Source organism: Tauraco erythrolophus, chromosome 19, assembly GCF_009769465.1.
Source record: "Tauraco erythrolophus isolate bTauEry1 chromosome 19, bTauEry1.pri, whole genome shotgun sequence".
NCBI classification, from domain to species: Eukaryota; Metazoa; Chordata; class Aves; order Musophagiformes; family Musophagidae; genus Tauraco; species Tauraco erythrolophus.
The window spans coordinates 3,504,114-3,644,249 of NC_141483.1; the positions used below are offsets into that span (position 1 = coordinate 3,504,114).

At 53.8% G+C, this 140,136-nt stretch overlaps 1 protein-coding gene across 1 annotated transcript; it reads left to right on the forward strand.

Moving 5' to 3' along the window:
• Window positions 1–21,262: 21,262 nt before the first annotated feature.
• Window positions 21,263–93,756, forward strand: RBM19 (RNA binding motif protein 19). The gene is made up of 25 exons (XM_086623360.1): window positions 21,263–21,298; window positions 22,591–22,773; window positions 23,349–23,492; window positions 23,724–23,762; window positions 24,316–24,532; window positions 26,229–26,497; window positions 27,023–27,097; window positions 27,365–27,443; window positions 28,185–28,256; window positions 28,927–29,127; window positions 29,981–30,111; window positions 30,518–30,639; window positions 31,401–31,497; window positions 32,003–32,113; window positions 32,612–32,812; window positions 33,328–33,445; window positions 35,974–36,131; window positions 37,445–37,505; window positions 39,213–39,292; window positions 40,475–40,530; window positions 41,950–42,066; window positions 70,018–70,123; window positions 77,092–77,212; window positions 84,229–84,342; window positions 93,480–93,756. Exons 1-24 carry the CDS (start codon window positions 21,263–21,265, stop codon window positions 84,318–84,320), a joined length of 2,886 nt encoding a protein of 961 aa, XP_086479486.1. The 3' UTR covers window positions 84,321–84,342; window positions 93,480–93,756.
• Window positions 93,757–140,136: the final 46,380 nt, after the last annotated feature.

The window sequence follows — 140,136 nt, forward strand, 5'->3', positions numbered from 1 at the left end:
GAGGAGGACGGACTGATGGCCAAAAGTAGAGAGAAGAAATAACTCCGACAAAGTCACGGAGCACATCGGAGGCAGAGCTGGGAGGAGAAATCAGGGCGCTCAGTGTCTCTGAGTTTCTTTTTGTAACCCGTTATAACGACACCTGCTCAGCCCGTGCCACCAGTGGCTCTTGATGTTCTCATCAAGAACCTGCCTGTGAGAATTTCGCTTTTGTGTATTGAATAAATAATTGGGAGCTGAGACACCTCCCGGTGGTGGTTTTTCGGGGGCTATAAGGTGAACGGTAGCAATCGCAGTGCCAGGGAAGGTCACATCCAGCCCCTGGGCTGGGTTTTGGGACAGGGCTCCCAGGGAGCATCCAGCCGCGGTTTGAAGACATCCAGAGATGGCGAATCCATCACTTCCCGTGGTGGGCTGTGCCAGTGGTTAATCACCCTCACTTAAATATGTGTGCCTCGTTTCTCGCTGGAACTTGCAGGGCTTCAGCTTTTCAGTCATCTTTTGCTTTTCCTTGAGGGACCACAGACCCTTCCACGGCCGCTGCACCGCGGGTTCGCAGTGCCGGCTGCACGGCTCGGCGCCGGGGTGAAGGACTCAGATGGTTTTTCTGGGCTTGTTTTATTAATTCTTTTTTTTTTTCTGTAGCTCAGTACCAAGCTCTGTCTTCCCATCGTGATGGCTTTATTTTAATAAGGAGTAAACAATTGGTTTTCTATTATAAAGAAATAGATGTTTCCTTACCCATGGATAGGAATTTTTTACATTTAAAAAAATGTTCTGACTTAGAATGGATTTTTTTCCCCACTAAATTTCCCTGAAATTATCATTGGCAGAAAATAATCACGATAAGTGAGGTGCCCTCTGTGTGTCCGTCGCATCACTTCAGTTCTTCAGTTTTCATTAATTTATGCTATGTGAGTGTAACGTGGTCTGCTATAGACTAAAATACTCCATCATTTAAAAATATGCGCTTAAAGTATCATTTTGTTTCCAACCATACATTGCAGAGCAGCTGTAGGACTCCACACAGCAGATGTAAGTAAGATCTCTGCTCTGATTTTAGCAAGGAATGGGATGTCCTTGTCAGCACAGCTGGTGTAGATCCAGGAGTGAAGGAAAGAGTGCTAATTAGCTGAACAACCTGCTGGTAATTAGAGAAAGGGCAGGACTTTCCCTCCCTGGGGTGGCAAAGCCTATATAAGCCCCAGCACCAGAGTGGTGGTGGTGATGCTGGTGGTGTTTGGGTGACAGTGAGATGTGCTTTCCATGAGGTATGTGGAGATTTTTTTGCTATGGGAAGGAGGGTGTGTAGGAGGGGAAGCTGTTCTTTACTGATTTGTGTTATTTTGAGGGTGCAAATGTTCTGCTCTGGATGCTGCTGGTGTTCAGAGTGTGATGTTTGGAGGGGATGTCTTGCTGAGCAGGTACCATGGTCCAGGATGCTACTGGGGGCAAGTGCTCAGCTGTGGAGCTCTGGGGGACTGAGGGGCAGGATTAAGCCATTTGTGTTCTCTAGAGATGATGATGATTTCACTGAGTCCCTCCATCAGAGGCTATTTCATGCTTTCCTAGGGGAAAAGCTGCTCCTTTTCCAGCTGGGGCAGTTTTGGAGCTAACACAGTAAACCAGGTGGATAATCTCTAAAAATCCTTAGAGCTTCTAGGTTGGGGCTTGGCTGTCTGCAGAAATTAAAGTAAAAAGGAGAAATGGATGTGTTTTAGTTCTGGTTTGTTGTTTGGGGTTTTTTCTCTTCTAAAATGAGATGGATCAACAGCTTTCAGGTGGTCCAACTCTAGAAATGAGGGGTGGAGGCAAGTTCTCTGCAGGAAGGATGTTAAATAAGGAGAGGTGGGGGCTCAAATGAGCCTAGTGTGGGTTGTGCTCTGGTCACCAGGTGCCTTGTGCCTTGGCTGGGGACAGGGGGTGATGAACACTGGGATAAAGCCTTCTCCTCTGGCCTCCAGAGGAATATTGGTTTGGGGGAAAGATCTCAAATGCTCTAGATAAAGCAGCCCTTGATGAGCAGAGCACGTGGGGTAAGGAGCAGGACTGGAAGCTCTATAGAAATAAGTCCTCTGTTGCAGGTTTCTTGGGGAGTGACTCGAAACATGTGGAGTTTCAGCTCTGTGGAGTTTTCGCTGTGTGCTTTGTCTCTCTGCTTTTAACTGAGGACTGGTTGTCTCTAGTCTGGGCTCTGTGACCTGCGCACAGCCCTGCACGTGGGATGTGGCTGGAGGACAAAGGCTTTGGTGGATATTGGGGACCAGCTGAGCTGGCTGGAGCTCACCCGCAGCCCGGGGACCTGCTCGCAGCAGCAGCACGAGGAGGTGGCTGCAGATCAAACATTTCTGGGAGACCAGGTTTGCCGAGTGACTAGGCAGAAACAGCTCAGGCTGCCGTCCCTGCCGGGGAGCGGCTGCGTGGGGCTTATCTTTCCCCAAAACATCAGAGAACCCATCTTGCTCCTGCGGGACCTGACAGCCTGGTACATTAGCACTTTTTAAAGTGATGTCCACTTTTGAAATAGTACCTGGCCTGAGAGTGGTCACTTCATTTGACAAATGCCGGCGATGACAGCTGGACGCCGCTTTACAAACTCCAGCCTTCTGCTCGCCCTCGCTCCAGCCCCGAGAGAAGTGGGGGAGGAGAGCTGTGCTCCCCTCTACCTCCCTGAGATACCCGAACGTAGCGCCCTCTCTGAGCCCACAGCCATGGGCTGAGGTCTGTTTGGACCTTGGATGTGGCTGTTCCCCCCCAGGACATGTGCTCGGACCCCACCAGCATCACGGTGGGTGGACCATCACCAAACAGGGTGGCTGAAGGCAGTGAGTGGGTAGATGGGGATTTTCCCGAAAGGACGGTGGGGTTTTGTCGTCCTCTAATGCCTGGCTGGTGCAAGGAGCGAAGCCAGGCAGAGAAACCAGGTGTCTTCTTGCTATGTGGGAAGGTTTTGGTTGAAAACTTCTGGCTGAGGCTCCTGCACTCTTGGACTGTGCCAGTGGTTGGCTCAAAAGCTGTCCCTAGATGTGTGTTTTTGCCCTGGAGAGACCTCGCTCTGGTGCCCAAGGGGCTTGTCTGGCTTGATCATAGAATGGTTTGGGTTGGAAGGGACCTTCAAGATGATCTAGTTCCAACCCCCTTGCCGTGGGAAGGAACACCTTCCACTGCACCAGGTTGCTCAAAGCCTCATCCATCCTGGCCTTGAACACTTCCAGGGATGGACCATCCACAGCTTCTCTGGGTGTTGTTTGATCCCACCTCTGTGTGTTTCTACACTCCTCCTGCACACCATCTCCTCTGCAGCCCTCTCTCCCTACTCGTAACATAAATCCTGCTGGACAGGGAAGGTCTGGGTGGACCAGCGTCATGGAGAGCTGGTACTTGCGAAGGATGGTTATCTCTGCTCTGAAAAGGCAAGGGGAAGTGCTCCAGGCTCAGTCGTGCTCCAAGGAAACAGGGAGTCTCAACAACTTGTTCCCAACTCATCAGCTTTTTGGCAATTGCGAGGAGGGGGGGGAGGGGAGTGAATCAGATGAATTCTCCTTTTTCTCCCTTGACTGGCTCTTGGGTGTTAACCCCAACCACCAACCTGCCTCCTCCTGGCCATCCCTCTGAGCCATCTCTTGGTACTCCCCTCTCAATGGGGGTGACCCCCCCCGTGCAGCTGCCATCTGTCCCCACGTATGTCTCCCTCCCCCCCCCACGACTCCACTGAGACCCAAGTTATGATGTGAAACTTGGACACATACGGACAACTGGCATGGCCTGAGCTGAGCCTGCAATTTCCTGGCTCATAAAAACATGAGCTTCCTTCAGGCCCAGGTCTCCGCCAGGTCACACTGATCAGAGTCCCACACCTCCTCCCCAAGGCCCCCTCCCCACCCCCAAAATATTTTGTGACACCAGCTATGAGCTAGATTTTTTTTTTATTGCTCCATATGTTGGAGACACGTGGAAAAATGCATAGGAGAAATCCCCTCAGCGAGGGAGTGAAAAGCCACCGAGTTTACAGGGTGTTGCAAATAATCCGAGGCAAAACAAATGTTTGAGGCTGACTTGAGTGCCAATTTTGAGTACGCTTGTTCTAAATTCAGGAGAAAAAAAAGCACCAAGGGGCTGTTGTTAATGGGCCAGTAATTTTCTTCCTTTCTGGACACCCCAGAGCAACAAATATCAAATGTTTCTTGGGAAAGAAATCAAGTGTGGGGGCCTTTTTATTGAAGATATCAAAAGACATCATTGACTCGCCCTTGGAGCACGCTGCTCCTTCCAGCAGAGACTTTTACAAGCAGTAACTGGTTGGCGAAGCTGCGCGGCCGAGCTCGCGGCTTATCGTCGGCGCTGGATTTCTGAACCACCGCGGGGGCTTACAGCAGACGTGCTTTTGGTAAACCAGTCCATTAAACAGTGGTGGGGGCTGGAGCCCCTGGGGACCTTGCTGAGCCAACCCCTCTGCTTCTGTAATGAACTCAGCAGCATCCCACTTACGGCTCGAGCAGCAAAAAGCCTGTGCAGAGAGGCTAATGTCTTGCTGCAGAGAAGGTCAAGTATGAAAAGACCCAGGATGAGATTATTCCAGAACGTTTGGTTGTTGCTACAGGGTCAGTTGGCCAAAACGTTGCTGGTCTACGTGGTTGTATTGCTGGTGGTGCTTTCCCTCTCCAAGAGTCGATGAGATCTTGTGGGTGTTGGTCTGCAGCCCAGGAGAAGTGGTTTGTGCGCTGGACAGTGGTCCCCCACCTACCAGGGGACCGTGGACCATTCCTTGTAGCTCTGTGTTCCTATCTCTTGCTGGGCACCAGGAGACTGCAGTGGCTCCAGACACTCCAGGTAGCTCCGCATTACAATTTGTCTAGCTGCCATACAGGGACAGAGGCATTTCCTGGAAACTGCCTCAAACGGAATCAGCATGAGTTTTGAGGATAAATTATTTCTCTCTTGGGCTGCAGGAGAAGGACGGACCTGCTGCCGTTCAGTACTAAGTGCAGGACTTGACTCTGCTGCCGTTTGCTTGTGGTGAGAGTGTGGTAGCACCAGAGCTGAGGCAGCACTGGGCAGGGTCTCTGCTGGCACAGGGAAGGCTTCTGGAAGCTCATTCAAAGAGCATGGGTGAGAGCAGGGGCTACACAGCGATGCCATATGGTTTGGGGTGAAAAATTCAGTTCTGAGAATGCAGTCTAAAATGTCCAAGCTGAAAGTCTCCATGGTCTTGTTTGGACCAAGGAGATGGTGAAGGCCCAAAGCTTGCTGCAGTCAGTGTGTCCTGTAGCAGTCAGCAGCTCCTGAGCAGAGGGGGAAAGAGTCAGGGAGGATGTTTGATGTGTCATTTGTAACTGTCACCACTGAGTGTGTTGCTGAGCTCAGCCTCCTCTCCCCATCACTGCCCGTGAGCCTCTGATGAGGTGGGCAGTGGGGTCTTGAGTGCAAGCCCCACTGGGGATTGTCTGGGTCCTGTTCCCTCGCTTGAGCTCTTCTGAAATCCCATCATTTGTGGGCATTCCTGTTGGTCCTGGTAATTCCTCCATCCAGCTCCTGGTACTGCCTGGGTGTCCTTTGGAAGAGCAGCAGCTGCTATGGGAAAGCTGCAGCTCTGTGGGGTGTTGGGGTTAGGTGTGTTCTGGAGGGGTTTGGGGAGGAGGAGGAGGGGGACTCACCTTCCTGGGGTGGAGGGGTCACAGAAAAGGAGCTGTGCTCACTGTCTGGCAGGACCCATGGCCAGCAGCATGGGACTGCTCTGCAGCCAGTCTCTGCAGTCCTTGATGGCATGTGCTTGGGGACATCAGCTGATAGATGTCCCAAGCCAGAGAGGGCAGCCAGCCCTTCTCTGAAAAGCTCAAACCTTTCTGAGCTCTTGGTATCTGTGGCTTGTGGCAGAGTATTCTCCAGCTGGATTACAGATTTAAAAGAAACAACAACAAAAAATATTTTCTGTTTAAAATCTGCTGCCTCATCAGCACCTTGAGGTCCTTTCCTTGCACTGTGAGAAGGGCTGAGCGGGTGCCCTGCCTGCTCCGGCTGCCTGGAGTCTGGCTGTGGGCCTGCTGGGGGTGGGTGAACAGCAAGAGCAGCTCTGGGTGAAAATGTGACACTCTGAAAGCTGGGGACCCGAGAAGGGGGTTGTGCCATGATGTTAAACTGGGCTTAGTGGTTGTGAAGTGGGAAATAACCATCCAGCATCCCTACCCCATCTGCCTTCCTCTGCCCATCTGATTTTGCTATGGATGAAGGGGAGAGGGAGGGACAATGCACCCACTTTTTACAGCAGCCAGGAGAAGTTGTTGATGGGTGCTGCCCCCAGCTGCCCTGGCTATGGGTGAAGGGCACAGGCGCTTGCTGCCGCCTTCTCTTGCTGAACCTGCTGGTGTTTTCTCAAGAAAAAGCCACCCAGAGCTCTTAAACAAGCTCCCTCCCCTTAAACAAGCAATCCTGAGGTGCCCACTCTGCTGCATGCAGGACTCAAGGATCACCCGGCTGTGCCAATGCTTGCGGTGGACTTAAACTGGGGAGAGGGGAAAAAAGAAAAAACAAACCAATAATTTTAACATTAAATTTGGCCTTGGTGAACCCTATTGATGTCCTTTTTCTGCAGTGGCTGCCCTTGGTCCTCGGCTGCTGTGGACTGGGCAGAGCTGAGCAGCTCCATGCTGGCCAAGGCAGTGAGAGAAGACCTGTGTCTGCTTGTCCTTCCCCCAGTGCTTTTTTTAGTGCTACACTTGGAGCTTGAGGCTTTTTAACCTCTTGGTGGGTCTTGTAGACCCTGCTTGAGCTGGGGGAGGATATAGGGGTCACCAAAAAAACGCAGGGCTTGCTTCAGGTCTGTGCACTGACACTGGGGTTGTCACCAGTTGCACTTTTCAACAGTGTTTTTAGTTGGAAAAAATACAAACTTGACAATCTGGGAATGTTGTGGGAGTAGCAGGCTCTCTGGCATGTTGCTTTAGAAGACTGAATTTCCCCTCACATCAAAACTGCCCACGTGTTTGTATTTGCAGGACAGCCCTGACGCTTGTCTGGCTTGGAGCAACCTTTCCTCGTAAATTTTCTATCTCTCATTTTGAGGTTCTTGTTCAAATTCAAGGAATCACTTTGGAGCAAAATATCTTGATGAGTCTGTGCTTTAAAGAAATTTCCTATTTATTTACTTGCAAAAACCAAGATGTTCTGTTCTGAATTGGGATAATGCTACTCAAAACCCCTCCATGTTAGTTCAGCGGAACATTTTCTTGCACTATTGCACACTATGAGTTTGAAAGCAATTTATCCTGCTCATTTTTGAGGTAAAAAATCTGCATTATAGGTCTCTGGGTGGATGAAAAATTTAAGGGCAAACGATTACACCCCATGAAAGGGTTCAGGATCGGGACCACGAGAGCTGGCCCTGTTGTAACTGTGCTGAGCATCCCGCCGTCCAGCGCCGGTCACCGCGGGGGATGCTGCAGCCGGGGGTTTCCATGGAAACGGGAAGCTGCTGAGGGACCAAACTGCATCTCAGACGACGTTGCAGGGGACGAGGCCGGAGCAGCCCGGGGGGACCTGGCGGGGGGCTCCGGGCGAAGGGCGTGGGTGACATCTGGTGGCGAGGGCTCCTCCGCGGTGCGGTGGCCACAGCACCGGCTCCAAGGCCGGAGCTCGGCTGGGGGGGGGGGCGGCGGGGAGGCTCCCTCGGGCTCCCCCGGACTGCAGCCGGTTCCTTTCTGAAGTGCCCACACGCACCGCTCGGGCTCGGCCGGGACGGAGGATGAAGCTGATGGCGGGGCAGCTGTGGTGCCTTGCTGAAGGCTTAAATAATTATTTTTGCCCTTTTCCCAACCAGCATCTGGGCCAGGAAGTGAAAATTTCAGCCATCCTAATAAGCAGAGATGGGGCCGGGCTCTCCTGGGTTTGTGCCTTGATGAGAACGCAGGTTGCTGGGTTTGGTCCATCCTGATGCTCCACAGCGAGACCTTGTCCTACCTGGTGACGTAAAACTCACTGGAGGGTCTGTAGTCCAATGTGGGCTCGCTGCTGGGAGGGGCCATGGAAGTCAGAAATACCAGTGGGCTAGGGGCTGGAAGCCCCCAGGAAGAAGAGGGCTATGTCTCTAGGGGGGGTTACACACCATGGATTGGAGATAACTTGGGATGTCCCCAGACCATTGACCCCTGGCAGCTGAGGCAGGAGTAACTCCACACATATGTTGCTTCCTTGCCTGGGTGTTTGATGGTGTCTGGTGTGAGGAGGAGGATGCTGAGCCAGCTAGGTGTCTGGACTGGTCCCTTGTTGCTGGTTTTTATGGACTTTGTGTCTTTCGGGAACTTGTTTCAGTCCCAGATGCTGAGATTGGGGCAAAGCACTGAAAATTCATCACACTCCAGACGGCTGCCAGTGCCTGTCCTTGTGCTCTGGAGAAGGGACTAGCACCCTGCTTTCTTGGGAGATGGAGAGCGTTTAAAAGTGTCTGGCTCTTCAGGACTTTGCTCTCACTGCTTGCTCTCTGCAGGAAAAGGTGAATCCTGGGCAGAGTGAAGGTTGGGACAGTGCTACTGCTGGGGATTTTCTCATTCCCCTTGAGTGTGGTTTGTCCCTTGGCTCCCAGCACCCTCCTGCTGCCATCCTGCTCCCCACAAGTGATGGGGACCTGCCTTTCCTGAGCTACCACGAGAGCAACCTTGACCTTTGCAGCCGATGATGCTCAGCGTGCCCCAGCATGACCGTGTCCCCAGCACCCAGCGCTGCACAGTAGCTCCAGCAAAAGCAGGGAATAAAGCAACTCTGGAGGATTTGGTACCTGTAGGTCACTGGGGACCTGCTCTTCAGCTCAGACACCCCTTCTCTGGCTGTTAGCAGCACGACATAGGGTCCATCTCCAGCTCTGCATGCCAATTTTTGGTGGTACAAGGTTCCTGTTTGAGTCCTCGTGGCTTTTTGGGGTAGGACCTTCCTGGCTTATAGAGCTCCAAGTGGATACAGTATTTGGGGTGCACCTAGGATTTTGTACATGATGAGGGGGCTGTAGGTACTTCAATGCTGTAATTAATCAAGTGGATTTTGTAGCATTGTAGGGAAGGAGGCATGGGGTGAGCCCCTGTTTTGGGGGTTGTGGCACTCCTCTCCCCCTGTGGACCCACGTGGGGGGCAGGTACTTCCCATAGCGACTTTTGAGAGCATCTCTTTGGGCAGTGGATTTGATGGAGGGTTAATGAGTCGAGAAGGCCTCCCGCTTCCTCAGAGGATGGAAAGGTTTAACTCTACTCTGCCTCAACCGTTTTTCTGGTCGGGTGGGCAGGAGGCTTAAAATGCCACTTTGGCAGAAAGACAGGGGGCCAGGGGAAGGGCGAAGAAAATGCTTTTACTTCCGAAAATAACTCTGGAACAAAATGAAGAGGTCGGAGGGTGAGCAGGGAAATGGAGAAGTACCTTCCCCAGGGACCAACAATGAAGTTTTCATCCTCTGAGCAGCTGAGGAAGGAAAGCTGGGCTGGGCTAAAGACCGTCCCCCACTGCCAGGGCTGAAACAAGCTGTGGCACTGTGAGTCCAGGCACGTGTGCGAGCAGCAGGGTGACTGTGGCACAGAACATCTTACTGCCTGTCCTCCCCACCACCTGTCTGCAGTTGAGTCTCCCCCAGCTCAACTAACTAAGTTAGAGATAACTAATATCTCTAACTGGATATTTCTCCCCTGTGCAGTCAGAGCTGGGACATAGCGGGGCATGGCACAGCTGTGGTGGTGTTGGCCATGTCTCTGCTGGTGGGAGCCCTCATTGCCTGGGACTCCAGCTTTTGCAGGGTGATGCTGCAGCTGCTTCCCAACCCCAGGATTCCCGTGATGGTGGCATGGGGCAGGATGGGGGGGCCGAGGGGTTCTGCTGGTTCTAAGCTGTATGTGTGCTGGTCTGTGCCCAGGCACAGGGCTGTCTGCCTTGGTGATGACAACCCCAAGCTGTGTGGTGTTGTGGGCACGCTGGAAGGAAGGGATGCCATCCAGAGAGACCTTGACAAACTGGAGAGGTGGGCCTGTGAGAACCTCATGAAGTTCAACAAGGCCAAGTGCAAGGTCCTGCACGTGGGTTGGGACAATTCCAAGCACAAGGACAGGCTGGGCGGAGAATGGATGAACAGCAGCCCTGAGGAGAAGGATTTGGGGGTGTTGGTTGACGAGAAGCTCACCATGAGCCGGCAGCCCAGAAAGCCAACCGTGTCCTGGGCTGCATCCAAAGCAGCGTGGCCAGCAAGTTGAGGGAGGGGATTCTGCCCCTTTGCTCTGCTCTTGGGAGACTCCCCCGCAGTGCTGCGTTCAGCTCTGGGATCCCCAGCATCAGAAGGACATGGAGCTGCTGGAGCGGGTCCAGAGGAGGCCACGGAGATGATGCGAGGGCTGGAGCACCTCTGCTATGGAGACAGGCTGAGAGGGTTGGGGTTGTTCAGCCTGGAGAAGAGAAGGCTCCGGGGAGACCTTCCAGCAGCCTTCCAGTACATAAAGTGGCTACAAGAAAGCTGGAGAGGGGCTTTGGACACGGGTGTGTAGTGATATAGGACAAGGAGCAATGGATCTAAACTGAAAGAGGGGAGTTTTGATGAGATCTAAGGAAGAAAGTCTTGACCCTGAAGGTGCTGAGGCACTGGAGCAGGTTGCCCAGAGAAGCTGTGGCTGCCCCATCCCTGGCAGTGTTCAAGGCCAGGTTGGATGAGGCTTTGAGCAACCTGGTGTAGTGGAAGGTGTCCCTGCCCATGGCAGGGGGGTTGGAACTAGATGATCTTTGAGATCCCTTCCAACCCAAACCATTCTATGATTCCATTAGTGCAACACAACCTGGCCCAAAAACATGCAGAGATGCTAAACCTGTCTTTTTTTTTTTTTCTCAGGGTGGTGCTGCAACTGCAACTTTATCTCCTGCAAAGGCCCCTCGTGCATTTGCTTTTCTGCTGGCAAGGCTGGATGTTGGAAGTCGCCAGGCAAGGGGCTCTCCGTGTGAGCAACTACAAAGAGAGCTGACACCTCTAACGAATTACGGTAATACCAGCTCGGGGTGAGCTCTAAAGTGCCTGTTTACACAATCACTGACCTCCCTTCACCCGCTCTCTGGTGCGAGATCCCCCCCCCCAGCCTTGATGGATCACAGCTGAATGCAGGCAGACCCCAGTGTTTATTATCTCCCAGCTTGGGGAAGGGAAGAAATAACAGTATTTCTTGGCACACTGGCCACCACTGGTGATAAAATGCCCACCCAACACTTGATCCGGGAAATACCCTCTGCATCATCTTTATAAACCACTTTTTGAGGGGGGAGAGCCTAATGATTTTGAGGTGTCTTGTGCAGCATCAGACACTGGGACCCACAGGCAAGTCCCTGGTGTGGGGCAGGGATGAGTGCCAGGTCCAGGGATGGGTGCCAGGGTGGGGAGCAAGGACAGCCCCTGCACTCGCCTCACCCTGAGGCCACAGTACCGTGCAGGGATGCCACAGGGTGGCCTGTGCTTGGCCAGGAGACATCCTTGAGGGGCTTATTCTGATTTTTCTCCCCACTTTGTACAAGATTTTCCTGTATCCTCGTGCTTGAGGACTGTGCCAGCTCCTGGTTCTCCTGATTTGGGGATTGCTGGCTCAGCACCTCCCTCTGACCAGCTCAGTGCCAAGCTGGAGGGAAGGGCTTCTTCAGGAAGCTCAGAGCTCTGTGTAAGGGTGGGAAATCAGTGTTTAGATCAGGTGGGTGGGAAAAAAAATTAAAAAAAAAAAAGCCAAAGAGCAAGTTCCTCCTTCCACCACCTGTAACGCTTCCAACCAGAGCCCCACCACAGCCAGCAGAGACGTGGCCCCAGTACCTTACTCTGTCCAGGTCAAATCCTGCTTAGGATCCTTCCTTAGATCTAATGGACATCTCCCCTCTTTCTTTTAAAGCCATTGCCCCTTGTCCTATCACTACAAAAGGTTCCTCTTCCATGGGGGCACCCGGTGTTGAAGTCTCATTTGCTCCTGCCAAACTGATGCCAAGCGAGACACGACATGGTGCCCCACCACACTGCTCAGGCAGAGCACACCTGCTGCTGAAATTACAGAATTTGCTAAGGGAAAAAAAGCATGAGGGCATGAATGCACCGTGCTCTCCCACAGCCAGGATGCAGATTGGCTTTGGGGGATCCTTAACCCCCCAGTAAGCAGGAGGCTGAGGGGCATGGGAGCCACCTCTCCCTGCATGCTGGGACCTATGCACTGATACTCCTGCATGGAGCACCCTTTCCAGCTTGGAACAACCTGCTTGTGGCAAACCCTTACCAAACAGGTACCACTGTTCTGGGGTGGAGTTTGAGGAGCCTGTGCTTCCCTGCTGCAGCCCACATGGCTGCCATGCTCGCTGTGGAGCTTGGTACCTCTTGGCAGCGTCTGGGGATGGAGAGAGGCTTCATGGAGAGCTGGCCAAGCCTGTGTGCTGGAGGAGGAGGAGGAGGGCTGCAATGGTCTCCTGTATTGGAACAGCTTGTTCCCATCCCCTTACCTGCTTGTTCTGCTGCAACACTTCACCTGACTTAAAAGGGCACCAGAATTCCCCCTCCCAGTAGTGAGGAAGCCCAGCACTTGCTCTGCTCTACAGCTCGGTGGGGCTGCTCGGGGTGACCCTGGACTGTGGCATCCCTCTCAAGTTCAATGTCCCCAGTGATGTGACAGCAATAGGCAAATAAATGCAGAGAATTCAAATCTGCTGCTGGATCTGGCTGAGAGAGTTGGGGTTGTTCAGCCTGGAGAAGAGAAAGGGGTCTCTTTGCAGATGCTAAATCTTCTGTTTTCATCAGGGATTTCACTCCCATGTATGCCTCTCGTACAGCCACAACCGCTCACATTGTGTGCATCTCAACCATTCCTTACAAACAGAAAAGTTACTTCCAAACTTTTGATGCTGGGAAAGCCAGAAAACTGGCTTTTGTGTCATCTACAGGCTGGTGATGAATGAGCCCAGTTCCCTAGAGGGGTTCACCAGGTCCCTAGATCATAGAGTCATAGAATGGTTTGGGTCAGAAGGGATCTGAAAGATCATCTAGTTCCAACCCCCCTGCCATGGGCAGGGACACCCTCCACTACACCAGGTTGCCCAAAGCCTCATCCAACCTGGCCTTGAACGCTTCCAGGGATGGGGCAGCCACAACTTGTCTAGGCAACTTGTTCTAGTGCTTCAGCACCCTCAGAGTGAAAAATTTCTTCCTTAGATCTCATTGAAATCTGCCCTCTTTCAGTTTAAAGCCATTGCCCCTTGTCCTATCACTACACACCCTTGTAAAAAATCCCTTTCCAGCTTTCCTGTAGCACCTTTAGGTACTGGAAGGCTGCTCAAAGGTCACCCTGGAGCCTTCTCTTCTCCAGGCTGAACAGCCCCAACTCTCAGCCTGTCTCCATAGCAGAGGTGCTCCAGCACCTTGGATCATCTTCGTAGTCTCCTCTGGACCCACTCCAACAGCAGCAGGATCCCAGCACCAGGGCCTTTGGTTGCCAGCCAAGGGCAGCAGGTGCTTTGGATACTCACCTTGCTAAGCCTCTCTGGTAGGGAGAAGTGTCTGTGAGATGCACATGGTGGAGGAGGGGGTTCAGCTGGGGTAGGGAGCAAGCCCATGGTCCCTCCTTGGCTCTTGCCCTTCCTGTCCTGCCTGTCTGTGTGTTTGCTGGTGGTGGCTCTTCTGAGGTGTCAGCGGTGGCCCATCACCCAGCGCTGCCTTGGAGCAGCTGAAGTGGTGCCTGATGCTTTTCCCTTCCTTCCCATGGCCACCTGCTCCTCATCTCTGCTCTCCTAAATCCTCCCTTCCTCTCTGCCCAGAGGCAGGCTCTAGTTTATCCATTTGGGATGGAATGAGGCAGCTGCATTCCTCCGGAAAGGGCTGTTTCTGCAGCTCAGGAAGCCTCCAGCCACCTCCATAACAAAAGTGAGTGTCTTGGTGTGGTCCTTAGGTTGCTCCTAGTGCTGGAGCAAAAATAGGCCAGGTATGGCAAGGGGAGGCCGCGGTGGCATCCCTGGCTGTGTCACCAGGCTTTCTCCTCCCCGTGCCTCAGTTTCCCTTTCTGCTCTTCGGTTTTCATGCTCAGCTTCTGAGTGCTGAGACGCAGGGCTCTGCGCAGGCACGGTTGTAGATGGAGGCTGTGGGTCTTCCGTTGGTTACCAGGTGGGGAAAAAAAGCTCTTTGTGGCCTGTGGGATGTTTCGGCAGGTAAATCCTTTGGGCTGGGATTTGTATGACATGACGATGTCTGTGGCAGTGCTGACCACACCGTCTCTCCTGGCTTACTTCCCCTTACTGGAATCTCATTTTTCTTGCAGCCCTTTCCCAGGGGTTTTCATCTTCACTCGCTCCCTGCGGACACCTAGCACCCCCCAGCCAGCGTTGTGCCAGTGTGGAGAGCAGAGCAGGTCTGGCACAGGGTATTGCCTAGGGCACAGCACCCCCTTGTCCCATCAGCACAGAACTGGGGCTGGGGTCCCCTCTCCCTGCCTGCTGCCCATCCTGGTCCAGAATGGGACATCTCGGATGTCCCTGCTTGCCACCCCAGCCCCTCCGCTTGCTGCGGAGCTGGTGGGCAGTGTCATGGCACAGAGAGTCACCGCTCTGGGGGCACAACCCTTGAGCTGCTGGTCTGGTCCCGCTGCTCTTTGCCTCTCGAATCCAAAACCAGTTCATCCCTGCCGCATCCCCAGCCCCGCGTGTGAGCAGATGTTTTCATGTCTTTATTTTCCCAGCGTTTGCTGATAAATCCTGGCTCCGTATCCCCGGCCTTGATTGACTCATTATCAGGCGAAGCGGGGCGAGGAAGCGACCCGTGACCCTGCCTGGGGAGATGGGGTGACCCCGCTGCAGTAACCCTTATCTGTCCTTTTAAAAGCTTCCCTTTTCACCGTGATGGAGGAGCCTGCGCCCAGCCGAGCAATGCCTGAATAGTGATGGGGTGCTGGGAGGTGGGGGGAGGTGGTGAGGATGAGGGGGTGCAGGAAGCATTGGGCATTGTGGGGTGGGATTATTTCTGCTGGCAGAGTGTGAGGGTGTTTGCTGAGGTTGGGAAGAGCCTCTGTCTGGGTGAAAACATCCACCGGGTTCCCATCGGAAGAGTTGAGCACCCTGGTGGAGCTGGGGAGGCTGAGCTCGCCCAGCACCTTGCCTGAGCCCACCTGCTCCGTGTGGATGGGCTGTCTGGCTTCCCACCAGGCTTATCAGGAGATAAGAGCGTCCATGGGCGAAGGTGACATCAGGCAGGCTTGGAGGTGGGGCCAAACCCACAAATCAGCCTGTCCCCCATGCCTGGGATGGAGAGGAGGCTGCGAGCCACATCCTCGCTGTCCCCGAACCCTGGGTGTCCATCAGGAGGGGGGTAATTTGTCTTCCCTTTCCTCCCAGCTGTTTTTATAGCAAGTGATCTCTCAACCTTTGCCTCCACTTCACGGAGGTGATAAAAGTGTTGGGGCATCCCTGACTCGTGGCCCCTTGGTGTCCACTCCGAGGGCAGGTGTGGGGGCTGCGGGGTTTGGAGTGTGCCAGGCTGATGCTGGCAGGGGCAGGCGGGGTGGATCAGCATGTGGGAGCGGAGATGAAGCCACAGAGGGTGGAAGAAGAGGTGGAAATCAGCCTTGTTGCAGAGGGGATGATGCCTTGCTCGGGACAGAGCCCGGTGAAGCAAGGAGGGAGCCACCCTCCTGCCCATCACCCCGCATCAGGGCATGGATTGCTCCTATCTGAGGGCTGGCGTGTCCATGTGGGTTGCTGATCCGACCTCCCAGCTCCCCGGCAGGGATTAGCGGGGATGGGTTTTTGCCAAGTCCTGCCTGTCACTGTGTTCCCACCTTTGATCAGGAGTCGGCATTCCTGGAGTGCTCCGTCTCCCACATGTTGCGCTGATCAAAGGCAGCTGTTGCCTGGACCCTCCCCTGAGGCCGTTTACACCCACCCACCCCCCAAAAAAGTGCAGAAATACAAGGGAACTGAAGGAGGTGGAAGGGTGATGGATGGAGGAGAGACCCAGGCAAGGGGCAGCAGCAGGCAAAACCCCTCTGCCTGGTCTCCTCGTGGAGGGTCTCATCCACAGCCATTGGGAACGTGGGTGGGGAATGTCAGCGGTCTATGGAGAGAGGCTGAAGGCTGGCTCAGGGCACTCTGGGAAGGGCTTGGACCTTATCTGTCACCTGGAGGAAAAGGGACATTGATGGGTGACAGCAACTGCCTGGACCAGAGGCAGCTGCAGCAGAGCACAGCCGTCATCTCCTGTGGCTTTGGTGGTATCAAGGTGGAGACTGGATGAACCTTTCTTTACACCCCCTCTGATCCCAGCAGTTTGTGTGTGCTCAATGCCAGGGTCCCCGTGGTCCCTTCTGGAGGACCATGGATGGCTCTGCTAGGGAGTGATGTTGCTGGAGATGTGTGGGCTGGTGGCGATGTTCCTCACCAGTGGCATGGGCAGAGCGATGCCATGAAGGGTTTGACTCATGGACCACCTCCTCCAGCTCTGCCAGCCTCCAGCATCAGCTGCTTCAAAGGGAGAAGGAGGAGGTGTGAGACCTGCTTCTGTGGTTGTTCCTTTCCAGGGCAAGTGTGGTCCCATTAATCATGTCTTGGCAGATGATTTATTGTTTGTGCACATGATTTACCTCTGCTCCTCAGCTCCTGTAGTGCAAACGACTTGGACTATCTGGGTCTCTGAGTCCTTCTGAATCCTTCTCCACGGCAAGCTTAGCTGTGTCAGCAGCTTGTTTCTGCTTCGAGACCTGATAGGGGAAAGCTCTCCTACTCTTCCTCATCCTCACACCCATCTGCTTCTTACTCAGCATCACAGTTTGGCTTTTAAGGCATCGAAAAGACACAATCTCCACCCCAGAGCTGCAGACACAAAGAGGGCAGAGCAAGACCACGGGACAGCCTTGCAGACTGGTCCCTCAGCTGAGGCAGGTGGGTTCAGGTGAGGGTTTATCTGGTTGAAAGCCAAGTTCTGCTGCCCACAGCAACACTGCAGCGATTGCATCCCCTGGGCAAGGATGAAAGTGTCCCCTCCCTCCAACAGAGGGTCCAGCAGGCTGGGTTGGGCAGAGTCCCAGCTACCCAGGGATGAATCCCTTCAGAGGGCAGTTTGTCCTCCTGCTCCTCCCTTGGCCCCATCTTGCTGGGTGCACACGGGGGGTGGGTATATCGGGTGTTCCGAGCACCAACTGTATGACTAAGGGCAACCTCCTGTTTCCTTTCTGCAGGACCCAGCAGGACAATGTGCGTGTACGAGGAGCTTCCAGCCATCTCTGTTCCCAAAAGCTGACATCTCCAGCAGCAAACCCAGGGAGGTTTGGGCAGCGTTTCCAGCGGTGCGGGTAATCTAATGCTCCCTGCATGAGCGGGTGCCTTGGTGGGTGCCAGTGCACCAAAACCAGGTGGTGAGTGTTGCTGGCTCATGTTCCTCCCTGTCCTTGCTGTTATCTATGGGTTAATTTAATCATCTGAAGAAGGTCCTCAGCCAGATTACAGCCCTCTGTGGTAATCCCCCAAGGGTGAATTTTGCTCATTTAAAAGAAAAGGGAGGGGATTCAAGGTCTGAGCGCCAAAGGGAACCAAGCACGTCCAGTGCTCGCTGCCATTGAGTGGTGAGGGTACGCTCAGAACCCCCCTGCAACCCCCAAACCTGCTCGGCAGCACCCCACCAGCACCAGAACGGCTGCCTGGCAGGGCTGCACAGCAGGATGCTGTCCCAGCAAGGGTGACCCGAGTCAGACAAATCTTACCTTCCCTGTACCTTCACCAGCGTCCAGTGGTGGCCGAGGCGCTCCCGATCAGACAGGCATGAAGGGCTCCTCGAGGCTGTGCTTGTCCTTCTCGGGCAGGGCTGGCAGCCCGAGCTCCAGCCCAGGGTGGTGGAGTACAGGCTGCTGTCACCCCAGCAGGCCATCCTGGCTCGGGGTCACAGTTCTGGGATGGCAGGAGTGACAGGCTGTGCTGTGGCACCTGGGGAATTTGGGGAGAAACCTCTGGTGCCCCTTTGGACACCGCAGGGGCTGTAGACCAAGAGAAGCATCTCTGCAAAGACCACAGTAGATTTTGTGTCTGACCTCTCTCTCATCATACCCAGGACAGCAGGCGTCTGCAGCAGCTTCTCCTCTCCTTCTCAACAGCACTTCACCCCTGGTCCGTTCACCTCCCGGAGCACACTGTCGGGGACCCTTTGGCCCCTCCGCCCCCACCTGCCTCTCCCCACCGAGAGATGCCCCCGACACCGTGGTTCCTTGCCCTAACCCTGCTTTCCAAAGTTCAGCTGCTTGACTGCGGGCAGCCCATAATACGTTTTACAGCAAGGTGACCCCTGCTCTTTGGTGCTGTGCAGCCCCTGTCCGGCCGGCCGCCGAGCTGCCCGCCTAACGCGTTGTGACAGCTCGACTGGATGGAGCTCACGAAGGGACCGCGTCTTCCCCCTCCTCTTGGCGCTGGGGTTGGCAGAGTGTTGGGTGCCCCTCTGCCCAGCACGGCGGGGGATTCGGAGGAGTGGGGGTGAAGGGACCTTGCCAGCAGCCCATCAGGACACCCTGGCATGGAGATAACTGGGGGAACAGGAGGGCAAACCTGGTGCTCTCTCCAGATAGCACCCGGGCTGTGGGTTGATGTCGTGTCACCTTTACTGGACATGTCACCTCCCAGTTACCTTCTGCTTCTCGTTGCTGGAAGCTAGTTTAAGAAATAAAACCTGAGCACGGTCGTTTTTCCTTTCACTTGCCACCCAGCTCCCAGAGTGGCCGCCTGCGTCCATCCCACCCGCTGCTGGGGACACCCCACCAGGAGCAGGTCCTGCACTGCTGCAGGGACAGTTTGGACAGGAGTATCTCACACTGACATCATCAAAGACAGTAACTTCCATGGAGAAAAACAAAACTAAACAAAAATCAATTTATTCTGTCTCTTCCCCAGTCTCTGCTTTGGAGCACAGGCTGTGCAACCCGCACCTAGTGAACCATCCGCGCTGGACAATGCCCAGTCTATGCCCTACACGCGCTGGTTACCAGAAGTAGAAGGGTTCAGGATGACCTTCAGGGACAGGTATTCAAGCACTGGGAGCTGCTTTCCCAAACCTTCTCTGAGCCTTCTCAAGACAGAGCCTCAGTTTCCCTCTTCCTCTGCCTAGGGCTGAGATCAGAAGTGAGCCTACCTTGGGGAAGGACCTTCCATGGTGCAGCAGAACCATCCCACTGAAGGACCAACTCTCTTACCTCTCTAATGACCTAAAAATCTCCAGTTTTCCAGAAAAAGGATGTTGTTCCAACTCTCACATGTATGAACTCAAAATCTTGACCCGCCTTGAGGAGCAGAACCCACAAAGGAAATGAAATCTAAAGACAGCACTTGTAAAACTTGTGCTTCTGTATGAATCTTTGCATCTGGGGAGAACGAAAATATGTTGTTTCAAAAAAGTGAGATCAGCAAAGCTGAGCATCTCCGTGGACTTTGCAAAAGCCACGTCTCCACATGGACACTGAGCCTTCTTTGCTGGGACCAAGAGTCAGCCTGGGTACTTGGCCCAGAGCCTGGCTCAGTTAAGCCTCCTCTCATCCCAAGCTTCAGTGGACAACTGGTTCTTTCTGGTCCCAGCACCCTCAGAGGACACAGCCTCAGCAGCTGAGGGCTGGGGCCAAGCTCTCACCTGGGGAAAATCATCCCTAATTGCAGCAGAGGCTAGAAGGAGAGAAACTGCTGCCGCACAGCCAGGGTGCATCTCTGTCCCAGCAGTGCCCGGTCAGGAGGCAGAAGCAGGCAAGGGACAGTGGTGTCTGGCCAGCATGGGCAGGAGCCAGGCACTGCCGTCGGCCGCGAGCAGCAGGTGAGGAGGAGATGGGGAGGGAAGAGGGGGGCAAGTGTCTTGGAGAGGACAGGAGTGACAAGGGCAAGGTCTGGATGTGTTGGTGACGGTGTGAGTGTGGCCCTGTCAGTGCCAGCCTTCACCCTAAGTGACAGGCCTGACAGCCCAGCCAAGGACGAGGCAGGAGCAGAGGGCAAGGGGGGAGGGAGCTGGGTGCCTGTGCCTGGTGACATCTCGTGGAGACCCCTTTGAAGGGCTGGGTGAACGGGAGCAGGAGCATCTCCTCCTGCGTGCCTCCCAGATGGGGCTGTGGGGTAAGGGGGTTTGTGTTGTGCAATTTCCCTTTGAGCAGAGTCCCACCAGCATCCCACCCTCTCCTGTGTCCCACACGCTGAGTCTGGCCATCAGCTTGGCTCTCCTTAGGACGTGGTGGCATCAGGAGATGGTGCCCCTGCCCACGCTGTTTGTGGGGTGTCTCTCTGTAGCAGGGTGGCTTCAGTTGGGCAGAGGCAGTCCCCATCCTTGGGGTAAATCAGATGTGGAGCCAAAATGAGATAAAAAATAGTGAGGCCTGAGCATCTTCCTCTGGGAATAAAGGTGTGAAGTCAGATTCCAGGCCCACACCACTGTCCCTCGTGTGGGATAGGCAGGGCTGGGAGGAGAGAGGATGCTTGAATCAGAACAGTCCCACTTACTTCCCCAAAATATTCTCGCCCTGCAGCGATGGATGTTCAGGTAGGAGAGGACCCTCAGTGCTTAATAACCCTCAAAGGACATTTCTTCCATGATTTTTGGCCTCTTTCTGCCCACGGGAACTTCTGTAACACAACATCCGCTGGCCTGCGGAGTTAGTTAGCGGTTTCTCGGTCCTGTCTGCCTTCCCTCCGCGGGTTTTAGGTGGCAGAGCGGGGTGGCGGGGCACGCTGCGGCTCCCTCCCGCCTTAAACGCGGGAGTTCTGCTCCCGCGGGCGCTGCCGTGCCCGGCCCGGGGCCGCGCAGCGCGGAACCGCCGCCGGGAGCGGAGCGGGCAGCGGCGGGCGCGGAGCTCCCTCCTCCGGCCCCGCCGAGCAGCGCAGGGGGGCTGCAGCCGCCCGGCCCGGAGAAACCCGGGGGTGGGCAGAGAGGTCGCTTCTCACGGGGAGGGGACAGCGTCAGCCGGGGGGTTGTGACCCCCCCCCACACCCCGGGGAGGCGCTGCTGGATGTCCCCGCCTGCGGCCGGGCCCCTCGTCCCCGCTGCGTGCCCCTCCTGCCGCCCCCTGCCCCAGTGATGCTCCCCGTTATCCCCCCGCGGTCCTCCGCTGCAGCCGCCCCCCGTTGCTAAGGCCGTTGCTAGGGGGCCGTTGCCAGGATCCGGGCCCCGCCTCTTGCGCCTGCGCGTTGCGAGCCCCCTTCGCCCACGTGACTCGGCGCGAAGATGGCGGCGCCCGCGGGACGGCGTGTGCGGCGCTGAGCGCGGCGGGGCCTTGCGGCGTGGCGGTCGGTTTCTGTCGCCGCCATGTCGCGGCTTATCGTGAAGAACCTCCCCAACGGGGTGAGCCCGCCGCGCGGTTGAGGCCTCTGCGGGGCGGAGGGGCCTTCCGGGCCTAGAGATGGGCCTGAGGGGACAGCCCGGGGCGGGGGGACGCGGGCTCCTGGGCACGGACGGGCCCGGGGAGGGGAGGGGGGGTCTTGGATGTGGTGGGGACAGGGAGGTTCTCTGGGAGAGAGGGTCCGCGGTTCGGGGTAGGAGGAGGAAGGTGTGTTGGTGGGGGGAGCAGGAAGAGAGCCCGGGGGAAAAGGCAGCCCCCCAGGGTGGGGGAGTGGTAGTTGTTGCGGCCGCTGTCCTCCCCTCCTTCTCCGGGAGCTGGGAACAGGCGCGCACTGTGCTGCTCTGCCGCCATCCAGGTCCCCCGCGGGGTCCCGCTGTGCCAGGGGTTCAACCGGGGCTTGATTAGAGCCCAGAAAGCCACCCGTGTCCCGGGCTGCGTCCAAAGCAGCGTGGGCAGCAGGTCGAGGGAGGGATTCTGCCCCTCTCCTCTCCTGAGACCCCCCCTGCAGTGCTGCGTTCAGCTCTGGGGTCCCCAACATCAGAAGGACATGGAGCTGCTGGAGCAGGTCCAGAGGAGGCAACAAAGATGATCGGAGGGCTGGAGCACCTCTGCTCTGGAGACAGGCTGAGAGAGTTGGGGCTGTTCAGCCTGGAGAAGAGAAGGCTCTGGGGAGACTTTCTAGCAGTCTTCCAGCACCTAAAGGGGCTACAGGAAAGCTGGAGAGGGGCTTTGGACACGGGTGTGTAGTGACAGGACAAGGGGCAATGGCTTTAAACTGAAAGAGGGCAGATTTCAATGAGATCTAAGGAAGAAAGTCTTGACCCTGAAGGTGGTGAGGCACTGGAGCAGGTTGCCCAGAGAAGCTGTGGCTGCCCCATCCCTGGAAGTGTTCAAGGCCAGGTTGGATGAGGCTTTGAGCAACCTGGTGTAGTGGAAGGTGTCCCTGCCCATGGCAGGGATGTTGGAACTAGATGATCTTTGAGGTCCCTTCCAACCCAAACCATTCTGTGATTGGGGCAGGTGAGCGCTGTGGGGCCCTGGGGTCCCCGAGAGCTGGGTGCACCCTTTGGCTGTGGGTGCGTGGCAGACAGATCTGTACGTACAGTGAGCTCATGGAGGAGATAAAGCAGATTGGTGGGTGATGTGTGTGGGGTTTTTATCAGTGTTGCCAGAATACGGTGTGGTTCCTACAGCGCTTCGGAAGCCCTCTGGCAGCAAATGTTTTGCTTTTGGCACAAAGCATCTCTCCTTGTGTTTCTGATTTACCTCCTAATTGTCCTTCCCCGTTTCCCAGATGAAGGAAGATCGCTTTCGGAAGCTGTTCGCTGCTTTTGGCACGCTGACCGATTGCTGTTTGAAGTTCACCAAGGATGGCAAGTTCCGGAAATTTGGCTTCATTGGCTACAAGTCTGAAGACGAAGCCCAAACAGCACTGAACCATTTCAACAGAAGTTTCATAGACACCTCCAGAGTCACAGTGAGTTGATCTTCAAAATTATCTTCTTTTGATTCTTAGGAAAGTTTGTAACTGGAGGTTTTGGTAGTCTTAGGAGTGAACAGCCAGGGACTGAGACAGCGTAGAGGTTAAGCTCTCTGCAGCAGAGCAGCAAAGCCTGATGCCAGGCCCATTGCTGGAGTCTCAGGCAGGTTGAGATCGGTTCAGATGGGCTGTGTTCCTGCACCAGCAGCGATTCGAGGCCTGGTTGGAACAACAGTGTCAAGTTTTGAGCTGTTATAACCTGAACTCTCGAACCTGAGGTCGTTTTTCATTTGAAGTCGTTCACCTTGCTGTTCTGGGCAGAGGATGATTCGTGATAAACAAGACAACTTCCTTGGCTGTGCTTAAATGAGCACGACAGAGTGTTCCCAGTGCTGTGTGAACATGGAGCCCTGTGCTTTTCAAACGAATATCTGTAGGAGGTTGCCTGTTCTCCTGTGCACACCCCTCCGTCCTGTTGGTGTTAGAAGAAGGGTTCCTGGGTGAGGCTTTTCCCGGAGTTACAGAACCAGAGTGCTGAACGTATGTTTAATTAAAGATCTGATTGTTTTCAGGTTGAGTTATGCAAGTCTTTTGGTGACCCATCAAAACCCAAGGCATGGAGTAAGCACTCTCGGAACGCCTCTGCCTCAGAGAAACAGTTGGAGAAACAGACCGAGAGACCAGTGTCAAGTGCAGCTCCTGCAGGCACGAAGAAAGTGAGTCTTGTTTTTTCCCTCGAGGCTCTTATGGATGCTGGTGACTTGGCAGAGAGGGAGGTAGCTTGGCTTGTGGAGAAGGGGACAGAGCCGCTGGGACAGTGGATGTTGAAGTCCTGGTTCTGGTATTTTCTGCCTTAGGATCTGTGTTCCCTGTACTGTTAGATTACCTGAGAAATGATCTTGGCTGTGCTTCTAATAAGCCTTTCTAAAAATGGTTTCTTTTCCTAGGATAAAAAGAAGAAAGATCCAACGGAAAGCTTAAAGGAGGTGAGTTGAGGTTGAGTTGCAATCCCTGCGTTCTTGCTTGTATGAAGAGCAAGAGATTAATAACTTTTCTGTACTGCTTCCAGTGCTGTTAATTCAGGCAAGGTATATGATTTAACCAGCTCCGTGACAGTCCAGTTTTACTGCAACAAACCACAATTGTAACATTTGGGACCAATTTTTCAATTGTTAGGTGCTGCTGTGTGAGCACTGCATCCAGAGCATCCAACGCTGTTTCAGCAATTCTGTTTTTTTAACTATGAGTGAGTTTTGTCACGTTTAACTTGTACTTTTTTTCTCTTTTTGATGTTTTGTTTTCTTATTTAAAATGGTTTCTAAACAGCAATTACAAAAAAGAGAGAGTAGGACTTGAGAGATCTTGAGAAGATTAGTCACTGTTAAGTGCTCACCTTGTGAGTGTAAAGTGGGCTCTCCTCTTGGGGATTTTTTTTTTGCATTGCTGGACATGAGATGGTGTCTTTGAGTTAAAACTTTATACTAGCTCTCCTAGTGTGTCTGTCTTCACAGCTTGTCTGCTTGGTTTCTTTTTCAACAGCTGGAAGAAGATAAGACATTCCAGGAGTTCTTAATGGTTCACCAGAAACGGTCTCAAGTGGCCACTTGGGCTAATGACACTTTGGCAGAGGAGCCCAAGGCGGGAAAATCCAAGCCAGCAGCTGATTATCTCAACTTTGATTCAGACGAGTCTGAGGACTTGAGTGAGGAGGAGAAGGATGGGAATGAACCCTCTGAAGATGAGGAGGAAACTAAAGGTACGGAAAGGAAATGTCACCCCACCCGTTGCTTTTCTTTGTCTCAGTGAACGTGAGAGCAGGTGTGCTGACAGGACCTGAGTCAGAATCCTGCCTCCCAATGGAGACACTGTAATCAGGAAGGTGGTTTTTCACACGTGAGACTCATTCTGTGCACTTTGGATGTATGGACTTTTTCCCAAATTTGGGGAAATGTGGGAAATGCAGCTTCTGGTATTAAGTGGGTGGCGTTTGTGCTTTCCATGGGCCCTTAAGTCAATGCCTGCGAAAGAGTGACAGGGCAAACATTTGCATCGCTCCCTTAACTGCTCTTCTAGCCAGCATCCCCTTTAATCTCCAGGATTTTCAGAGCTGGATGTGGTTTCTGTTTATTCAGTAACCTGTAGCTGATGTCCGTGAAATTGTCCGGTCTGCCTTTGCGTATTTCTGGGAACGTTGGTGTGTCCTTGGCCCGTGTCAGAGTTGATGGGAACAAACAAAGTTCAGTATCTTGGATCCTGAAAGGAAAACCGTGTCTGGTGAAGTAGTGGGATAACTTAGAAGACTGAGGAATCCGGGCTGCAGTCTGGTATCCATCCAGTCTGGTCGAGGGAGGTGATTCTGCCCCTCTACTCTGCTCTCGTGAGACCCCACCTGGAATACTGCATTCAGCTCTGGAGTCCCCAGCACAAGAAGGACATGGAGCTGTTGGAGTAGGTCCAGAGGAGGCCACGAAGATGATGGGAGGGCTGGAGCATCTCTGCTATGGACACAGGCTGAGAGAGTTGGGGCTGTTCAGCCTGGAGAAGAGAAGGCTCCGGGGTGATCTTACTGCAGCCTTCCAGTACCTAAAGGGGGCCTACAGGAAGGCTGGAGAGGGGCTTTGGACAAGGACGTGTAGTGATAGGACAAGGGCAATGGCTTTAAACTGAAAGAGGGGAGATTTCAATTAGATATAAGGAAGAAATTTTTCACTCAGAGGGTGGTGAGACACTGGATCAGGTTACCCAGAGAAGTTGTGGCTGCCCCATCTCTGGCAGTGTTCAAGGCCAGGTTGGATGAGGCTTTGGGCAACCTGGTGTAGTGGAGGGTGTCCCTGCCCATGGCAGGGGGGTTGGAACTAGATGATCTTTGAGGTCCCTTCCAACCCAAACCGTTCTTATAATTCTATGATTCTATGATCTTGGTCTCCAGTGTCCCTGCAGCAGTGATGAATCTGGTTTTGGAGCCTTTCCTCCCTCCTTGTGTAGTATTTCCTTATGCTGTTTGTTTGGAGTGGATGGCATTTCCCTGCTGCTTCTCATCTCTCTTTGGGTAACTAAAATGATCAATTGATCTTTGACGGGGAGGAGTGTTTTGGAGAAACAGCTTCCTCTGTCCTTTACCCTGCAAAACTCAACTGAACAACTGAAAACCTTCTCTGGGATCTGTCTGAGGTATTTAGTTAAAATAGAGAAAATACTCTGCCTTGGAGTTCCTCAAGCTTCTTTCTAATTTTTTTTTATATACACGTTGTTGCTTTGAAAAATAGTCATCCAGACATGTCAGTCTGGAATTCCTGATATAAAATTGCACTGTTCTCAAGCCTCTCCTCCCTGGGAAGAGGGTGAAGAGGAATGTGGTTCTTGTGGTTGTGTCTGTTCTCAGCTTTTACCTGGCTGGGGAGAGAGCAGCAACATCTGTGTGCAAAACCTCTCTGGTCTCTCCTCTCCAACAGCACAGAAAGAAGGGAAGAAGGCAGCTACCAGCAAAGACCTCTCGGATATGGATTACCTGAAATCTAAAGTGGTGGAGGATTCTTCCTCCTCGTCCAGTACAGAGGAAGACACAGATAGCGAGGAGGTGGAAGAGGAAAGTGAGAGTGAGGAGGATTCAGGCATTGCAGAAACCATTGGCACCCACGGAGATAAAGGGGGGAAGCCAAAAGGCCAACAAACACAGCGAGAGACACCGGTGGAGAAAAAGAAAAAAGGATCCGCGCTAGAGGTATGGCTGAATTAGGCTTTCGTCTTATCTAAAGCAGGAGCTTTGTGGGGTGGTACGTGTCTGTCAGGGACTCCAGGGACGAGCTGAAAGCCTGAAGTCTGGGGGACCCCCAGGTACCAGCTTTCTTGGCTCACTGGCTGGAAGCCATTAAAGTTGGCTGGATCTCCTCTCAGTGCTGATTGAATTCCTCCCTGCCAAGGCAGGGCTTCCAGACGAGTGCTGCTGGTGCCCTTTTCAGAGGCTTTTCTGGTTTTTCCTGTGTCCGTGTCTGCAGAACAGTGTTTCCTGCAGACAGAACTCAGTTTTTGGCGACTGAGTTTGACTGTCCCAGCCAAACCTTGCGCCCTCATCTGGCATCTCCTGCCCAGGCTGATGTAGTTGAGAGGATCTCTTGATATTCTCTCCCGCTCTTCAGCCTCCTGCTTGTTGGACAAGACCAGCTTGTTGTGCTGTGACTTTTACTGGTTTTTCACTCAGCCTCTTTTCTTTTTTTCTTTTTTTTTTCTTCCCCATCCTTCTGTCCAGAACCAAGGCAGCTCAGCGCAAGCCAGCACACCGTACACAGTGAAACTTCGTGGTGCCCCCTTCAACATCACTGAGGTAAGCTTTGTTACCAAGCTGGGAACAGAGGCTTAAGGGTGTTTTCAGTGTGTAACTCAGCATGATCTTTGCAGAGGCTTCTGTCTTCGTTTATGGAGCTGTTTTGAGGGTTCTGTGGGTGGTTGGGGACGCTTTTGAACTGGCTTTGTGCAGAGATGTCTTACGTCGCACGTAGTGTTTTTATAGTGTATATAAAAAAGCTGAGTCTGAAAACTGCTATGTCCTGTACCTGAGAACTTACTTAAAAAATTAAAATTCTTCCTGCAGCAAAAGATTCGTGAATTCTTCTTGCCTCTGAAGCCAGTGGCAATCCGGATAGGAAAAAACGCCCAGGGGAAGAACACAGGTAATGTGTGTACGTGGAAGGGAGGTTGGATCTGTGAGTGAGAAGGCCTCTCAGTCACACCTCTGCTCTTTTCATCGCCAGTTCCAAGTCGCTGGCTCGTGTCCCGATTCTTACGGACCTTTCTGTGACTTTGCAGCTCACCTGCCCTAGTTGCTGTCCGTAGGATGCCGTGGGCAGAGTAATGTTGGCTGTGCTCCCTTAGCAGCAGCAGCAGGAGCCTTCTGCCTCCAGAACTTTCCTAAACATCTCCAACCATGCCAAGGAAAGGTTTCTTCCTCTGGGATAGCTGTAGCAGCACCCAGAAACTTTGCTGACTTGTGCATATCAGCAGCAGAGCAGTCTTTAGCCGAGGTGGGTGTCCTGAGAGGCTGTGTCTACTGAAGATACCCATCAGAAAGTGTGTGGAGCAGGTCCTCAGAGCTGGCAAGGAACTTTGCTATACGTTTTCCTTTCATAGCCTGACAACAGATGCACCTTTTATTTGCTCTTGGAGACACCCGTGAAAGCCTGCTTCAGCTGTTGAATCAGGCTGCTTTGGTTTGCATGTAGAGAATGAGCTTTTAAGAGGCAGCCTTCCAGTCTGCCATGGTCATTTTCAGGCTGGATTGAAACTTCAATGGCAGCAGAACGCTTTATCTATAGGAATCTATATTAAAGAAAGTCCAATTCACCCTTAATTAGCCAATTAGTGGTTGTGTGTTCCCCCACATGATGCTCAGTTGAACCTTTCCTTCCTCCAAGGTTATATCTTTGTTGACTTGAAGAGTGAAGCAGAAGTGCAGAGGGCCTTGAAGCGAAAAAAAGAATACATAGGTAAGGGCTGTTTGTTCCTTCTTGTTCTGGCTGATGTCGATGGCAGAGTGCTCAGCTGCTGAAGTGCTCACTGCGGAAGTATCTCCCGTTGTTTTTGTTTTTTCCCAGGCAGATGGTGGGGGTGGTTTCCTCCGCTCCGGGATAAACCAGGTGCCATGTCAGGAGCAGCGTAGAATTGGCGAGTGCGTGTTGCTCTTTGGCCCTCGCTTGTTGTCATGTGCTTCCAAGTGCATCTTGCTCTTGGTATAAAAGTGTTTGAATCTGGTTGGGATAGTGTAGGGGATTTATGGAAATGAGTTTGTAAGCCCGTGTGTGAAACCTGCTCTTGGCCTAGTCCTCAGCTGAACGACTAGAATCGTATTTGCAAAAATCCTATGCAGAATGGGAGTATCTACTTGGAAGCCTGTGAACTAGGTTGGCACAGGCAGCAAGGCTGGAGACTGGAGTTGTCTAGCAAATGTCATCCTGGGTTTCATGAACACTGATCTCTTGCAGCTCCCACCCCACTCCCCCCCTTTTTTTTTCTTTCAATCAGGCAGAGTTCTCAAAGCTTGTGGAATTTGTAATTGCTGGTGTCACTGCTGTAAGCCCGGGCTCTTTGCGTGTTGATATTGATTGCCCATGGCCTTGGAAAGCAACCAGTGTGCTTCTGTGTGTGTTTGTGGATTAGGTGGACGGTGCATTGAAGTATTCCGATGTGGGAATACCCCAAAAGAAACTGCTGCAGCCAAACCTGACAACCAGCCATGGCAAAGAAGGAAGAGGGACGATGAGGAAGAAGAGGACTTGGCAGAATCAGGGAGACTCTTTGTTAGGAATCTTCCCTTTACTAGCACTGAGGACGACTTGGAGAAGATCTTTTCCAAGTATGGTGAGTATTTGCTGTGGGACTGGCACTCGCAGGGCTACGACTTTGTGCACGCAGAGGTTTTCTTGCTGGGTGTGAATGGACAAAGCTCTGTTGTCCCTCACCGCTCAGATATGGTCTGACTCCCATCTCTTTCCTGCCTGGTGTGGTAGTGTGTGGCTGCTTGGCTTTGAAACTGGTGCTGGCTCCGTGCTCCTTCACTCGCAGCATGTGCTGCTGTGTGCATCTGCCCTCATCCCTCTCATTGCATCTCTGATGCAACAGCAAAAGCTCTCGCCAGTCAGCGTAGGCTCTGAGTCCTAGTGGGACGATGAGGAGGAGAAGATAACCAAGAGCAGCTGCTGCATGAAATACTGATCACGCAGGAGACTTCTAGATAGCATAGGTAAGAGGTGAATCTCTGAGGTACACCTCAAATTCATGTTCATGTTTGGCATGTCAGGTAGAAGCTTGTAGCTTCCCTTTTCTACTTCAAAGTTGAACGAATTTAAGGTTGTCATGGCGTTAGAGTGTCCTGAGGGGGAAGAGAGGGTTAGATTGTGGAAATCTTTATTCCTGACTGAAGGTGAACACGCCTGCTCAGAGCTTGCCTGGTTTGTGTCGCGTGTCGAAGCCCTGCGAGCTGTGACACGGTGCCCAACCGGACTTGGAATGCTTTTGCTGGGCTTGCCCTGTTGTTCCGCAACCAGCGGCTCCTCACCCAGGCTGGCAGCTCGCCACGCACCCGCTGCGATATCCAGAGCTGCTCTACTCTCCTTGGCTCTCCTTTTCCCTGGCTTTGGCCAGGAGGTGCCAGTTCAGATCGTGGGATGGCTCTGTGAGGACATCTCTCGGAGAAAGGCCTTGCCTTTTGCAGGACCCCTCTCGGAGATCCATTTCCCTATAGACAGACTGACCAAGAAACCCAAAGGATTTGCTTTCATCACCTATATGTTTCCCGAGCACGCGGTGAAGGCCTACGCAGAAATGGATGGGCAAGTGTTCCAGGTACGATGACTGATGGTTTTCCTGTGCTGTTGGACTGCAGCTGGTGGGAATACTTGTTAGTAACGCGGCCAAGTGTTTGTTTCTGTGCTTTGCTGAAAAGGTTGAGTCTCTTCTGCCTTGCTGTATGGGAGCGTAGTTGCTTTTGGTAGAGCAGCCTGGTTTGAACAGCCTTGCAGGCACCAAAGTCTGAGCTAGAGGTGGAGGAAGGAGATCTGAGTCTGTCTGTTGCCTTGTGTGGCTGCTCTGACTTGCAATAATGCCTCCTTCGGGAAGGAAGGTTCCCTCCTTCCACCTAGGCTGCTTGACTAGGAAAAGTGCCAGAAAACTTCCTCCACTCTGCTTAGTTCATGAGCTTCTGTGCATTATTTCAGAGCTTCTGGACCTCTTCTTCCTTCCTTCCTTCTAGGGTAGAATGATGCATCTTTTACCGTCCACAATCAAAAAGGAAAAAATCGAAGATGCAGATGCAGAAGAGTCTTCGTCCTACAAAAAGCAGAAAGAGGCCAAGGACAAAGCCAACAGTGCCAGGTACAGAGGTGTCTTGTAGTGGAGCAAGACAACCCAACCTGCCAAATTCCCAAGTGGCAGAAATGCATGTGGGGTCTTGGCAGGGGCTGTACAGATTGTTAAAGTCAATAAAACATTTGCTGTGCAGCAGTTTCCTTTATCTCTTACCTACTTGATTTCTCTCTCCCAGTAGCTCTAGTAGTTCAGTGAGCAGCAGGAGTTGAGAGAAACATGGTTTTTGATGTCTTTGTGTGTGAGTTTTCATTTCTCTGATGTCTAATAAAAGTTGGTCTGATGCTGTAATTCTTTAGGGTAGTGGTTTCAGTTCAGTTGGGTCTTTCTTCTTTGCTTGGCCACCTGTATTTATAAAACTTGTAGGAACTCTCTATCTTTGTGTGACAGATGAGTTTGAAAGTAGTTGATGCTTTCAAACTCGAAGGGGAAGGAATGCAGCCTTACTCACAAGGGCTTTGTGCATTTAAGAAACTAGTTCAAAAAGACGTGTGTTCCTCTGAGCCAACATCTGAACTTCCAGCTGTACCTGCAGGGCTGTGGCCAGTAACCTCTGGGGAAGAAGAGCAAAGCTACCTGCACTGCTGCATCTCTGTTGCCTCTCCAGTCGTGCCTCCCTCATCCTGACCCATCTCTAAGGATCTTCTACCCTTCTTTCATCCTGGCTGCTAAGGGTGGCATTCAGAGCTGTTTTTTCCCGGGACCATTGGATAGAGAGACACCAGTGGAAAAAGGGACTGTGTGACCTGGCTCTTCTTTTCTCTTTCCAGCTCCCACAACTGGAACACGTTGTTTGTGGGGACAAACGCCGTGGCTGATGCCATTGCTCAGAAGTACAATGCTTCTAAAAGCCAAGTGCTGGATCATGTGAGTTGGGTTATTGATCAGCTGTGATGGCAGATCATTTTCCTATCTGTTTCCTTGTGCCCTGGTCTTTTCATGCAACAAAAGCCTCTGTGTATCCACGAGCACCAGACAGGCTGAGAGATCAGTAGCCTCTCTGGGATCTGAGCCTAACAGTCCCTTTGTTACTGGAAGACAAAGTCATGCTCGCAGCTCCCCTGCTCACTCTGCTTTTCTGTGACTGAATTTTGCATTTCTACATAACTAGTTGTTGGGAATTTGCACTCTAAAGCTCAGGTCCTTCCTGGAAACTTCATTTTGCCTTAGGAAGCATCCTGACTCCAACAGCAAAATTCCCAGCAGCTTCAGAGGAGCTGGAGCATTTTACATTCGAGCTCTCTGCCAAATTCCCTTTGCATCTGCATATGAGAGCAGCAGGAACAGCAGGTGCTCAGCATCTTCCTGGATCAGACTTTTTTCTTCCCTCTTTGAGCTTTGTCATGTTGTCAACTGATGTTCTTGCCTGCAGGAGAGTAAAGACAGCGTGGCAGTGAGGGTCGCTCTGGGAGAAACCGAGCTGGTCCAGGAAATTCGCCAGTTCCTCATTGAAAATGGAGTCAGCCTGGATTCCTTCAGTCAGGTGAGATGCCCAGCTGAAGGCAGCAGTGTGGACCTACCTCTTTTATATGATGGCCTAGGCCTGGCGTCCTCAGCTTTCTTTGAAATTAGTAATTAAATCCTCAGCATCTTGCAGGATTCAACCCTTATATTGCTTAGGAAACATTCTGTCCATTTGAAAATGCAACTGCCTTTGGGATGGGCTAAATAGATAGTTTGACAGCTTATAGTGTGATGATCAGCTTGCTGTAGTCAGAGGAGGAGTCCTCAGTCTATACCAGGGTGGATCTGGAGCTGAAACCTCCATACATGAGCATTTGTGGAACAAGGAGATTATACTGGGGTGTGAATCTTCTGGGAAATGTTTGCTAAATGGTTGTTGGCCCTCTTGGATTCTGGAAAGGAGTGATATCAAGTGAGAGAGCATGGCGTGTTGGATCTGAAATCTTCAATTAGTAAGGTACTGGATTTTGCTTTTTTAAACCCAGTCTTCCCTTCCTTCTCCCACTGAACGTGGCAGGCTGCTGGTGAGCGGAGTAAAACAGTGATCCTGGTGAAGAACCTTCCTGCTAGCACGAGTGTAGTGGAGCTGGAGGATGTCTTTGGCAAACACGGCAGCCTGGGCCGGGTGCTGCTGCCAGAAGGAGGCATCACGGCCATTGTGGAGTTCCTGGAGCCAACTGAGGCCAAGCAGGCGTTCACCAAGCTGGCCTATTCCAAGGTGAGCGTGGCCAGGGGTAGGCAGCTGCCTGGAGAGCGTGGACCTTGGCTAGTTGTGAAGCTGCAGGAAGGAGTGCTTGCTACAAACATGAGATGCAGAGGACTTTTGAGGGAAGTGAGTTATCCCAGAGCCACTGCTGTTATAATACTCTCTATCCTTGGGTTTAGGGAGGTGCCCAGTGCATCCTTGTGCAGCGGTGGCTGAGTAGGGCTCTCAACCTGCAGAAGACAGCTGGAGGTGGGGCTGTGACACATCTAGAAAAGCCTCAGTGGCCTGGAGAGAGTTTCTTTACCTTTTGCAATACAGGAATGTGGTACACGGTAGACTATGGTCCTGTGTGAAGCTGGATACAGACCCTCCTTTGATGGAAAAGAGTTTAGTCAGCTGAAAAAGTTGCTCAGCTTTTCTACTGCTGTTTTCCATTACAGAATAAGAGGAGAATAAAGCTGAGAGCAGAGCTGCTTCTTCAGGTCTCGTGCTCCACTCTTCATATCTCTCCTGTGTTCTCTTTACAGTTTCATTCTGCGCCATTGTATCTGGAATGGGCTCCAATGGGTGTCTTCTTCAGCCCAGCCCCTCAGAAAAAACCTGTTCAGGCTCCAGAAAAGGAGGGCAAACCAAGGCTGGTACCTGGTAAGAACTTTTGACTTTGGGACAGACGTATCTCTGTTTGTTTTGCTGCTCCTTCATGTGTAAAGCAGCAATGCTGATATTCTGGACCCTTTGGGGTGGCACTAGCCGGACCCTTTGAGGTGGCACTAGCCTCCTGAAGTTGTCTGTGCAGCCCTTGGAGTCACCCACTCTGCGGTGTGTTAGTTGATCATGTCACACAAGCGTTGTGTTTGTTCCTGTCCCTGCCCTTCTCGCCTCCTGGGTGAGGCGTGGGCAGTGCAGTGCTGCTCCTGGCACACAGATCCAATTTGAACTGGGCTCACGTGAGCTCTGGGAAGAGATTTTTTGGTCCAGTCTGGTCTTGGCAGCAGCTGTCGGGAGAGCGGTAGCTGTTCTCTGTAAGCTGGACCTGACGCCCTGAGCGTGCGTGTGGTTGTGCTCTGTGCCAGAACACCATCACTGCCTGCGGGCAGCCAGCGTGCCACAGCCACGGCAGGACTGGGCAGCAGTGGGTGGAGTGGCTGACGCGCTGGTGACAGGTTGTGGGTCCCTGTGTGTGTTCCTTCTGGGCTTTTGTGTATACTTTGTCTGGGTGATTTCCCACTGCAAAGACATGACCTTCCCTCCCTGAGTATAACCTCTTTCTCCCCATCCCAGGGGCTGTAAAAATTACATCTTGCCTATATGTTTAAAACGTTTCAAGACCTTTTTAAAAAAGAGAAAGAGAAGGCTGAAGAAGCATGGCTTTATGTAGGTTTGTTTTGCTGGAAGGTAATTCAGGACTGAGCTTTGGGGAGAGGGGAGAAAAGCTGATGAAAAGCCTCTTCCTGGGCTGCCATTCTGTGCCTGGGTCACAGGGGAAGGCTGGAGCCAGGGGGAGGTGAGGGGCCACTTTATCTCCCTGTGACCGAGACCGTCACCTGGAGATAAAGGGTTTTAAGTGCAGGAGCTCCTGGAAGGCTGCTCGGGGCTGATAATGGTCTTTGCTGCCAGCTTCTGGATCTGGGAGAGGGAAGGGAGGGGATGCACAGTGAGCTCCTTGCTCACAAAAGGGCTTCAGGTGGTGACATGTGGCCATGTTGTGTTATGCCGGCCACAGATGGAGGCACCTCTTCATCCCGCCCCTCTCTTGCTGAATCTCTTACCTCCCCTTTCCTCAAACAAGCCTCCTTCCAAGGCGATGGGTTTTTTTCTGTGCCTTGTTGGCAAATACCTCACTGGCTGGAGCGAGGAGGGTTGGACAACCTGACCAAAAAGGCTTGGGCTGCGTGATGCTGGGAGCAGGGAGAGCAACCAGATGGAGCCACGTAGTAAATGTCAGCTCTTGGGGTGGTGGTGAGGGTTCTCCATGCGCCCCTGGCCCCGTGCAGGTTCCCCTCGTACGAAATGAGGAAGACATAAGCCTAGAAAACTCACCAGGAGGGGTGTTAATGCCAAAGGGAGATGTGTAGTTTGCCCCTCCTGAGAACAGCACTAGTTCTGCTGTAGGGGATGAAGCTGCTCCGAAAGACAAGTGGTCTGGCGAGGAAAGGAGTTCATAAGTCACTGGATGAAAGCGAGAGGGAGCTCGTGTACTCTCTGATGTCTGATAAGGGCCAAGTCCCACTGCAGTCTCCGCTTCAGTGCAGGCTCTAACAGGTTTCTCCTCTCTGCTGTCACATGTGCTCAGTAGCTGTGAGACCTCTTCATGGCATTAAGTACAGTAGAAATGATTAAACCATTTTAGGAGTTGGGAAGAGAGGGAAATGGATGGATGGAGAGAGTCAAAGTGCAGTTGCCAGAGCCTCCCTCCTTGCTATGACCGACCGCAAATACCAGCAAACTTGCCAGTGATGAGCTGTATGGTATCCAGGTTTCTGTTAACTTCCCTGCTGTGGACAGGTGCTCGCAGCTCCATCGTGGGGCTTGGGTGCCCCAGAGGAAGCTGTTGCCCTGACTGCTGGATTGTGGCTTGATGACTTGATTTTCTTTTTACGGATTTGTCTTTGCAGAATCCCAAAGCAAGATTTGTACAAAACAGCGTGCGTTGCTGTTGACCTGAGCGAGGTTTGTGGGTCACGGAGTATAAACCCATGGCTCTGGAAGTGTTAAGGCCGTAGTGAAGCCCTTTAAGACCACAGCATCTGTGCTGAGTGCAGTTCCTCATTGCCCTTCAGTAGGTGTTTGGCCTCAACGGACTATGTTCCATCACATACTGGTGGAGACGTTATTTCACGTCTTGCAGATACGTATTTGCCCCTGAGTTTGGGGCCCCTGGCCTAGTTCAGCAGGTGTCTGGCTGGGTTTGATGTGAAGGTGTCTGAGTGCTGGGGAAGCAGGATTGTAGAGTTTCTACACCCAAAGAACAGGCAATATTTTAGTTTCCATGGGGACACGTTCATATACCGTGTGTTGAGCCTGTGTCAGTCTCTGTCCGCCCACGAAGAGCCAGTAGAGAAGTGGCCTGTTCCTGCTAGAGCAGTAGCTCTATCAGCTGGGGCAGGGGGCAAGCTCCTCCAAAGCTTGGTTTTGTTTTATCTTACAAAGTTGGGTTTATTCTTTTGTTTCAGGTGATGACACTGACTCAGCTATAAAGGACTCAGAGGAAACAGCAGCACAGGAAGAAGAGGAGGAGGAAGAAGAAGAGGAAGAAGAAGAAAATATTCCGGGGTGTACCTTGTTCATCAAAAACCTCAACTTTGCTACCACGGAAGACACGCTGAAGGAGGTGAGCCATAAGGGAGGAGAGGGGACTGTGTTTTGCTTAGCACGGTCCACTCTGGTGGAGCTGGAGGGGGTTGAGGTGCGGTGGAGGGCCAGACTGAGATTCTGCCTGATGGAGTAAAGCCCCCACTCCCAGCATGGGCTAGAAGAAAGGGCTCTACTCCACTGTAGAAGGTGAGGGACAAGCTGTTCTCCACCTCTTTTGTGCTGAGGATAAGGTGTTTAAAGGAGTTACATTGCAGCCAGTATGACCTAATAGGAGATGAGGGAGCACTGGGTTGTGACGGGACTGGGAACCTCCGCTTTGGGGTTTCTGGTGTCAATTCGACAAACGTATCTGAAACAGTTTTGGTGAGGCTTAATTCCACCTCAGAACAGGTGGAGGCAGTAGGAAATCTTTGAAGACTCCTCATTTCTGTGCTTTCTGTAATGCTTCTCCTTGGGACAAGCACTTTTGCAGCTGTGATACTGCTTTGTGTGTTAAGGCAATAAAAAAACAAATGATGGTTTTGCTGAGTTGTGCTTTTCATCTGAGCTTCTACCAACATTGAGCTGTCTGTGCTGCTTTGCCTTAGCAAAGCTCTTGGGAGAGTCTGTAGCATTTCTAAAGCCGTGTGGGATGTTAATAGCAAAGCAGGGAAAAGCAGCTGGGAGTTCCTGTCTCTGCCACTTTTTGTAGCCATGTGAAAAGCCCCATTTCATGGCCCAAAAATGCTGGTGCAATGTCAGTCCATCCGGGACCCGTGCTCCTCTGCCTTGGGACTGCGGTACTAGGATAGACCTGGTCCAGTTGAGTCTGGGGACAAATGTACATGTTCAGAGGAGGACTGGGACTTGTCCCCTCTTCTTTTTCTGCCTTCTGGCCATGGTTTTATGAAGGACTTGAATAGATGGTTTGTCACTGTAGGGCAGCCCCTGCTACCTGCAGCCCCTCCTGCATGGCTTTGGAAGGAGCTGTGTCCAAGGGGCATCACAGGAGTCACCTGCCCCTAAGGTCCTCACCTGGGCGTGAGGGCATCTTGTAACCCATAGAATTCCTCCAGAGCCGTCCCACATCTCTGCACAGTTTGAGGAGTGGTGGAGAATTTCTGGGAATGCGTATATTGATTTCTTTAGAACTGTCTGTGGGGGGTGTATATTTGTACAGAAATAATTTTATAAGAGAAGACACAGCTGCACTGGCTGCTTGTCAGGTGTGTGTTGGGGGGAGGTGGGCCTGTGAGCGTGTGCTCCTGGCTCTGGAAGAGGGCCACGTTGTCACTCGAGTTGTAAGCCTGTGACAAAGGGAACTGAATCACGTGTCCAAATTCCTTGCAGACGTTCTCCAAAGTGGGAGCTGTGAAGAGCTGCACGATATCCAAGAAGAAAGACAAAGCAGGTACTCTAGATGTTGCTGTTCAATTCCTTCCCTCGGCTGGTTGCTGAGGGCTCAGGTGTGGCATTGCTTTAGCATTCATCTGGCTGAGCATTTATATTCTCGTTGGCAAAATCCTCAATGTTTCTAGAAGTGTGCCTGTTGAAATGGCTGAAAGCAGCAACTGAACGTACCCCAGGGTTCGGTCTAGAAGATTAAACTCAATTGTGGGATTTGTGGAGACGTGGCCTTCTCTTGAGATCAGGATAGAGAAGCCAACTCCTTCAAGATGACAGAAGAGAGCGGGATGCAAGTTGAAAGGGACCGGTGCCCCACGATGATTAAACCTGCGCACGATGTGCTTTATCCACGATAATGGCTGGGATCTTCAAGGATGCCGGGCTGAGTACTGTGCTGAGCGGGCTTCGTTTGCCTTCTGCCTGCCAGCTTTGAACCCAGCAGGCTGCGGTGACGAGTGGTTCCGCCTGTTGCCTTGGCTGTACTCGCTTTCTGGGTGGTTAGACAGGGAAGAGTCTGCTTACGGCAAGCGCTGGCTCGATGGGCTGTGTCTTCTTCCCGGGTTTTAGGCTAGGGAGTTGCGCAGCTTTACGGGATTTTGCCTTAAAAGAGCTCCTCTTGCATGGGATGCTTGAAAACTGGGATCCACTGAAAGAAAAAGAAATAAAGCGAACTCATCGGTATGGCTCACGGGTCTGGCTGTGGGTGTGCTCATGACCAGACGTTTGACCCCAGACTGATCTTGTACCACCTACCAAAGTGATCTCCTTCTCTCACTGTGGGGTGATTGATCTCTGTAGCCTGCTACCATTGAGGTTTTGAAGTTGGAAACTGGCTGTTGTGGTTTTTGCATCTGGATTTTTCCTTTCCTCATGTAGCTTTAGTTATGGCTCTTGTACTGGTCAGTGTTGCCCCTCACAAGCATGGTGTGACCATGGGTGCTGCAAACCTGTGCTGCGCAGGGAGGTGGAATAGATGTCTCCTCCTTTGGCATGGAACCAACAGCTGCCCACCCAGGTTTATAGAAGTGTTTGCTCCTTTTCTACCGTGCAGACCTCCGAGGCGTTTTATCTCTCAAATGAAACTCAGGGCTTGTGCTGAGTGATAACGGGGAATGCAGCACGTGGGAGTCCAGGCTGAAACAGATCTCAAACACTCGGCTCCTTTCTAACTCGGCAGGTTAGAAATGTCTCCTCTAGGGACCAGACTGCAACCTGCATATTGCTCTTCTGCAACAAAAGTCATACCCATTTCTGAGTAGTTGGCAAATTTTCCGAATGAAGGTCTCATTTCGCTCATGGGGAAATAGCCCTGTGTATGAACAAATGTTTGTGTGTCCGTAATGGGATCGCTTACCTTGACTGGGACCAGCGATTGTTTTGTAGAACTTCATGTGTTATCTAAGGAGGTTGCACTGAAGTGATGCAAACCTAAAAAGCCCTGGTTTGCGTGCAACATTGGTCATCTCCTCGACATCAGCACCAAAACAAGCTGTTCTAGAACAGCATGTTGCTCAAAACCAGTCAGTGAGGGGATGCTCATGAGGAGTGTCAGAGTCAGGGCATGGGCAAGCTGGCCCTTTGCCTGGGCCACTAGTTTCTGTCCCCCCAAGTTTTGGCAATCAGTGCTTGCTTCTAATTTGTTTTTAAATCTTCTGCTTATTATCATCACTGTTTCCTGCTAGCTTCATGAGTCCCCTTTCTCTTCTGACAGGCACTTTGCTTTCAATGGGCTTTGGATTTGTGGAGTACAAGAAGCCAGAGAGTGCACAGAAAGCCCTGCGCCGACTCCAGGTAAGCTGAAGTGTTGTCAGTCTGGATTTCTTTCCAAAGATGGTGGGCAAAGGCTTGGATGGACTGTGAGGTTCAAAACGTAGCTGTGGCTGTCAGTGCTTGGAGTTAGGCTGTGCAGATGGAGAAGCCTCCAAAATGGGCCAGGTTTATGAGGAAAGAGGGTGTGTAAGGGGACAAGACCTCATACAGAAGAGCGTTTCCTCGTGCTGGTCCAACACGGAGGTGGCAGAAAATGTGCAATGATTAAAAGTTAATGAGTTTATTCTGCAAGGTTCCCTTTGCAGAGGTGATGGAGCCCCAGACCCCTACTTGCAGTGAGAGTGAATATTGTTTAGTCTTTAGTGCCGCAGAGTTCTGCTTTACCCTCTCTGAATCCACCATTGCTTCAGGATCTTCTAGCATCCTGCCTTCCCATCACACATGCCACAGGGTTTGGCTGCACTCCAAAGGGATAAATCGTTCCCTCTGCTGCTAGAACAACATCCAAGTGTTTGGTCCACACTACCTGGAGTAATCCTTTCCTTGGAAGATGGGAAGGAATTACTGTGTGTAATCTGTGTGTGTTCAGTAACCACAGTCCATGGGTCCCACCTTCATTAGGTGGTCATTTCACATTCCACAGCCTGGGTAGTCTTGGGGTAGACATGTGCTCTCCATCCTTTTGCAAGGCAGAATCCTGGGGAAGAGAAAAAGCAGGAAGGTGGGTGTTTTGTGGAGAGAGTGGGCAGCAGGCTCCATGGCAGTGCCTTGCGTGTTGTGTGCCGTCAGAGGCGAGGTGCTCGTTCTCAGTGCTGAACTGTAGGAAGTTGTTTGAGGCGCAGGAAGCAAGAGACAGAAGACTTTCTTGCTGTCTTGGCTACTGATGGGCGATACCTTGAAGAGTTTGCAGTCCAGAGGGAGAGGAAACCATAACCAAAAGCAGTGAAGTGACTCGTCTTTACCAGTTTGGTGCCAGAGCTGGACAGGTAGATGAGAGATGTTGGCTGCTGCTTCAGTCAGGCTGTGTCCGACCTCATATCAGAAGCCTTGCCTCTCATCAGCAGCGTTCAACAGAGAAAAGATTTGGCAGGGAGAAGGGGAGGGGTACACGGGAAAGATCAAGATGGGAAATGCTGTACTTGTATCCTGGAAGCTGTTGTGACTTTGATTTTTCTGTTATTGTTTCTTTATTTTAACTTCTAGGGCTGCTCTGTAGATGGCCATAAGTTGGAAGTGAAAATCTCCGAGAGAGCTATCAGGTAAAGCTGTGTCTCACCTCGGTTCCATTTAAGCTGTGGTGATGCTTGGTGGGTTCTTCAGTGCTTACCCAGCATTTTCCATCATGAGGGATGTGATCAGTAGTGCTCTGACTGTTGAACGCCTCGGCCTTCGTGCCTTACTCGGGGTCACTTTGGTCAGTCTTACGTGAAAGGAAAAAAGAAATGATGAATAGCTGATGTGAAGGTCTTCTCTCACTACGTGCCGTATTCCAGTTAAAACCTCGAAGCAGCATGCAGTAGTGGGACCCCAAAAACGAGCCCAAAGTTAGAACCAGGCACTTGAGGTTTTGTCCACACTCAAGGAAAAGGCTCCTCTAAAACCTCTGCTTTGGTGACAGTTTGGTCAGCATTGCAAAATCAGCTGATAGCCCAAACGCCAGTGGGTTAAAAAAGTTCTTGACAAATATTCTCTGGGTAATTAAATCTTTTACCCTAGTTTGTCAGGGAGAACAGGAGCTTAAGAGTAGTATTCTGCTGCCAATTCTGATCAAATCAGGACAAATAAAGGGTTTTTTCTTGCTTGAAAAAAAAATTTGGATTTAACTTCTTTTGTTTGAACAGATGGTTACTTGTGGATTAATTTACTTGGAGTTCTAGTCTTGCTTTTTAGGGTTTCCTTCCTCATTTTTATTCGGCGCAGAATCTTTTAAGTGCAAAGTTGAAAATTAATCCAGATGTTTGCAGGTGAATGTTGGCACCTAAAATCTGTCTTTTAGGCGCTTTGGAAACCCTACTGGAAGAGGTATCTTGGAAATGTCAAAATTTGTTTGAAAATCTGGTTGCTGGGGACCAGAAGCAGTCCGACAGCTCCCTGTCTGCATCTCGTATTTGAATTCTTTAATAAACCATTCTCATCTGTTTTGATTTTGAAAATCTCTTCAGTACGTATCCAGCCTACAATATGGAATGCTTTACTTTATGAAATAAGGTGGTGTTTTGTATCAGGTAAATTTTTATCTTGTACAAATGCAATACAATTCTGAAGTTAAAAAGAATTAATTAATAATCTATTAAAATATTTCACTTGCGATTTTCCAAGCCAGTAAGAAAAGCAATCAAAACACATTCAGTTATTTGTTTTAATATATCAAATAGTATGTTCTCCTGGCAATTGAATGGACAAGATTTGATGTCAAAACAAAAGTTAGTGGCAAATGTGAGTCCAGGTCTGCTGCCTGACCTTGACTGAGGTTGCACTGAGCAAGCTGGAAACTTTGATTTTTCAGGTGTAGGGTTTAAATCACTTAAATATTTCATTCCTTCTGTTGTTGCCAGTAAGATGCCAGCGAGGATGTTGATGTGAGCTAGCTGCCTAATTTTTCTGCATTCCTGATTTTGAAGGAGGCAGAATGCGATGGGTGTTTTGATCCTTACCTGCCCTTTCTGTTGACTCCGTAGGCCTGCTGTGAAATCATCCCGAAAGAAACAAACCGTCAAGAAGCAGACGACTTCCAAAATCTTGGTCCGAAACATCCCGTTCCAGGCCACTGTCAGGGAAATCAGGGAACTCTTCAGGTAGGAAAAGGCTTTCTGTCGGGTCTGTGGAGTGCTCCGGGCTGGAGCTGCTATGATTTTCATATGGGATCTTGCTATTGAGTTGTAAATATTATGAGTTTTGTTTTTTTTTGTGGATATAAATGAAGCTTTTACTGGATGTAAATACAAATGGCTCAGCAGGTTATACCAGTATAGAAATTCTGCTGGTGAGACAGAGATCACAGCAGCCAGTGTTTTGGCCAGAGCCACTGGGAGCTGTCAGACATAGTGTTGGATACCTGTTTGTTTTAACTCTTGCCTGAAAGACATGTGGCCACTTTCCTGGTGCTTGGCACATCTGGCTGGGGAGGAGCACCCTGAGCCGCTGCAGACAGCTGGTGGGAAAGGTTTTAGCTGGGGCTGGCTCCCTCCTCCGTCCATCCTGTCCTCATGATGGTTGTAGCTCCTTCTCATCATGGAGGGAGTGCTTACATCCTGCTTTGTATCCTCAGCCTTTTGTGCAGCGACTCGTTAAGCCTTCTAATGCATCCTGGAGAAGAGGTGAAACTTTCTAAAATACAACATAGAGCATTTCTTCTGCTCCCAGGATGAGAATCTTTGGCTCGTTGACCCCGGCCGTGGTCCCTGCTCTGCTGCTGGCTTGCAGAAGGAATTTGGGGGAGTCAATGTCCAGCTCTGCCCGTCAGTTTTTCCCACCTGCAAAATGTGGGCGATAGCTGACATCCGCAGGGCACGGTGAAGTACTGTGTTAGGAGGTGGCTTTTCTGCCTGGATCTGTCCAAGCAAAACGCAGGCACTTTCGACTGGTCAGGGCTGTGGTGTTTCTTCCCAAAGGGACCGAGTCAAGGAATCATTTAACCCTTTGAAACCTCCCCAGACCACGCAGTGAAAACTGCCTCGTGAGGAACCACGGGGCAGTGATCTGTTGGATGTGGGAGAAACCACGTGTTCCCCTGTGCACAGTGAATTCTACCTGCTTTATTAGTGCGTGGTGTTCTCCTGGCGTGACCACAGGTGAGGACAGTGATTGCAACAGGAAAACTGTGTGTTGCACCACTGCTTTCGGGGGAGCTCTGGAGGTTTAACGGGGCGCAGACCATGACTTGGCTCTTGGATGCATGTTGGTGGAAGGGTGACTGCAGGCACAACATAAAGATCCCTCTAGAAGAGCAAAAGGTTTTTTTTCCTCGTGCTGTGCAGCTTGGATGCTTTCCCTTCAACGCTGCTCTCAGAAGCGCTGCTGAAATAGGGCAAAAACCTGGACTTCCAAATTACTGTGCTGAGTTTTCTTAGCACGTGGGGCACTGCTAATTTAAAACCCAACACTGTGTGGCTCCAGACGTGACCTTTGTAAAGCTGGAGCAAACAAAACCAGGGGGATCTATTTGCCTTCTAGGGCCCTGGGTTAAGTTCAAGGAGTTGGGAGGCTTTATGTATATCGTGAGGATAGACGAGCTCAGCAGAGATTGGGGGGGTTTTTTTGGGTGTTTTTTTTCCTCCTGTCTTGTCTAGCACCTTAGTGCTGTGGAGGGGAGGGACAGAGGAGCAGCCTGATTAATATTACAAGGAACATGCAGCTTCTAGCGTGTGCACTGTTGACAGCGTTCTCGGAGCGATGCGTGAACATCCGTTTCATTTACCTAGGATATTCAGAGATGCGGTTTTTATCCTCGAAACAAAAGCCAACGGCTTGGTGGGGGGCTCACAGTCTTCCCTCCACCCCTGCCATCCCTCCTCCCCTTCAGAGTGGCTAAAACCAGACGTGACGGAGCGCTGCTAAACACTCCATCCTCCTAGATTGCTTTTTTTTTTTCGTCGGTTTAAATCAGATGCCTTTGCTCTGGAGCTTTTAGCTCTTCCTGCATTTAGGAACCTGTCAGATTTGTATTTTGTTATTTATTTATTTGAAATTGCCAAGGATGGCTTGGCAGGGACGGCGGTGCTGCAGGGGGCACTCTTAGCCTGCCCAGGGAAGGCTGCTGGGGACCACCGTGCTGGGGACCACCGGGCATCGCGGTGCAGAGAGCCCCCCGGCCCACAGAGGTGGGAGGCTTTGCAGGGCAAGCGTCTCCTCTATTGTTTCACACGCTCAAAAGCCACTTTCCAGCCCCGTGGTTTATGTTGTCTCCCAACCTGCTTCCTTCTGGGCTTGATTATTTTTTTTTTTTTTCATGGGCATGGAGAAAAATAAATAAATAAATATACATATACACACTATATGTGTATATATTACCCCAGACAAATATGTATATTATCCAAATAGATAATTCCAAATATATATATACACATATATGTAAAGCCAAACAAATATTTCCATGTTTTGAGCTTTGTCAGGGAGCTGTGTCTGCCTTTCTGAGTGGACCCGCAGTAGGTGTCAGTGACACTGGAGCAGCAAAACAAGGGTTAAGTGTTTGGAACAGTGGGTTTGGAAAGCTGCTGTACCTGTGCTGCTCTGTACTGGCAGTTCAGGAAATCCTGCCCTGGTTGGCCATAAGCTTTTTAACATCAGTGTTTATGGATCCATCGCTTGGACCTGCCCTGCACCGCCGTTCGTGTTCTGGCAGCAGTGGAAGGTAGACTGTGGCCATCTCGCGTGTGCCCTTCCCCAGCTTCCCTTCCCCTTCCCACGCAGTTCCGAGTGATCCGTGCAAACCATGGGAAGAGGCTCTGCGCCGTCCTCCGGGCTGGACCTCGCGGTGGTTTGGAAGCGGCTGGTGACACGTGTGCTTCCCATCGCACGACCGCACGTGTCCTCTGCATCATGAGCACCAGCGGGTTTGGGGAGCCACGTTCCCCAGGAGTTTCCTCCTGCCCATCTCCGATGTCGAGGTGTGTTCCTGGGAGGAAGGGGTCCAGCCGGTCCCTTGGGAAAGATCTGCGATGGGGTGTAACATTCAAATTGATTTTTCCCCAAGCTCATGGTTTGCAGGAGATTCAAAGCAAATGCGTTTCTTTCAATTTTGGAGTTTGGGGATAACGAGTTCTGATTCTCGGGCTGGAGAAGGATGGTGCTTATTTTTCTCTGTGCAGGGTCATGAATGCTCTGGTTACCAGCTGAAGTCCTCTGCCTGCAAAATCAACGTCTCGTTGCAAAGCTCCGTGAGCCTTAGGTGCTGCCCACCTTCCACGCCGGACCCGATGGCTTTGGGCGTGCGGTGCCGGTTCGGAGCGTGTCGTGCCATCTTCTGCTGGAGGCGTCAGCCTCTCCGCACTGTCAGGGGATTTTTTTTGTATTTTTCTTTTTTTTGAGACCCGATAGGTGTTATTTTCTTCAGAGGGAGAAATGCTTTTCAATTATAGGGGCTGTTTTTGGGCTAGGTGTGAAGATTTAGCTTTTGTGGGTGTGTTTTTTCTCTCCCTCCCCCTCCCATTTTTGTTCTTTATTGGATTCTACTCTTATCTTTACTACCTGGAAAAATAACAAAAGACAAATGGTCCTTAGTTCTTTCCAAAGAGCCATAGTTAGGAGAGGAGAGACAAAGGCTTTGATATCCCATGAAGGCTGCTAATTTTTGCCACCAAATTGGGGGGCTTTTATGGCAAGATTTTTTTTTTTTTTTCAAAGGGAACTCTAGATGTGGCAAGCTGAATTGGAGATCTGTGAAAGGCCACATTTTCACAGATTGGAGCTCTGGCAATTTCTGAAAATTAGGCTCCTTTAAAATTTATCACATTAGATCCATGCAGCCTTCGTTGGAAGTTCCAATTAACTATTTGTTTCATAGCATCCTCTTCCATCCTCCTTCCCCATTTCTGCACCAACTTTCATGAATATTAAAAATAAGGCTGTTTTGCAGTTGGCATATAACATTTCAAGGAGATGTATGTTTTATTTTCCTCAAAGGGAGAACGATTACGTTTAGAAAAAGACTTCTTAAAGATTTCTACCCAATCAAATGCAACCTGAGGGACAGATACTGTAAAAATTCTGCCTAGACTTTGACGTACCTGATGCTGATAGTACTGAAGGAAGCAGTTTATTAGAGTTGCATCTCGAGTAGCGTGTTTTGGGACTGGCATTGTTTCCTCTTTTCTTTGCAAAAGGTATCTGAGAACTTATTGTTGGGGCTCTATCTGTAAATTCTCCTAAAATTGCAATGACCATCACTTCCAGCCCTCCTCCCCCAGTTAATTGTGGCAGACCCTAACCCTCAAAATTCGGTGCGAGGTCGGATGTCGGCACTGCGAGTGTGGAAGGTGTTTTAATGTCCATCTGGCCATCCCTTGCCTCCTAGCTGTAGGAGCTGAATTCAAACACGTTGTGTGAAGCTGTAAAATCATAAAATTATTATCAGCTGAGACACTGGACTTTGGTTTGACTGAAGCAGCAGCTAGCAAAAAAGCAGTTGCAAGGTGTGCTGGAGCACAGAGCAGGTCATTGGTGCATTTATCTCCGTATTCTGACTTTCCTATAAAGAAAGTAATGCTGCTGCTTGGGAAGGCCTTCGGGGATGAGTGTCTCTTTTAATTTTAACTACTTTGCTGACTATTTTCTCTGTCTTGAAAAAGACGTGGCATTTATTGCATCTGGCAAAACAAGTGCCTGGGACTGATTAGGAGAAAACAGATCTATTCCCTCTGATAGAGGGTAAAAGTGAAGACAGTCAGTGGGACAAGACTTTGGAGTCATGTCTCTTCTAGAAGAAGAAAAATCTCTGAAGAAAGATACGGTGGATAAACTGGCAGAGATTTTTTTTTTTTTTTAAAGGCAGGCTTTATGAAGTTAATTTTATAAGATGATGCCTTTCACTTCTTCTGACCTATTATAATAAAGTGTAGTTACCAGAATGGGCTTTTCATTTCCCATTATAAAGGACACGGTGGTATAATGAATCCGTCTGCCAGACATACTTGCTGTTCACACCTTTCTCCCAGTAATGGAGTCTACATGACTGGAGACAATTTCTCCTTCCCAGAGTAACGTTGCCCTGTTGAAGCCGTGGAAATCTTTGCTACCGAAAGGCAGAGGAAGAAAAAAATTAGTCCCTTCATAAACATGTGAGTTTATTAAGGAAGTGTTGGGCAGTATTAATTAGAATATTCATTGCAGACTGCCCTAGGTTGCACAGAGCTGCAAGCATCGCTTGCTGAACAGTCTAAGGTCAGAGTATGCTGCAAGTGATACTTTTGCTTTTAAAACCCTAGATGTGCTAGAAATGTTTCAAAATCCATTGCTGCTTCCTGTTAGCTGCTCAAAATTTTTCTCTCCGTACTGTCCCCCTGCAGTGAGATGGTCCATGAATACGGGGAGGGCTGTGGAAGTCGCAGTGAGCCCCTCCTCGTGGTGTGAGGGTCTGCTGGGGGTAGGGCAGGGGCTGCGCGACTGCAGCCAGGGGAGATGAAGCTGGTGTGTGGGATGTTGAGGAGAAGCCCCAGGAGCTGCTGAGCCCATGCTGGAGGTCCTGTCTGGAGGTGGTGGAGAGGCTCAGCAATTCCCAGTAAGCGTGAGCGCACTGGTCTGCCTGGTCCTTCTGCCATCCGACCACAGCAGCAGGTCTGGCTGAGGTGGGATGTCTCCTCCTGGCCACATCGCTGGCTTAGCTCCTTACTGTCTGCTGGGAGCGATGTCCCCCAGCGTATTCTGTGCCCTCCTGTGAAAAGCCAAAGTGCAGATCTTTCTCCACTTTTCAACAGCTGGAGACTCCCATCAGCATCCTACAGAGCCCAGGTAAGGGCACGTGCGTTGCAGACGTGACTGTGACTTGTAGGACTGTAAAGCTTCCTGTGTTTTGTGCTTTTAGCCCTTTACAATCAAAACAAAAGTAAATTGCCATAGGTAAAATATTGAGAATATTATTTGAGGGGCAGGGGAGACAGGACATGTCACTGACATTGGGCACGCTGGGCTGCAGTACTGATGGAAGGACACGGGGTGGATCATCAACCCTTTCTTGTGGTAGAAACTGCTGTTGGGTTCATGCCCTGTTCATCTAGGTTACATCCATGAATGGATTAAGCTGCATTTTGGCGTCATTTTATCAAGATGGCCCAACTGTCAGCCTGCAGCTAGATCCAGTCTGAAGGACTCAGAAGAGAGCAGAGTAGCTGTTTGGGTGATGAGCAGAGCCTGCTACCCAAGTGTCTCTTGTCCTGCCTACCAGTGTGTAGTTACTGGTTTAAAGCTCATAGTTTCCACTCCCTTATCGGTGAACGCAGAGGTGTTCCCCAGAACAATGTGTCACCCTGTCCCCCTGGGAGGCTCCTTCTGCCGAGGGAAGAGCCTCTTGGTCTTCTGCAGTCTGGTGCCTGTGGATAAGCAGCCTCCCTTGTTGCTTGGTGTGGAGTCAGTTGAAAAAAATCCTGTACTGGGAGCAATCTGTGGGTGAGTGGAGAGAGCCTGGTCCAGTGGGATCCAGTCTGGATACTTTGCTCAATATTTTGCTCGTGGTGCTCAGGCTGGTGTTGATCACTCACTTAATGACCTTTATGAATTGGGACTTAGGTGTCTCAGAGAACAGACACAACTCCTGGGAAGGATTGTGAGAATAAGTGTATTAAAACAAATGCTGGGATGCAACAGTGGCGGGGCTGTGCCCTGCCAGAAGGTATTTGTGCGAAACTGAGCTGCCACCTCCTCTACAAATACCTGTGCTTGTCCCAGCGTACTGTGCTTGCAAGCCAGTGCTCGCAGGAGGCACACAAAAATGAGTCTGAAAAATGAGCAGAAAGACCCCGGAGAAGCAGCTGGCATCGATGGGTGCTCTGCATCCATCCATCGGGTCGGTTTTGGATCCCAGCTTTCTGGCTTCCCCTGTGAATTGAGACGTTGGTGCCAGCACGCAGAAGGACCATGGAACGTGTATCTTGCTGAGAGGCACGTGTTCAGGTGGAAATCTGTCAAAAACAGGTTTAGGAGCAAGAACTGGAACAAGGCTCATCACACATGTGAGTGCTGACAGTAGTAATGACGCCGCTGAGTTTGGTTTGGTGTTGAGTGGGATCACTGTATCGTGTTGAGGAAATAAATGAGATCTCCAAAGCCATCCCCAGGCTCCCACTCCAGGTTATGGAGGGGCAGGCACGCGATGGCATGGTGGTTTGCATCTGAGCGCATACGTAGGTGCTCTGATGTCTTCAGCGGATGGGTGGATTCCCATGCCAACAGTGCTTTTGCCCTGTTTTGGTCTATCCCTAGGGATAATGTCTGCTTCCCATTTTAAAGGTGGCTTCCCAAAACCATGCTGTAAACCCATGCCTGGAGCACTGCAGGGCTGCGTGCATCGGAAGGAGCATCAGTGAGCTGGTCCAAGGCCACGTTCTCAGGAGATGTAAAACGATGCCAGCGGCTGATGTGGCGCTTTGCGTTCACGCTGGGCTTCAGGTTCCTAATTAGGATGCGAGGTCTGTGCGTCCGTCGGGCTGCTGAGCGTCTGAGGAGGAGCGTGTCTGGCGTGGAGGGGCTGCAGGATGCTGCTCTGGATTGAAGCTTTCCCTCTGCCCCGCTGCCTGCCTGAACCCCTCTGCCCACGTCATTCGAAAGCACTTGCAAAAAAAATGTGTCATTGTTGGATGTGTTTCCTTCTTCTTCAGCCTCTTCTTATGAAGCTGGTTGATTGTTCCCCACTTCCTGGCTGAGGAGCTCTGCCCCACTGGTGGCTTTTAGTGTTTTTTTTTGGTTTGCAAGGGAAAGACGGAGTCTCTCTGCTGTTCCATTTCCCCTGCCCTCCGGCATCCCTGGCACGTCTCCCTGCAGCCTTTCAGCGGGCTCAGAGCTGGTGTTTGCACCATGGCCTGGCTGCTGGGGTCCCCCCATGATGCCACCACATATCCTGGCTCTCCTCCCGCCTGTGGTCTCTGTTACCACCCCATTTTCCCTCCTTGCTGGGAGATGTTGGAAGATGAAAGCCATGCTCCATAGACTGGCCAGCCAGACCACTCCATGCCATCCTCTCTTCCGATGCCTTTGGATCGTGCGCGACTGTGTTCTCTCCTGCACAGCCTACCCCAGGTGCATCCTTACAGCCCAGTTTAGCACAGGGGATTTCCTGATCCCTGTGTGCTCCCACATCCAAATTGCAGTTCCCCGGGAGCGGTGCGCAGGGGAGCGCAGGGTGCAGGTGCTTTTCTGGGCAGCGACTCGCCAAAATGTGCCCCAGCCTCGTGAGCCAAGAGCTCTGGATGAGGATACAGGGATCTGCTGGGCTGGTTTATTTCTCTTACTATCTCAGAAACCATAAATTAAACCTTTTTTTTTTTTTGGTCCTTCTTTAAGCCTCTTCCTTATGTGCTGGAAACCCAAACACAGCAACGTTGGGCTGATATTCGGAGACCAGAAATGTAACTGACCGTTTTAATTTGACTGTCCAAAATGAGCCACGGGGCGGGGGGGAGAGTGAAAGAGGTTTTCAGCACTGTTTTTCGGTTTGAATCATAAAGGTGTTTAACATAGATAAGGAAATGTTTAACTCTGTGTTATCTTGACAGGGTTTCTTTAAAAGGTGGATCTTCCCAAGAGCAGAAGGAAGATTTTTCAGTGCATCTCTTTCCCTGTCTTGAATATTCATGGCAATACTTGGGTTTTATTATATATATTTTTTTTCCCCTCTTCTGCACTCCACGTACTCCATACCCACAGGTCCCCTTTTCTGCTCACCCAAAAGCTCTGCCGAGGCATTTTTGGCTGCCTGCTTTTCCACAGTCTGGTTGTCCGGTGCAAATGAAGGGAATTTCTAGGCTGCTCCCCTCCGACTCCTGCCGAAGCATCTCTGGCCAGGGCACCCAGCTGAACCTCCCAATGGAACTTCATTAGTTCTAGGCACAAAACTATTGCTCATCAGCGTGGAGGGGCTCAGGGAGGTGGAGAGAGATGGGGAAGGGGCTGCTTTCAAAATGTCTTGTTCAAATGTGGCTCAGGGATTTTGCTTTGGGTTTTTTTTCGGTTTTCTGTGCCGAGTGGAACTGGCACAGAATATAGGAGGAAACCCCCGAGGCTTGTCTTCCCAGGAAGGTGGTGTTATGGGATTGACCCTTATTAGACATCCAGGAGTCTAAAGTTCATACAGAGGAGTTCACACAGAAGCCCTTGAAGATGGGACCTTTTTTCCAATAAATACCAGGGAAATCGACCCTGGGAAAGCCTGCACGTGGGATTTTTCTCCTCGATAGGAAGCAAGAAACAAAGCCTATAGGAGCTGCTGTCTCCTGTAAATAACCCACTCGGTGCTAGTAGTATTATAAGGTCCCCTTTTGTCTGAATTAAGAGTATGTGAGTGTCTACATATAAAGGAAGGAAAAACGTGGGGGGTTTTTGCCTTATGTTGTAGGTGGTTCTTGTCCAATTTTCAAAATTGTCCCTTGGTTGCTGAGGCTGCTCCAGGGGCTGGCAGCCAGTGGGTTACTGGATCTGCTGAAATGACACAGGACTCACTTTTGAGCTTGCGTCTTAGCCTTGAAGTCAAGGAGCAATCAAGATGATTACTTTCTTGATCTTCAAATTGTCCTCTCTGTTGCATCTCTTAACTAGAGTTCTCGCATGGCGACGTTGACCCATCCACCTACCTGTCTTTCGCGTGGGTATTTTTCAGTCTCACTTCATGAGAAGGTCCTGAACAAGCCTCTAATGAATCACAGTTTTCTCCTCAGGATGACACTGTGTCCTTTATTTGCATCTCTGTCTGCATTATTATTTTTTTTTCTACCTCAAACCTGCTACAGCATTTCGCCCTCTTCTAATCCAGTGGATTTTAAGCCTTGGGACATGGTTACAATTAAGGACCTTTTGTTGCACAGCCTCTTACCTCCCCCGGGGCAGACCTCCTGCCAAAGGCGTTTGAACCGTGTTGGCTTCTGCAGCTGGTGGCACCGTGAGCGTTTCTGTCTCTGCTCCTGCCCATGTGTTGTTTTTCCCGAAGAAACCAAGCTAAGGCCGATCGGGCTGACCATCTGTCTTCCTACCTCACTTTCTTCTTCCCCCAGCACCATCCTGACCGCTCGTAGGCATCTGGCAGAGGAGAGAAGATCTTAAATTTGAGAACTTGGTGCAAATAAATATAGGAGGAAACTCCTGAGGCTTGTCTTCCCAGGAAGGTGGTGTTATGGGATTGACCCTTATTAGACATCCAGGAGTCTAATAAGTTCACACAGAGGAGTTCACACAGAAGCCCTTGAAGATGGGGCCTTTTTTCCAACAAATACCAGGGAAAGCAATCCTGGGAAAGCCATCTCCTTTGTTCTGCTTCTCACAGACCCACTTGTTGGTGGAAGGGCTGCCTGTGTGGTGGTCTGGGCATGTTATGCTGACTCCATCATGGGTGGCCTCCTGGGAATTGCCCAGGGAGGTTTGAAGGACAGACTTGGTCCCCTTCCAGCCTCCCAGGTTTTTTGAAACCTCCTTGTGGAGCCTCACTTAGAAAGGCAGCAACAATTTAAATGGATTTAAACCGAAAGAGGGTAGGTTTAGATTAGATCTAAGGGAGAAATTCTTCACTTGGAGGGTGGTGAGGCACTGGAACAAGTTTCACAGGGGAGTTGTGGCTGCCCCATCTTTGGAAGTGTTCAACGCCAGGTTGGATGAGGCTTTGAGCAACCTGATCCAGGGGAAGATGTCCCTGCCCATGACAGCGGGGCTGGAACTAGATGATCTTGAAGGTCCCTTCCAACCCAAACCATTCCATGATTCTTTGATTCTAGGAATAATGACTTTTTCAAGCCCCTGAGCGCTGATCTGGCACCTCCACGGGCTGGGCCTGATCACAAGCAGCAGCATCATGATCTGAGCCAAAGCTTTCCCTGCAAATTCAGTTGCCAGGTGAGCTGCATGACCCCTCTTTGGGTCTCTTTAACCCAGATCTTACTCTTCCCACCCTTTGATCCCACCGCTGTGCTAGCAGCCGAAGGGTTAAAAGAGTTTGGGGGGCGAAGGGTTGGAGACGAGGTATTTCAGCTGCTCATTACTCACTGCCAACTTCCCCCCAAATCATATTAATTTCACGCTGTCACGCAGGACTGCGCTGTCTCTCTCGTCAGCATCCAGGAGGGTGACGGGGATGGGGGGGGGAGCACAGGTTCCCCCCTCCGCACCGCGGCTGCGATTGGGAAAGCTCATTTGCAGCCTCTCTCCTTGCTGCCGTACCGACCCAGCGGGACCGGGCTGGGGCTGCTCACCTTGCAGGGGGGTGGATGTGGCGAACGGGGGGCGCTTTGCCACGCGCTGCCTCCCGATGATCATTTTCCACCCCGCTGCCTGTGCAAAAACCCCATGAAATTAGGTCTGCTGCAGCGGGGAGCTCTCGAGGAGGGAGGGAGGGGAGCTGCCAACCTGCCCTGCCCTACCTGTGGGCAGCGAGGATGCTGCTTAGAAGTTGGTCTTTCACCAATTTCCTTTTTTTTTTAATGCAAGCGAGCAGGGCCTGGCTCTGCCTGCAAAGATCGCTTTCCCGGCTGCCATCGCCTCGTCTCTCCTTTCTCCCTCTTTCCGGCTGGTGGCTCGCTGCGGCTGCCAGAGCTGTCACCTCCGCAGGGACTTCTCGCCGTCGCACGAGGCAGGGCCGGGGCTCTGACAGCTCCCACGCAGGCTCTGTGCTCCTGAGCCTGTCCCGGCTGGCAGCTCGCTCCCCCCGTAAGGTTCTTGGGATTCTGCTCTGTCCCCAGTGATTTTTTCCGTTATTCCTATCCCTAGAAGATGTCTCAGGGTTGTTTTTTCCACTTGTGCTCTTGTATTTTTATATGGGGTTGGGGCGGAAAGGATCATCTCCTCCCCTTTTCTCTGGCAGTGTCCCCTATGGCTACGTTTCTTGCAGCACTTGGCAAAATGCAGCAGCAGCTCGAGTCTCTCTGTGTTTGCAGAGCAGAGAAGGAAAGGGCACGTTAGGAGGCACAGCGCTGTCCCCGAAGCAGAGAGCTGGTGGCCCATCCTACCTGAGGCTGAAAGGCTTTGTAATAAACCTTGGGAGGGGAGTTACCTGCTTGTGCAGGAAAAGGAGTCCCATGAGCCCCCTGGGAGCCGTGACTCTCATGCCCACGGAGCCCTGGACCCTTGGGGGAGCCGAGGACAAGCGTGGCAATGTCTGTGCCAGCAGCAGCACCAGCCTCTGGTACCCGCAGCTGAGTGCTGGGCGTTACCGACGCTTTGTGATGCTTATTAAACATTAGAGAATCAGCGAATCCAGGTATTGCTCCATTCCTTTAATCAGCTCTGCTCGTGCTTTGCTGGCTCTGATTCCTTTCTGAGGTCCTCTCTTCCTCGAAAAGGCCATCCTCTGATGTGTCAACCAAAAGCGGACCCCTCCTACACAGCCACATCCCCTGGGGACAGTGGCATCTCCGTGGTGCAGTGTGTTCCCCCCACCTTTGCATTGACCTTAAGAGCATCCAGTGCTGGCAGGAAAGCTCTTTGAACCTCCTTTCACTGGTCTGAAGCCCTGCATCTAGTAGCTGCCTGTCGTCTGGCACGTTGTCTGTGACCAGCCTGCAGCGATGCTTCTCAGCATCGGCTTTTACTCTTTCCTGTGTCAGGGATCTTCTGCCTGAAGCAGAGATGGTGCTTCTGGGATGTACGTGGGACGTTGTGGCCGTTCACAGCCAGACAGGCGATGCTGGGAGGTGGTTTCCTGAGCCCTATTGCTTGATATGAGTGCAAGGATCAGAGGAAACTTGGCCAGCGCCTCTATTCAAGCAAAGCATCTCTTCTTGGGGAGTCGTTACCTGCTCCCATCTCATTTAATCCTTCAACTCCAATATGGGCATGGCAGCTTGTGTACCAGCTCGGAGAGCTGTATCTGTCTGGTTTGCCTCTGAAAATTAGGATCTTCTGTTGAAAGCCACTGGCCTGGAAGCCTCACAGCATGGAGAAATGAGGTCCCTGCTCCACCTCCAGCTCCCTGCAAGCCGGGTGTCCCTGCCTGGGCACCCAGCGATCAAAAGCTGTTGGAAATGTCCCCTGGGGCGGGCAAACTCCGGCCTTTTTGGACCCCAGTCAGGCCTGGCAGGTTCTTTTTAGGTGTGCCATTACCTCTCTTTGTATTTTTCCCCTCCCTCCCGGCGTCCCTGCATGCATCACAGCTCGTTCAGGTCAGCGGGTGCAGCCGTCGCTGGCAGATGGAGAGGAACATGGTTTCTCTTCCTCTTCTGTAGCCCCTCGTTTCTCCCTCGCGTTTGCCTTCTCGACGATCCCACAGCTGCCACGCGGCGTTGATGGTGACTGTCAGCAAGGTGCAAGCATCCGCTCTTGCCCGCAATCGATTGTGAACACCCAGGGTGGTGGTGTGAGCCTTCCTGCAGGTTTTTGGGGGGACAGCAGGAGGAGGAGGATGGAGGGAGCTTGCACCCCTGCTCAGCGTTTGGCACTACTTTTGTGCTGTCCTGCCCAACTCTGCCCTCTTTCTGGCTCCCACCGGAGAGCAGAGCTGTAAAACGCTCAGGTGGTGTGTTTTTTCTGTTGGGTGGTTCAATTTCTTTTACTGCAGAGGCTTTAAGTTGGGAGGGGGGCGGGCAGGGGAGTGCTGAAGCACACGCAGCCTCGTCAAAGTCCATTTATTAAATTAGCAAGGTTGCACTGGCAGGGTTCACGGCTGCTGGCGTTGGCACACTGATGCAGCGAGGTGCGGGGTGAGGACAGAGCCGGGAGGCATGTCCCCACCTCTTGGACATCTCCCTCCATCGAGGAGGCGGTAGGTGCCCGGCGGTGGCTCGCTCTGTGCCTTGCACGGGTCCATCCCCATGGAGAGGATCTGCTGCAGTGGTGGGACACGTGTGCCTGGCCCCAGGGCAGCATGGACGAATGTGGATTTGAGCTTCCCTACAAGTGGGCACAGCTCGGATCGCTCTGTTATTGCAGTGCAGCTGCACGTATAACGCTCTTCAGTGCTGAGACATAAATAAGGAAACAAATTAAAAAAAAAAAAACAACAAATCCAACAAGTGGTTACTTCCCCTGCAGTTTTCTCAGCCCAGGAAGTCCTGTGGGTGGATCAGCTGGAGATCATAGAATCATAGAATGGTTAGGGCTGGAAGGGACCTTCAAAGGTCATCTAGTCCAACCCCCCTGCAAGGAACAGGGATATCTCCAACTAGATCAGGTTGCTCAGGGCCTCGTCCAACCTGGCCTTGAACGTCTCCAGGGATGGAGCATCCACCACCTCTCTGGGCAACCTGTTCCAGTGTTCTACAACTCTCATGGTAAAAAATTTTTTCCTAATATCCAATCTGAATCTACCTCCCTCTATTTTAAAACCATTACCCCTTGTCCTATCACAACAGGCCCTCCTGAACAGCCTCTCCCCATCTTTCCTGTAGGCCCCCTTGAGGTACTGGAAGACCGCTATAAGGTCACCCCGGAGCCTTCTCTTCTCCAGGCTGAATAGCCTGTCCTCATAGGAAAGGTGCTCCAGCCCTCTTACCATCTTCGTGGCCCTCCTCTGGACCCTCTCCAACTGGTCCATGTCCTTCTTATGTTGGGGGCTCCAGAACTGGACGCAGTACTCCAGGTGAGGTCTCACGAGGGCAGAGTAGAGGGGAAGAATCACCTCTCTCGACCTACTGGCCACGCTCCTCTTGATGCAGCCCAGGACGCGGTTGGCCTTCTGGGCCGCAAGAGCACATTGCCGGCTCATATTGAGCTTCTCGTCCACCAGCTTCCATCCTGGGCTCTGCTGCTCTTTGGCTGCGGTGGTACAGACCTCTCTCCTCTTCATCCAGCCATTGCAAGCGCTTTATGAGAGCGGTGGGTGGAGAGCGACCAGCTTTCTGCAGAAATAGAGTAGAAGCATCATCGTTGAATCCTGTGATGGCTCGGATAATGCTTGTAGGATGCAGTCGCTCCCTGTCCTCCTGTCTTCTGGGAGTTTTGCAAGTGACCTGTAAAGATGTGTCCCGCTGCATAAAGTAGAGCTGCAACTCTGCTCACGTCGCTTGTGCAGTACAATGAGAAAATCTAATGTTTTGCTGTTGGTCGTGTCTCTGGAGAGGATGGTGCTGGTTAGGGGGGCATGTTGACGTGGTGGCTCCCAGCCTGCCTCGCCAACGAGCTGCTGCGTGCCAATTTTTACTGCTTTGTCTTGCTCTGATCCCTGGCAGAGTTCAGATGTGGTCAGGCTGGGCTCTTTGGACACTACCCTGCACTCAGATGTCACCATCCTTACTGTGTTTGAGTTGCCAGAACAGAAGCTCTTCACTCAAGCTCCCACATTCTTAGTGCATTTGCATGCATTTGATCTTCCCTACGTGTTTCTCTCTTCTCCTGGTGAAAATAATTAATCTGGTTATTTTTCCAAGTCATCTTGCAGCTTTACAGGGACAAGACTTAAATAAGGGTTCTCTTTAAAGCAGAGCTGCGTTAAAATAGCTGTCTGCCTATAAATATCTCATTGCTTCTATATTTATTCTCCTCTAGCTCAGTGCAGGAGGTTCTACAGCTGAATCTGAGATATATATTAATTTTTTTTGGACTGTTGATGCAGCTGGTATCTTAACAGCAAGGCTGCTTTCTCCAAAGGATGCCCTGGATGCACCTTTGGGGGCCCACGAGGCACGGCTATATCTCCCTTCTGTGTTTACTGCTTTGCTAGTTGGACCAATTTCCTCTTGTCTTTGAAATGAGCTGACTCATAAGAATCCTAAAGAAGCGGAGATTTGTACCGGGCCCTCCTGTGAGCACAGTTTTTAGCATAACTTATTTTTGACCAGAACTGCACTCTGATCAGGATTTTCAAAAGAGCCCAGGAGAGATAAATTCCCAAATCTCAGCACTGTTGGAGCTGCGGGTTCCTTTGAAATCCTGACCTGCTGGTGATTACCACAGTGACTTGGTGGCTCCTAAGCCCTGGTCCTGCAAGGTGCTGCGTGCGAGGAGAATTGTGGCTTATGAGCATGAGCTCTGCAGAAGGCTTTGCGAGTGTTGGAGGCTCTCGTTGAAGTCCGTGCAAGGATTGAGATTTCGTGAGGTTTGGGATATAGGGGTCACAACTCTGGTTGTTCATACATCTCAGTGAGAGACACTGTAGGAGGGGGTATCAGAAGCTGTGGTTTGGTCCTGGTGTGGTCCTTGGAGATGGATGTGATGGAAGGCTGGGGAAGGCTCAAGAGAAGTCCTCTTTCAGTTGTCCTGGTAGAGCTGGTCCTTTCTCCACTGTACTTGAATGTCTTTGGTCTCCCTCAGAAAAAAACAAAAAAAAGTAATTACAGTAGCATCAAGAAGCAAGCTGCTGGTTAGGTGAAATCACAGAACTTGAGTGTGGCCAGAGCCCAGGTGGAGTGTTGGTGGGGTTGGCATGCAGCGGCAGAGGGAGAAGAGCCCTGCAGTGCCCAGGGCTGGGAGCAGAACTCACCCCTCTGTCAGATGGCAAAAGAGGAGAGAAGCAGCAGCAAAACATGAACAATATTAGAGTGGGTTTTCCTACCTCTCTGCTGTTTTGTAATGACTTCTTGAGTCACACGTGTCCATCAGCAGTTACCTTTAAGTCCTCTGAGTCACCAGCTCACGCGCTCTGGGACCATCAGACGACTCAGCCCCCAGCTCTCATGCAGAATTCAGTGCAAGTCCTACAGTGCTGTCTCAACCTGGGGCTTCCTAAAGCCTATGGCATTCCCTGAGCCACCTCTGCGCCTTCTTCTGTGCCTTGGGAACTGGCTTGGAAGTTTTGAGTGTGGGGATGTAAAGTTTTGGAAGGAAATGTGTTCGTGCTTTAACTAAATAATGAATCATCAGAGTCCTTAAAGCATGAAAATAAATGTGGATAATACGCAGGTGCCTTCTCTGGGAGATGTCAGCATCCTCGCTGAGTCCTGAACGTTTTTCTTTGGTCTCACCAGCTCTAAAATAGATGTATAACAAGAGGTAGATTGGGAAAAAAACAACCTCCCCACCCTATGTTAGACCCGATGACACATAGAATCATAGAATCGTTAGGGCTGGAAGGGACCTTCAAAGGTCATCTAGTCCAACCCCCCTGCAAGGAACAGGGATATCTCCAACTAGATCAGGTTCCTCAGGGCCTCATCCAACCGGGCCTTGAACGTCTCCAGGGATGGAGCATCCACCACCTCTCTGGGCAACCTGTTCCAGTGTTCTACAACTCTTAAACACGTGCTCCTCCGCCAGCGAGCACCAGGAAACAAAAGCAGGACGGATGCGACTTTGCTCGCCGACCACCCTGCACGCAGGTAGGAAGGGACTTGTGGAGGAGCCGGGATCTCGCTTGGCAGTCAGACCAGGAGAAAGATGGGGACAAATCAGGAGGGACCGACTCCCTCCCTCCGGCCGAAAGGCGTGCGGAGGCTGCCGGGTGGTTTTCTGCACTTCGAGCATCTCCTGCCGCAGGTGCCCGCGGGCTGACGCTCATCCCGCCGCTCCCCATCTTCCTTTTTGCCACGTTAAATTCGGGTGTGGGAACCAGTTCCGTCGGGCTAAATTACTGTGACAGTCGTACCATAGCAGCTGTACCTGTCTGGCTCTGCCAGCTGGGAAGCCCTTGGAAAATAATCATCGTTTGGGAGGAGCCGGGGGCCGCGGAGCGGCGGAGGGAGGCCGGGAGACAGCGCCGTGCCGCTTCCACCGGCGTGGCAAATCTGCGCCGGCCAGGGAAGGGAAAAGCCCCTTTTAACGTGAGCCTTTAAAGCAAATCTCTTTAAGGAACTGGATCTCTGGCACGCCGTTAAACCTCGCAAAGTAGGATTAAACGCGGCAAAATTAAGAACCCGAACCTGGTTGCGGCACCTGTTTAAAAATGGCTTCACTGGAGGGATATTAAAATTTTAAGACCTGCCGCTGTGCTGGTGATGGAGGATTTAAAAAATAATAATTACTGTTGGTTTTTTGTTGTGGGGTTTGTTGGTTTTTGTTGGTTTTTTTTTTTCCTTTTTTGCTTGGTTTTCAGAATTGGTTTCTTTCTGTTTAGCATGCAGCCTAATTGCGTAATTACACGATAGACTGGAGTAGAATTTAGTGCGTGTAATACCAGTTATAAAGAAGAGCCCTAATTATGTATATCTTCTCAGGTAAATAATACATCAGGGGCATGGAGTGGCCTAATTACTGTTCTGAAAACCTGCCTAATGACTAATTTACTTGGAATTTCAGAAAGCTTTTGATAAGGTCCCTCATAAGCAACTGTTAAGGAAAATAAATCGAGAAGGGGTAAAGCGTTTCGCTACGTTTTTAAACAAGCCGTTCGAGCGACGGGGAAGCAGCCGCTGCCTGGGGGTCTGGCATCTCGAGGAGGGGGAAGGTCCCGGGGCTGCCTGTTGGTCTGGGGCCAAAGCTGTCGCCTTCCTGATGCTGCTTCCCTGCGAGCTCCGAGGGAGGCTGCTGCTGACCGAGCCGGCCACGAAAAAATGGGACTTAACATTAGCAGGAGTCTTGTGGGTAAATTCACAGCTCCTTGGAAGAAGCACATCTCTGTCTGCATCCTCTCTGGCACCAGCAGTATTTGTGGTGTTGAGTATCTAAATAACTTTTGGAGATCTGTGCCGAAATTCAGTAAATCCCAGAAGAGCTCAACTTTGTTTAGTTTTCCGCATGCAGAAGCCGTGGAAATCCAAAAGCCGGATCAGCTTCCCCAGGGCTGGTTTCCAGGTGGATCTCGTGGACTTCTGCTGCTCGCTGGAGTTGGGACCAGCACTGCCATTGTTCTGGGGAGTATGGGGGGCATGTCAGGGAGACATCACAGTGAAACTTAAGTCAACAGCATGGATAAACGAGTCAGCTGGGGGTCCCTGGTGAAAGATGGGCACCAAGCTGACAAGGAGGGGTAGGAGACAAGGTCTTGCAGGGAGGAGAGAAGGAGAGTCCTGGTGAAGCCTTGAGCTGGGACAGAGGAACCCTGAAGCAGCAGGATGATGGGGACAAAGGAGCAGAGGTGGGTGAGGGCTGAGCACAGCGAGGACTGAGCCGCAAGGCTGGGCTGGGGCAGATGTGCCAGGCCAGTGCGGTGGCTGGAGAGGGAAATCTGGGAGCGTGGCCTGGGGATGGGGACGTGGGGAGCCTTGCAGGCTCCTCTCCTCTCCCAGACCATGTCTCCTTGGCCACTGTGTCTCAGGATGATTTTTTTGGCATGTATTTGTGGCAAAGCATCACTTTGTTCTGCCACGGGCGCAGTGCCTGCCTCTTCGGGCTCTGCTCCTTCAAGCACGGCGCTGCCCCGCTGCCTCTCAACATCTGGGACAAGCAAATTTGGCAGCTTGGGCTGGCTTGTCACCAATGTCCCTTCCAAACCCACCGCCTCTGCTTTTGGGTCTTTTCTGGGAGAAAGCACAGCCGTCTATTTCCAACTGGAGGAGCTGAAGAGGTGCTGGGGGAGCGGTGGGAGGGAATGAGCACCAAAGGGTCCTCTGCTGAGCAGCCACGGTGGAGATAAAGCGAAGAGGGTCTCTGTGCCGAGCTGGCAACATGCTAATTGGCGTTCCTTCCTTCCGAGCAAACGATGCTCTTTAAGTCCTCAGCAAGATAAACAGTTGCTGTGGCAGGTGGTGCCGAAAGCGCCGGCTGGGTGTAATTAGACGTGTTGGTGCAAGAGCATCCCGGAGACATCGAACGGGGCCGGGCACATCCCGGCGGGCTCATCCCGCTCCCCTCTCACCTGTCGCAGTCAGGGCTGCTTTTGGAAAGCGTTGGTTGCTTGCGGCCGAATCGGGGGGGGGCGCGAGGTGGGAACGGGGCTGGTGTAGGTTTCCTACGAGTCTGGTGGAAATAAAGCCTGAGAAAAGGAGAAGGGTGTTATTTGTGCTGCAGGGGCAGAAAGGTGGAAAATTCGTCTCTACGAGACATCAGAGAGTCTCCATATGGGACAGGGGGGGGACGGCCACCCGGGCTGGACACCACATGTCCCATCTCCATGGTCCACAGAGCAAAGTGTTTCTTGTGCACCTTTCTCTGGCCTCGATGTCCCATCAAAGAGAAGCGCCTCGGTGATTTCTCTGCCTTGCCAGGCCAGGTCACCCTTTTGCAGGACTTCCAGCTTTTCTGCTGCTTCTACTGTGGGGCTCCTGCTTTCCCTCTCGTACTAAAGATGCTCATGTTCATGTTGTGCTGCCTTTTTTTTTAAATCCCGAGTCCACTTGCTGCCTTTGTGGATTGATCAAAGTGTTGTACGTGTCTGTATGAGGTCGGTAGACGGCAGCCGTGGCTTTGCAGGCAGCGAGCTGGAAAAATGGGAGAGGTGCAGCATCACAGGGCCACCCGTACGGGGGAGCAGAGACTGAAGAGGCCCCTGAGGTCCCCCCCGTTGTTCCCCAGCATCACTGCTGGCTGTTGAGCTCCCTCTCAGCAGCTCAAGGGCTGAAGCATCTCTTGGTGCTCGGTCCTGCCTCGTCAGGACCTGATGGTCATCACTGATCCCAGAGAACCTCCTGGTTTGAAAATGTCATTCCTGATTTTTGTGGATGTAGGATGCTCCCCATGAGAAGCCTTGTTTCAGAGAGACCCCTGTCTCGTGGTGTTTCTTGGAGAGTTGGGAGTCTCCTTCCTTTGCTTTTACCACTCTCTCAAGCAGTTCATTAAAGCTTCCAGGGAATAAGTTGCAGGTGTTTTGGGGGGAGTATGAAGCTTTGTACTGTCTGGGATGAGACGGCAGCACCCGGGAACGCCGCTGCCTTTGGAGCATGCGTGACCCCATCCTGCCATCACCCAGCCCTGCGGGAGAGGGACGAGTGGGAATCGCCCGTATCCAGCTGGCAACGCAGGAGACGTTGGAACACTCGTGATCCCACGTGAGCCGAGGATACAGGTGGGAACAACTCTGAAATCTTGTCGTGATGAGGCTTCCCACCACTCCGACCCGAGCAGACAGGGTTCCATTCGGGTGGTGTGGAGGAGGTGTAGCCCACTGTGGCCACGAGCATGGCACGACCTGGAAAGGCTCAGTGCCAAAAAGAGCGATCCATGGTGAAAGGCGGTGGCTTCCCTTGGCACGCCTGGCCGGGAGGGAGCCTGGCGTCAGACCTGCCACGACAGGCTCTGTATGCGGCACGGCCGGGTCTCCCCCGAAAATCTGGCCTCAGGAAAGGGGTCCATGGTTTGGAATCGCTCGGAGAAGACAGCAGCACTTCTCCCGGCAGCACGAGGCTGGCGCTGAAGAACAGGAATTGCACAAAGCAAAACCTGGTTTTGCTGCGGCAGCAGATCGAGAGGCCTCCAAACAAAGACGATGCTCCTGGGCAAAGAGGAGAGGAAACTGGAAAAAAAGTGATGATCCATGTAGTAAAGAAAAAGGTGCAGACGTGGCTGTCCTCCCCCTGCCTGCCACCGGCTTTCCGTAGGGGTTTTGAAGGTGGTTTGATTATCCAGCAGCGCTGTCCGGTGCAGGTGAGGAGCTGCTGCGGGAATGAAGGATCAGCTTCGCAGCGGGGCCGGCGCAGGCGAGGACCCGCTTTTCCACGTGGCTTTGTCCGTGCAGCCGTGGGCTGGGGGTCCACCAGGACACCTGCTCTGCTCCGAAGCCCTTCCACCCATCGGCTCCTGCCTTGCCCTCCTGCGCCTTCGTTTGCTAATTTTCCGAGGTTACCGAGGAGACGTTATTGATGATGATGATGATGATGATGATAACGGTAATAGGGGAGATAGGTGGCAGATTAATTCCTGAACTCTCTAACAGGATTTAAGCTAACAAGAGAGGAGGGCTTTTTTCCTCCCTCTCTCCTTTCCCTTCCTCCTTTCAGTTATTTCCTGTGCTGGGGATAACAACACCAAGGAGTGTTAAATTGGCTCTGAATGTCCACCCCTGGCTGTCCACATTCTTGTAACGATTTCATTAGCTTGAATTATCCACGTTATTTTCTTGTAATGGGATTAGCCGTACTGGAGTCAGCCGAAGTCCTGGAGCGGGAGGCGGGAGGGACCTTCCGCTGCGTATTTCATTAACTCTCTCATGCAGGGGGTGGAACTGGCCACGGCTCAGCCCAGGGGCAAAACCATTTGCCAGGGTCCCGCGTTCCTAAAGGAGGAAGAAAGAAAAAGGCCCATTATTATTTCCCCCCACACCCCCCCCAATAATCAGCACATCGGCGCAGGAGCAGAGACCGGCGGGGAGGTAATTTGTTGGGGGAGGGAAGGTCCTGTTTGGGGGTGAGGGGGGGAAAAATAGTAAAATGAAAACGACCATTGCAAAGCAATTGAGGGAATTTCAGCCTGGAGAAGAGGAGGCTCCGGGGTGATCTTATAGCAGCTTTTCAGTACCTAAAGGGGGCCTACAGGAAAGCTGGAGAGGGACTTTTTACAAGGGTGTGTAGTGATAGGACAAGGGGCAACGGATTTAAACTGAAAGAGGGCAGATTTAGGTTAGATATAAGAAAGAAATCCTTTACATTGAGGGTGGTGAGGTACTGGAACAGGTTGCCCAGAGAAGTTGTGGATGCCCCATCCCTGGAGGTGTTCAAGGCCAGGTTGGATGAGGCTTTGGGCAACCTGGTGTAGTGGAGGATTTCCCTGCCCATGGCAGGGGGGTTGGAACCAGATGATCTTTGACGTCCCTTCCAACCCAAACCATTCTATGATTCTATGAATTCGGCTGGGCTGACGTGTGGCTGCAGCTGGCTGCTGGGGAAGAGGCTGAGCAGCAAGGGAAGGAAGGGAAGGACTTCTGTCTCTTTTGGGTTCGTCGTCCCTTGCCCAGAGCCGGTTCTGATGAGCAATTACGCCACCCGGCTCATTTCCTTGGGCTTCATCCTTGGGCTACCGGTGGTCACAAGAGAGATTTGGGCAACGTCAGGGCTTGGGGATGAGAAGGCAGCAAGAGGAGAGGAGAGAAGGCGGTGGCAGTAGTAGATGGCAACCCACGAGGAGGCTGGTGACCTTGCTAGAGGTTTTCATGACCAACTTTCCAACATGGTGGTTACTAGTTTGTTTTTCTTGAAGGAATGTAAACCAGAGAGGGGTTTAGGAGTGCCCCGTGCTGTGGGACAACTGTACATGTCTGGAGAAACCCAAGGGTGATACTTCTTGTTTTGTGAGGAGGTCTGCCCTTCTGGCAGTGGGCAGCGGTTGGTCTTTCCAACCACGTGCATGGATTCACGGTATCGGTTGTGCTCTCACCTACACAACTTGGCAACCAACGACTCCTTGATCAGCTCGTAGCTGAGAGCGCACCAAAATCAAGCATGATGAGCACATCTTTGTGTTGGAAACTTGAAAATAGTGATTAGGGCTGAACAAGTCTTGGCCTGTCCCACGGAGCTTGCAGTTTGAGTGCTCCTGTTTGAGATGGGGAAGGGGATGAGATGGAGGGAATGCTTCCCAGCTGGAATAAAGTTCAGCCTCATCTTTAGAAACCTGTCCCATGAACAAGGATGTACAAACAGGCATCATGACTGCCCGGGGCAGCGGTGGGGCCAGACCTAGACATGGGGGACTGAGTGAGGTTGTGGAGAGACTCGGAAGCAGAGGGCAGGAATTCAACCAAAACCCGATGGGAGAAGAGGAGCTGTGAAAAGAGGTGATGGAGTCAGCGGCAGGGGATGGTGCAGGCACCACGTGCCTGGCGATGTTGCAGTGAGTTCGAGGCTGTGCCCGCAGCAGGAGAGCAGTGATGGAAGGGGAGGGAGCTGCAGGGTGGGACTCTGTGTGTCGTGCTGGCGGAGGAGGGAAGAGGGTTTCTGGATACCACCTGTATCCCTGTCCTCCTCTGCCCTCCGTGTCGATGGAGGATGCGCAAGGACCTTCTAGTAAACAGGCAAAGCCAAGTGAGCAGCGCGTTGTCTACCGAGCTGGAGCGTGCGCTGTTTAATAGCAATATCATGTCCTATAATTAGCAGGCAAAGGACTTGCCTCCCAGCTGGCCTGTGCCAGAAGGATATAATTACAATCCCAAGGAGCGATGTTCCTCTGACCTGCAGCCAGCTTGCAGCATACATCTTAGAGCATGGAGGAGAAATCTACTTCCCTTCCCTCTCTGTTCGGCCAGGGAAGTGAGGGGACGGCTGCAGCACCACTGGGAGAGCTGCCAGAGCAGCAGGAGAGTGGCTGGTACTCAGGAATGCCATCTAGAAGTGCTGGATCCCTCATGGGTGGGAGGGAGGGGACATCCCTTCTGGCATCTCTGGGAACATCATGTGTTTCTGCTGAGCTTGAGACCGGTGGCTTGGCCGGGGAAAGGCTGTGGCTGTCTCTATTCCACAGCCGCGTCGATGGTTGTGCAGCCAGGACCAGTATGGGCTTTTACTGGTTTCCCCTCTGCCTTTGTCAGTCTGGATCAGCACGAAACGAAGGTTCTCCTTTAGGAAATAGCCTAGTTGCAGCGTTTGTTTGGAGCTGTCGTCCCTTCCAGCCAGCGGGGTGAAAACACGCCAAACCTGGGAGAGTGAGCACAGGCATGAGGACGCGTTCTGCCAAGCTGGCTGGCAAGCTGCTGGCGGCACGGGGGGAGCACAGGCAGAGCCAGGCTGGGAGAGCCACATTCACCCATGCTTCCCTGGGCTCTGCCCTCCCCTTGGGTCCTGACTCCCACTCGGATTCCAGAGGACTGCCATTCGGGCACTGTTCTGGAATACGCAGGGAAGGAAACTGGGATGCGATGGAGCAGCCGCGTGCACAGCGGGTCGCTGGGGGCTTTGCAAACCTCCGTGGCAAAGTTGTTGCTCTTCGCTTTTGCCTCCATCCCCAAAACTGCTGGTATTAATCATGAGCAGCTCCATGGGGAACCCCCATGGCATGGGGCATGTCTTTTTGCCGCAGACTTTGGCTGCACTCATTGCGGATGACACTGCAGCCCGGTGCGGTGCCACCAAGAACCGGGGGGATGCCCTGCCAGAAATCCAGCCCCGGGTCTGGCGGGGCCAGGATTCACCAGAAAGGAGGTTACAGCCTTCTGCAAAGTCAAGCCAGGCTGACTGCAAACGAGTCGTGTCTCAAGAAGGAAAAGACTTTTTGCTCCGACAGCCACCCAGTCCTTCAGCGCTTGGGCTGTGGCCGAGTCCTGGCACAGGGGCTCAGGAGCACTCGGAGCAGACGTGGGTGCCAGTGGGTATGAACGCAGAAACCGCTCAGGTTTCGTGCTCATGGTGACTCCAGGGACTTCCCCGTAAACCATCGTGGCTGGGATGAGGAGCTTGGCACGGTGCTGTGCTCCGCAGCGGCAGCGGGGTTTGGTGCCAGAGCTTTCTGGGCTCTGTCCAGTTTGCCACGGAGAGAGGAAGAGAAGCGACAGCTCCAAGAGGAACCTCACCCCTGGCGTGTGTGTTGTGTTTTCACGCTATTTGTGCCCGTCAGAGCTCTGTGCTGGAGGGGGAAGGAGGTGGCCACGACACCAGGTCTGGGTTGCCATCCCCACCCCAGGGAATCCCGTGTTTTAAAGCCGTTTGGTGGGATCTGATGGCCGAGCTGCGGCTCTGTATAAAAGCCACTTCCTTCCTTCCCCTGTCATTTTGCTCGGGTTTCGCCTGGGCGATGAGCTGCATCCCTTTTCCTTCCTCCCGTGCCTTTGCCCATGGCAGCCGTGGCACAATCCATGCATGCATGTCCTGGAGCTGGGAGGCTGCAGCATCGATGGAACCAGCTTGGGAACAAACACAGCGGCACTTGGCTTCCCTGGGTACCGGGAGCCTGGCACTGCGGGGGGTAATTGGGTTCCCTCCGCCTCTGCCTCTCTCTCCCCAAATCCGGAGGAAATAATTGGAAAAGAAAGGTGTGAGTCTCTGCCTGGCGCTGGAGAGGAGAACATTAAAGGCCCGAGCTCTCCACTTCATTCGCAGCTCCCGGGATGGTAATTGCTGTGTTGTGGTTTCTAATTAGCACCGCAGTGGGGGTGTGGGGGGGGTTTCTACTCCGCAGCCCCGGTGGGGTCAGCCCAGGCTCTCCCGTGCCCCTCGGCTTTCCTCACCCCTCTGCTTTGCCTGCTCCCCACCGAGATCTGCGCCGCAGCTTCCTCCGGCGGAGCCGTCTCCCTGGGAGCCCCTGCTGAGTACCGCTGTCCTTCCTCCCCCCAACCCTCTGCCCAAGGAGATGCTGGTGGCCAGCCCTGCTCTGGATCGGGTCCTCACCGCCTCCCTGCAGCTCCCGGCGTGGGCGGCTCAGGCTGCTCCGAGCTGGGGAGGAAGGAAGAAGCAGCTGCTCCCGCCTCTGCCCAGCCTGGAGGGGCATCACCACGGCTTCCCCCGGGACCCTGAGCCACGGGGTCCATAGCCATGGGCACGTAGCTCCATCCATAGCTCCTGCTGGGCACCTTCTTGCCCATCCTGCCTCCTCCCCTTTAGCAAATATTCCGCTCATATTCCTTTGGCCGATATTCTGCTCCCCCACGTGATGTTTTCCACGGAGCGATAGATGGGAGCGAGCGCTCCCCTGCCCGTGCCACCCACCGGCTGTCTTTCCGAGCTCACTGGTCATCTCCTTGGGCCAAGAGCTCTCTCCTTACCTCTCCCATAACCCAACTGGGGCCTTTGAGATCCCACAAGGATCCTGCGAGCGAGAGGAGCCACTTGCAGAGCTCCCGACACCCGCACCCCCTCCTGCTGCGGGGACCCACATGACGCTCCCGCTGCTCCCAGAGCCTGGCACCGCCGCCAGCCATGGCCGCTCCGCTTTTTGTTTGTTTGTTTGCGTTAACGCCAGCTCGAAGGGAGCAGGAGAGAGAAGAGGGAGGGAAAGCGCCGAGGAGGAGACGTGCGGATTCATTTTGAGGCTTCATAATGGTACATTTACACACCACGTTGCCGAAGGAAATTGGGTAGATGAATGCCTGGTCATGCTGCCAGTGCACCAGGTTAACTCCCAGGATTTAGCTTATATCATTTCACGAGAGCGTTTATGGCCTTTACTGTGTTTATTCCCAGGTGCTCTTTGGCACCGCTGCATCCCAGGCTCCTTTTGTGTATGCGCACGTGTCCGTGGATTTTCAAATAAAATCACCCGTCTATTCAGAGCCGGTCCACATTAAATATTTATCGCCTGCAGTTTGTGCATATGTGTTTGATAAATGGGCGTAAGGGGAGGGGAGGAGAAGGGGAAGCGGGAGCTCGGATGCGGAGAAAGCGGTGGCTTTGTCCTGGAATTTCTCCAGGGGACGGCACCGGAGAGGGGTGTCCGGCGAGCGCTGCCTTTGGGTCTGTTTTCAGGCTTTTTGGACAAGGTCCAGGCTGGCGGGATGGCTGTGTGCTTTGGTGCTCAAGTGACAAGTTCCTTCTCCGGGGCCAGGCATGCCGTGACAAGGTTTCCGCTGGGCCGTGGCCGAGCGTGGATGGTGCCAGCCCTCCCCCACACCCTCTGGCTAAACAGGAACCCCTTTTTCTCCCCATTCCTGACTTTCTGTCCCGTTGGCACTCCAAAACTTGTCTTAAACACTGCTGGATCTGGGAGTTGTTGTGCAGGACTCGGGTTTGCTGAATTCACCCCATTCCCTTTATCCATTCAGCAGCTTCAAGAAAACCACTTTATTCCAGCCCACGAAGGAGGCTGGGTGGCTGGCTGCAGGATGGGAGCTGCAGGTACCCAAGTGAAGTGTTCGAGTGCGGAAATCCGGTCTTAAAAATGCTGCCCAGCGTCTGCGGAGCAGCGGGATGACGCCTTTGCGGACGCTGTGCCTGCAGCAGGCTCTGGGGATGGAGCAGCTATTCTGGAAAGAGAATAGGTCCCCATGGGGCCGTGCTCTGACTCATGCCCCTGTCCTGTGCGTTCCAGCCCCGCTTCAGAGGTGCAAATCAATTTATTCCAATAACACTTTGGAGCAGCCTTGCCTCCTGGTAACCTGGAGACACTCTTTGCCTGCCCTGAACAGGGCATGACATGCAGGCTAAGTCCTCAGTTTCTGCAGATCTCCTAAAGGGAGGAGAAGCGTAGCGCTTACGTTAAAGGAGTTTTTTGCTTTGTTAAGGTTTGCAACCGGAAAGGATGACCCTTGAAATCCAAGCTGAGTTTTCCACTGTTACTAGGTGCTTTGGACATGGGGTTTACAGGGAGGCAGAGTGGGCGCAGGACACGGCTCACCTTAGTCCTCAGCGCTGGCTGATCTACAACGTGGGTCTGCAACTGGTAGTGCTGTGGTTTGTGATAAAATGATGGTTCTTCCGTTGATCTCACAGTGTCTTTGCTTTTTCCTCTCTAATCCACAGCACCTTTGGAGAGCTGAAGACCGTCCGGCTGCCCAAGAAAATGGCAGGAACGGGATCACACCGGGGCTTTGGGTTTGTGGACTTCGTCACCAAGCAGGATGCCAAGGTGAGATGTAGTGCTCCCCCTCTGGCACCTTCCCAGCCCACTGGGGCTGTTACTTTCACCAGCAAAGCTGCACCGAGCCTAAAACCCCATGTGGGCAACCGCCAGAGGTTACAGAAACGGCAACCGAAGCTGTAATGGGCATAACTTTGGTGCAACTGATAGAGTGGCTAAAAATTCTTGTAATGTAGAAGGACAGGGATTTACTTTTCAGGTTTGTTAGGAACAAGGGGAGAAGGGATGGTTTTGACCCAACATTATCACATCAGGAAACCTGAGTACATGTCCCACGTCTACCACTGCCTCCGGTTTAGGGGAGTTTGGGATGTTGTGGCTGTTTACTGATATGTAAACTGTGCAAAGCCCGTGTTCATCAGTTCCTCCATGTGTTTTGGGACCCCTGTGAGCCACCTTATCCTGGGATTTTTCAGATAATGAGTGTGACAGAGGAGCAGTAGTTGTGAATTGGCCAAAAGGGTGGGCGAGCAGAGGGAACAGTCTGTGTCCCCTTCGCCTTGCTGAACACAAGGACGGAGATCAAGTTCTGTAATCTGGTCATTGTCTTGGTCCAACGAGGGGACCTCACTGTGCTGGGCTGGCCAAGGGTGCTTTCTCAGGGTGGTCTGCGCTGGCTGTTTGACAGCAGTACGGAAAATGTCAGTAGCAGGCAGCTGTGCCCGGGAAACGCCTTTCTCAGCACCAGGAATGAGCTCCTGAAGCCTGCGGGTTTTTTGCTTTAACCAAAACATGCAAAACTCATCGTTCCAATATTTTGATGTCTTTGCAATCTTCATGCTGCAAAATATTCTATAGCATTTTTAAGCCAGGATAGATTGCGGTTCACAATGCTCCAGTCTATTATTTTCTTGAAAGCTTTCCTATATATTTAAGTTCCATATTTGTAGGAGCAAGGGGGCTGTAGCCTGTCTGATAGTATTCTGCTCCTACCCTTTGCCAGAAGTTCAGGAACAGGCTGGACCAGGCACGGTCTCTCGTGTGCTGGGCAGAAGAGGGTCCTTGGCCCCGCTGTGAGCTGCTGTGTGGGCAGTGCCAGCATCACAGCAGTGCAGGTTTTGTCTCTGCTCCTGGCAATTTGACCAGTATCTGGAAGAGGAACGGTTGTGGGCACAAGCCAAGGGATGTTATTGCTGAAGGGAAGGGACCACATGGCTCTGCCAACTCCCTGAGTCTCCAAATTTTCAAGACTGTGAGCGGAGATGAAGGAGAGAGGAGAGGAGAGCAGCGTAGCCTGTGTTTATGTTTTTAGACAGCATTCATTGATCCGGGATCACAAGGGACTTTTAGATCATCCATTCCAGTCTGACCTCCCGTATAACACAGTACATAGAGTTCTTTGTTAGTCCTCTATTGATCCTAATTCAAACTTCCTTCTGCTGAGTGTCCATCCTCCCCTGGGGGGCCGGCTCGCTGGGCAGCGCGGGGTGCAGCGAGACCCCAGGAGCGCGGCTCCTCACCTGGCACGGTGAGCCGTGCCTGCGGCTCTGCTCAAACCCCAGCTCCAGGCAGCTTTGCTTTAACCTCTGCTTCACTCCAGAGTCGTTCAGGCTTCGTTCCTGGTTTTTGAATTAATCTTTTCCTAAGGAAACTTTAAGCATTTGATGGAAAGGTGCATACAAGGATCTGGCTGGTTATTACTGCTGCTCAGTTTGGGGGGAATGAGACAGCACCTGCTTTTCTGCTTGGTTTCTGGAGGAAAACACAGCACAGGCTCAGTGTCTGCCTCTCATCCGTCTTCATCCCCTCGGGGACCCGGTGGCTGATTCCATCTGCACTGGACAAATAGAGATCTCAGTGGTAGGGAGCCCAGGCAGCTGGAGGGCAGAGCGCCAGGCAGGGCGCTTGCTCGGGGCACGGCTCCCAAAGCTCGCAGGGGCCGCGGGAGGTGAGTGAGTGGGGAGCGAGCCACCCTGTGGAAGAGCACTCGGGGGGGGGTGGGTGGTTCTTCTTTTCCAGCAAAGCAGCTCTTCTTCCTTCTTTTTCGTGGTGTTTTTTTTTTTTGTGGGTTTGTTTTTTTTTTCACCCTCATCTCTTTGAGGGATTTAATTGTCGCACAAGTGGCACATCAAGTACACTCCGTTGGCCGTCTGGAAAAGGATGCGCAGTGTATTGATGAATAGGATCCTGAATATTGTAAACACGGACATAATTGGCTTAGAGTTTATTGCTAAGTGAAATGAGAAAGGAGGGGAGTGGGCCTGGAGACCTCTGAGCTGAATAGCTGTGACTGTCAGTGACATTTTTGCTCAGAGTGGTAATCTGGAAATCACTTATAAGCATCTTATAAAACATGATGTTTTTGTAACAGAATAGTTGGGGTGGCTTTGTTGGGCATTTAAAGCCTGTGACCTCCCGTGTTTGTCTTTTTCTCTGAGCAGTCACAGCTGCTGCGGGAGTGCGTACGGAGGTTTTCCAGAGCCAGGACAGAGAGGTGGGGCTCCCCCTCCGAGCTCCCCGACGCTGTGCCTGCAGACCCGTCCCATCGGCCTGGGTTTCATCCCCCCAGCCTCTCCGATGCTCTGCCACCCACGCGGGGGGAGCCAGCCCTGCCGAAAGGTGCTGTCACCGGAGGGATGGGTGCCCAACCCGCACTCACCAGGCAGCGAGTCGCTTTGCCTGCAGGAGAGGTGACGTTCAGGCAGGGCTCAGGATGCTGCTGGTGGGAGCATCTCCCCATGGTCTGCTGGTCCTTCAGAGCCCCCAGCCTCATGCCTGGCTTTCCCACAGTGACGTCTGCCACTGGGGCTGTGTCTTGGGTTGTTTGACGTCTCCCGGGGTGATGGATGGACCTCGACCAGGAGTGTTACACCACCATCAGATGAAATTAGTGGCTTACTCTCTTCTGTGTCGTGAGCATTTAACAGATCACGGCACACACACGTGCAAAGCCAGGAAACGGGGAGGAACCCGTGTCAAAGACAGTGAAGGGAGGGGCAAAGTGATACTCACAAAGAGGTTTGTACGCTCGCCAATTAAGCCTTTGGTTTTAAATCTCCAGTGCCAGCTGACCACTAGCCGGGAATGTATGGAAGTTAGGGGATGGGAAGGGGATCTTTGATCTGCTGGCAATAGCAAATTAACTCTGGTTAAGGAAGCATTAACCATTTGACATATTTCCTGATGTTCCCTGTGCAGAATTGTTGTGGGATTGTTTTTATTTTTGAACTATTAACTGGAAGCCGAGTTTCCACTTCTCTCCCCTGTTGATATAAAAATACATCTGGTCTCCAAATAGAAATTGCCCATTCGGGAAAGACAGTCGACTCTTTAAAAATGCACGTGCACGGAAGGAAAAATCCTTGTGTGCAGCTGGCATCGCAGAGAGCATCCTCAGTTGGGACCGGTTCTTGCGAGGAAGGGAAATTTATCAGTCTCCTAATGTTGTTGACCCTTTGTCCCTCTAATGACTCCAGCCCGGAGGCTCTTCGGCTTGAGCATTTAATAGGGCAAGGGGGAATCTCTAGGCAGAGCAGCACTGTCCTCCAAATTAATACAGCATTTAGGGATGGAGCTGCAGCACTCAGGGGTGACAGACGCCATGGTCCGGTCTCTGATCTCTGCCTTTCCAGCGTCCCGGCGCAGCAGGCTCTGCTCCAAAGCAGCGTCTGTCTCATCCCGACAGCCCGGGCTTCGGGTGAATTTAGCATCAGCCACCCCTTGATTTTGAAATTCCCTTGCTGAATCCCCCAAACATTTTTAAGCTGCTCTTCCAGCCTCTCCCCTTCCTCTGTCCGCTCTTCCCTGCTCTATTCGCCTCTCCATCCTCTCTGCCTGGGCTCCAGCCCTGCCCAAGCAGCGCTCAGAGCTAGCGATGAAATCCTGCCGCGCTGAGCCGTGACGTTAAGCTCGAACCAAACTCAGCAGAATCATACTCAGGAGTGTTCAGAAATGAGATTTTTAAGCGTTCTTGCATCCTATTCTCTAAGGGAGAGAAGACCATAGGGTTCTCGTGCAAACCCTGAAGCATTTGGAAAGCACAAGGGACCTGCGAGGAGGTTTGCCAGGGCTCTTCGGCTTTCGGTGTTGCCTGGCAGTGGGTGTGTTACCAAATACAGCACCTTTATGAAATCCTTTTTCGGCATTTAAGGCTACCGAGCCTTGTGTGGTGGAGGTTTCCCTTCTCTTAAGGTGCGGGATGATGCAAAGCTGTGGTGATCAGAGGTCTTTTCCGGTGAGTCTCTCTCGGAGGAGCAGACATCACTCCTCTCTTTATCCCTAATTCAGATACAACTAAACAAACCTGTGGCTGTTGGTCTTCAGAGGTGCTTTGGTCTTCAGAGGAGATGTCCTGGGGAGGCAGACACTCGGGTGGAGGAGCTGCACCCCGAGAATAGCTCCTGCCTCCAGCCTCGCTTTGTTTGACAGCCAGCCTGCTTGTCCTTATTTCATATTTCTCATGTAATTAAAATACATTTTTTCCCCACCCATCTTTTCATTTGGAATAGCAGCAGCGGCAAATTTCCTCCTCTCGCTGGAAAATTTCCAGCAACGTGGATGTACAGGGATGGCATTTCTCCCCTTCATCCCTTTGTCTTTTAAATCATCCGTAGTTTCTCTCTTTTTTCCCCCTGAAAGTCTTAATTCCTCTCAGAGCAATGAAGAACTAAGTTTTACTTTTTAGCTCATTTCCAAAAGAAATGACATTCACATGTTTTTCACCTGAAATGCACAGCTTCTCTTCCGCAGCCCCGGCTCTGGGAGCCCATCTGGAAGATGGGGCCATGGAGAGCAGAGGTCCCAGTGCACCATTTCCTGCACGGGCTGGAGTAGTGGTGGGCTGGAGGGGTCCCTGCGGTCTTGCCCCAGCATCCTGAGCTTTGCTTCATCCTGGGTGCAAACCAGTTTTGGGAGCGCGTTCGGCTGGGAAGAGCCAATGTCACCAGGTTGCCAGCAGACGCTTCTCTCCCAGTGAGTTGCTTTCATGCAACACAACTTGACAGCAGCATCTGCCTTCCTTCTTGCTCCGTGACCTTTCCCAGTGCTCCCCATAAATCCAGAGGATGCCTCATCCCAGACTGGGCTGAGCGGCTGTGTGTGCCCAGCGGGACGCGGAAGCAACGCGTACTTTGCTCCGTGATCGTGGGCGCGTTGGGCATGGTCTGCCATGGAGCAGTGAGGTCGCTGGGGCCGTATCCCGTCTTCCAACCTTCCTCTTCCTTGTGCTGCGGGAAGTGAGAAATTCAAAAGTACGACTTAACAAATGAGACCCAGCGATTAGAGCTGCAGTTGTTTGCCAGCCTTTGGAAATGGCTCTTTGTGCCAACGTAAACAGCCATCACAACTCCCCACTGCCACCTCCCCCCGAGTGTTTATTTAAGCCAACACATTGCTCTGCTAATTGGATACCATTCCAAGTGAAAATAGGCCTTTAAAACAACAGCAGCGGCAAATAAAAACAGCTGTAGCTGCAAAAAGCACCAGCCAGGCTTGCAGCCCTTCGGAGGGGCACGCGCCCCCCGAAAAGGAGGAGCGCTGCCCTGCGGTGGGGAGCCCCAGGGAGCTGGCGGAGGTGGGGTCCCATCTCTGAGCAGGTGGAGCTGGTGCTCCTTGTCTCTCTTTTTTAAGTTGAATGAGCATTATATGAGTGAAAGGGAGTCAGAAGGAGGGGAAAATGGTGCTGGTCACTGGAAATGAGTTTTTTTTGGGGAGCGGTCGCGGGCAACCAAAGCTCCTTGCAGGAAGAGCCTCCCTGCCCAGAGATGTGACATTTGGGGACAACTGTGATGGACCCAAATTGCCATTTGACAAAGGGCTCAGAGAGGAGGTCTGGGCTTCTCCAGGACAACTTTGGTGCTGCTTTGGGGGCCTCTGGATGGGAGAACATGTCCCTGTTGGACAGCAGGATGTTTCTGTGCTCCTATAGTTTTCATATTTGTTCCAGGGATGTGAGTTTGCAGAGCTTATAACCCGACTTGATCCCAGCCTTAGCTGGGGTTTTTAGAAGAGCATTTTGGGCTCCTCTTCTCTACCCCTGTGCCCAGCCGTGTGTCACATTGCTGTGGAGCACTTCATGGGCCCCTAGGGATGAAAATGTTCGACTGGCATGTTTGTGTGTTTGCATTATGGGCTCAGTCCTGAATTTCCTGAAAGTCTATGGGAAGTAAAGACAAAATCAGCTTTCCCTGGATCGAGTCGCCGTTTCCTGAATGCCTCTGCCTGTTGCCCACAGGCATAGAAAGCCGTCTGAGCTACTGTGCTGGCTGGCACACTTGTATTCAATGTCAGCAAGAGATTACAACTGTACAGATGTTATTAAGCAGAATCTAACAATAAGGAAACCTCTGGATTTCTCTAACAGAGCAAACCACCATAGGCCAAAAGAGCAGAGGACTTCTGCATTGGCTTCTGCCTCTGCCACATCTGCTGCCACCGTGGCCAGCATCACCAAACAGCTGGCGAGAGGAAGGCAGCTTTCCCTGGCGAGCTTGTGCTTCTTCCAGCTCGTTGCCCCTGAGCAGAAAGCAACCTCTGTGCTCACGTTTGAGCTGTGCTTTGCTGCGTGCCAGCAGAGAACAGCGTGGGTGGAGGGTCATGAGGTCCATGAGGTCCATGAGGACCCTGGTTTGCAGCTGACCCACCTGGTGCTGTCTCAAACCTCAGCAGCCTTTCCAGGCTGCAGCTTTCCCGGCTCAGGTGTGGTCCCAGGGCAACGCAGGGCTGCAGCCAACCTGGAGCCGTTTGCTACGGCGGATTTCAGCCCGCTGCCTAGCAAGCAGCAGCAGCCTGCAGGAACAGCGACGGGTGTTTGCTCTGCTGCAAGGATGTAGAAGATAAACGATCGAGTCAAAGCCACTGATGGAGATGAATCCTGCCCCGTCAGAGCAAAGTGCTCCAAGTAGGATGTTCTCTGGTGGCCTTTTAGATTCAGGGCAGAGAAAGGAACATCTTTGCTTTTTCTCATGTGAGCCTGCTTTTATTTGTCTCCCTTAATTTTTTTCCTTTTAATTCTGCAGAAAGCGTTCAACGCCCTGTGCCACAGCACGCACTTGTACGGCCGGAGGCTGGTCTTGGAGTGGGCAGACACGGAGGAGACGGTGGAGGCCCTGAGACGGAAAACGGCGGACCATTTCCACGGTAACGTAGCAGCATCCTTCTGGCCTGTCGATACAGCCCCGTCCTGGCTGGCACTGTCCCATCTGGCACACGCTGCCAGTCCATGCCAGCCCTTTCCCTGTCGTTGCCGGCTTGCCAGGGCTGGCAGGTAGATGCTGGAACCTGACGATGCGAGGATGCGAGCGCAGGGGGACGCAGGAGGCATCCAGCATCCAGGCCGTGGCTTTGTCTGACAGCTCTCTGTCTGCACAGGAGCCACTTAACTCTCCGTGTGCTGGTGCTGCCAAGGCACCTCGATGCCACCTGCCAGCTGCAATGCTTTTACTCCGTCTTGCCTGCACCCTAGGGTGCTCTGTGCATGCAGCATGCAGATTAAAAGGACCTAAAAAATTTGGCCATCGGTTGAGACGTGGAAAGGGCTGTTTGGATCGGGTTCCTGAGAATGACAGCTCCGCAGATAACGGCACTGCAGGCTCCTATCGACAGCCATCGACAGGCACAAATGCATTGCTTGGCAAATATTTATGTAGGAAGGGCTCCCCTGGGCTGGAGGGCTAAGCCAGAGATCGATGCTCTTCCTCCTGCGTCCCCTCCCAGCCTCTCCTCTCCGCCGTGCACATGCCCATCACCGGGGGGTTGGCAGAAGCAGTTCTGGGGCTGCACGTCGCGATCCTGGGCGATGGAAAAGCAGCAGACCTCGCTTATTTGGCGAGCCTGACTGCAGCAGGACCCGGCCTCGTGTGTGTGAAGTCCTGTGTGCAGCGTGGATTATTACAGGCTGGGGAAGCTGCAGTTTGGTGGTGGAAGGGTTGAGGGTGGGTATGACCACAGAGGTGTGGAGCAAAACGTGGGATGTGCTGGGATCCATGGGCTCATCTCCAACTTGGTGCCAGAAAGGGAAAACAAAAGGAGCCTGGTGGTGTCGAGGTGTCTCTAACAGCCTGGGCACAGAGCTGCTGGCGATGGATGTGCCCACCCAGAACCCAGCGCTGGAGTGGGGACATGTCATGCTTGATCACAGTAATGTGAGTCTCCACCTGGATGGAGAAGGCAGCAGGTGTGATGTTTCATGCACTCCATTTTATATTCGGGATCTCCTCTCTGCCTTTCTGCTCTGCTTAGTCTGGGGGGACAACAGAGTCTTGGCTTTACGGTAGCTGCAGACTTGCAGCAGATGCTGGCTGCTGCCTGCGAGCTCTGTCGCTTCCCTGTTTCCCCCAGGCTCAGCTTCGGCTTCCCGATTTCTGGCTGCGTTTGCTCCAGCCCACTTGTCTGGGGTCTTCCTCACCGAGGTGGGGACTCAGGGAGAGCAGCAGAAGGGCGTTTTCACATCCCAGGAGGGATGCGGCCTTGGAGCTGTGCTGGCTCCAGGGGCTTGGCTGAAAAACAGGAGCAAGGTTATCCCTGCCCGTCCTTAGGGACTGGAAACGTGATTGAAGGCCCAGTCATCGCTGCGCTCCAGCCCTCTCGAGGGGAGAGAAATAACATCCGATGACTTCAGCCCTGTCTGCTGCACACGCGCGTCCTCCGCTGCGAAACTGCTGGTAGCTAATCCTGCGGTAGAGCGGGATCTGCCGGGAGCGGATCTCCGTAACAAAGCCTGGCTGGGGCACACCAGCGGGCACCGGGAGCTGGCTGCTGCCTGGGACCAGGTCTCAGCCTCTGCGCACCGCATTGGCAGGCTGGAGTTTCACGGGTGGGATTTTATTTCTATGGGAAGTGCCCGCTCCTGATTTCAAGGCAGGCTTGCCGCGGGTCTCCTGGCACTGATGCCCAGTGGCCCCGAGGAGGGCAAGGGAGCTGGGTCCTGTCCCTTCCACTGTCGATGTGAAGAAAGAGATAGTGATAGTGATAAAGAGGGAAAAACTGCAGCTACCATTCTGCCTGCAGCCCCCGTGGGGATGTTCCTTCAAGTTTCCACCCCAGCATAGCCGGAGGTTCGTTTTCCCACGTGGAGCCGTGATGGAGAGGATACAGAGCAGGCACAGCATGGCCTTGAGTCCTCCCACTCCTTCAGCCTTCCCAGCAGCCAGGCTGAGACCGCACATCTCATTTCACTGGTGATGCAGGCTGGGGTTCTGTCGACCAGAAACCAGGCTTGCGTTTTCCTACTGATACCCATTTCCCCCCACTTTCCTCTTCTTCCCACAAAGTGCAGGAGCAGCTCAGATATCCCTGCACTGTGTATGGATGTCCCTGTGAGTTTTCCTCTCCCACCTTGGCCTGGGTGACTTGTGAAGGTCTTCCCACAGCTTGGCAGGCTGCAGTGGTTGGGCCCATGTGGTCCCTTATCTTCAGGTAGGAGCTGGGAATGGGAGAGAAAATGTAATTTTGATTCTTCAAGACTAAGGGAACAGAGTCAAGACTGAGGTCCCTGGTGTCTTCAGCTGCTCTTCGCCACCAAAAGCTGCTGCTGCTGCTGCTGTCCTTGTGTTGGTCTCGAAGCCAAGTCCATCAGGCTGCATCTGAGAAGCAGGACGTGGAGGCAGATGCCTTCAAAAGGCACAGTGTGGTGGATGGGGTGGGTCTTATCCCACCACCCAGCTCAGCTTATTCCTTGTTTCTTGCCCTAAACTTCTTTGCAGGGCTGAGCATTTTCAGCCCATGGGATAGTCTTGTTCTTTTTTTTTTTTTTTCTTTTCCTTTCTCTGAAAGTCTATGATCCTTTTTGGACTCGGAGACCTCCAACACCACAAGCTGTCCATGCTGTCTGGGGAGGCTGATCTTGCTGTAGCGACATCGCGCGTTTGTGTTGGCAGTGCTGTGCCATCAATACGGGATGACGTGCAGCCTCTGCTGCTCCTGGCCCTTTTCCTGATTATTCCAGAGAAATAAAAGCACCCAAGGAGCGTGCTGAGGACTTTGCACATACCAGAAGAGGTGAAAGTGTTAAAGCAGGACAAAGGACTGAGACTGCCCATCTCACAAGGCTTTCAGGACACATTCCTCCCAAGTTTTATGCAACTGGAATTGAAGTATTTTGAAAAACTCCTTCTTTTTCTTCTTCTGTTTTCTCTTTTCTATGCAGCTTTTGGTTGGCCGTGGACACAACAGTGATGCTCAGATGTTTCCACAGTTAACACGTGGTGGATCTGGGTGTAGGAGAGGCTGCAGAGTGCTCACCGAGAGGGCGAGGGGATTGCCGTAAGGCCTGGGGGGTTGTTATCACCCAGGTCCAGTGGGATGACATGGTGACCTGCCCTCCCCTGGGTTTGATGGCGAGTTTGACCTGAGCAATGAGCTCATCCTGCTCCGTCTCGCTGCCATCGCAGCAGATTTCTGTGTCTCCAGCTTGGCAAGAGCCATCTTGATCTTTCAGGCTGGTGTCTTGAGTAGCAGCGGCCAAAACCCCTCACCCAGCATCTTCAGTGTCAGCCCCCTAGTTTATCTTCGCAAGGAAATCCTTTGTCAAGTCCAGACCTGGGCTGTGTCCTGCCTCTGACTGCTCTCTGCTACAATTATGCACCTTATTTCTAGACACCATTTAGAGAGATTTGGCTTCCAGTTCCCAGATCTCGCTCTGCTGTTATTTGTTAGGTTAATGAGAGGTCTGGTCTCCTAAATCTTCTCTCCGTGCAGGCGTTTGTCATGGCAATCGAGCCACTTCTGAGCCATCTTTTCAATAGGCCTAATAGATGCAATAAAATGGAATAGGCTTCCTTCCCATTTCGTTTTAGTTTTCAGGTCATTCTTTATGGCTTGTTCCGAGTCTTTGTTCCAGGAGAAAGTGAGGACCCCAGAAGTGGGCACCGGCTGCCGGAGATGGTTTCAGTAATGCCGTCAGGAGCGAAGCCTCAGCCCAGCCCTGACGGTTGGGACCGCAGCACTGCACCCTGCGCTTGCTCTCCTGCCTCCGAGCACGGTCTGTAGGAGGTTGAAGTCTCCTTCCTCATTTCTGTGTGTACCTTCTCTTTGTCCTGAGACAGGAAGGTCTTATTTTAAGAAAAAAACCAACACATTGCACCCCACCACGCGTTATTAATCTGTGGGACCTGCCACTGCAAGGTGGCTGGAGAGCCCGAGAGTTTGGCTGGCTGCAGGGGAAGGATTTGTTGCTGCTGTGGATAAAGAGAGTTACCTACTGTAACGTGGCGAGAAGACCTGGAAAGGTTGGCCAGGGATTGGCTTTGGGGCCTCTGATCCAGCCCATGGCATGGAGCAGGGTCGTGGCAAATGCTGCATCAGGGCGGTGAGGGATGCACGAACCCTTCCGCCAGCAGCATCTCGGCCCTCGTTTGGGGAGGGGGATCCTCCCTTTGGCAAAACAAGGATCACTGACGTCTTTGAAACCAGCAGGGACAATATTTTGACTGTGCCGAAGCAAGTGCCGGAGGGATCCCGATGCCCAGCAGCTGAGTTTGCCAGCCCTGGGCTGAGGGCCACATCTGTACCCCGCGCCGGATGGAGCGGTCCGGGGTCGCATCCAGCGCCCCGCTGCAGACCCACGCATCTCCCACGTCCCCGTGACCGCACAACTGCGGCCCACAAAGGGTCTCTGAGGAGCTCCATCCCCCTTTTCTTCCCTCACTTGCCCGGTTGCCGGTGCAGGAAGGTGGCCATACCCTCAGCGTGGCCGCGCTCCCTCTCTCCCGGGAGCCTGCGGTCCGTGCGGGGAAGGTACTTGCTCCCAATCCAGCTAAATTACTATCGACTTGTGTTCTCTGCGCTTCACAAACACCGCGCGCCGCCGGCAGCAGCGGGGCCGGCGGTATCCTGCCAGGGCTAACTTGGGAAGCCAGCTGTGCTGGACCGTTTTTTTCCTGCTCTTTCCCATCGATCAAAGAATTAAATTGACAGATGGGGAATTTTGCGCGAGACGCAGGGAGGGGAAGGAATGACTTGTGGGTTGTGTTGTTTTTTTTTTTTATAGGAAGGATGAGATGTGTGAGGAGAGGGTCTGGCTTGTATTTGAGTTGTGGGAGCGTTTCCAGCGAGACCAGGGTTTGCAGGGGAAGATGTGCTCCACTCTGGACCCAATCCTCGTGCGGTGGGAAGAGTCTCCCCCATTCCCATCCCCTTTCCAGGTCACTCCTCCTTCGCCTGCAGCCCCCAAGCTGCTCCTTTCACCTCTCAGCTGCACAACAGCCCCGCCGCGCTCGCCCTCACCTCCCAGCCCTTCGGCCTCCCTTTTTTTCCTCCTTTCTTCTTTCTCTTTTTGAATTTTTTTTTTTTTTTTCTAGAGAGCATCTGTAACTAATGCAAACACATGCCGTAGCCGGAGAGTAAAACCCTGCAGGATTAGCGTGGCATCCGCAACCCTGCCACGTTCTAATCCCGTGGTAATCCCCCTCTCGGCCCACCCCCGCCGGCTTTGGCTATTGTTTAAAGGAAGCAAATGGGATCGTTAACGGGCAAACCTTAACCAGCTTGGAGCGGCAGAACGGAACTCGAACCCATTCGTTTCCGCACCCTCCTGGGTTTTTTTTTTTTCTCCTCCCTTTTCCTCCCAGTGCTCCGGCTGAGCCAGTGAACCTGGAGCAGGTGGTGGGGGCTGTTTGCCCTGCCAGCCCCCTGCCCACGCCGCGGCAGGTCCCCTGGGTGCATGGTACTGCGTAGGGGTGCTCTCTTAGCACCCAGCATCCCCCATCCAACATCCCCTCCACTGTGGAATCCCCATCGGCACCTTCCTCCGGGATGGGTTGTCCCATGTGCCTTTGGGTGGTTGAACCGGGAAGAGCTGCTGGAGGGTCCCGGGCTGGCACCTCGAGACCCCGCTCAACTCCCCAGGGCTCAGCGGGGTGGGCACTGGGAGTGGGGGCCACCGGCACCCCCGTCCCCTCCCCGTCCCCGCAGCCCCCGGCAGGGAGGGAGGCGGGTTCTGGCGCTCTGTCAAGGAATTAATTGAAAAATAAAATCATTAGATGGGAACTCCAGAAATGCAAAATTGTTGGGAGTTGGGGGGGAGGCGGAGGGGGGGGGATGTGAGCTTTTGTCAGGTTAATTTCTTCTGTATTGATGTTTTGTGACATTTACTTGTTGTTTATCTCCCGCAGCAGCTGTAATACTAAAAGAAAATGCACAGCTTGTTCCATTTATTTATTTTACACCTTTTCTTTAGTCCTGTGGTATGTTTGTTTGTTTGAGAAACCCAGCGAGGCTTTTGATGTCTGAAAGCAGGATTTAAACAGCTGTTCTCCATGTGCTGCGAGCGAGCGAGAGCCGCTGGCTGGGGAGCGAGTGGGGGGAGCGAGGGCTGCGCCACGGCTCCTGCCAACAAGGCGCTTCTTGCCCGGCAGAGAGGAGGCAGCACCGACACCGGCCTCGGCACAGGGACCAAACGGCTTTGGCACCCCTGGTACCGGGCGCCGATGCGGGGTTGGGGTGCTCGCTCGGGTGCTGGCAGCCCCCAGGGGTTTCTCGCCTTCCCGTGGGCTGTAGCATCCCACGGGGAGGGGTGCGTGCATGGTGCTGTGCCCCACGGCAGCTTTGGGAGCGTGGCGATGCCAGGAGGGGCGTCACAGGATGGTGGTGTTGGCATGGGGCAGGAGAAGCAAAGCTGGGATGTTGCTGCCCCGGGTGTCGAGGGAGAGCCAGCCTCTCGCGCCTGTTGCCGGCCGAGGTGGGAAGTGCGGGCTGGACTGCGGGGCCAGGCAGCGGTCGGGTGGCTCAGGAAGGATGTTGGGGGTCTGTGTCCTGCCAAGAGCCTTGTTGAACCAAGGCTGGTGTCTAGGTTGGTCTTGCGACCAACAGGGGATGGGTGAATTGGGATCTTGGACAGGGGATGGGTGAATCGGAGTCAACGGGAAGAGTTGGCGTTGCCAGTGAGCCTGTTTGGATGCTGGAGCTGTTGGTTTCCAGCAAAGCCCATGAACCAGAGTGTGGGTGGTGGATGTGGAGTCACACCTCCAGCCATGGTGCCCTGCCAGGGCCTGGCTGCTGAGGAGACCTAAATCATAGTGGAGGGGCTTCACCCAGGAGGGGGGTAAGTGGGGCTGGAGGTAGCAGGAGATGAGCTGGAGGCGATCGTGCCTGGGCTGGGTTGTAATCTTTGCTTTTCTTCTTCCACATCCCTGTCGCTACCACCTGGGCCTGGACAGACTCCCCAAAGAAGAGAAAACACTCAGAGGTTTTGAATGAAATCCTGGAGCATCTGGAAGAGGAGGAGAGCAACAAAGATGAGGCCATTTAGCAGCTGCCTGGCATCTGGTGAGGTGGGTACCGGGGCTGTGGCCCCAAAGGTCAAAATTCCTTGAGCTGCCACAGGGTGGGCAGTGCCAGGAGGAGAAGGTGGCTGAGCAAAGGGCTCGGCAGCCCCCAAGCCGGGGTCCCACCCACTGCCTCTCCTCCCTGTCACCCTGCAGGCTTGTAGCCATGGTCTCAGGGGGTACAACCCAGATTTGGGCTCGGTTTAGGCTCCGCTTTGAACCGAGAGCACGTGCTGCTCGTGTTCCCGTGTGCTCCCCAGCGCGCTCGCTCTCCTGCAAGGGAAGCCAGCGGAATTGCTGCTGCAGCAGAAATCGCTGTCGAGTCACAAATTGGCCCTTGCTGTGGTTGGGGGAGAACAGATGGGCTGCCAAAAACAAACCAAAAAAAACGTGCCTGTTTGGAGACCAACCTGCAGCTGCCACCACGAAACAGAGGGTTTGGCAAAGGCCTTTTCCCTGCTCACACCCGCTGTCTCCACGTCTTCACTCCCTCCAAGGGCACCGTGTGCCCCAAGGTCTAGTTCATGCCGTCTTGAGTCCTGGCTGGCATCGCTCCTCCCTGGCACCTGTCTTGGAGCAGCATCTCGAGGCTGGAGAGTGCCGGATGGCAGAGGTTGGCATAAATAGCTCCCCGCGGTCAAACACCGTGCAGTTCAGCCAGGCCCCCACCTCCTTTCAAGGCTGCCTGGCAAATCCCATGTGGATTCAAGAGAGGTGAGACAGGCTCAGGGATGTCCTTTGGGTGTGTTTGTGGCCGTGATGAAAACCCTGGATTGCTGGTAGGAAAACTGTTCGTTAGCCACAGCGTCCAGAGAAGTGCTATAACGACATCAGGGAGGCTTCTAGGTCCCTTGGAACCGTGCTCCATCCCCGTTTTCCCATCTGCTGAGGGACTCACCGCCCCCCTCTGCGCTGAGGACAGCCCGTCCTGTGCTGAGGAACTCATGCAGGGCCAAGAGAGACAAGGGTGTCACGTGGGGAGGTGACTCGGGGCGCTGGGTTGACAAATCCTTTGTGCCGGGGAGAAAGTCCCCGCGGCGCTTTCTCCAGCAAAGCTGTGTTTGCTCAGCACCACCGGTGAGCGATTTTGACACGTTCCGGCCCCCGTTTTTACAGCCACAGAAATGACACCGGTTCCTAAACCTCATCCGAGCATCCCGTGGTGCCCCTGGTTTGCGGGGTGCTGCAGGAGCCCTGAGCCCGCCGTGCCGGGGGGGAAGCCGGCGCTGTTCCCCGTGGATCAGCTCCGGGAAGCCGCCCCGCGCTCGCCGGCGTGCGCTTGTGCGCGCCACGCGCATTAGTGCCGGAGAGGCTGTTTTCCTCTCGGCAATATCCGCCCGTGGCTGCGAGGCGGTACCCGATGCGCCGAGCAGTGGGATGCTCATCACCTCACTTATTACTGGACTTTTGTTCAACCCACAACACCGCCAGCCGCCTGAATAGCGAGCGCGTCTGGGCCCGGAGCCGACCAATAACCCTGCTAATACATCCGCCTTCCCGGGCTGCCGCAAGCGCCGGGCACAGGCGCAGCGCCGGGGCCCTCCTGATGAAAGGGAAAGTGCTTACGTGACTGCAGGAATAATCCAAGTTGGGTTAAATAACCACCTGCTTCATGCAGCGCGTCTGCAGTCGGTGCCGGGGCCTCAAGATGAGGTTTGTTCCCTTGGAGCAGCTCTGATTTAAGGATGCCTCCAGGTGTACGGGCTGTTAACGCCTTCTCCAGCAGCCAGCCCCGGGATGGAGCTGGGGAGGGATGGAGCAGCACAGGAGGAGCAGGATATGGGGTGTTGCTCAGAGCCGGGGTGAGCCCTGTGCGTACAGACGTGTCCTCTTCTGCAAACCTCCTCCCCAAACCAGCAATCCCCCAGGGCGTGGGGCTCGGCAACGGCGGACTCGAGGTTCTCTGGCTCTCCGTGCCGTCCCCAGGGAGGATGCTGAGTGCTACTGCTCAGCACCCGGAGCTGTGACACCCCGTGCCGGTCCCCCAAACCTCACTGCAGCTCAAGAGCCCCGTTGCTGCCTCCAAGCAGCTTCCCAGCCCCAACACCAGATTTTCCTGCCATCGGGACCTGAGGGTGCTCTCTCAGGGGACAGACCCTCAAAATTCAGGGGTGCTGCCTTGAGACCTCTGCAAGGCTGCGGTGTAGAACATTCATCCCTTAGGCAGCTCCAGCAGGCTGCCATTTGCACTCAGTGGACGAGTGGGTAAACTGAGGCACGGATGTTGGAGCAGGAGGTGTCAGTGTGTCAGCCAAAATGGTGATGAGCACTTTTTTTCCTTTTTTTGCTCAGTGTTGAACAGTGTTCACATCCCCCCTCCCTCCGCTGCTCCCCACTGCCTTTGCCATCTGCATGGGGGCGGAGGGCAGAACCCATCGGTGGTCTGGGGGTGGCTTTGCACCAGAGAAGGGGATCACTGGGGGAAACGGGGCTTTAGCATCCTGGGGGACCAACTGGCACCACTCAACGGCGGCACAGAGGACAGAGGAGCCGGGCAGGGTCCCTTCCAGCCACACACACATCACCCCGCACACGATTTAAGGCAAAGCTTTGCAGCGTCGTAGGTTGGGGTTGGATTTTCCTGGTTTGTTTTTTTTTTTTCTTTTCCCTTTTTTTTTTTTTTTTTCGGCCCCCCCTCCTCCCTTCATTGTCTTTTGTCGTGGGGCAGGTTTCTTGCTGAGTGTCTCTGAGGTCTGCAGCGGCGACGAAAAGGATTAGCGCAAGCAGAGCATGTAGGCTTTAGAGAACAGAGCAGAGTTTGGTTTCAACATCTAATTCAATTTGTTCTGCCGAGATTGAAATATGAAATGGTTGCCAGTCAAACGTTCAAAGGGGGAGGAGGGAGGAAAGAAGAGAGGGAGCCTTCTCAAATTTAAATTTTAATGAAAATTAATTTAACCCTTTGATATGTTTTAAAACATGTTATTTCCCAGTCTGGAAACAGGCTAGAAAACATTCATGAGGTTTTTTTTTCCCCTTCCATACCTTCAAACATAATGAAGATTTTCTTTTTCCCTTAATGATACTTATCTTGTTGAGCAGTTTGACATTGGTTAATTTTTCAGGCAATTCTGTATCAAGGAAATCTGTTTGATGTGTACGGGGGGGGGGGGGGCTGTGTATGTGTATACAGATATATATGTGCCCGTACATTAATTATGGAAGTGCTGATCGCAGCTCTGGAGAACAGTTTGAGTTAATTCCTACTCTGCAAGCAGAGACTCGACTTCTTTGTTACGTATTGAGAATCCCACACGTTGCACCCCTAAAATTACAGCGGGTTTAACGGGAATTTTCTGAAAACGAGCATATACCTGCTAATTACCCTGAATTAAATGAATGCCTAAGTGGGTCTGCAGGAAATTCATCACTCCCCACTGCCTTTTTTTTTTCTTTTTTCCCGATCTGAAACAATCCTAACGATAAAATAATGCAAACTCTCGTAACTGTCCACGTAGTTAAACCTGGCAAAGAGCCTCCCCCGGGTCCTCCACCTCGGCGGTACTTCTCCAGCTGAACACCATCACAATACACTTATTTTCTTCGGGAGTGATAATAGTTTCTCTTAAGTGGTAACTGTTATTTGAAAAGGTTGTATCTATAGCAAATGATCAAACACTAATTGTTGTAATCAGGAGATGCTGAGCTGTAGCCCTGGTCCCCTCGTTTTGGTGGCTCTTGGCACCGCGGGGCCGGTGGCACCGTGTGTGCCGCTCACCCCTCGGCTGCCCTCTGCTCCTGGGGACACCTGGGCACTTTTAGGGTGCGACCTGGGCACTTTTAGGGTGCGATGCTCCTCTGCAAGGGTGTCCTTTGTGGGGTGGGTGCGTTGTATCCGGGCTGTGCTGATGGCAGAGGATACCAGCCGCCCACTCCAAGCCCCGGCTGGGTCATCACCCCTCACTTTGCGGGCGAGATACAGCCATCCCAGGGGCTGCACCGGTTATTTTGGGCTCCGGCGGATGAGCTCTGGGGAGGATCTCTCGGGACTTGTGCAAAAAGCACATGTTCACACCATCAGAGAACAGAAATTGGTGGATTTTGCTCAGTCCTGTCTTCTGCAAACCCTGGGGTACAGTGCAGGGTCCCCGTGGGGGTCTGCAGCCCCCAGGCTGAAGCTGCTGCCCTGGCGGGTGGGCTTTTGCGACAGCTTTGGCCGGGGCGAGACCCCGGTGAGTCGAACGGCAGCGGGAGCTGCGACGGCTGCGGCTGTTCCCCAGGCACCTGCCGTATCCCCCTCCCTGGGGCTGGCTCTGGAATTGGATTAGGAAATTATTCAAATGCAGCCTTTTTCCTGAATGAGAGGGTTAACGGGTTTTAATGTAAAACCAACTGTACTTTATTGCTGCCTGTTGCCAGAGGCTTGTGTGGGCTGTTATCTACTTAAGGGGACAGCAAGCGAGTCCACGCGCAGAGGATACCCAAGGGGCCCTGGTTTGTGCTGGGCACTGCGGGTCCCTCTGCTCCCCGGGCTGGGTGTCTGCCGAGCGATGCTTCCCGCAGTCCTCTGTGCTACGGTGCCCTTTGGCTGCCCAAAGTGACCCGTCACCTTTGGAAAACTCTGGACCATGATCTGTGTTGTCTTCCTCGCTGTCGCAGGGGACACGGCGCAGGCACGGACGGGCCGGTAGCATCCCGCTCCGCGAGCTGCTGTTTTCCTGAGCTACGGGCTGGAATTGCTGCTTCTTCCACCATGCCCCCATCCCTCTGCCCAGCATTGCGCTGCTCCTGCCGCAGTGTCAGGTCACGAATTTCAGCTCTTCTCATCCCTTTAGCCCTGTCTCACTTTTGCCAAGCCTTCCTCCCAGCTGTGCCCATGGAAGTACCGAAGGGCCAAGTGAGCCTGTCTCTTCGCAGCCAGCGCCGTAGATACCATTCGCCAGACCTTTGCCAGGGCGGCAGGAAGAGCCACCGTCCTCCCTGTGTCATTCCTTGCTGCTTTCCAGCCCAGCCACCGGCTCCGGGAAGGAGCTCTGGGATCTCAAACCTCTCTTTCTGCCTGTTGGCATTGGCAGCCGTCCCCTTCTCCCCAGCAGCTCTACCAGCTTTGCTCGTCTGCTCGCAGAGGCGATGTGTGCGGTGTCGGTAGGTGCCTGAAGTTGTCTTCCTGAGCAAGATGTGGCAGGAAAAACGCAGGAAGGATTTGGACTTGAAAAAAGCCAGCACTTCAGTTGTCGCTCCCGTTGAGACGGCAGCGACAGCGCGAAGGCAGGCGTGCTGCTGGTGGAGCGGTGCTCTCCCACCGAGACCTTCCCTCGCTGCCTCGGTTTCCCCGTTGGCAAAGTGTGGTGCAGATCTACAGGTGGAAGCAGTTGTGCACCGAGCCCGTTCCCGAATCCCTGCTGGGAGCAGCCCGTCTTCCTGCCGGGTGTGCAGGTGTGCTGCAGGAGCTGGGGCTTGCTTTCTTCAGCTCCTCATTGTCTCCTTTCCTCCTTCCACCTTCTGTTTGCAATTGCAAACCCCGTTTGCTTCTCCCCTGCTGGAGGATTAGCCAAGGGATGCCGCTGCTGCCACCACATCGTTGCCCCTCGCACGGAAACCTCCTTTAGCTTCCCTGCAGCCGATGTTAAAATACTCCGACTGTGTCGAAGGGATTGAGGAGTCTCCGCTGGGTAACCGGTTGCCACGGATCAGCCGGGCTGAGCCCCAGCCAAGGTGGCTCCTGGTAGCCAGACCCCATTGTGGAAGGGGAAGGCAGCAAACTGGCATCGCCCTGGGCTGCATCCGCCCGCGGGGACTGTTGGCTGGGATGCTGGCTGGAGATCCGCTCGGGATCTGGGGAGCATGAGCTTCTCCTTAATATTACGGTGTGTCTGGACCTTACCCTGGGTCGCACCGTGACCAGTGTTCGGCACCACCACCTTCCAGCTCCCACCACCACCTTCCAGCTCCCACCACCACCTTCCTCGCTGGGAAATAAAACAGGAGAGCGAGGCGGCAGCGTGCAGCTTTCCTTCCTCCGGAGCGCGGCTGCGTGTGACTGAGACACACTGCCTCCTGTTTTCCCTAAATATATGCATTGGAGAAGGAGAGAAATCGCATGGCAGGGCTTGAGATTTCAGACTTAGCCATTCATGAATAATAATCAGGCTCAGTAATTCACAGTAAATGGGTATCCAAATTGGCTAATAAGGGAGGCTTTCACCCCAAACTGGAGCTAGGAAGAGAGGCAGAGAGAATGTCAACAGACGTTGGCTGAGGCGGGTGTGTGCACGGTGTGACCTGAATCGGTGAAATTCGGAAAGTGATGCCAGAGCAAGAGTCGGGGAACCGGAGAGCAGCGACGGAGCAGGACCCCGGAGAAGGGACAGCATCCTACCTCCCCTGACACGGGGCAGCGGCAGCCAGGCTGGGACCTGCAGGAGCATGGATCCCTACATTTCCAGAGTCTGTAATTAGTGCCACTGATTAGGCTCAGCTCTCTCTTCCAGCCCCAGTACCATGCTGGGCTGACGGGCATTAGCGTGCCTGGCCTGTGCGCCCGCATGGAGCGGAGGGTGCAGAGCTGGCATCATCGCGGCTCCATGCATGACATTCCCAGCTCAGGGCTTGTGAAGCTGCTGGGACTGCGGTGCTGCCTGTCGAGGGGAAAGTGAGGGTCGGAGAGCGAGAGGGATGTCTGTAGCGTGTGTCAGCAGAGGTGATGAGGGGGGAAAACAGGGTTTTCTTCATTTTCACTCAGCTGAAAATCAGATTTTGCTTTGTCTGCAGTTTAGTTTTTTCCTGCAAGAGCGAGTGAGGGAGCAGTGGGAGCTGCGTTGAGGCTGTCGGTCTTCAGCTGCCCTGCGGGCACCCTCTGCTCCTGGGAATTGGCTGCCAAGTGCCGGATGCCGGTCGGAGCAGCAGCGACAGGAGCTCAGGAGGCCACAGAGTCCTGCCCTACCGCAGATCAGCTGCTGCTTCCCACCAAATGTTCCTCTTGCAGCATTGTAAGATGATGTTAGATAAAGTTAAGGTGAACAGAACCCTGGAAAAGGACTTCTGCAGCCCTCGGCCTGCGATCCGGGCTGTTTAAATCGGCAGAATAGAAGCTGAGAACGCAGCTGATGAGCAGCTGAAGGAAGGATGTGCCTCCGAGGGCCGGCTGTTGCCAGGCGGTGTTTTGCAGCTGCTAAATGACTTTTTAAATTGAGGAGAAACCTACAGCCACTTTTACAGTCCCCTCAGCTCCCTTATATAGGGCAGCACGATGGCTGGAGAGCACCGCGCTGCCGCTTGGCTGACTTACCGGATATCACAGTCCCGCTGTCCTACAGCAAGGAATCGGCGACGGATTCAAAATAAACCGCAGCAACTCTGGCCAAAGGCGATTTTCCTCCTGCCCCTCCTCTCCCCTTCCCCACCTCTCCCCTCCCTGTGCCACTGGATTGAGGACGCCCGGCCACATGGAGCAAAGAAACCTTGTATTTTTTTTTTTCTCCCCTGTGATTTGACTTATTTAAGCGTGTTGGAAAGTGGTTTCAGGGTGTGCAGAGTGTTTTTCCCTGGGGTATGACATGCTCTCGATGTCCCAGCAGCTGCAGCGCTGCAGAGCTGGTGGCCGGAGCCCCCTCCCCGCATCCCTCCATCTCTTCCCTGCAGCTTAGACCATCCCTTGTGGCCCAAGACCGGAGATGGGATTTAGCAGGTGTAACAAGGTTGGAAATCGGACCACAAAATGCGAAATAAAGCTTCACCCGAAGCTCCACGAGAGATCTCTGTCCCAGCCGTACGCAAAGTCTCTGGGCAGCCATCCCCGTGGAGCCATATCCTGCCTTTGCCGGGACCACCCTGTCCCGAGAAGCTCGGCAGCAAAGCCCAGGCTTAACCTCACCCTCATCCCTCCCGCCGAGCCTTGGCAAAGCCGAGCCCTGCCCGAGCCCCGCGCTGGACCCTTGACCTATGCCCACGACCGAGATCTCTCGTGGCGCTTTGGGTAAAGCTTTAATTTTGTATTTTGTGGTCTGAATTCTAAACCCACGAAGTAGAAAACCTTTTGATTTCTTCCCGCAGGCTCCGGGTGGGTGTATGGCACGAGCTGCGGGACCCCCCTCCAGCCACTCCACTGGCACAGACCCCCCTTGGCTGCCACCGCCACTGCCCGGGGCCGGGAGCATCCCACCAGTGTCCAAATTCACCCAGGTTGTTTCGAGAGAGCCAAGGCAGGCAAAGACCACCAATTTGGGGGGCTGATGGCTCCAAGGGCTCCGTGACACCGGACGGGAGGCAGGAGCAGGCAGATTGCAGGCAGGAGCTGGCTTCATTTTGGTTTTGGCCAAACCCAGCCCAGTGTGCCAGCCTGGGCTCAGAAAGCTCCAAGAAACAGAAGGACAGACCATCCCAGGAGCGATTTCAAGCACATGTCAGAAGAAGTGATGCCAGGCTGCGGAGGGCTCATCCCGGGGGGTCCCGGCTCACCATCCTACCCCACCCTGGCAGGATAAACAGGACAGGCACATCACCGCCGGGCAGAAATTGGGGCTGGAAAATGAAAACTAGGAAGTTAAATTTTGTTAAAAACCCACCCCACCCACTCCGTGTTTCAGCCACTGCTCCCGGAGCCCCGCGGGCCCAGCGGCAGGGGCGAGGGCAGGCGGGAGCCTTGGACTTCGTTAGGATTCAGCCGTTGGATCGCTCCTTTCTCTCTGATGGCTGAGTGTGATTGACACTTACAAATTACCCAGCCAAAAGTGTCGAGTCTTTGACCCCTGAGTAACATCTTTGGCAAGCCTGAGATTTGCCAGCATTTTGTCATCTAATTACTACAAATCCCTTGAAAATTCACTGGCTGGTGAATTTTTAATGCGGGACGATTTCAATGTGATGCATCGCCCAGATGGGCACGCACGCGTGCTGCTGCCCTCTCCCCCCGCCTCCTCTTCTCCTTCCCTTTCTTCTCCTCTTTCTTTTCTCCCCTGCCTCCCCCCATCCCATTTCTTACCTCCCTCCTGCCTCTGTGCATCCGGATTTGCGGGAAGTGTCCCAGTGTCTCATCCCCTCCCTGGGCTCTCCATCCTACTGGAGCAGCCAGCTGTGCCCAGGATGGAGCCAGCCACGTTGTGTCACCCCTAGCCTGGCCGCAGCTCCACTCCCCCCTCTGTCTCGCTGGTGGTGACAGGGAGCTGCTACGTGGCATTAATTTATTTTTTTTTCCCTCTGCTCAGGTCTCTCGGTGATGGATGGAGGGAGAAGCCTCCGCTGGGGACTCAGCAGCCAGCACACTTGTTGCCAACGGAGTCCACGCGTCCCGGGAAGCCGAGGGCTGATGTATGCCGTGCATCCAGGTCTCAGTATTCCCAGTCTTTTAAACAGACTTTCAATTTAGAGTGGGAGGAAGAGCCCTCATCTGCCAGCGGCTCCTGCCCGAGGATCGCTGCTTAAATCCAGGCAGGGATGTGATCCCCCTCGGCTCAGAAACTGCCCAGCCTGGTGGCACAGGGACGTGGGGAGGGGACCACCCCCCTGCTGAGCCCGGGGACTCCGGCAGAACCTGCCTCTAACATCTGCATTCCCTGATCGTTTCTGTACATTAAAAAACCACGCGGCTCTTTTAAGAGTTTTCCAAACTGAGTCACATCTCGGGTTCCTTTGGATTTGTTTGATACGCCCTCGCCGCAGCCAGGGAGTTATTTTGGTCTGATGGGAGATAAGCGTGTTTCGGGAGGGAGGCCTGGGGTTTGCCACGTCGGGCTTTGTGCCTGTGTCAGTTCCGTCCCCGCTCCCAGGCAGTCGCCTCCCGTCTCTCCCTTCCCGGCTTTCAAAGGGAAAGAGGCTTTGCTTTTCAACCAGGGTACCGCTTTACATATGTACGCAGCTGATAAAGTATTTTCACTTCGCCCCTTTCCCCTCTGGGAATCGCTGTCTTACGGCAAAACTGTTTTGTCTGACAAGGGCTGCAACAGATTACACGTGTTGGCTGCAAACACAGGGCCTTTTTTTTTTTTTTTGGGGCCTTTTTTTTTTTTTTTTTTTTTTGAGAACCGCATACCTTTTGAAAATAAAAATAAAAAATCTCTATCTCTGCGCTGCCACGGCGAGCTCAGCCTTCTGCCTCCCAGCCCCAGGAGCAGCCCCGTGCTCAGATCTGCTTCTGGCATCGGGCCTCCTGGGGTGATGCATCTCTCTGGGTTGTGGGTCCGGATTTGTTTTTCTCACCTGAGCTTAAATTTGAGCCTGAATCCACAAAAATACTGCTGATTCTCTCGGGGCTGAGCACTTCACTTGGTCTGGTTTCAGCTGCGGTTTGGGGTGTGATTTCCTGGAACCTCTCAGCATCAGCACCCACAGCACCCACGGGGGTCAGTGGGACTCGGAGGAGCGATGCCCTCGTGCTGCTGAGGACCAAGTGCCGAGTTTCACGCCGGCAGCTGCAGCAGAGAGCTGTGTGTGATGGACTTGGTGGCTCGGGGACATCCAGGACACCCCTTTCCAACCCAAACATGGGCCATAGATTTCTCTTGTCTCCTCTAAGTGGAAGCCAGCTGGGAAAGGCCTGGGCTCTGCTTTTCAAACAGGTTGTTAAATGTTAAACAGAAAACCTTAAAATCCTCGGCTGGCTCTGGCAGGAGAGGGGCAGAGCCAGGAAAGCCCTGCCCAGGAAGGGGTTTGTCCCCCAGCTCCGTCTCCCAAGCTGCCTCTTCCAGGAATGTCCCTTGTTCCCCCAGCACCGGCACCCAGAGGGGAAAGGCTGGAGAAGGTGATTTTAGGCACCAGGGATCAAGGGGACCGGGATTCACTGATGTTTCACTGTTCCAAACTGCGCACCAGGGCTGAGACGTGCCCAGATGTCAGAGGGAGAAGAATGAGGACTCTCTGCAGTATCTTGGAGAGGACACCCAAAGCCGGAGGTGCCTGAGGGTGCTTTGGAGGAGAGGAGCTGTTCCGCGCCGGTGCCGTGGGAGGGATGCAGCGCCCGTGCTCGTCCCAGCTAACCCAGGCAGTGCCTTGCAGGCTTTAGAGGGACAATACAAGGTGTTGGGCAATGTGAGTGAAGAACTGGAGTATGTCAGAGTAGATGAAAGGCAGCTCAGGAGAAGGCTGTCCTCCAGGAGGGACATCGGCCAGGGGATGACATCGGAGACCGAGAACCCTGACTAGATGTCCTGGGGAAGTGTGACCTGCTGAAAGTATGAGGTTAAGACGCAGAGTTCAATTTATCTCCAAGCAAGCCAAGACCACAAGCCTGTCTGTTTCCACTGAGTGGGTTTCGTTGTCACAGAAGACCCAGTGTCACAGCAGGGTGCCTGGAAGGGACCCACAGCACCAGCAGCTCTCCCTGTGCCACCACTGATGGACGCTGGTCCTGCCTGCTCCCAAAGACCCCTGGTGACCCCAGCATTGAGCAGACTGTGGAGCCGGCACCGTCCATGAGTTGTGTCACCACTGGGGATGCTTAGACCCAGGGAGAAGCTGTGGTTGCCTCAAGGGTTGGTGATATCACCAGATCCACCCAGCCTGAGGGGTTTTCACTGCCAGTTCTGGGGGAGAAGGTTCCACCAGCAGCACAGTCTGACCCCGGACTGAGGACACCATCCTTCTGGGCACCTTGGGAACGGACATTTTCATGCCTGAGGATACCTAGAAGCGAGGTGAAGCCTAACCTGCCCTTCTCCAAATTAGTGCTCCCTTTTTTTTTTCCCCCATCTCCACATCTTCACTCATGAAATCCCGTCAAAGCAACAGGTCCACGTCCAAGGAATGCTTTGCTTCCCCCGAGTTGTTGGTGGAGATAATTAACTGTGTGCTCTCTTGGCTGAAACCTGCCACGGCTGCACCGAGTGGAGGGAGCCTGAAGCCTGCGGCATTGACGGGGGAGAACCACAGGTGGAAAATACACAGAGCAAACCAGCCGAGAGCTGATGATCATCGCTCACCTTAGGGCCGTTTAGTTTTGGGGACATCCTTTTTGCTCTCCGTGCCTTTTCCAGCTTCAATATGCCCCGGCCGAGTTGGGGACGGACACTGCGTCCTCTCTTGCAGGTGTGGGTGCAGCTCTGGTTTATCCTGCGATAAACAACAGGGATAAGTGATGATCCCACTTGGTCCTTTTCCCATTCTTCCCATCTTTTCCCAATCAGTTCTGACCTTCAGCCTCCCATTAACTTCCCCCAACTCCTGTCTCTTACAGAGCCAAGTCTGACGGCCTGGAGATGCTCCCGGCAATCAGGGGGGACACGGTGGGTCACCGCCTGCTGCATGGGGTGACGCTGCGGGGCCGGGCAGGGCCACCTGCACCCTGACACCTCCCAAGGGTCTTCCCAGGCCTGGAAACGTCCCGGTGCCCACTGGCAGCCCGTGGCACTCCATAAACCCCCTGCTCTGGTCACACTGCGACGCCTGGGTAACTAAGAAGTAATTAGTGCCGCTTGCTACAGCGAGTAAAACCCAAATGTCAAAGAAAAGCAAAGCTATTAAGATCTGTTTTTACTGCACGTTTGTAGCCAAAGTCTCTGTGTGTGCGTGCTGAAATCTGGGGGGGTGAATCCGGTCCCTTGCCCTGGCTGTGCTGCCAACCCGGCAGGTCAATTCCGTGCTCCCTGCCTCAGTTTCCCCTCCATAAGGGACCCACTGTGCCCTGCGTGGGGAAAACCACAGAGTTGTGTGGATGGGAGAGGCCAGATCCTGCCCCGGGAGAGGTGCAGGGCAGGGTGTCACCAGCTGGGGTGGGTAAGGGTGGCTCAGCACCCAGGGGAAACCCTCTGCTCCAATTTAGGTCCTAAAAATCCAACAGGCTGTAACAAGCTGCAGGGTGATCCCTGCCCGGGTGCCCATCCGGGTGCTCCTGCACCCCCAAACCTGCATCCTCAAGGCTACAGGCAGGTTTTCAGGAAGCAGGCAGGGCGGCGGGTCCGGTGGCGGGACCACCGTGCACCGGGCTGCTTCCCATCCCTGCGCCGAGCGGCGGAGGGAGAGAGCGAGAGAAAGCGGGAGGGAAAGGACATGTCAAATCAATCATATTTAAACAAAAGCCTCTTCGGCCCAAGGGCCCTTTTAAAAGCTGCTTATTTAATTAAAAGTCCCATTTTCCATATTTATGGCCCTTATTCAGTTAAATATTAACCGCCTGGGCCAGGGCTGGTTTATTCTTTGGGAAGAGGCAGCGTTGGGAGGTTCATTAGGGGTTTATCAGGCAGCCGGGGTGCCCAGCAGATGGATGGATGGATGGATGGATGGATGGATGGATGGATGGATGGATGGATGGATGCAGGATGGCACATGTGGGCTCTCACCGATACCCAGGGACCGCAGGGACGGCACCGCCACCAGCCCGGCTCTTTGGGGCTGCTCCCCATCACCTTCTGGCGAGATGCAGGGAAATGGGGTTAAAAATAGGGGAATTGGGACAGTGTGAGAGCCGAGCAGGCGCAGCACGTGCCATCACATCGGCTCCTGTAGGAATCCAGCCTGCTGGGCAGAGCTGATCCCCCAGCGCCCCAAAGTTGCGGAAGAATAATGATAAAAACAGCCTGATTTTGCCCCAGGATCGTTGGACCATGACTGGCTGCCAGCCAAACCTTTCCCAGGGCTGTGGAAACAGGACTGTTTTCCCTCAGGATGTTACTCCCAGCAGCTTGGCGGGCAATCCTTGCCGGCGTGTGACAACCACAGCGGTGCTGGACCCAGCTCAGCCGGGTTTTGACAGCTCAAGAGCTGTGCAAGACCTTGCTGAAGGTTCTTCAGCCAACCATGGTGTCAGTGCTCCAGCCTGGCTTTTGGGAGCTGGAGGCAAAGACCTATGGTGGGAGGTGGAGGTGGACCTTACTGGGAGATGCAGCTTGGAGGAGGGCCAAAGGAGCATAGCTGGTTGGAATGAGTTGGTGATGCCTTCAGAAGATGTGGGGATGAGGGGCACCTGAAGGTTATATAGGCTTCTCTGGAGGGGAGGGGATGAGATGAGGCTCCTGGGGCTGAGTTGGGGTTTTTGGTGCTCTAGAGGGAAGCAGCGTGTCCTGGCTGTGATGGCAGCAACAAGAGCAAGTGGAGTGACCACCATGTCAAGGAGAAGGTGCTGAGTTGGGGAGAGAGGGGGCTGAGGGCTTTGTGTGTGGGTGGTGGCTACGATCTAGCTCATGCTGTGTGAGGTGTCCATTCTCTTTTTCTGGTGACTCTTCTCCTTGTCTGCTGGGGGTTATTTTACCTGATTGTGGCCTTAGTGAAAATTGTCTTGGTGATTTCATGATGTCCAACTGCTTCAGCCCCCTCCCACGTGGTTCTGTGCTGGGGCAGGGAGTTCTGCCTTGGTTGGGGAGTTTGTAGATAGTTATCAAGTAGCTCTTGTGTGTCCTTTTACAAGGCAGTAGTGAAGCAAGAGAGCTGACCTGGGCTCCATAGCTTTGCTGGAAGTAGGGTTGGTTGGGAGAACTTGACCAGGCTCATCACAGAGTGTGGGTGTGGAGCTGGCTCATGAGCCCTGCTCGTGGGCCAGCTGAACTGGGGGGGAAGCTGGAAGGTGCCTTAGCCCAGAGGTTTCTCTGTGCAAAGGTGCTTTTCCTCCATGTGCTGCTTGTTTGCCTCCATCAAACTCACGGGCAGCTCTCACAGCACAAGGCGATGGATTTGAGCTGCCACCAGCAAGGTGAGCCTCTCCAAGGGGAACACCCTGGAGGAGAGGAGCAGCCGTGCTCCAGGAGGTGTCCATGGGCCCCAGTGCTCCCCGCTGCCGTGGGGCGGGCTGGGAAGCCCTGGCAGGAGAAGCTGTGGTGTCTTCCTGCAGCACAACCTGCTTTAGATGTGCTGGGAGGTGCCCTCTGGAGGGAAGGTCCCCTCTGAAGGCTGCAGGAGAGTGGGGCTCACCTGGGCGGATACCAAAGCTTCCCCTTTTTTTTTTTGGAAGACAGCAAGCAGCCCCATGGCACCCCAGTGCGTACCACCGTGCCAAGGCAGGGGATGCAGCGAGGGGGTGGCTGATGGCATCATGTCCCTCTCCACCCCAGTCAGCACAATCCAAGCCCTCCCCTTCCTCGCCATCGAAGGTAAGACCCCAGCGGCCCAGGCAGCGGAATCCAACGGGGACCCTTGCGTTGGGAGGGCAAGGAATGAAACGGAGCCGGCGATTTCCTCCGGGAAGATGTTGGGGGGGAGGATGGCTGGTGTGGAGCAGGGGAGGGGGACGGTGGGAGAGGGAGAGACACCGGGTTATCAGAGAAGTGTGAAGACAATAATGCAATCTGACATTTCTGAAATGAGACCCCCCGGTTGCCCTGGCAACGGCTCACGTGGGACCAGCTCCCGGGAGACAGCTCCGAGATGTGCTATAAATGATGTTTGATTAGAATTTAAATCATTTAGGCGGAGAGAAGATAGGCCTTTTGTCAGCGCGGGGACCCGCGGGGGTCAGCCACCCAGCAGCTGCCTGGGCGCGTGTCGGCCCCGGGCAGCGCGGGGACCGGGGCGAGGGGTCACCCGGGGAGGGGGGACATGACTGCTCCTGCCCTCCCCGGAGCCAGGGGGATGCTGACCTTTCTGGCCGGGTGAAGAAGCAGCTTGAGGCCAAAGCAGACACAGCGGGGGAGGAAGATGCTGCATCCCAGTGAAAGCAGCACCTGAGTTTTGGGGTTTTTTTTGCCCCCAGCTGGTGTGAAGCCACTGAGATCCTCCCATGGTTTCCACCAGCTGAGAACCTGGCCCTTGGCTTTTTCAGCGGTGGCAAATGTGAGCTCTGATTAAGATAGTAACACCTGAGAATCCGTTCGGCCTTCCTAAAAGTTTCCTTAAGGAGCAGGGAATGAAGCGTGTCGTTACCTCCAAGTGGAGTGCCCTTCCCAGGAGAGATAGGCCCAGGTTCTCCCCACCACCTGCAGACCATGACCCAAGGAGTGTCTCCAGCATCCAGCCCAGTTTGGGGCAGAAATCTTGCTGGATAACTGTACACTGGGCGTTTCTTGCTCTTTCCAGCTCCTTGAGGTCCTCTTCGCTGTACAAAGTCTGCCTTGTGATGAAATGTTTCACATGGGTCCAGGGGCTTGGAAGATCTCATGCACAGAGCAGCTGAGATTGAGGTGGGGTCGACTGCTGTGGTTTATGTTCCTGTTGAGCCAAAACTGCAGTTAATGGATTTATTGAATGAGGTCGCCAGGTTGTGGTAAGGAAACGTAGGAAGGTCTCAACTTGGGTGCAGGGTCTTTGCTTTGCCGCTGTCTCTGGTGCAGAGGGGTGGTGGTTCACTCTGGTTCTTGGCCGGTGAGGACTCCGCTCAGATCAGCCCGGTCTTGCTCATCCAGTTCAGTTAGAAGATGACTTAAAAGCATCTGGACCATCTTCTGAGGTGTTACGAGTGGTGTGCAGAGATGGCCGCCATCAAAATCAGGAGGCAATCCTGCCTTGGGAAGGCTGACTCCCTGGAGAAGGCTCTGGTGCTGCCTTGCACTCTGTCTACCACAGGAGATGGCTCGGTTGTGTTGGGTGGAAACTTCTTGAATGACAGTTGCTGGTTCAAGCATTGTAGGCTGAAGGGCTGGGAAATGAGCTCCGTCAGCTGAGCATGGGTGCTACATCACCCCGAGCCTGGCTGAGGTGCTTTGCCAGCTGACCTCGGGAAGGGGTCCAGTGTTGGCTCCCTCCACTGAGCATCCCACTGTCAAGTCAGCTGGAGGAGCTGTTTATTTCCTTTAATATTAACGAGGCTGAGCCCCGGCCTGCGATTGGGTGAGGAAGAAAAGTGGCTGATTTTCCAGTCGGTGGGAGAACGGTGTTAAAAGCAACTGGGCGCAGACTTTCTTCTCGGAAAATTTTTGAGTTGCTTGCTCTTCAATGCCGAGGTTGAGGTTCAATGAATCTTTAGAGCTTGCTTTTCAACTTCCTGAAAATGCCATCTGATCATGAAATTAGAGCTAAACTAATAAGTCTCAACAAATATTAATCTAATGAATTTAGCTTCTCTCTGTTTGTGGACCAGCAAAGAGGGAATTGCAATGTTCTCCTACGTATTAATTATTTGAATGTATTCAACAAACCTTTCCTGACTGCCTTAAGTGTGTGGCTTCATCATGAATATTCTGACTCCAAGTTTTGTCCCTTAGTTGCGATCACCCTGTGAATTGAACTACAGTTGCCCAGTGGTTTGGGTGAAGATTTCAGTCGAGAGGAGCTCTGGGTCTTGCAAACGAGCCCTGGGTTTCGGTGTAGGCTTTCCATCTTCTGATGGTCTTTCATCTCAGATGGACTCTCTGAGGAGGAAGAGAAACATTGCTGAGGGAACCAGGTCTTGGATCTAAAGGTTTCTTGGGTGAGGAATGCGCAGGGCTCGGCTTGGTGGGTGAAAGATGCTCCTTGATGCCTCTGGGTGCCTTTGGTGGACCTCACCGTGATTATAGAATCGCTGATGAACACCTGCGTTATCTCCAACAAAATCTGTGGCATTACACTGAGTTGTTGGATTCTGGGTAAATGTTATAGTCAGGGTGGTGTTGAGGCATTCCTTAAACGAGCAGCAGAGCTCTCGTTCGGGCTGTTCCCCAAACGACAGGAACAAGCAGGTCTCCGAAGCTGGTGGTGGAGGTGGTTCAGCAGGAAAGCCGATGTCCTGGTGCCGAGGAGCCCAGTGCCTGCCCTTAGCTGGCCGGGGCCGTGTGGGCTTTGGCCGGCTGGTCCGAGCATGCCAAAGGGGCGGCTGGACGGATGTGTTGCTTTTCCAGTTAGCACTGGATTGATTGGGTTGGCCATAGGGTAGCTCTGACTGGCACCACGTGCCCACCTGTCCTCTTGCATCGCCCGAGTGGGATGTGGAGGGCTCTGGAAGGGGCTTTGCTGATGTCCAGCCCTGGGGAGGCTTTGGGGGTCCTGGGGGAGTCGGGAGGGGGGGGTTTGAATAGGGACTGGCTGCCAAACGGGGATGGTGAGCCTTGCTTTGCAGAATTGGTGCCTGCACCCCCAACAGGAGCATGGAGACAGGTGGGACAACCTGCCTCTGGTCTGAGCCCTCAGTCCAAGGGTTTGGGTCCATCACAGGGGAAAAAAAAAGGATGGTCAGGCCCTGCCTCTCCTGGTGGGAACTATCCTGGTGCTCCATAGACTCAGAAGTTCTTGTGTCCCCATTCCCCTGCTGCGGTCGGCTGGGTGCTGCCCAGTACTGGTTTCAGCAGCCTGGGTGCTCCCTCCCCAGGAGCAGGACTGGGCACGAGGAACCCGGGAGAGGGGATGACATGGCCCTTCTCGGCAGCCTTGCAGCTCGGGGAAGGGCAGGGACGGCTCCAGCTGCTGCAGGCTCCATCGCAAGGGCCCTCTGGACGCTCTCCTACAGCCACGGTCCCCAGGCCACCTTCCCGCTTTTGGGAGAAGTCCCTTTTGTCACTGATACTGCTTGCCCTGCTGCCTCTCCCCTGTGTCCTGAGCTGTTCGTGCTCAGCTGGCATGCTGGCACGGCAGTCCTAAACATTCTGTACCCTGAGGTCCTTAATGCCACCGTGTCCTGGGCAGGTCTGCCCTGCTCCTGCTGAGCCAGCTGCCAGAGAGCTGCTCCCTCCTCCATCCATCAGCCCTCCTGGGGAAGCAGCCTAACCCCTTAAATCTTGAGATTCCCATCGACAGTGTTTGGAAACACCCCCCTGCCCCACCTCGTCTGCCTTCCCTCCAAATCCAAGGGCTCGGCTGGGCAATGACTGAGGGTTGATGAGAGGCAGCTTGAGTGGGACCTGGTTAATGGCCTGGAAGTCCTTGTGCCTTCTGTGACGGAACCACGGGGTGGTTTGCTGGAGCCAAGGGGCACAAGCCGTGGCATCTCCCTGTTCTCATGCACATCTCCTGCTCTCCATCCTGCGCAGGGGGCTGTGGAACCTGCTGACTGGGAGAAAAGGGGCAAGACAGGAGGGAGTCACCAACAGCCATGTGGTCTCGTGCCATGCGAGAACATCTCCAGGCTGCTTTAGATGGCTTCTCCTGCAGCGTTCAGCCTCCTTCATGGAAGTTCTACAATGTGAGGTTTCTAGACTACCTCCTGCCCCGTTTCCCTTGGAGGTTCCATCTCTGGCTGTGGTGACACATCACAAACCTGTGTTCCCAGGGCTCTCCCCATCCCTCAGCCTGCTGGATGGTGAGGATGTGACGGCTCAGAGCCTGGGACTCCCTGGAGAGACAGAGACCCTTCCCACCCTCCCTGCAGCACATGAGACCCCTCAGTGGGGCAAGGTGCGTCCCTCTTCACCAACTCTCCCATGTGCTGGTGGAGCCCAGGACCCTCCTCCAGAGTTTCCAGCCCCTCTGCTGTAGGACATCCTGGAGCAGAACAGATCCATGTGCTGATGGGGAGGACCTCAACCCGTGTCCCTGAGGGGTGGCATGGGAAATGTGTCAAAAGTGGCTTTGGTGGCTAGATAGAGCTCTCAGTTGTGGTTTCCCCAAGTGAGCTATTGCCCAAAATGCAGCGACCTACCTGTGGGAAGTCATGAAGAAACTGTCCAAGGAAGAAGTGCCTTCTGGTCCCCAGTGCTGGCCATGCAAGCCACCGGCTCTGCCTGGGAGCTCCCCCCGTGCAGAAATGGTTACTTTTAGATGCCACCAGGAGGAAAACGTAACGGGTTTTGGTTCAGATCAGAAATGAATTAAACGTCCTCTCCAATGGATCCACCACTGAGCTTCAAGTCACTTGACAAATTTCTTTTTTTTTTTCCTTCTCTGACAGCCCCTTGTTTTCAGGGCCCACCCTGTTCCTGCAGCACGGGGTCCCTGGGGACCCTTCCCTGGGGTGTCACCTGCACCAGCCCCACATCCGCCCGGGGGTGCTGGTCCCTGGCACAGCAGTGAGGAGCAGCGGCCTGAGCTGGGGTGGCCCGAGGTGGTACAGAGAGATGCCCAATGGACACAAAACCAAATACATTGCTGTGTCTGGTTAAAGATGAATGATTTTTCTGGCAAATATGAGTGTTCCAGCAGGATTACACCCACCCAGGTCTGGTGCATCCCCCCATGGGAAAGGCCACCTGGGGATGGGGATGAGGACATGGTGAGGTGGCCCTTGTCACCTCCCTCTGCCCTATGGCACCAGCTGCTTCCCCTTGTTCCTTGCCTGTAACATGGGCACTGGGGGTTGGGGAGAATCGGGGATGTTTGGAGCATCCACCAAGTCTAGGCTGGCTGCGGACGGGGGCTTTCCCATCAGGAAAGTATTGGCACAGGGAACGGCGAGGTCTGTGCCTTGGCTGTAGCACAAACCTCTGGATTTTGGGAAGGGGGAGCTGCTGGGGTAGGGGGTCTGGCCTTGGGAAAACCCCATCCTTGGAACTGTGGCCGCTGGCTGAAGGGTGATGCCATTATGCTGGTGTGACCGTGCCACGCTGCGGTGTTCCTGGCATCACACCTGCACTGGGGCTCGCAGAGCGCCAAAACCTGTGACCTCCCGCCAGGACCCTGCTCCTTCTTGCCCGCGATGTCTCCGAGAGGGGGAACAGCCATCTTCCCCCTTAGTTCGGCTCCTCACGGAGCGGCGGTGCGGAGATGACGGATGGCGGGGAGGGAGGTGACGCTGGACACCGGGATGGTCGGGGACCCAGCGAAGGGGCTTCACGGCATCGCCGCTCTCACCGGCTGCCGGACTGGTGAGACAGGCATGGGGCTGGTTTCCCGAAGCACTTCTGCTCCTGGTGTCTCTCTTTCCTCCGATGCCCATTTCCCGAAGCTAACCGGTGATTAACCCTTTCTGTGCGCCCAGCAGCAAAGCGTCAGCGGCTGTCGCATCCATCTCCCCAACTCTCCTGATTATTTTTCTTCTTTTTTTTTTTTTTTTTTTCCTCTCCAGACATTTCCTGCTTTCCCTTGTATTAATGGAGGCGTCTTCCATCACCAAAAAGCCTTCGGGGCAGAGGCAAATGGCATCAATAGCTCTGCAGCCTGTCAGGAGCCCGGGGAGGAGGAACGGGGTGACACGGGGAGCAGATGGAACCAGTCCTCTTCCATCACCCCGTGCCAGCAGCAGCCTCGGCCGGCCGGTGCCTCTCGGTTCAGATGTGGTTTTCCCCACCCTCCCCTTGTGCTGCTCACTCAGACCCTCTGGCGCTGCATCCTCCATGCAATTTCTTCCCATTTTCCCCTTTTCTGCTGTAAATCTCCCCTGGCCAAGCTCTTTGCTGACCCAGCTTTGTGCCTTTTGCCCTGTCTCCCTGTTGCTTGTGACTATTTCAGGTGGGAGTCTGGGTTTGGGGCTAGTGGGTGCTTGAGGAGCATCACATGATACTGGAGCGATTGACCCAGGGATGCGGTGGGCAGAGAGGAGGTGGAAAGGGGTTGTCTTGCAAAAAAAAAAAACAACAACAAAAAAAAATTCTGCAACAGTCTTGAAGTTGGAGAGAAGAAACATCTTCATTTCTCCGTGAGGAAACCAGGAGATGATGGTGGAGCTGTCGGGTCCTGCGGTGTGAGACTGGGGGGTGTTGGGGGGCTCAGGGTGCATGTGGCCCCACACCTGGTAGAGGCACGAGGTGGTGGGACCAAACATCGATTTTGGGAAGCAGGATCTGCCGGAAGAGAACTTGGAGCCCAGCGATGTGCCAGGCACTGATCCTGCTGCCCCTCTGCCATGGGCAGTGGGGACTTGGAGGGGTGGCACGGGGCGAGGGGGGTGGCTCTGGGTGCCCAGCTGTGCCAAGGGAGCAGGAGACCTCCAAAAAACCCCATCTGTGGCACGGTGTGTTTGGGTAACCACACTCAGCTGCTGGTCTCTGCTTCCCCAGGTAGGGAAGACCCCTTTGCTTCTCCCTGTGCGTGGGGGGGGCTGAGGTCGTGCCGTGACCAGTGTACCCAGCACAGGGGCTCTGGGAAGCCCCAGGATAACAACCAACCAAAGGTTAGTGAAGCTGTTTTGCCAAATTTACACCCTTTGGCAGCAAAAGGAGCGGGAGGCAGGAGCCACAACTGCCCCCCCTCGATGGCCACGTCCATCACGGTGTATAAACGTCCATGCTCTTAGTTGGCAGCGACGGTCCCAGCGGTGCCAGACCCCTGGGCTGTCACCCAGCTGGGGGCATCCAGCGCCCAGCGGAAATAGCTCAGGGATGCTCCGGCCCCGAGCTCTGCCTCCCTCCCTGCCAGCAGCACCCGGATGTGACACGGGTGACGTGGCCGCAGGGGTGGCTGGGCGAGGGGCTTGGAACCACGCAGCCCTTTCAAAGGGGGTTTGATGGTGGCTGCCACCAACTTTGGGGGGAGCGGGGGGCTCAGGGCTGGGGCAGCGGTGTCACTCCGGCTCTTCAGCTTCCCTCCCAAGCCCAGGTGCCTCCTCCCGTCTCCAGCGCTCCGTTTGTCTCCGTTCCCTGGCTCCTCTTCGCACGCGCCGTTCGAGTGGCTCTTGTCTATTTATTTTCTCTAATGGCATCAGGCTACAAGTGGCTGAGCAGTTAAGATGAACACCACCGGGCTTTTTTTGTTCTTTTTTATTTTCTTTTCTTCCCCCCCCCCCCCTTACGTTCGCTCTGGAAACGGGGATCTTCTCTCTTCCTGAGCTGGGTTCCCAAGGGATGGGGCTTGTCTCCTTCTGACCCAACTTCTGCTGAATTCAGTGAATGCAGAGAGGTTTTAAAACGGGGTGATGCTGTACATTTGGGTGGGAGAAGCAGGTGGGTGGAGGGAGAAGATCCTTTGATGGCTTCACCAAATAAAGCTGTAGGATAAGTGGAGCTGTCCCTGATGGCTGGGCACAGGTGTGGATGGAGAACCCGGCTCTTCTGCTCACGCAGAAGGGGGAATCAAATGGAATTTTGTGCCGACAGGAAGGGATTTGTGCAGATCCCACTTATTCCTTCATGCTCTTGGGGCTTCCCTCACTTTGCCTCTGAATCCACCCTATCCCATCCCACTGGGATGGAGGTGGCCAAGTTGCTCCTCTGCTTCCTGCGGGATGCTGGAGGCTCCTGGTCCTGCCTGCGATGGGGCAAGATCCATGCTGGTCCTGGGAGGGCTGAGCGGCCCTGAAACACGGCTCGTGGCTGGGCTATAGGGGTGACAGAGTGTGCTTCAGGGGGGGCAAGATGGGGTGTGCACCTTGGGGTGCGACGGGCACCGACACACCCCCTGCTGTGGCCCTGGGCTTTCCCTGCACCGTATAAATCCATCCCCGTGCGTCACAGCTGGCTTAGGAATAGTGATCCGTGCAGCCAGGCTCCTCCAAGTTTGTTCCTATAAGTTAAGCTGACCAACTTCAGGGAAAAAAAAAAAAAAAAAAAAATTAAAAATAAGGTCTTTTCTTCCATTTCCCCCTCCCTGAACTGCTTTTCCACGGCGCTGGCAGCCCGAGCATCCCGAGAGCCAAGCGCTGCCCAGCCAACCCACCCCAGCCCATGCCAGGAGGGCGACGGATCTGAACGCGGAGCGATCGAGGGCCCAACGACTGAGGTGGAAATCAATCCTCTTGGAATTCGTGGCCTTAATAGAAACATCGCAGCTGGATTTGGAAGAAATATATAGCGTTGTCAAGCCAAAGCTTTATGAATTCAGTCCCTCCTTTGCCATTTCTCCCTTCTCCCCCTCGCCCCAAAACGCAAACTGCGATCGACTTTGCAGCCACGAGACTTTAATACACTCGAAATTAAGTGATTCCTGAATACGGAGTGTGTTTAGGAGAGGGCGGGAGACGGGAGCCAGCTGTTGAAGCAGACTCCAGCCCATCAATCCTCGCCGCTGCTCGAGCCACGGGGCAGGAGCTGTGCCCATCCCCGGTGCCAGCGGGCTGGAGGATGGTGCCCAGGGGAGCAGCCACCCGCCAGGCCCATGGGCAGCTGGATCCTCACCCTGAGCCCTTCACTGCGGCCTCGGGGCTGGTTTGGGAATGACTGCGGGGTGATGCTCCAGCCCTGTTGCGCAGCAGGTACGAGTGTAAAGTCGCGCTCCGTTGCTGGGGGTAAATGGGGTTTTGGGGCTGGGGGGGGGTCCCCAAAGGTGCCCCAGCGCCACGACCTGCAGCGCACCATCCTCACCACGCTCCCCAAACCCCCGCGGTCCATCCGCACCCCCCCAGCCCGGACCCTGCACCCCAACCCCTGCAGCCATCCCCAAATCCCGGGGCTCCCCAGCGGCACGGGGGCTTCCAGGCGGATACAGGAGCCGGGCGCAGGGATGGTCCAAGCTGCTCGTGCTCCATCCCCATCCTCCCCCGCGGCTTTCCTGCCTCCTTCCCTCGCAGCTGCTTTCTCCTTCTGCTCCTGCTCCCCTCTCGCTCCCTCCACTCTGCCTCAGAGACATACATAACTCTCCCGTGAAATATATACAGTGTAAATATATAAAAAGCCGGCGTTTGCCTGCTGCTTATGTATTCATGAAATAGTAAATAAATTTTATGGGATAATGTGAAGGCTGCCAGGGAGCAGGAGGATGAAAACTAACCCCTAATGAGCCTCCGTGTCAGTTTGGCACACTCGGGATCGATCTGCCGCTTCCATTTAGCGCCCGAGCGCGGGGGTGGAGGAGGCGCTTCCTCGGCGTGGCCCCGAGCACCGCTGGCGTGACGCCTCGGTGATGGTCGCAGGGTCACGGGCTCGGCCGAGCAGGATGGGGATGGTGGGGTGGGGGGGCGGGCGGTGGGCTGGGATGGTGCCGGTCTGGATGGGGCTGAGATTTGGGAGGATGCGAATTGAGGGGGTAGCCTGGGGAGGGGATGCTCAGGTTTGTGTGGGAGGGGGGCAGCGAGGGGGGCAGGTTTGCAAGGGGTGGGATGTGGGGAAGGATGCAAAAAGGGGTGCAGGCTTGCACGGGAGGGATGCAGGGAGGGATGAAGGATGGGATACAGGGTGAGATGCAGGGAGGGATGCAGGGAGGGATGCAGGATGGGATACAGGGTGGGATGCAGGATGGGATGCAGGAAGGGATGCAGGTTTGCACAGGAGGGATGGAGGGAAAGATGCAAGTTTGCAAGGGGAGAGATGTGGGGAAGGATGCAGGTTGTGATGCAGGGTGGGTTGCAGAAAAGGATGCAGGAAGGGATGCAGGGTGGGATGCAGGGAGGGGTGCAGGGTGGGATGCAGGTTTGGAAGGGGAGGGATGTGGGGAAGGATGCAGGATGGGATGTAGGAAGGAATGCAGGGTAGGACACAGGGTGGGACGCAGGGTGGGACACAGGCTTGCACAGGCTGCTGGGTTGCAGGAACGATGCTGCTCTGGGCAGACAGGCGAGGAGGGCTGGGGGTAACAAGGCTGGCGAGGGGGCTGCAGAGGTGGGGGACAGCCAGGTGAGAGCCAAGCAGCATCTTTCTCGCCCTTGTGCTGGTGTTGGCCGTGAAGCAGCCCAGCTCAGGAGGGGCTGGGCTTCATACTTCCACCGAGATGCCCCCTCAGCAAAAGGCACCTCCTGGGCCTTCGCTCCCAGGACGGGCAGGAGGAAGGGCTGAGCAGAAGTGGGTTTCCTCCCTGCGGCCCCTCGAGGCCTGGAATGGTCCCCAGGCAGCACCAGCTCTGCAGGGATGGAGGTGGGCGAAGGCTGCCATGGGCACTGGCACGCCGCAGGGCCTCGTGTCGCTCCCGTTATCCTGTCCCAGGGGGATTAACGGGGACGCAGCGGGTGGGGAGCGCAGTGAGGAGAACTCCTGGAGTTACCATCCCAGCGGCTGAAGCTTTGGGAGGATGTGCAGGTGAGGTTTTGGGGTTGTTTGGGTTATAAAAGGGCCTTTCCTTTAATTCCATATTTGGGGAGCAGGGTATGTGATAGGGAAAAACAAGAAAAATGGATGCGTGCTTCCATGCTCCCGGAGACAGGATGATTGCTGGACCTCGCCAAGGTTAGAAATAATGATGTGGGGAATCCACCCACACCCAGAGAGGAATTTTAGGGGTTTTGTAGCTAAAAAACAGCCCAGGTTGGAAAGAAACCAGAAGCATTGCTTTGGTTCAGGCGCTCAGCTGGTTGCAGGTCAGCAAACGTGGCAGCACCACGCCGGGCACCGCAGCGAAAGGGAAGGCTGCTCCAGGAAACAACAAAACCCTCTTTTTTGGGAATACCAGGGGGACTGAGAACTCTTTGCACAGGTAAATACATCGGGGCTTTATCCTCCTTGGTGCATCCACCTTTGGGTGCGGCACGGGAGAGTCCGGCGGGCGCCGTGGGATGCCGAAGCCGGTGGATGTTTGGCGCCGGATGGGTTTTTCCATCAAGAACAGTTGATTTGAGGGAAAAGCAACGTTTCCCCACAGAGGTTTCTCCAGCCTGTTGGAGCGTCGCGTTGGGTGATGCTGCGGCGTTTCCCGTCCGCCGTGGCCCTCGCGGAGCCCACCCTGGCCCTGCAGGACGCAGCAGCTTTGCCGAAGTCGCAGATATTTGGGGTATTCCATGGGATGTTTCGTTCCCGACGGATGAGAGCTGGAGCCCAGATCTCCGACGCTTTTCACGCCTCCTCGGGAGATGCCTCCTGCCAACCACACGCTCAGCACCAGGGCTCAGCCCCGCACCGCATCGGTCCCTTTTCCCACCCCAGCTCCTCCGGCTCCCACCCATGGGTGCTGCCACGGGTGGGACCGGCTCTGGGCACCGCTGGCCCCCCTCGCCAGCACAGCTCCTTCCCTCCCGCGCCACCTCTCCCCTCCCTCCCGCCTTGTATTTTTTTTTTTTTTATAGAGGGAATGAGATGGAGAAGTAAAAATTATTAACCCCGAGGTCAGCGCTGGCTGCCTCGTTCCTCTCTAGCTTCAAGCACTTTCTCCCTCATCTGTTTCGCAGACAGCGATGTTCAGCTCAACACATTTGCATATACTTATTGCTTTTTTTTTTTTTAGTCTTTATCTATTTATTTATTTTTAAAGAGACAGAGCTGCTCTCGTCTTTTTCTTTTTTTTTCCTTTTTCCCCCTCCTGCGAGCTTTCCCCAGCTGCTCTTGGGGCTTTGATTCCCACGGGGGCACGGCTCTGATGGAGGCAGGGAGTGCAGGACCCGCGTGGTGCTGGGAGGGACACCGGGCTTCGTTCCCTTCCTCCCCCCTCGGTTTCCCCGCCGCTTTCCTCTGCATTTTCCCTATAAAATGGCCGAGTTCCCCGCTCAGCTGCTGGCGGAACAAGACCGCGGTGGAGCACGGCCAACAGGGATGCATCCGTCTCCCACTGCATAGTGATGGTTCTCCCCTCGGAAGCACTGGTGGGGAAACTCCCTCTGGTCCCACGCTTGTCCCAAGCAGGATGGAGCTGGAATTCCCAAGGCCTTTCCCACGCTTTCCGCCACCAGCTTGGCTGGGTGCGAAGGGAGGGACCGCTGGCTCTTCCGAAGCCATCAGCACGTGGCAAAACCTGCACCCTCATGCAGGCGTTCAGCAGCACCCCCAGGCTCAGCACCCACCTTCTCTTCCGCACAGCGAAGCCTTTCTCCTCCCATCCGCCCCGAGAAATACTAAGGCAGGAGGGGGGGAATAAAATAAATAAAAAATTAAGCACGTTATATCTTAAGCTCAGCATCTCCAAAAAAAAAAAAATCCCTCATACTGGTCCGGCAGCTATTAGAGGCACAAGAAGGAGGGAAGGGAAGGAAATGAACGCTGGGCGAGGAGAGAAAATTCATAGCCCCGCTGATACGCCATGATAAATAATTATGAGTTATTAATTTTAAATTACATCTTTAATGCGTTGCATGATTTTAATTCCCACCACAGTATTAATATAGGGGCTGTGGGTTTGATTAATTCGAAGCGGAACAGAAAGGTGTCGATTCCCGGGGCTGCCGGGGACCTCGCGGGGCTGTGTGGGAGGGGGGTCGCCCAGGATGGGCATCACGGAGCGGTTGGAGAGCAGCCAAGGACAGGGTGCAGTGAGTGGGATGGGTGGCAGCGGGGTGTTTTGGAGCCCACGGATGTGTTATTTTGGGGACAGGGTAGAGGGGAGCTGCGGGGTGCTGCGTTGCTGGAGGGGGAGAGGATCACGGATGGCTCGGCGAGCCAGGAGCACCCATCCTGCATCCCACCCAAGGCGGACAAAGGCCACTTCATCCCACATCCTCATTAACAAAACCAAACCAGGGACCGTCAGCACCTAAAGCCGCTCGCCGCATCCACCCGGCACCACGGAGACACCCCCCCCCGCTGCCCCTTCGGAAGCTGCTGGAAGTTTGCTTTCCGAGTAAACTTCCCCTAAGTGTGACAATCGCTTTAGCTTCCAGCGAGGATTTACCGGGCTTCTGTTATCTCTTTGGAAGTCGGAGTTCTCCGAATGGCCATGAGAGAGCAGCCGGAGAGGTCAGAGCCAGTCGGGCTGCGCGGCCGCTCAAAGCCCCCTTCCAAGCGGCATTAAAGACGGGATTAAGTCTAAGAGGGTTATGGAGGGAGGAGTGAAACAGCCTTGTCCTGCACACAGCGCCGAGATAAGGCTCTGTTCTTGAGATGTGAACTCCCGCGTGTGCCAGCCCAGGCACTCCGGGGTTTTGCGGCAGAAATTGGAAGGATAATACCGGAGGCGGGCGGGGGGGGGGGGTGGTGGGGGTGGTGCCGCTCGCAGCCGCCCCACTATTTATAGGATTTGTTAATCCAGGGAGCGATGGCACAGGCAGCCTCGGTTTTCCATTGGTTCGGCCCCGGTGCGGGCTGGGGAAAGGCACGGGGAATGGGGGGGCTCTGGGTGTGCGGGCTGGAGGCTGGGGTGGGGGGCACCTGGAGCCTCCTGCTCCTATCCTGCCTCCTAGGTGAGCCGAAAGGAAAGACTGGGGATGAGTCTCCAGAGGCGAGAGCGGGTCAGGTGTTGTCTTGAAGCATCCTGTTATCCTGAAGCATCCCGTTATCCTGAATCATCCCATTATCCTGAAGCATCCTGTGTTCCTGTTGCATCCCAGTGGCCAACACCTCCATAGGGTGTTAACATTAAGATGGGGGGGGGGTGTCTCTCCCTTTCCCTCTCCCAGGGCTGGATTTTGAAATGCTTCCCACATCCTCCTGAGTTTTTCCAGAAGTCAGAGCCCAACGCAGCTCTTGCGCCCTGAGCCACCCACTGCCAACGAGGGGACACAACCCCCAATCCTCAGTGGTCGGGGGGGAGCTTTGCTTCATTCAGGAGCTGCTGGGGTCTCTTCTCCCAGCCCCTCCGGGTTCATCCTCCTGCACTTTGTTTTTAATTCATTTTCCAACCAAACGGTCCAGGGTTTGGCATCTTCTGGGCGATGCTGAGACCTGCCCAACTCAGTGGCAGCTCTGCCAGCCCCAGCCCCAAAAGCGGCGTGCGGAGGGGGCACAGGGGGAGCCGCCTCCCTCTGCTCGGCCCCCCCAGCCGAGAAATCAGATGTTGGAGCATCCTCTGATGTTGCTGCGTGGGACAGCCCCCGGAGTCCCTGGGGACAGCCCCCGCCCGGCTGTGCCGGCTCCGAGGGGGCCTTTCGGTGCTTACACTAAATCCAGGGATTTATCTTGGCGACCAAATTCCTGCTCCTTTTTTCTTTTTTTTTTTTTAATCAATAGACAACATTGGCAGGAATTTTCTAGACTTTGGGGATTTTGCTGGGAAATAATCGTTTTGAGAAGAGTCCCTTTTTCCCCAGGTGGTGATGGGGGCGGGTGGTAAATGCCGACGGTTTAATTTCCTTATCCTGACACAGGGGTCCAAGAGGCAGTTACAAAATGGGGCTTTTTGGGGATGGTAATTTTTCGGATTGACCCACAGCCTGGCAGTGTTGGGGGGAGCGGTGCCTGTAACCCCCAGCCTGGCCCACCCCAGAACCAAAGGGTCCGCACTGGAAAGCGGGAGCGGCTGGATGAAGGGCCATGGCCAAGGCCGTGGGGCAGGCGGTGGCAGAGGAGAGGACACAGGTCCCATCGCTGGGCTCATCAGCTCCTCTTCCTCAGCACGTTCCACCCTCTGCCTCGGTGGGTTCGGTTCCCTCCACTGATGCTGCAGAGAGCCCATGAGTCTGCAATTAGCCACCGTTAATTACCACTGTGCCCACTCCTTGGAAAAGGTGACCCAAATCCTGGGGACACCGCTGTGATGGGTTTTCCTTGGTGTCCATCCCTATCCCAGCTGAATATTAATAGTTGTATCCATCTCACAGGGTGGCCGAGAAGCGACACTATGGTGCCGATGGGGAAACTGAGGCACAGAGGCACCTGTGTAAAGCCGCTGATGGTGATGCTGAGAACAGACTCACTGCCACCTGATCTTTCTAGGTCCCGTCCAACTTGGGATATTCTGTGATTCCATGATTTCGGTAGGGACATGGGCATGGGATGGGGATGGAGCACACTGTACCGGCTGCCTTTACACTCCCAGCCCCTGAAAACAGCCGGCAAAGGGCCCGGCCGAGGGGAAGCACCCACCAAGCATCCACCACGAGTGGAGGGGCTCGCTCCGGCTCACCCCCGGCACGCTTTGTCTTGCTTCACCACCCTCGGTGGGATTTTATAGCCCCGGGAGTCACTGCCGGGAGAAGGAGTGGGAATCGAGCGGGATTTGAGCCTCTCCAAGCGCAGTATTTGCCTTTTTCCTTTATTGGCCGGTCCCGAGGCCGCTCTGGGAAGAGCCAAGTGCGAGCGGCGCTGCCTGCACGCTCCGAGGCTGTTCAATTAAACAGTTCAGGGAATTAACCGTGTGCCCTGAGCTGCAGCAAACCCGCTCGCAGCCAGAGACGGCTGGGTTTGCTCCTCGCCAAAAAAAAAAACCCAACAACCCAAACCCTAGGAAAACAATGCTAATAAAGAAGGATAACAGTCCCTGCCTGCTGCCTGGAGGTTTTTATTTCTTATTTTACCTCTCTTTCTAATTTTGTCAGGGTCGAGGGCTTTGCCATGAGGATGCTGCTCCTCAGCGGGGTTTGGGATGGGCTGCCCAGAGCCACAGCTTGGCCGGACCGTGCCCAGTGCGTCCCCACTCCTGGGAGCCCGGGAGGAGGTTTGGCAGCCAGCTGGCAAGTGGCACTGCTCTGAGCTCAGCCGTGAGCTCAGCCCAAGGTCAAAGCCTGGCTGGGTCTGCCCAGAGGCGCAGAGCTCAGTTGGCCATGGCCGAGCGCTCGGGGAGGGGGGATATTCCTTCCCGAAGGTGCCCCGTTGCTTCGGAGCATCCCAGCTGCTCATCCCCTGCTCCAACCAGGGTCCTGCTCCCTCATCACTTCGGGATTTTGTTGACCTCGGTCTCCCATCGCCACGGCTGAGCTGGAAAGGGGGCTTTGCTGTTCCTGGGGTACTCTCCCCAAAACACAACCAGTCCTGCCCCCTCCCTGGGCACAGGGCTTGCCCACCACACACCAGCCTCCCACTTCACAACAACCAGGAGCTGCTCCAAGGGGTTTTTCCATCTCCCCCACCAGCTGCTCAGCCGCCTTCAGCACATCAGGCAGAGGCCTGGGCAGTGGGTTCGGGGACAGAGGGATCCCCGTTTCTCCTGTTCACCCCCTGCCCCAAGGCTTTTGGGTGCACAGGGCGTCCTCATCCGCACAGGGAAGAGAACTGGCCAATATTTTTTTGGCAAGGGAGCTCAGAGGCGCTTTTCTACTCCCATTTCTTGCCCTTCTGCAAAGACAGGACTTCTTACGGTCTCTCTCCCACGCAGGGCAAAGGATGTCCGAGTATTTTGGGCGATGGGACCAGTGGAGCTCCCCGCTCACTTCTGGGCACCAAGCCGTGGTTTGGGATCGCTCGCAGCCCGGCTGGAGCGGGTTCCCTCCCCGTGCCGCTGTCAGGAGGAAGATGTAGAGCAATCACAGCTCTGTGCTGCAAATATTAATTATCCACTAACTGCTCTCCAGGCAGCCATTAGATCTCAGCTCTCCGACAGCTGTTCCCAGCCACCCGCCCGAGGGATGCTCCGGAGGGGGAGCAGCCGGGGGGGTGGTGGGGACTGGGAGGGAAGGGGTCCCCATGCCACCACCCTCCCAAAGGGTGAACTAGCAAGGAGAGGGAGGATTTTGGCACCAACTCTTTTCTTCCCTGCAAAATATTCCCATTCCAGCATTTTGGGGGGCCATCGTTCCCACCATCCCTGCCACAGGGAGGATGAGGAGGGTTTGCTGTCCCATGGATTTTCACCTTTTATGGATTTTCACCTTTTCCCGTGACTTCACCTCCCTCCCCAGGATCACAACACCTTGCTGCAATCCCTTGCAAACCCCTAGTCCTTTCGCTCTGTTTCCGGAGAGGCAAAACTGCCCCAGTTTGGTCCTTCAGCAAGTGGGTCCCAATCCTCTGCCTCACTCTGGTCCTTCACAAACTTTCCCATTTTCCTACCCCTTGGCCAAATCCGGCTTTTTTTTTTAATTGATCCCACCCTGGGCAGCCAGGTCTCACCAGCAAGGCCACATCTAAGGACACCTCCCGACGGACCCCCTCCCCGCTGGGACCCTACTGGACCAAACCCCTGCATCATAGAATCATAATTTGGGTTGGAAAGGACCTTCAAGACCATCCAGTTCCAAACCCCCTGCCATGGGCAGGGACACCTTCCACTAGATCAGGTTGCTCAAAGCCTCATCCAACCTGGCCTTGAACACTTCCAGGGATGGGGCAGCCACAGCTTCTCTGGGCAACCTGCGCCAGTGCCTCACCAGCCCAATCTTTTTGGCACCAGACACCAACAGAGGGCAAACCAACCACCATCCACTTGCCTCAGTTTCCCCATGCGGTGAAAGCCCTGCCCGGCCTTTGCGGCGGGATTTCAGGACTCAGCAGGATGTTCAGCGCACGCAGGGATGTTTCCCACCCAAACGGGTGCCTGAGGAAGCCCCCAGCCGAGCATCCCTCCTTGCGCCCGGCTTCCTCCAGGCAGAGCGGGCAGAGATTCCAATCAGGAGCTAGTTAAGGAAATAAATGAGCGAGGAGGGCCCGTGCACGTATAAATCTCTCCGAGAGAACATTCAGACGTTCCATATTTGAGCTGGCCATCATTAAATTACCGCTCTGCCTCCCTCGACGTAGCCCCTTATTACCGTGTTTTTTAATGCTCAGGGCTTAATTGCAACCGCTCGCGGGCTCCCCCTCCGAGCTCTCGGAAATTAGCCGCCTCTCCTGCCCACTCGTTATTCACCCAGCTCGCCAGGGGTTCCAACCTGGGCCGGGCAGAAGGTCTGGGTGGTTCCCAGGGGTTTTCCTGGGCGCCAGGGAAAAGCCTCTTATGATGGGAGCTGCCTGGAGCATTCAAAATGATGATTTTTTTTTTTTTCTGTTCAGTGCTTGCTCCCAGCTGTCCGGGGAGCAGCCGGGTTTCAGGGGCGGAGAACATCTGGAGAACATCTGGAGAAATTATTGCAAGGAGGACAGGTCTCTTTGGGATGTCGACCTACAACAATGGCTTTCCCCATCACTTATCTTCCCATCCATCCCCCCAATGGGGGGGGTGGGGGGGTGTCACTGCCACCTCCCTCCTTTATCTATAGGAGAAAGAAATAGTTACCTGTCTTTTTCCACCAAAAGAGGCAGGAAAACAGGAAGGTTTGTGATGGACCAGGGGGAGGGGATGGGGTGGGACCACTTGCTGGAAGGAGGGAGGTGGAACCGAACTGGAGCAATTTAGGATGCGGGGTTTGCAAAGGATTGCTGCATGGTGGGGTGACCCTGGGTGTGACCATCCAGCGCCAGGAGGTGAAGTAATGGGAAAAGGTGAAAATGTTTAGGATATCATGCCTATGTTAAAAAATACTCTGTATGCTCATCTCTTGAGGGGAGGATCCAGAAAGAGCTCGAAATTCAGGTCAGGTTTGTCAAAGGGTCCAATGCAGAGGGAAACAAGACATTTTTCCCAGGAAAGTGAAAGTGTTTGGGTTTGGCCAATTTCCGAGGGAAATATTTGCCACCTTTGTTGCAAAACAAGAGGTTTCCTTTACCAAACTGACCACTTACCCAACCCGAAACAAACCCAGCCCAACCCCAGTGCCTTTTGTGGTCCTGACCAGCCCCAGGCCCTACTGGAGATGCCCCCAGGTCCTGCAGAAGCCGCGGGGCAGCAGCAGAAGCCTGTGCTAAGGGACAAGACCAAGGCCAGGCAGCGGGCAGGTGGCAGAGGACAGCAGGACCTCTGCAAGAGGGGGATGCTGGAGGGGGGGGAGGGGGCCAGGGGGTTCCAGGGATGCTGACCTGGCACATCTGTGCTGGCATGGGTGGGGAAAGGCGTCAGTAATTGGCAACCTGAGCTCGGCTGCCCTTTACTGCGGCGTCTTGTTTAATTGCACCGGCTAACGGTTCAGGGGGAGAGCTGCTCGGGGGCCTTATCTCTGCTTTCCCCATTTTTCTTTCTGGGAAATGAAGTTAAAAATCCCTTCACAGCAGCTCCAGCGGAAAAAGAAAAAAAAAAAAAAAAGAAAAAAATTAGTCCCATATCACTATTTAACATGCACTGCTAAAAACTAGATAAACACAGGCCGTCACTTGGAGATTAGCTCCTCACATGACTAAATGATTTATTTAGAAGATTCCTTCTTTTCTCTCCCGCTCTCTCTCTCTCTCCCTCTCGCTCTCCCTTTTCCTTGGCTAAGAACATATTAATCAGAAATTAGAGGGGATGGAGAACAGGCTGACAAAGAGCAAACAGAGAGGGGAAAAGGGGGGAAGCGGAGCGAGAGCTGGAGGGATGAGAACGGGGTGGTGGTGGGGAGATGGAGGGGGGAAGGAGAGGTGGGAAAGGCAGAGGGGGCAAAAAATAAATAGGATAAAGAGGGAAATCTGAGAAGATGGGGGGGGGGGAGAAATGGGAATGGGGGGGCCAGCTGGGGAGAGGGGGCTAACGTAAAGGTGAAAGGGTGGAGGGCAGGAATGAAAGCGAGGGAAAAATGTGAAGGGGAAGGAGAAAGAGCCCTGATTGTGTCGGGCAGGAATGCGCAGGGCTTAGCCCGCGCCCCGGGGGACTCCTGGCCCTGCGCGATTAAGGGACTTATCAGGCGCGGAGCTGCGGAGGGGCACGGCAGCAGCCCCCAGCCCCCTCAGCCTCCCTCTCGGCCGGGGCCGGGGGGGATTTGTGCCGTGTCGCCCCCCCAAGCCCCATTTTCCCACCCCAGGTGTGGGTGATAAGAGCATCCCGGGCCGCTCAGCCCCCTCGCATCCTTTCTGCATCCCTGCTCAGGCGTGAAGGGACCGGAGCGGGATTGGGGGGGGGGGGGGGGACTTCTCGCTGGGGGATTTGCAAGAGGGGGATAAAGGGAGAAACAACCCTGGCAGGATTAAAGGGGAGGGGGCTGTGCGGGGCTGGGTGCTGTGCAGTATCCCTTTTCTTTTATCCATACAGATAAGCAGCCCCCGGGGCCGAAGCCTACACCGATAAGGAGATTAGGAGGATTGGCTCGTTTGTCGGGAGATGCTCCCGCAGCGAGGCCGGGCTCTCGGACCCTCCGGAAGGTTATCGGAATAGGCTGGACTTGAACTAACCCTGGGGAAGGCTCCGGGACAAAGCAGGGAGATGAGCGGGAGCGATGCTGCCGTTAGCCGGGGGCTCGGAGACACCGGGCAAGCGCAGCCGCTGCCGTTAGCCGGCGGCTGCCGCATCCCTCGGTCCATGCCCGGCTGCGGTGACCTGCCTATTCCCACCAGCTAACGTGGGAACGGCCAGGCTCCGTCTGAAAGGTGCTCCAGGGGCGATGTCCAAGGCACCAAGGGATGGGATCCCCATACTGGGAAAGCCAGTGGGATGGGGAAACTCAATATCCGTTGGCATTGGGATGAGTCAACGCAGTTACCTGGCTCCGGCCATGCTCAGTGACTGGCGCAGCCCCCGGATTTCCTCCCTGGGCATGGGCAGCCAAAGGGCTCACGTGGATGGTGGTTCATTTTTCTGGCATACTGAGCACTAGTTAGGTGGGAACAGGAATTCCATTAAACACATAAGAAAACAGGACTTCACTGTTTTTAAAATACGTTAACAGAGCCTTAAATAAGCTGAATTCACAAGAAAAAAGGTCTTCCATTCCTAAACATTACTTTTCCCTCAGAAATAGACTCTTGGAAGAGTGGGGGGTTGTCTACAGTGAGGCACACGAACCGATCGCCCCCCCCAGCAAACTTCACATCCCACGTGGGTTTATCCCACAGAAGTAGGAAGACAAAAATCACCTTTTCCTGCCTTCAGACTTCTATTTACTCTCCCAGACTGGACAAACCGGGAAAACCAAACGGAAATCAAAAGCATCTTTGCACGTAGGACCCTCCTAGCGAGAGCCACTCCGGCAAGTCGGGGTGTAAGTTCTAGCAGTTGATTTTCTGTGGTTCCATAATGTAACTTTCTTTAAAACTTCAACAGCAAATATGTACAGATATCTTTTTATATATGTATAGAAAATGGTAATATATTTCATTTAAATGCTGTATTTACATGTGAATAGATCATACTAAATTTAGACTTTAACATAGGTTTACCACAATGTTCACTTTAATTTTAGTTCGATTAAGTTTTTTTAAGGCAAAACGTAATTCATTAAATTGAAAAATCCAGCTTCGGTGAAAAAAGCGGTTTTAATTATAACACCCACCTTTTAATTTCTTTTCTTTTTGCAATTGGTTTTGATCCACCCTTCGCTCAGAACGATAACCAACGGTCCTCGAGCACCGTGAGGGTCACTGCGGTCCCTGGGATCAGCCACCCTCGCTGGTGGCAGAGCCAGGCCAGCCTCAAGCCACCATCCCACGTCCACCAGGCGCCACGTGTCCCTTAGTCCCCCACCCATGGGCCAGATTGGAGAGGGAGAGGAGCAGGTGCCAGGCCCTGGAGGATCTCGGAGCCATCGCCGTGACTGGCAGCAGCTCAAGTGTCACAGCGACGTTGGGTTGGCAGATGCCCGCGTGCAAACTCCTGCATGCAAATATCTGCCTGCAATTCCTGCGTGCAAACTCAAGTGTGCAAACTCCTGCACGCAAACCTTTGCTTGCAATTCCTGCATGCAAACTCCTGCATTGCAAACTCCTGCATGCAAATTCCTGCATGTAAATGTTTGCATGCGATTCTTGCCTTGCAAACTCCTGCACGCAAACCTTTGCTGCAATTCCTGCATGCAAATTCCTGCATTGCCAACTTCTGCATGCACACTCCTGCACCCAAACCCTTGCATGCAATTCCTGCATGCAAACTCCTGAATGCAAACCTTTGCCTGCAATTCCTGTGTGCAAATTTCCTGCATTGCAAGCCCCTGCACTCTCCCCTGCATTGCAAACCCGCTGGAGCCAGGCAAGAAGGCACATCCATCTCTCAGCTCCATCTATTTTGACCAGGTGGGAGGTATAAAGCCGTCCCTAGGAAAGCCCCACTCCCTGTGCCCGTGGTGGGTTACCCTCCTGCACCCCATCCCACAGGAAGGATGCTCGGTGGGATGGTGACCCCTCAGCCAGGATAAACCCTGCTCCATGCACAAAAGGGGCCAAGCACCACTGGGGCCAACCCCCCAGCCCTGCCAGGTGCCCAGGCGCTGGGAGATTTGGCAGCGCTGGTGTGCCTCACACATCTTTGCTGCCCGAGCATTGCCCTGCCCTCATGGGGACACAACCCCCCCCCAAAACACATCACCGTCCACCCTGCCGTCCCATAGCCTCATCTCTGTGCTTATCTCCACCTCTAACACCAGAAGCCTGAAAATGATTATTTTTTTCAACCTTTCCATGTCTCCCATGGGACTTTTCCCTCTCTCCCACCCATAACCGCACCAGCTCCCACCCAGCCCTTCCTCCTCCCTCCCTGGCCCCCGCCACTGCCTCCTCTTCCCTCCTTTCCCCCTTTTTAGCTGTATTCTCCCCCCTTCCCCTCTTACACTCCTTTCTCCTCCTCTTTATTTTATCTCGATTTGCCACAAATCTGTTCCTCTACAAAGCAGCTGCCATCTTTGTTCTTTGCCATTATCAGCTGCGGCACACGGGCCAGGCCAGGCTGCGGGCGCACAATCGCTGACTAATAGACTGTCGGAGAGCTATTGTAGAGTGTGGCCCAGGAAAATCTATCAGCGTGTCCTGTCACCCGTGCCGCGGTGACACCAGGGGAGAGCAGCCTGGAAGGGGGATCGGGGAAAAGGAGGTGGGAAAAAAAAAAAGAAAAGAAAAAAAAAAAAAAGTGGAGAAGAAAAAAGGAAAGAAGAAGGGGAAAAGGAAGGAAAATAAGAAGGAAAAAAAAAAAAAAAAGAAAAAAAAAAAAAAAAAAAGAAGGGGGAAAGAAAGAAGGAAAGAAAAAGAAGGAAAAAAGGGGGAAGAAGAAGGAAAGAAAAAGAAGGAAAAAAGGGGGAAGAAAGAAGGAAAGAAAAAGGAAAAAGAAGGAAAAAAAGGAAAAAAGAAGGAAAAAAGAAGGAAAAAAGGAAAAAAAAAAAAAAAAAAAGAGAAAAAAGAAGGAAAAAGAAGAAAAGCAAAAAGAAGAAAAAAGAAGGAAAGAAGAGGAAGAAAACTGAAGGGAAGGACAGAAAAGAGAAAAAAAAGAGGCAAGAAAGAAGGAAAAAGGGGAAAAGAAGAAAAAAGAAGGAAAGAAAAAGATAAAAAAGAAGAAGAAAAGAAAAAAAAAAGAAGAAAAAGGAAAGAGAAAAATAAAAGAAGGGGGAAAAAAAAGAAAGAAAGAATAAAAAAGCAGGAAAATCAGCACCAGCCAAGCTGGTCCAGTGGGAGGGTTCAGGTGGGTTCTGGTGGTGGAGAAGTTCCTCTCCCCAACACCCACAAAGGGCAGCACCCCACAGCGATGGCGGGGGCACGGCCCCACTCAGGGCACGGGCACCCCCAGCTTTTCCCCCTGCAAAGATGCATGCGGTGTGCGGCTGGGGGGTCCGGTGTCTAGGGGGGTCCCAGTGTTTGGGGGACCCCAGCTGCTCCTGTGTCTGTGTTCTCTGGTGGGAGGTACAGGGTCCCACCACGCTTCTGCAGTCCCTCGCCTTCGAGTCCATCACAGCCAACAGAGCTGGGAGGGGCTGTGCACCCACCGCCAGCTTCAGCCCTTCCGAAACCAGCCTGGAAGGTGCTCGGGGTGCCAATTTGGGGTGAAATTTGGTGTCTAAGGCAACGATTGACTATCCAAGGAGGGGAGGGCGGTTTCAGGAGGCAAGTAGCGCGGTGCTGCGGATGGCCCTGTGCTGCCCGGGGGTCTCTGCCAGCCCCCCCGGAGCACACGCAATTATCCTGCAGCCGTTAATGAGGCCTTAGTGCCTGATATAAAATTTTGTGGCAGGGAAATGTCAGGGCTCCTCACCCAGCCACCAAATGCCCTTCCCCATGTCCTTGGGGGCCTGGCACCCCAACCCCCTCCATGGCCCAACCACTCAGAGCTTTGTGATGGGGACAGTGGACAATGCCCAGAGTGAGGTTGGGGTCTGCCCTAGAGCCAGGGGGGACAGAAGGAGACACAGCCTCCCCACAGCCCCCCATTTGTGCCCCCAGCATCCCCATATCTGGTTGATCACTGCCCCGCCTGGTCCCGCTGCCTGAGCTTTCCTTTCCGCAAAACAACAAGAAAGGAGAGAGAAGTGGCGTTTTGGGTCAAATTCTTTGGATTTCAGGTCTTTTGATCCCCCCCTCCTCACATCACATTCCCAAGAAAGGAGCAGCTGGGTGCTGGGTGTGCCAGCGCTGCCGCCTCTGCCAGTGGGATGCTGGGTGGGGAAGGGGCTCGGTGGCATCGTTCTGGCCCCCCGGGAGATGGAGGGGACCAAGCGGGGACAGGGCTGCCGGAGGGGTGCGGTGCAGGGGGTGGGGGTACCGGCTCCATCCTGCGGGATGCGGACGGCAGAGGGGGCTGCAGGTCAGGAGGAGCTGGGACACGGCGGGGACACGGCGGGGGACAGGCACGGAGCAGCCCGGGGCTGGGGGACAGGGGTCTGGGTGTGCCCCGGGCTGAGCTACAGCCGGGGGGCGCGGAGGGCAGCAGCACTCCGGGGTGATGCCACCCCTCGCTGGGAAGCGCTGACCCCGGCACTGGCATCTGTCCCACTCCCAGCCCAGGTGGCTTCGCCATGGTGGACTTCAACCACCAAAAAAAGCACCAAGAGGTGCCAGGGTGGTCAGGGGCAGCCCAGGGAAGCAGTTTGATCCGGAGCAGGCTCCCGCCTTGCCCGCTCCATGCGTGTGCGCACGAGGGGAGCGGAGCTGAATAGCTGATTTCCCCAGGGTTTTGCTCCCGCTCGCTGGAAAGTTGTGAACAAAATGACCGGCCATGCATTGAACGGGCTTACATCGCTCTCCATATGGAAATGAAGATAATCCAAGTCTCAGCTTTGTGTTCTCCAGGAGAGAGCGGGGAGGGAGCAGGGGGGGAGGGGGGGATGGGGCAGGCTCGGAGCTGGGGGATGTATCCTGCCCCAATTCCTCCCTCCTTCATCCCCAGGCAGCACAGCCCCAGCCCTCTTGCCCCGTTGGGCTGAAGAAGACTTTTTGGGCTCCCAGCACCCAGACAGCCCCAGTTAAAGCTAAACCCACCCTCATGCACACACTTAAATGGAAGCCTTGTGCCCTGACAACCACCTTCAAATATTTAGTCGCATAATTCAGCTGGCAGGTTGGTCTCTCCCGCTCGCACACACTTACACATCCAGCCCAAGTCAGCTTGTTCCAAATAATAGCAGAAAAGGATTATTCTTCCCAAACAAAGTATTACCAATTAGGCAGACATTTTTATTTGGTGCTCGTGGTAAAACCCTTGAAGTGCCGTTAACGACGTCTAATTTAAGAAAGACAAAAAAGACCCCCAACAAGCGAATAATTACATGATTCGAAATTATCTCCACAATTAAATCGTTCTTCACTGGGCACTTTTGAAGGCAGCGGCTTGAGTGTAGCCTCTGGTTTGATTTTGGGACAGTTGTCAGGACTTTCATGCAAGTCGCTCTTGGTTCAGTTCATCTCTTTTGGGTCTTTTGCTGTGTGAAACACGCAGACACTCAGTACCAACATCAGGGAGACCTCCTGGGTCGGGCTGGAGGATGATGAGGGAGGTCGAGGGGGACACAGAAGGTCAGGATCCTGCCCTGCATCTGGGCTATATTTCCTCTGGGCACCCCACAAATGACTTGGAGAGCCCTTGCTGTCACCAGCGATCCTGCTCCCACGCTGAACACCCCACAGCAAGAGTCGGGGACAGGGACGTCTTCCTGCAGCGGTGGGGAACTCCTCGCTGCAGGACACAGGGGCGAAATGTGGGCTGGGACAGGATGGTGAGCGCCTGGCCGGGCTACCCACTCCAGCAAGGGTGATGAGATGGAGACATCCCCCACGATGGAGACCCCCACGATGGAGACACCCCCCGCGATGAGACATCCCAGAAGCGCTGAGATGCTGCACTTCCAGCTTCACCCGAAAAAAGTCTTGTAGCTTCGGCAGCTTTGCCCCAGCTGTCCCCAAAGCTATCAGCAGGTCCCGGTGGGAGACCATCATCACCATACCCCTTACCTACCTTCTCTGCGGATAAAACGTGCATCTTGCCTTAGCTCGATGTCTTGGCTCCCCCTGTAGCCAGTGGAGAGAGAGGCACCCCCGGACCCCCGCGAGCAGGGGTGCCTGGCTGCCCCAGGTGAGCCAGGGCTTCCCGGTCCCTTGCCAGCCCAGGTACCATCCCCCTGCTGCTGAGACGTCACCCAGCTCAAGTTGCTCCCCCAAAACCTCATTTGGGGGTATTCCCCACCTGCCCTGATACAGAGCATCCTCCCTGGGGTGGATGGGCACAGGGTGCCCACCTCCCTGGGGTGGATCCTCAGCTGGGCACAGGGTGCAAACAGGGGGGGGGACCCCACACCCCCACCTGCACATGGGCTGGGGAAACACTGGTGCTCCTCAGATAGGAGGGGGCAGATCTGCTTCACCGGGGCTAGAAATGCCCTGTGGCGCGGGCAAGGGGCCATCCTGTCGCCGCAGGTGCCAGCGTGGTGCTGGGGGAGCCTTGGCATGGCGGGGACAGCCAGGAAACGGGGACAGCCTCTCCATCACACCACCGCCGGCTGGCAAATTGCCGTGACTTAACGAATTCCCGCTGCCGAGCTGAGCTGTGGAAATCGCTCCAGTGCGCGTTCCCAGCCCCCTGCCCACGTGCAGGCAGAGGTTTTCGCTTAAGCCACGTTTTCCTCCACCGCTTGTGATGGGCCCAAGTAGTCACCCGGCTGCAGGGGCGGGCGAGCAGCACCCACCCAGCGAATGTCCCCTCCCTCGGGAGCTGGGGCCTGGCGGTGGGGACACGGCGCTGCACCTCTGGGTCCCCCGAACCTTGGAGTGAGCTTCGGCTGCATCCCGTGAGACCTCCACCACCAGCATCTCCCCCTCCCTTGCAGCACCCGGGAGCCAGGTCCAGCCTTTCCCCCGTGGGACCATCCTCATCCTCCCCTGGGCATTTGGGATTTTCTAGGATCTCTTAATGCTTCACGGACTTAATATATATCGAGGCTTTGTAGAGCGCAGTGATTTTAGAGCGGAAAACACTCCCCCTCCCCATTCCTGGCTTTTATTTGCTTCAGGTTGTAGAGTACTTTGGGGAGGGGGAGGCTTTGCTGCCACGTTGCCTGGTGAGGCAAGGTCTGCTGCTCCTGGCAAGGAGGATGATGCCTCCCAAAGAAACCGGGGCAAAATCAGGCAGTTCTAGCCGAGGGTGAGACTTTTCCCAGAGCTTTGTCTCATGAGACAACCTGAGGCACCTGCGTGGAAACTCCCGTCCCTCCTGGGACCTCCTCCGTGGCACTGCTCCATGTCCCAACAGACGAGGGCTGGGAGGGCAACGCCAGGCTGACAAATTGCCTGGGCCAGATGGCAGTGGAGATGTTTGAGAGAGCCATTTGTACATGCTCCTGCCAGGGCTGCTGAGCACGTGGAGATGGGGTGGATCACGCTTGGCCCGACAGGGAACCATTCCCACGGAGCTTGGGATGGAAGGAGAAGGGAGCTTGTCCTGGAGCTCCAACAAATCCCAGCGCTAATGGAGTCAGTTTCTAGGAACTGAGAAAAACAGACATCTCGCCCCGAGCCCTGGTTTGGGGACAAGAGCGGCAGGGTCAGGCTGGCACCCACTGGCATGAGCGGGCAGGTTTTGCAGACGAGGGGAGAGCTGACGTGTCCGAGGTCTGGGCCACACCGTCAGCACGACAGCGTGGGTGCGTTCAGCCCCTCTGGGAAAATCAAGCCTGGATGTTAATTGTAGACTTGGGCCCTGAAATCTGCTTATCCAGTTCTGCCGCAGTGGTACCGTAAAATTGTTACGTGCCGTTTCACGCGCAGAGGCTGAGGCAGCGGCTGGAGGAGCCGGTGGCTTGTGCAGAAGGGGCTCGTCTTGGTCCCCTGGGGTCATTCCTCATGTGCTGCAACGTCAGAGTCACTTCTTGTCTTGGGTAATCTCAGCAACAGCTTTCAGCCTCCAGGTGCATCTCCAAGCTTTGATTTGGGCTTCCACCCACCTGTCTGTCCATCCATCATCCATCTGTTCATCCATCCATCCGTCCATCCACCATCCATCCATCCATGACCTCATCTCCACATGTCAGAAAAGCAACGTGCAAACACGCGAGCCCCTGCGGGCCGTGCCTGTCACTGAGCAGGGAAGGAACCGATTTCTCACCCAAACCCAAACCATGGCTTTTTTCACCCAAATTGGGCTCATTCCCGTCGAGGCAAGCTGCACATGCTGCCGGGCATCTCCGCTGGCATCCCAGACCTTTGCTCCTCAGCTTCGGCAGCTTCTCCTCACCGCGTGACCCCAAAGAGGCAATTCGGGGTGGGGGAGAGCAGAAGGGGAGGGGGGGAAGGCGCATTTGCGGGTGTATGCTTTTTATTTCAGTAATTCTTTTATCTTGTTCTCGCACCCTGAACAGTCTGAGCGTTCATCAAAGTAATTGACGCGGATGAAATTAGCGCTTCCTGCTATGTCGGACAGATAAACTTTGCTGAATATTGATTTTGCACAAAGAAAATGACATGTGCTTGGTCCTCACCCTTATCTGGACGGAGCAGGAGATGCTGGGGGAGGCGAGGGGGAAGGAGGCAAGCCTCCGCTGGAGAAGCATCCATAAGATTACTTTTATCTCTTCTTCCACAAGAAGACAACAGAAGATAAGGCTGGGAGACAGTGGTGGGGGAGTAGGAGGGGGGGGGGATAAGGAAGAGGAGCCCAGTAGAGACCCTCCGCCGTGGGTTCGTCGCAGCGCTGGAAGGGGTTGGGGGCTCTTTGTGCGTCGCTGCCCTGACAGGCACAGGATTGGGGGAAGATAACCAGCTTTTTGGGGACCGTGAGTCACTAAGAAAGAGCGGAAAGAGACGTGGGCTTCTCCTTTCACTCTCCACATGCCACCCCTGGGGAGGGCCAGTGCCGTTGCGGAGGCTTGTCCTCACCGGAGAAGGGGTGCCGGACACCCTGGTGGGGCATCGGAGAGGGGTGGCCGGACCCCCCATGCACCTTGGCTCGATCTGCAGCGCTCATGCGGATGCTGCCAGCTCCATGGGAAGCAGCAGGAAAAGAGTGGCCTTGGAGAGACCCACACGTGGCCAGGGAGCGCTGCCAGGTGAAGGTTTGACTTCAGGGATTCATTTTCCCCGGCTTTAGCCACGTAAAACGAGGCATCTCTGCTTATGACGTCAGGCTGCATCCCTCCAGCATCGCCAGAGACAGAGCCGGAGGGTCACCCAGCAAAGGGGCCCACCCCACCGCGTGGGCTCGTTCACATCCCTCTGCTCCAGCCCCTCCGATTCAACGTCTGCACAACTGTCACGCAACGGATCTCTCCGGCCCGGAGGTTTTGTGTCAACACCCCACTCAGCAGAAAGGTGCTCCAGGGAACAAAGCCTTTGCACGTGCGGCTTTTCCCAAAGCGAGGGGCAACGATGGCTTTGGAGACGCGTGCCCTGCACATGGGATATCTCACGGGGTAAACAACAAACCCGCCTTAGACTTTTCAAAGGCCACAGGAAAATTCATTAACGTACCTTCTGCTGCCCTGGCCCAGCCTACTCTGATGCAGACTCCCCCTCCAGATGAGCAAAGCGCAGTCACCCCCCTGACTCAGGTTTGCCGACCCCATCGTACGTCCTTCATGTTTTGCCCACAGAAGTGGGCACCACCTACTAATATCAACACGGGGCTATTTTTGCAAAGCCTGACGCCCTTGTCAACATCAACGTGCTCAGTAAGTGCTTGGGCAACCTGGGGAGCTGTTGAAAATTGTCCTGTGTGAACCTCAGGGAGCCACGAGACTAGACCTGGAGGAGGAAGGACCTGGACGAGAGCAGATCACGTTCACCAGCACAGCAGCAGTGGGGATAGCAGCCAAATTTTTACATAAAGACAAAAAAAAGAAGGACATAGAAGACAATGAGCCTGAATTCCCCACACCATGCTGAGCAGGGTTGGGCATGGAGCAGAAGGCAAGGGGGGAGAGGCCAGGAGGAGGCTTTTGAGGGGAAAGCTCCCCTTTCCAGAGCATGTCCCCATCAGCAGGACTGAACGTTTTGCTTCACCTCCTGGTTAGGTTCAAAGACCTTCAAAACATTCATGGATGCTCAGTCCCCAACTAGAGGGAAAATGATGGTTCAAATGAGCTTCTCTCGATCGTGTGTCATGGTGGGGGAGTTGCTTACTTTGATTTTACTAAGACACGTTCATGTGAAACTCCAGCAAATACCTCTCAGCAAGCTTTGCAGAAGATAGGTCTTCCTGAACTAGGTCTTCTTGGCTTTTTATTGTTTTCTGCAGGCTAAACCACAGGTTGGCAAGTGGTGGAATCTGGTCTGTACATTTCTCCAAGGACTTGGTCTCCACACCCCATGGCACTGAGCTGAAAAAATCATGCAATATGTGGAACAATCAATATTCTTGTTTAATGGCTAAAAACTCAGAGCCCAGGACATCGCTGGTAGCGTGGGGCTTCCCCGGGTGGAGCTGAACCCCCGAAAGACCCTGAGACCTTCCTTCAGCATGGGTGCGTTGGCGAAGTACTCTGCTTGGTCAACACCAGCCCCCTAGTTCTCCTGTTTTCCCCAAATCCTGATGGGCGTTAGTCCGAATCTTGCCAATGCGGAGCCAATAAGAGCCCATGTTCCCTCAGACCACTAAAAATTACTCCTGGAAACACCATGGGCGATGAACAACTCCAACAAAGCACTTTGTTTCAAACTCCGCACCATCCTGATGGCAGCAACAAGTCATCAGCAGAACGTCCAGCTCCTCCCGTTTTCCTGGGCAAACTCACATCTGGTCTGAGATGACAATCATGGTCTGGTCTGTGGAGCCAGGAGTCATCCCTGCCACTGGTCCCCTTGGCTGATCCTCACTTGCGAAGGCTTCGTTGAAACCAGCACCTCTTCCTCCTTCCTCTGCATCTTCATACACCGGCGGACAACGAGCGTTCTTGGTTGGTTTGTCCCACTTCCCGCTTCCCATCAAGGTCTCCTGTTTCCCTGGATAGAGGGAAGCAGGTTTCATTTCAGCTGGATCATTTCTGACTTCTCATTCTTGAATTATTTTTTTTTTTTCCCTTAGATATTACCAGGCCTTGGGAAAAGAAAGCAAAACAAAAAAAAAAAACCCGCAGGCCTTTCGTTCGCCGCCTGTATTTTCTAGACCCGGCGCCCTGACACTTGAGAGCAAACAGTTATTAAATAAACGCATTGTTAGGCATGCTTTTAGTCCTGACACGCTGGTAAATTCCCATTTATTATTTAGTGAATTAAGTGGGTTTAAATCAAGTTATAATCGGTGGGTGCCCTTGTACTCGGTATTTTATATCCGCCTGTGCATGCTTTGTTTGCAATTTCTGTACAATTTCTTTAGGCGCATTATATATTTTCCTTGAAAGAGCGTCCCGCTCTGCCTCGGCTTCCCGGAAAGACTCCGGGTTTGATGCCCAACCTCAGCTCCCTGCCCCTGCCTACACCTCCCCTCCCACCCAGGGCCCTCCGAGGGAAGGAGATCTTTCCAAAATCACCTTTATCGTCATGTTTCTTTGACCGCTGGCCCAACATCTCCTGGTCTTTGGGGCCTTGGAGCCCACGGGAAGTTTTGCCTGCAGGAGGATGATGATGCTCAGCCCTTGGGATGCTCGTGGGCGCCAGGGGTGGGTGAGTAAGGGTGGGACACCTGGTGTGAGTAAGGGTGGGACAAGCTGACCCTGATTTCATCAGCCCTTTAGGTCTCTCAGTCTACTTGTCTTTTCCTGAAAAGGTGTCAGCAAGTGGGTACTGAGTCACTTTGTGCTCAGGGCGGTGTTTTGGTCATCTCAGCAGCTCTACAAATGTTGGGCTGAGGTTACATCAGTCTCCCAGCTCCTCTGTCACCCTGCCCACGTGTGTGAGGTCCCTTCCATCGCAGATGAGGTTGCGGTTGCTCAGGATGGAGGTTGGTTCCTCTCCCACGCATCCAGCAGCGATGAGACTTCTCAAGGAAGGGGACCCATTGCTGCAGGAGCTTTGTCACCTCTGAAGCCTTACACACTCAGCTCCCCCAACCTGCCCGTGCAGGGCAGCGGGGAGAAGGTGCTGGTCCATGTCCCTGGGAACACAAGGCACAAGTTCAGGAGGAAGGAGCTTCCGGATGGCTTTGTGCTCACTCCATCCCAGCTGGTTCCCAGGATGCAGAAGCCCCTGGTATACCATCCCCATGTCTCTGGCGAGGGTGCCCAGCTAGATCTCATCATCTGGCAAACCCCCAGATCGAGCTTCTCATGCCCTGGGTCTACCATGATTCAGCATAGAGTAGTACTCCTATCATCAGCTCCTACTCTGTGCTCCGGTAGCCAACCTTGACCAAGTGCTGGAGCTCACCACTGCTCATACCCTTCTGCCATGACCCACCTTCCAGCTAGAAGTCAGCATGAGGTCACAGGATACCCACCTCAACTTGGATATGGTTGTCTCCATGATGTGGTCATCTGCATGGCATGATCATCTCCAGCTCTCCATGATGTGGTCACCTCCAGCTCTCCATAATGTCATCTGACCTGAAAACCAGAGCCCAGACACATCGCGGACTTCTGTGCCAAGTACCAGGGGTAAGAACCATCCCCCACAACTTTTTGATGTCTTAAGTGAGCTATCAAAGCCTGAACTAGCTGAGACCTGCTTTACAGCCCATCCATGAGGTTGCTGACTTGAACACCTACGGTCACAGACATGCAGAAGATAGAGGTTGACCAAAACCCCAAGACTTTCCAGGATGATTTTCCACCAGCCTGGCAGGAAATCCTGCCCACCCTTCCCTGGCAGGCTCTATGACTGCAGCAGGAGAAGTGGCCTTGCCATTGCCTGGGTGCTGTTCTTCCTCCTCCTGGTCGTTGTCCAGCTCCCCATCTATCGCACGTCACAGTATCCTGCCGAGCCCCACCTTACCCACACTCCGATGCCCATGCCATCCTACCCGGGGTCGATGCATCCCGTCCTCCCCCCGCTCCACAGGCCTCCTTCCCCGTCCCCCTCTGCGCCTGTTTTCCCATTTATCTCCTTTGTCTGGTGAATATACATAAATATGAGCAACTGTGTCTGCAAGTGACCTTACCTGCCCTGACTAAATTCATGTAGTGTCTGCGAAGATAATTCTAAAGCCATAAGAAGATAATAAAAAAGGGAAGATAAAAAAAAAAATAATAATAAAAAAGGGCAAGCGTTGTGGTTTGTATTCTCCTTATCTAACCTTCCGCAGGCCCCGGGTGGGAGTGCAGTCCCTCGCTAGTTAAAGGGATGCTGCAGTCGGGAACGGCACGAGGAGGTGGCAGAGAAGGACAGGGACCGCGTGGCCCTGGGGACCAGGTCCTGGTCCTCTCTGCAATGCATGCAGTGACCTTCTGGTTGAGGGAGGAAAATCCCCCTGCTAGCAAAATCCTTCCCGAAATCTCTGCCTGCCTGATCCTTCCCCCAGTCCTACTCAAACACAAGTGGACATCCCCCCCAGGGAAGCCCAAGGAGGCAGCAAATATCTGGGGGGATCCACCACGAGCTGATGGCAGACGCCGGGGGCCTGTCGTGAAGCTGGGAAAGGGGAACCAAATCCCGGTGTGACTTTATTTCATTTTTTTTTTTTTATCTAGAAATAGCACCGGAGCTGAAGTGCAAGAGGGCATCAATTGCAGGGACGGAGGGAGTTATCACGGGCTTCATCACCGCGGTGTCATCTTTGAACAGCACGGCTTGTCAGGGAGATGTGAGCACGGGAGCTGAACAGACCACAGCATCCTCCCCGAAATGGGACCTCGGGGAGATAAACCCTCAGATTTCCCCCGGCTCCAAGAAATACTAAAATCTCTGAAATCTCTTTCCCATGGGTTTAAAACTGCCATCCCAGCCACCCTGCAGCCAGAGGGCAACTGGGTTTTGGTTTCACCAGCCATGCCATGCTCTCCATGAAGGCGTTAGGCTTGAATCAAAACCAGCCTGAGAAATCTCAAAAGCTTCTGAGCTTTGCTCAAAAGCACTTGCTCTTTTTTTTTCCCCCTGTAGCTTATGTTTTTGCAGACATAGGGTCTAAGCATGATAAGTTGGTAAGAAAAAGCTGCAGAAGAAACAAAAAAGCCCAATGACCCCTTAATGTGCAAAAGGAGAACGTGGCTAATGGGGGTCACTAAAGCTCTGGGTCTTGGTCTCAGCACGAGGGAGCAGAGGGGGGAGTAAGGTTCTGCGGGAACCTGGCACTGTACAACCACGTGGCATGGCTGGGACCACGGTGGTGCTGAAGCATCCCACTCCTCCATGGCTCCTGGGGTGAAGCTGCTCCTCGGGTCTCAATCCTGCTGCTGCAAACCCACGTCCTGGTGGAAGAGGAGATGAAGGGGCAAGAAACACCCCTTCCTCGCCCCTGGCAGCCAGGGATGCAGGTAGGACCTGCTGGAGAAGGTTCCTGCTGGGCCAGTGAGTGATGGAAGGGGACAGGGATGGCCACCGCCCGGCCGCGGGGAGCGAGATGAGGGACACCGACGTGCCTCGGGCGCTGCCCACCCGCCGCTGCGCGGTGCCCCCCCCCTCCCCGGTACACGGTGAGGCCTTTCTGCCGCCTTTTGTCGGGCGGCTCCGGAGTGGCGTCGCCACAAAGGCGGAGGTGAAAGGGGTTAATTCGGGGGACAGAGGTAGGATGTGAAGATGCAGAGCAGGACAATGGGCCGCCTTCCTCTTTTGTCAGCGCCGCCATTGTGCCGCGTGTGAAAAATGAAATCTGTTTCATTTTCCTCCCAGATGCGAGCGGGCGCCTCTATTTAGAAAGCCATCAAAAAAAGCAACAAAGTGCTGGGGGGGGGGGGGGGAACGACACACACACGGACACACGGGGGGAGCGCAGGGGCTGCCAGGCACGGGCGCACCCCACCCCAGAACTGCCTTTATTATTTATTTGGCCTGTCGCGTTTATTTAGGTTTAACCCTCTCCTTGCCGCCGCCGTTTGAGTGGTTGAAACAATGGGCAAAGTCAACGGAGAGAGGTTTTTGGATAGCGCCGGGGGAGAAGTCGGGGCCGGGTACCGCAGGAGCAATCCCCCCAAGGGGTCAGGATGAGCCCAGCTACCTGCCCACGAGGTCCTCCGTGCCACTCCATGGCCAAGTGCTGGGTACCTGCTCTGGGGGGGTCCCCACCTCGTCCCCTCCCAGCACCTCCAGTTTTCCCCGAAGGACGGGCAGCTCCAGCGCAAACCGTTAATCGGTGTTTCCCCTTCATCCCCGCAGAAGCCGGATGAAAGCGGGAGGAAACCCGGCCCCGCCGCGCTCCCCACTCCTGTTCTCTCCCCAAACAGAGCCGCGTTTGCAGCCGACGTGAGAATTTTTCACCTCCAGCGAAGGTGTGAAACTTGACGGTGTTTGTTGCCTCGAGGGGAAATTACAGCCTTTGCAGAATGCAAACAAACAAACAAATGCAAATTAACCTGGAAAAGCGTGTTTTTTCAATTCACATCTTAACCTTTGGCTCAAATTAACAATCCAGCTGGAAACTTTCGAGTTTTCTTTTTTTCCCATCCAGACACACAGCTGGTTGTGCCTCAAGATACCAGTGTGGGTGAGAGGCATCAGGCAGCGAGGGCTGAATTTGGGTGGTGGGCAGAGCAAGCCCTGAACCCTGATCTGCTCCAGGAACCCCCAAATTCACAATATCCAGAGGGGAAGATGGAATGGTGAAATCAAAGGATGTGTGGATGCAGGGAGTTGAGGTCACTGTCCTCCTGCTGCTGAGAGCCCACTCCAGGTTGGTGTGGCTACTCCCATCTAGGACGCAACAAACTCATTCCAGCTGCGGCACAGGGTATCCTGGGCTAGGCAGTGCTGCTGGCTTTCTCCCAGGCAGTCTGTATCCCCCAGGTCCCTGTCCCTGTCAAGGACGTGTGGATGGGGCTCTGCTGGTCCTCTCTTCTGCACAACCATCATGGCCAACCCCTTCCCTGGGGCAGTTTGGGGTCTTCCCCAGCAACCGAGCGATGAGGATTAGTCCCTGATGGAAGGCTGGGTCAGGGCTGGCACTGGTGCCAGCTCCATGAGGAGCAGGTTTGGGGTCATGCAATCAGGTTTGATGCCCGAGACACTTCCAAGGTACTTACAGGTGAGCAGGTACAGAGCCAAGGGACCACATGGGGCGATGGGCAGGGAAGGAGCCACTGCAGAGCTGAGAGACATGCCCAGGACTGCAAAGGGAGTCTGTGGCAGAGGAGAGACCTACTCCCACTGGTTGGGGTTACCGGGCCTCTCAGCAGCTTCATTCATAGTCAGGGGTCACGTACCCTGCACCCCATCCCCACCCATGGACCTGCGCAGTCACCGCAGGCAAGGCTCGGAGGCAGAGGTGGCTCAGATCCGACTCTGCAAGATCCCCTTCCTCCCGTGACAGCGGGTGGGACAGGGATGGCAGGGCAGGACCATCCTCCTCCTCCCCAGCTCTTTGTGCCAGAGCCAGGCAGATGGGTGGCCCTGCTGACTTGCTGGCCACAGCCCCCTCCGAGCCCAGCTTCATCTGCCAGCTCATCACCCCATCCTCCCTCCACCTCCACGTTGTCACCCTGTGCCCCCGGCACACGTGTCCCAGCCTTCTGGCAGCCGCGGGCAGGCACCGGTCCCGCGGCATCCGGGCGAGCGGGACCCCACGGCCGGGGGAAGGCAGGACGGCGAGTTAACGGAGAGGCCGTGGGTGTCAGATCACATAAATCAAGCTCCGAAGCCTTCCTATTTAACACACTCTTCCCCTTCGAGTTGTCAGTGAAACCGTTAATTAATTAGCTAATCCCGCAATGAAGTGGATTCTAAATGGTTCTCCCCTCCCTTCCCCCCATTTAGGTAATTACTGCTGAGGGAGCTTTTGTGAGAGTAATTTTCCAGCAGGGACAGCCCCGGATGGTGGAGGGAGATGAATTTAAAGAGGGGGGGGAAAAAATTATAATACAAAGCAGGAGGGGATGAAGGAGGACTCCTTCTGCAGGGCAGCGTACTTCAGAGGCACCGCCGGGGCCAGGAAAACACTTCTCCTGGCCTCTCCTTGCCGAGGTGACCATGGTAGATGTGCTCAGCACCCACGTATGGGAGCTGGTGTGAAACATGGTCTCAGCCTGCTCTGGGATGCTCCTGAGAGCAGGTGCCGTGGCACCAGCTCAGCTCCTCTCTGCTCACAACACGAGCTCCGTCCTCTCTCTGCCTTCGCCAGGACATGCCCAGGCTCCGGGCAGCTTCAGCAACACATCTCCAGTGCCAGGCACCAAGAGCAGAGCACTCCATCTCGGCAACAGTTTCCCACAGCGGGTCCATACCTGCCTGTCCCACCTCTTCACCAGCACCTTCCAGCTATGACTTACACAGGTCTGGTTCTGCAGAGCTTTCCACAACAAGAAATCGGTCAGCAGGAATGAAGACAAAACCCCAAAGCCTTGAAGGGTGGTTTCTTTTCCAAGCCAAGCCTAGTGTGTCGAGCCTTCATGGCCAAGCAGAGAAAAAAAATGTAGTGGTAAGACAAAGGACAATAGATTTAAACTGAAAGAGGGGAGATTTCGATTAGATCGAAGGAAGAAATTCTTCACTCAGAGTGGTGAGGCACTGGAACAGGTTGCCCAGAGAAACTGTGGCTGCCCCATCCCTGGAAGTGTTCCAGGCCAGGTTGGATGAGGCTTTGAGCAACCTGATGTAGGGGAAGGTGTCCCTGCCCATGGCAGGGGGGTTGGAACGAGATAATCTTGAAGGTCCCTTCCAACCCAAACCGTTCTATGAAATAAGCCAGCTGGCCTCAGCCCACCGCCTATGGGGGCATTTATTGCAGAGTCAAGGCTCCAAGATAGCAGGGGCAGCATCAGGAGCAGCATTTCTCCTCCATATCTCACTCCTTCCACACCTCTGCACAACTCCAAACCCTTTTCTGTTCCTCCCTATGTCAAGCAAAGTCTCCAAGTGCAGATTTTTCAAAAGCACACCAAGTTTCAGATCCTCAGTTTCACGTCCCCGAGTTCTGCCGTGTCCAACAGAGACAGGGCAGGAGTGGTGTCCACCCCGTCTGCTGCAGCCCAGCTGCCTTTGAACTGCCTCGCCTTGCTCAGAAATGCATTCAAAATCAAAGGTTATTTCTGAAAAAAATATCTTCTGGGTGCAAAGAAATCCCAGAGTGCAGCCACCACAGCTGCAGATACCCCCTCCCTCACCCATTCCTCCCGGCAGGAGGGGAAGGTGAGGTCTGACAGGGAACAGAAGCTGAGTCTTGGAGACTTCTCCCTCTCAGGGTGAGGACATCATCATAAAAGTCTCCCTGGGGCGTCCCTACGTGCTGGGTTGAGAAGAAAGGTGTGAGCCCATCACAGGGGATAACCAAGCTTCCAATGAGCGTTTGCACACAGTTATAGAGTAGGAGAACATGTTCACTGTGGGGAGGTTGCTCTAAGTTAACAGTTGCTGGCTATAGGGAAAACATTCCCATCTCTTGAGGAAGTGCCCTGAGCAGCCACCCTGCACCTGGCAGAGTCACCTTTTCCATCCTTTCCTACATACCTATGAATTTCCCCCAGGACACAGAGCAGCTGTGTCTCCTCCTTTGGGTAGCTCACCGTGTGTCATACCAGGATCCCAGAAAACCTCATTACTACCCAGTGTGGCCCGAGAGAAGCATGGATGGATGATGAAGACTTCTCTGACTCTGGGCATGTGATGACCAGGGTGGTTTAGCTGAGGAATGCTTTAATACCCTTTTCCTTAAGGCTTTCCCCAGATTTAGCTGGGAGAAGAGAGGGATGGAGCTCTACAGCTCACACTTGCCGCCTTCTGCTGGTGGCAGCTGAAGCACCTTTTAGGACTTTCCACCCTTATCTTCTTTCATTTGGCTTTTCTTCCAGCTGCCTGCAAACAGCCTGACAGAGACAGCTCTTGTTTGCTTCTCCTCCCAAGGAATGGCCTAAACTTGACCGTTTCACACGGCAAACTTGAGATAAAAAAGGACATTCCGGGACAGCCCTGAGAACGCTGGAGGTAGCATGGGGATAGGACCCACTCTGGGCTTTCTGGTCCAGCAGTGGAGAGGATCCAGAGACGAGGCAGGAGGGGCTTGGGAGGGGGTCATAGAATCGTAGAATGGTTTGGGTTGGAAGGGACCTTCAAGACCATCTAGGTTCCAACCAACCTGGCCTTGAACACTTCCAGGGATGGCGCAGCCACAGCTTCTCTGAGTAACCTGTTCCAGTGCCTCACCTCCCTCAGAGGGAAGAATTTCTTTCTTAGATTTAATCCAAATCTCCCCTCTTTCAGTTTAAAGCCATTGCCCCTTGTCCTATCACTACACACCCTTGTCAAAAGCCCTCTCCAGCTTTCTTGTAGCCCCTTTAGGTACTGGAAGGCTGCTAGAAGATCTCCCCGGAGACCATGCAGGACAGTATGGGACTGCCTGAGGGGCATCACTCTGATTCCTGATGCAAAACCAGCCCAGCTGTGTCCACGTACCCCACTCAGCCGCCTGCGGCTGGGACACACTACCCCTTCACCAGAATTGCCTCCATGGTAGGGTTGGTCCCATCAGGACATCATGAGGAGGGGGAAAAATAGCCCACCTCGGTTGTTATCCATCCCTCAGATGCAGACACAGTGCCAGCGGCTGCGACCGCTTTAATCTGCGTCTGCCCTCTCACTCCTGCTAGAAACAAGTGTAGTCAGCCGGAAAATTAAGACCCAGGGTTGAACCCGAGGGGCATTAGGAGGGGAGGCTTGGCCAGCAGATACGCAGAGCAGGCTGCCACTGCCCCGTGGCATCGCCGTGCCACGCCGACTCTCCCTCCCTCCCTATCCAAGCAGTGCCAGCTCCCGGCACTCGGCACGGTGTGGTAAATCACCGGCGACAGCTCCGGCGGGCACGGTGCGGTGGAAGCATGCTCCTGCCCGCGCTCACGGGCAGCTGTCGGCGGGCAGAGGTCCAAGGTCAGCTAAGTGTTTAATGGGCCTCCTGCGAGGACCTGCGGTGAAAGGCAGGCAGGAGAGGAGGCGAGAAGGGAGCATATGTCACAGCCCGAGCTCCATGTCACAGCCTGAGCTCCGCGGCTGGTTTGCAGACACAGGGATGCTTCCCACATGAGCAGAGAGGATTGCTTTCTTGAGCCCAGCTCCTCTTCCACCAGCACAGCAGGGACCCACCATGGCCTTCAGCACCGATGCACTTGCAGCTCGAGCGTGAGTGATGGACCTCTGGATGCTCATGGCATGAGGTCCTGCCAGGACGAAGGCCAGCAGAGCATGGCCAAGGACAGCAGCTCTCAACAGCCACGGCACAAAGCAAACCCAAACCACACAAGCCAACCCTCTACTGGCTTTGGTCCTGGCTCCAAATCAGTGTTTCCCAGCACTAAGGAAGGAAAGGTCTGTGCATCATTCAAGCATGGTCAGAAGAAACTCTGAGATCCAGCATCTGGGTGCGAGCTCTCTGGCCAGACCACCTTAGTCATCCCCTTCAAGTCTCTTGTCCAAAATGAAAAGGATGTTCCACTCTGACTCCAACTCAACACTCTGGAGTTGTTGAAGCATTTTGGCGTCTGAGAGTTCCCCATTAGATGTATTGATCTCACAGCCACAATACTGTGTCCCACAATCTCTCCATACTACACCATACCATAGTAGCTGCTGACTCTCCTATGATGAATATGGTGGT

Coding starts and splice junctions, on each gene's coding strand:
- RBM19 (XM_086623360.1), top strand. CDS start 21,263: ATGTCGCGGCTTATCGTGAAGAACCTCCCCAACGGG. Junction 27,098..27,364: donor CCCCCTTCAACATCACTGAG/GTAAGCTTTGTT, acceptor TTCTTCCTGCAG/CAAAAGATTCGTGAATTCTT. Junction 39,293..40,474: donor AAGCCCTGCGCCGACTCCAG/GTAAGCTGAAGT, acceptor TTTAACTTCTAG/GGCTGCTCTGTAGATGGCCA.